Below are 118,810 nucleotides of genomic sequence, written 5' to 3'. Positions count from 1 at the left end.
ATTCAGCCCAAGATGTGTAACTCTTTAGATGTATGTTTCGCATTGCTATTCAATTACTGCCAACACATTGCCAAAAGATATCTTCGTACTAAGAAAGGCCAAATTAATGTTCAGTTCAAGGTAAACATATATATTACGTTTTGTCGTAATTGACCATTACTATTGAATTACTACCAAAACATTACTAGTTGATTGGCACTCAGTGTTTAGTGACGGGTCAGAGCACTGTTCAGTTCAAGATAAACAGATTCATTCATCACTCCGACGTCTTTGACAGCTGAGACGTCAGTTTCGCTTTTCTGATTGACATTCACCATTTATTGTATTAACTACTTTACTTATTTTGTTCAACTTAACGATTTCATTGTTAATATTCGAAGATACGGACAAAAGTCTGTAACTCTTGTAATTATTGTCATTTTGGTCGTAATATTAAAAAGACAACCTCAGTTGACGTACACTCGTATATCCTAAAGTCGCAACAGTGTTTAATTTACCGATTGGCTCAATTATATCAAAACAAAATACTACATGACACGAAAAATATCTTCGATCAATTTCTTGAATATTATGTTTAGCGAAATTACCTTTAATATCAACTGATACAAATATATTTTAACAATCGAGAGATTTACAAACCGTATATCTTTACGGTACACGGCACATCTTGAACATTTCAAGCTGACCAACGACTGTGCCAATATGGATTAAGTTATTGTTTATAAGGGATTTATGAAAAGACTTTGAAACTACACTTGTATTTCGTACATTTGTGAAAAAAGAGTTTACATTCGCTGTAAAAACACAATGACGAACGACCTACAGATAACCTCGGCGGCGTCTATCTCTTACACGGAACATCAATATAAGGTCATAACTCTATGTTTATGATCCTATCCTGTTAAAGTTTGCATTTGCAGTCTTGCCATCAGGAAGACTTTTATACCGTAGTTAGTATAGGCTAATGTCAATTTAAAGAAGCAAATTTTGTCCTCCCCCATTGCAAACGCAAAGCTTGAGTATAACTGCAATAAGCACTTTAAACTTATATACCAACCCAGTATGAAGGACAGTTACTAAGCTAGTAGACTATAAAACTTGCGTATTATAATGACTGGTCCCATAGTTAAAAAATTGCTCTTATTGTGAAAAGAAAGACCCTCTTATTAATATAAATTTTGTTGTTGAATAATCCATCTGTAAATTTTAAGTAAATTATTGTTTAACTTAAGTTTTGGTTGATGAGAAGGGGAAGGCTCTAAATCCAGGCACATAATTAAAAGCGTATCGAACATAAAATCCTTCTTTGAAATAGAACTTATTTGTTCCAGTTGTAGATTTCTTCAACGGAATAAATTTGGTCTATGGGATTGTCTCCGACTTCTGTACCGAGGAGTTCTGTCCCACAATGTCTGGGGGTCCGAGGATTGAGTATTTGTGGGCTGACGCCACTACCCGCTCCACAGTACATGGCCCTCCTCATGGACTGGGACGAAACTCAAATAAACAACGAGACACTCTTTCCTGTTTCTACAGGTAGGTCTAAAAGTAATTTTGACAACATCAATAATTGTTTTTAAGTATAAATGTTTTTAAAGTAGTCCTAATAATTAAATGTGAAACAAAATCGGGATTTAATTTGCTTTTGAATGACCAATGAATAAATGAATAAACCGTTTGGTCTCAGCTATTTAATAAATCTAAATCGAACACTGGACACAACCGACATACTATGTCCGAGGATTTGGTGTAAATTTTACCCCCCCCCCTCCCTCCTCAAAATCATCACCTTTCAATACAACTCACCACCACCTGGTTTCAAGAAATTTCGAACTAAGACATCAATAACTGCAATACCTTTCTTCAGGTCAAAATTGTAGATCGAATAAAAGAAATTGACGTTTCCAATAAGAAACAAGTTAGTTAAACGATATATTTTCCCAAAATTGCGGTTCAGAATTAGCATTTCTCATAAAACTCATTTTCGACGAGTGTTAAAGACCTAAATTGAAAAGGGTATTTTTAAACGACGCACAAATGGACTGAAGATCGAGGGGTTCAAGAGAGTGCTGTTTGGGCTCAGAAGACGAGCAAGTTTGTTTTTCTTGGCGTCAAAATGAGTTTGTCCAGCGCTTGAAGACTCAATAAACTAATTTGGACTTCTCTCGTTTATTCACTTTGGCAATCGAGTTACTCACGTGGTTTTCAGAGAAATCAAATATAACTGAGAGGGAAAACGGTATAGATTATCGATCGGATATAATAACAAGCTGTATACTTGTTGGTAACACAATGAAATAAATGTTGGGCTATAGTTATAATAATGTTGATTTAATGGTGAATCACATGCAGTAAGGATTGTAAGTATAAATTTAGTTTTAGCTTACACTTTCATTCATACTCAAAGTGAAGTAACCATTATTCTTGCAATTTGGATAGTGTACTTGATCTGGTGTCGGTTTGTTGTATTGGAATTGTTGGTCGTTTTATATTTGAGTGACTCGAGCACCGATTGGTGAATTATAATACAACGATATAAGGCTTGCCATGGTGACCAGGTAGTGTTAATTCTTTATTGGAGGAGACGAGATGTTATGTAAACACTTTAAGAGGGCAAAGATCCTCTCAGTAGTGTAGAGCTCCCGTAAACGGTGTATTTGTTTTAGTGAGCATCGATAGCAAATTACCCGTCATAGTAGAGGTGTGTTATTAGAACATTACGCTTGTATTTTTTTTACACTTATTCACTTAAATCAGTGGTAGTGTCAATGATCGTCCCGAGTGAACACAAGAACTGATAAATTATACACAAAAGGAAGATGATAAATATTTCAAACATATACATAATCAACATGTTACTGTTATTAAAATAATTTACAACTATGCCATACAGTGGATTTAATTAAATAACTTAATAAAGGAAAGTGGTAAAAAAGAGTTGCGTAGTAATCAGCATAAATGATAGTATGGATTCAAGATATTCATGTCCTTAAAAATACTTTATAACTCTTAACAAGGAGAACTTAATTAAGGAATGCAGTACACAACAATAGCACAGTAATCAATAAATTGTGAATCAAGATGTTTAACTCATTTAAGCTTAAATTGTAAATACAATATTACAAATTTAACATTTTATGGTACCTAAAGACTACGGAATTCACTGATTTCTACTCTCTTTGTTAAGGGGTAAGAACGAGTAAAACAACTTAAACTAACTCCTTAACGATACTTAAAAAAACAAATATTTTTTAATATAAAAATATAACCTTTTCCATCTACTTTGTGATATTTAGGAACCACTTTCATGTGCACGTTAAAATGTATAAAAACAAATACAGTTGTGCATTGCACAAAATATTTTTCGATAACATTTCAACCGAGAAAAAATGTTTTTCCCCTTTTCATCATGGTTTAGAATCACTTGGAAGATGAAAATTATTTATACAACCCACTCATTTTCATAGACAACTTTCATTATTTTTCCTTATGTTTAATCACCTTATTTAAGCAACTAGAATCGTTTATTTGATCTATACAATGTACTGTAATTCAATAATAAATATTTACATAAAAAATGGGAACATTAAAATTTAGTGGTTACATTTTGAATGTTGACGAGTGCTGCTATCTAATCGATTAGTGCTGAACTGCCAACGCTGCAGTTAGCGCTGTCGTTGGCAAACCTGTGAACTTCGTCTAACATTATGAATGAACAGAAAGTTGTTTTGCCATTTGTATAATGATGTGGTAGATTACACGAATAAAATACTGATGGAAAATTGATGTGTGCATCTACCATATTTCACTTAAAATGCCAGATAGTTTTTCAAAACTGAATTTTCCATATATTTGCCAAATTTTGACACCGAAGTGTCAATATTTGTGGTAATATTAAAAAAAAATAAATCATCGAAAAGGGTCTAGAAAGTAGTTACTGAAAAATAAAAATAAATGTTTAATATTAATTAACACTTTGAATTTACTTATTGAAAATTACATCCGATAATTTTAAGATTTAAATCCTCTTTTTACTACTAAAATATACAAATAAACATTACTATAATAATTATACAAATAAAAGAAAACTAAAAGAAATCAATAAAAAAGATTGGGGTTTATAAAAGTTTTCGTATTCTTGATTTGGTTTGCAGCTACCTAGAATAAATTTCACAAAGAATGTTCGTAGTTCTGTGTCATAAAGGTTCTTGTTGGTTTTCTAGGTCGACTTTATTAACTTAGTCCTCTCTTTAGTACATACTCCACTTCAAATTGTTTTAAAACTGTCTTTGTGAAATTAGGTTTTAGAGATTTCTTTTTTCATTCACCCGGAACTTAAGTTGTATTTTAGTAGCAAAGACACAAAGTACGCAGATTTTTTTTGAAATACTATGTTTATCCGTAGAAAGGTTATTTAAAGTAAGGAAATATTTATAGAATAAAATAAGTAAAAAATTGATTTCAATAGTTATAAAACAAGAAAAGTACGTATTGTTGGAATTATAAGTATAAACTTCTTTTAAATACAATTGTTGAAAAGTGTAAAGTGAAACTAAAGTAAGACTTAATTAGATTGCCAAGTATCTGTCGACACCTTTGTAAAGAGTCGTCGGGTGCTAAACAAAGTTATTTCGGAAATGGAAGCAGTTTTCGTTCTTTTAAGGGAGGAAATACCTTAATTTGTACAACAAAACGTTCGTGTAATAAAATGCAAGGATGTTATTTGAAAACGATATAAATTACTCTTGTACATAGGTTAAATATTTATTGCCTTTGGGAAGAAAATATTAGCACTATCCGAGATTTAAAATACATTTGCGATAAAGGAGGGAAACATTAAATGTTATAAAATTCCTGTACCTAAATTGAAATCTTTTCGAGATTAAAAAAGTGAATTGTGTACCTAACATTTTATTTTCTACAATTGCATGTGAACTGAGAATAATTTTCTAACCAAGTAGGCTAAATAAAATGTTGCGAATTAATTGTTGAATATATTTTACATCCCTTTTGAAAGTCCAAAAATAGTAATTTCCAACATGAATTATAAGGTACTCTTCTGGCACGCTTTCTAATGTTAAATAATACATAATAATAAGTTGTTTTATAACAAAAGTTAACTTTATCCACGAGTGTTTCACACTTTTTTTAGCTTGTGATTTGTAAAGACTGTAATTAGACTTTTTGAATAGTAAATATTCAAAATTATATAAGATTAGTAAAGTTATATTACTTATAGCAATTATACTTAACTTTACATTGACTGGAAATACTGAGACAAACTGTATTCATTTCAATTACCTAGAAACAAAGAAAAGAGTAAGTTCGATCATATTAAAACAATATACATACCTAAAAAATATATGAAAACCAATCTTATAATTACAACAATGTTTAAAACTATTATGTGGAAAAACTGCTGAAAACATTGTTATATACCAGTGAATACAGACAGAATTTAAAGCATATAACTGTAAACGAATTGGAAAAAACTTTGGACCACAACAAATAGATTAGGTTTTAACAGCAATAAATATTTTATTTTAAAACATGTAAACATGTTCAATCCAAGTCGTTAAAAATGCATAGCTTTAAGCAGAGGAATCATCAATTTGATAATATTCATTATATCAGGGTAACGTGCAAAAATAACTGAATGTATAAACTATTTCTACAATACATCAAAGAACACAATCATTATATTTTTAGTAACTTCAACAAAAAAGCAACTTGTCTACAAAAATAAATTTCATAAATCCAATCTCAACCAAACATAATGAGTATTCGTCCAGTGATGGTAAAATAGAAACAGTCAACTGGGTGAATAAACATTTACTTGGTTTATTAGGAAAACCAATACATTATAGGGGTTTAAAACTCAACCAGCTCTACACTGTATTTAGATATTCCGCAACGCACAAACACTCTAATTGATTTTGGTTTGAGGTCAGAGAAATTGTTAGATTGGTTAATTTTAACAAATACTTATTTTTTTAAATTAAAACCTATTTAAAATTTGTAAATGTTTTCGCAATATTCATCTAGATATTCTTGAAGAATAACTTTTACTCACTTTAAGCAACGTGTCGCCAGATCACTGACCCAGAAATGTATTGATTTTGTGTGCAAAGAAATCTGAAAGCTGATAGAGTCATAACGCAGCACACTCTATCGTCTATCGTGTTATTGGCTAATGTATTGGAAATCAAATAAAACGATGGAATCGGGAAAACGATACCATGTAAAATAAACGGTATCAGCATTCTGACACATACTTTCTCCCATAAGTTTGTCAACAACCTTTATCATGTGTAAGCGGTGAGAGTAAATATACGGAAATGGGATTTGTACAATTTTGTTCAGAACTTAAAGGAATATAACATGTTACATTTTTACCAAAATCGTTCGGGCCTTTTTTTGGGAAAATCCGATTTTTCTGTTATTTAATGGGGGTTTTATGGGAAAATGACATAATTTACAATAACTTTTGAACCGTAATTTTTACAGAAATGGGATTTGTACAATTTTGTTCATAATTTAAAGGAATATAACATGCTAAATTTTGATCAAAATTGTTCGGGCCATTTTTGGGAAAATCCGATTTTTCTGTTATTTAATGGGGGTTTTATGGGAAAATGACATAATTTACAATAACTTTTAAACCGTAATTTTTACAGAAATGGGATTTGTACCATTTTGTTCAGAATATAAAGGACTATGACATACTAAATTTTTATCAAAATCGTTCGGGCCATTTTTGGGAAAATCCTATTTTTCCGTTTTTTTATGGGGTTTTATGGGAAAATCCCTATTAAAAATTAAAATTTCTAAAAAATTAAAAAAAACTATCAAAATTGTAAGGACTATAACATACTATGTTAAATCAAAACCGTATTTTTTTCTAAAATCCTATTTTTTGTTATTTTATGGGGTTTTTAAAGGAAAATAACATATTTGACCATAACTTTTGAACCGTAATTTTTACAGATATGGGATTTGTACCATTTTATTCAGAATTAAAAGGGCTACAACATACTAAATTTTTATCAAAATCGTTCGGGCCATTTTTTAGAAAATCCGATTTTTCCGGTTTTTTATGGGTTTTTATGGGAAAATCCCCATTAAAAATCAAAATTTCAAGAAAATGAAAAAAACGCCTGGAGATACCATAGATTAAAACCTACATACCAAATTTCATCGAAATCGGACCACAGGTGTAGTCTCTAGCTCTGTACACATCCAGACACACAGACACACACACACACACACACACACACACACACACACACACACACACACACACAGACATCACTTCGAAAACCACTTTTTTGGGTCCAGGGGGACCCAAAACGAATATATCCACTCAAAACTCAAACTCGAAAATTTTGACGAAAACAATACTTTCTCCATATACTATGGTATAGGGGGAGAAAGTAAAAATATATGCAGATTATACGTTCCGTTATAAGTTGCGATTAATGTTAACTTGTATCAGCTGTTGTAAGAAATCAGCTGATTTGGTTATGTCACCTGAGTTTACGTTTTGAGATTGCTTAAGTGATCCAACAATACTCACGAATAGTAGAACAGTGAAGGAATGGATGAAAAACACAAACAAATTATCACTTGCCCGAAAGTAAACATTATTTAACAGTATATTAAATGAAACTTTGAAAAAAACTACCAAACCAGCTCTCCCAGGCTGGTATAGACACTCAGGTCAGTGATCTCACTTTTTATGTTTATGATCCACACAATGTCTGTTCTAATATTCATGTGAACAACTAACAATAATCCAAGTTACACTTTATCGATGTTTGAAAGAAAGATGTTCAGCCAGGGTAACAAGTGTTCAAATTTGTTTAAACAAATCGTTTTTTTTTAACATAATTAGTATGATTCTATTCCGAAAGTTATATGTGTACAGGGAAATTTTCCCTAAGTCTGAACTTAACTTAAGTATAGCTAGTTAAGAATAAAGATACACACAGATTTTGCTACGTACTATTTACATAAAAAAGAAACACTAATACGCATTCCTCATTCTCTAAATATTCCCTCGAACCGTGTATTAATTTTGAAAGATCAGGTTTACTCTTAAATTGACTAGAAAGAGAACTAAATATTCATATGGAAAGGTCATACTGGGAGCCATACTGGATAATGGAATTGATAGTTCAATTCCACCTACGATTGAAGTTGTGGTTATGTGACTGAGGAGTATGATACAGATGGGGATTTATTTAAAGGAAGGAAAAAATTGAAAAATTGATGAGGTAAGCATGTTGTTTAGAAAAAAAAACAGGTCTGAAAAAAAAACCATATATATTTGAGTCTTTGTTTAGTATTTAGTTCTTCGGTAAAGTATAAGAGCAAACGTTAAAAAAACTTTAAACAATAACAAGCATTATCTTCCGTAAAATCTTTATCATGCTTAGGCTACCGTAACAACTAAACAAAATATTTCAGTTAACGAATAAAGAACCTTGGTTTTTTGTCGGAGGAAGACATTCTAGTTTATTTCAAGTCAAATCAAATCATGGAAATTCCTCCACAACAAATATTTAATAAAGACCAAACAATCTTACGTTTTCAACGAGAAGAAGCAATCTTTCAGAGTAAGTATGTAATAAACTTAATATTAACTGAGGACGTCAAATCACATTTATTAACAAGCATTTCCCCGAACCTTTTTTTAAGTAGAGTTGATGAAATTTCCTTTACTTAATATTTAAATAAGATTGGGACGAAACTGAAGTGATTTTAACCTAAATAAGGAGGGAAGTAGGATTAGTGAGGTGAATAGTGTTTCTGGATAAGTTTAGTAGTTTTTTTTAGACAGGAACGTCTAAGTGAGCATCATGATCAAACTGTTAACCAGTTAGAAAAACACTCTTACAAAATATAAAAATAAATATAATAATCTTTCATTGATTACCTCTCAACAGAAAAGCTTTAGCTTATAACATTTTGATGATTATTATAGCCAAGAGTGGCGATTCACTGTATAAACTAAGAAGTGAAGGTGTCAAATACTCAAACTACAATAGTTATTATTAAGAAGAATATACAAAAATATCCATTAGACGTTGGATTTTATTTCAGTAAGAGTTATTTTCTCATCAGAATAGTTGGATTTGGTGATATGTACAAGCTTGCAGTATCATCCTGATAATTATGCCAATTCGTTAATTACAAGGCAAAAATGTGGTTCGGATTTTACTATAAACTGTGGGTCCCTTAGTTGCCATTGGCTATATGGACTACTAATTAACAGCTGTGTCTAAGGAGCATGTCGACCTTCGTCATTAACAAGGCTACAAGATCGCGCCACTCATCCTACACTCATCTCCAATCATACTTTGCCTAAAATTCCTACATTCGTAAGGTCACCATTTCAAAATAAAATATCAAAGTATATTATAACAGGGTTCATTTTAGGACCTAGGATGACATTTTTAAGTTTATTTTAGTTAATATATATCTTCTGTATTAGGTTTTTTTTGTTAGAAAAAGCTCTGAAAAAAATAAAATCACAAAATACGAAGAAAATAATGAAGTCTTCAGTTTTAATGTTAATTCAAATAATTAAATTTGGGTTATAAACAGAAAATGGTGTTACTTAATCTTCGTTTTTAATTTTGGATTTAAGTGTTTAACATTTTATTTCAACTTGGAGAAACACAAGAAGATTTCAAATTACGACATTAACGAACTAAAAACGGTTTATACAATGTGTGTCTGATCTATTTAATAAACAACTATGATGGTACATCAATGATTTGAGCTACTTCTTAGTAACATCACAAACTCCTCCCCGTTTTGAAACTAACGCTCAGATGTAAGCTTCTGTATTGTATCGCGTTTGCGGCCACAAGCAACATTAATCTCAATATCACAGAACAGATTGGGCATTACAAATTGTCCAGGTTGCTACCATTGTGCCACAATGGCCTCGTCACAATGGCTATTGTACATTGTGCGGTCGACTCACACGCGATATTGCACAATGTAAACCCACCTCAGTCGACTCTCGTAGGAAGGGTTGAATCTAGGTATTACTAATAACTCTATAGATTTTGCTAATTTATGTCAATATTGTTGTGTCTGTTGGGTGTGTTAAACGCGTAGTGGCCTTAGTGTATCATACTGTGGCGTTTAAATCCAAAACATTTAATGGGTTTAACTGTTCTCTCTTGTGACATGTTTGTGTACTTGAACCTACTTTCAACAATGTAACTGGGGTGGACACTAGTAAATTCATCACTTTAGAATCGTTTATACATTTTTAAAATGTAATTGGAAAAATATCAATTTTATCAATTATCAATTATTTAAGAAGGGGACGCCACTATGTGCGTATTTTAACCCAAATATGAGTGAAGGGTGAGTGTAGGATAAGTGGCGCGATCTTGCAGTCTTGTTAGTGACTATGCCGACTTGTTCCTTAGACACAGCTGTTAATTAATAGCCCATACAGCTAATGGCAACTAAGGGACCTACAGTTTATTGTGGAGTCCGAACCATATTTTTTCCTCGTAACGAATCGGTCTAATTATTAGGATAGTACTGCGGATAGTCGTAGTACTCACTAGTGCGGACGTTAATCCACACCAGGGAGCATCGCATCCACAGTGCATCCCTATAAATATCCACAATTCGTGACCTAGTGGCTGGATTACAGGACGACGCCACCTGTCTCAGTCAAGATACATAACTAAATAAGATACATTCTACTGTATTAACATCCGATAATTCTAGTGTGAAATACGAAAGTAGAATGACTGTATTACTGGCTATCAAACAATCAGCTAACTAGACCTGATCTTTCAGTTATTGTAATTACTTTTGGATACTATAGTAAACCTTCTATTGATAAAATCGATTAGAACTCGATAGAACGCGTAGTGACAATCTACAGCAATTGGAACTCCAGAAAGTGATATTAAAACTCATCGATAAAAACAAACCAAAGTCAATATTCCATTGAAATAAGTAACAGTTCAATAAGCCCCTCACAGACTGTATTGTCAAAATTATGTTTCCTCCTTTATTATTCTGTGATATGATTCAAATGGTTTACAATATGAAGTCATTTTAATTTGCTAGGCTACAAAGTTTAAATCCAGTAGAAATCTGTAATTCGCAACACCAAGCTCTGGCAGTGGTTCTATCCTCTTTCGGGTTAGGAAAGTCTGCTTGATAGACCCCAAGCAGTGAAGACACTCAACCGTATCTCAAAATCCCATCTTACCGTTAGAAATGTCCCAATCTTTTTTAAAAACAAAATACAATAATAATAACCATGTGAATAGCTATTCTAACAAAAATTAACAATAATTGTACAACAATGTAACTAACAGTTCATTTCAGATGACAATACTAACCCGAAGGAAGCAACCAAAGTGAAAAAGTTATATGTAAAATATTGATATTGTTTTAACCGAGCAAAGCCGGCCATTTTTGGCAAAATAGAGGGGAAAATTCCTGGCAGCGGATAAATATCCCCTTCATTTCCACTAACCTAGCAACGACTTCAACACTGAAAAGAACTTATTTAAAAGTGTAGCATCTTTATGATCCTATAAACTATCACAGTATTAAACACATTTGAGGGAAAAATAACTTTGGGGGAAGTGCCTTCAATGAGAGGTTTTTCAACCGAGCTTTCTTTGTGTAAAGGATTGGCTACAGCGGGTCCATTTGGACGGGATGACTTGTATTTTGTGTTCATATATTATTTCTCAATGATCATTTCGGTTACTTTTTTCTTGTTTTTGTCAACGGTACTTTATCACTACATGGTTCACGATAACAACTATTTAATGTTAGAACATTTTCACGTGCCTAAACTAAATTCCTAAACAATAAACATGTTTGCAAATACAAAATTTGGAATAAACCAACTAGGTCGACTGCATGTAGAACTCCAAGAATATATTCTGGAATTCCACTTGGTTAAATTGTTCTCATATCTCATTCTCAACACGGGGGGAGGGGGGAGGTAAGAGGAGGGGGGGGGGTGACAAGGGGGTGGTGTGATAACGCGCGAAAACACGTCATAATTTATAACTCTAAATAAAATATCTTTACCCTCGAGCTTAAACGTTACATGAGATCTCTAAGGAGTGAAAATGGTCGTTAAAAAGTATCTGATTAAAACTCCTTTAGTATAATCTCAAATATTAATCTGTGCTAATGCATTATGAATCACTTGTTTTGGAAAGGGCGTGAGTCAAATCTTTTCTACAAATGAGATTATAGCATATATGTATTATTTTGGGGTGGGTGTTTTAAAAGTATGTATCGATTGTTTGGTTGATTGAAGTTAATTGGGTGCTTTATTGTATATATTTCGACATATCGATAGTATAATAGTATAGTACAATTACACGTATTAGATAAAACAATTGAATCACTAACCAACCATCTGTTCATTCAGATATTAAATTGGAAACAAGTTAAAAGTAGTTTTGAGAGGTTATCTTTGAATTAGAACTATTTTAGTGTTGTAAGTTGTAAAATAGTTTGTTCAAAAAATTGTGCAATAAGACGAAAAATATAGTTCATCACACGGGCAAAAAGTGTCTCAGATAAGCTCATTTTCCGACCTCGGCTTCGCCTCGAACTTGAGCTCGGGGTCGACAAGAGTCACTTAAGGCCCTAGTGATTAAAAAATATACTATTAACTTTATAATAACTAAGAAATGTGAAAACAATGACACAAAAAACATCATGTAGAGGAAATCTTGCATGTAAAAACTGTGGAAAACATGTTTATCCAACGAAACTGATAATAAACCCTCCACCTGGGTCACACAGCTGCACGAAACTGTTGTGAAACGAGGGAATTTATCTGCCAAAGAGAGGTGGATATTTTAAAACAAAAATATATATATGACAGAATACTTAAGCTCTAAATATTATAACTGAAATAAGTTCAACTAAACTATCAAATCTCCACGTAATAGCACTTTTTGTTCAACATTAATTAAAAATAGTACTATTTTAGTAACAATAGATGGATCTCATTTGTTTAGTAAAGTTAGATTTAACGGGAGACTGGGTAGATGTTAGTTTATTCAGTGTAATGAACACTGACCCAAGCGGCCGGTGCATTAGCAAGAAAGACGAGCTGTTTACATTCCCTAGAGTCGAAAAAACATTTGGTAACCACTGTCCGTTACAGTAAAACATTAATAGATTCTCTTGAAGCCATAAATACGGACTTTTATCAATGTAAAACTGACACTTGTCGTATATACATACTTCTTGTAAATTGAAAAGTGTAGTGATTGTACAAATTTATCAGTGAGTTTCAATTTCAGAGTTACAGTTTCAAATCGAAGATACGAGGTTCTTTTTTACAGGGGATAGAATTCCATATGGTAATCATTCAGGGGATACAAAATTACAGGGGCGTACGATCACAGGCCTGACATATCTCTTTTTAATTTCCAATAGATCCATCCAGATCACTGGTGTCTTGTCTCCATGACATAAATTTGATAGCGAGTGGAGATTTGCCCCTTTCCTATGTGACGTCATGGTGACGTCGATCCTCGGCGGAGGTAAAACTAAGTTACATAAAAATTAAAGATTGAGAATTACAATCAGAAACTAATGTTTGAATTCATTGGTGTATTCTTCTTTAAAACCCCATGTATTATTTGACATCTATAACAATGAGACACATTCCAGTCTGTCATCTATCATAGCAGTCCCAGCAGCTCTTGTGTGATACCTTACAATAGCCGCTCTATTTCTCATTTTTTTCGGTTTCCACATCAGGAATCATGTGTGATTCTTGACATACCGCTATTCATGAGCCCCAGCCTAGTTAGTAACTCAGTGAGAAAACAAATGTTTTACTTTAAAATGTGTTGTTGCCAAATATATCAAGATATTTCAAATCACAAAATACATAAAACGTCATCCACCAAATCCAAAACGCCATGAACACAGCTGCTCCTAAAGATAACCATCAGAACCCATCACGCCAGCCTTCCACGAGGAAAAGAAGGAAGGCAAGAAATCGCCATGGACAACATAAACACGGCTGTTCCTAAAGTTGACAGCAGCCATCAGAACGTGAGAATCAAGATATTTCAAATCACAAAATACATAAAACGTCATCCACCAAATCCAAATCGCCATGAACAGAGCTGCTCCTAAAGATAACCATCGCCATGGACAACATAAACACAGCTGTTCCTAAAGATGACAGCAGCCATCAGAACGTGAGAATCAAGATATTTCAAATCACAAAATACATAAAACGTCATCCACCAAATCCAAATCGCCATGAACAGAGCTGCTCCTAAAGATAACCATCGCCATGGACAACATAAACACAGCTGTTCCTAATGATGACAGTAGCCATCAGAACGTGAGAATCAAGATATTTCAAATCACAAAATACATAAAACGTCATCCACCAAATCCAAATCGCCATGAACAGAGCTGCTCCTAAAGATAACCATCAGAACCCATCACGCCAGCCTTCCACGAGGAAGAGAAGGAAGGCAAGAAATCGCCATGGACAACATAAACACAGCTGTTCCTAAAGATGACAGCAGCCATCAGAACCCATCACACCAGCCTTTGAAGAGGAAGAGGAGGAAGGCAAGACGTGGGAGAAGAGACAAAAGACAAGTGGTTAAGACGGCAGAAGGTGTGGTGTCGGCACGTGAAGAGGTTATTGATCTAACAGATGTTAATACAGGTAAGTCTCAACTCACCTAGTGTTAATTTTACCTAACAATAGTAACATTAGTAACATTTTATAAATTTAAACTCGTTTTGATTTATATTATATATATGTAAAAGTAATTTACTTCTCTGTTATGCATTCCCACTTTTTGAACCCTCTATAAACAATCTTTTGAAAAGTTTTCATGAACAAATATACTTTTCTCCACTGTCGACGATAATGTTCACAATCAACAGTGTTAACACACAGCGCCGTGACATTCTCTCGACGCAACACCCGCAGTACACGCGTGGCTCTGTATTGCTAGACAACGCCGTTGTATCTCTAAAACCTTTGTAGCGTTTAAAAACTACTTGCATTACAATGAGCGTGGACATAACAGGTCTCTAGGAAATAGGAAATTTCTAATTCAAGCATGGTAAATACAGGCATTTAATGTTAACTATTTCTTACAATTAGGTACCGTTTAACATAAAATAATGGTAATAAAAACGCAATAGAAATGAAGTCTTAATGAAATATTCATCTATTTCAGTAATATTTTCAGCTGTATTCGTGTGAACACTTTAATTAAAACATTTACATTTATCTTACTACTAAAATATAATTGAATCCTATCAACAGTTCACTTGTAATTACAAGAGTAAAATATTACACGTTGTCGTCGTATTACAAATTTAATGTTCCGCTGTATAGTGCAACAGCTGATCGATTTATAACACCGGTAACTTGTTATATCGAGTAGAAACCTAGTTAGGCTGTAACTGTTTTACTATAACTTTTCATATTTTTATCGAAAGTGTTAAAAGGTAAAACGAGTGTTAAAATTGGAATTGTACAGAAACAGTTATTTTGGGGAGAACGGGTCCGAAAATAGGCGATTTGTGATGGTACTGCAGGAAAATGTATATTAGGTTAAAAGTATAGCTGTAAACAACAATTAATTATTAGTTAATAACATTTTTATTGTAACGTATTGGAATTTTTGACGTACTGAATTTCAGAATCCCGAAAGTAAATCTCAAACAATACTTAAGTGCCGATATCTAATTGTGAATAGCCACCTTAATATGGCAAAAGGCTTTCGTATATTTTTCTTTTCAACGCTTTGGGGACTCGAAGGACATTTTGAAACTTTAAACACATTTGCATGTGAAAGGTCCTTTAGTTTGTAATTTAAATGATGCCAGGACTTTGCCCAACGAAACCCCAAATCATTTTAAAAATACGTGTCTAGACAAAAAAAATCTTTATGTCATTTAGAATATATTAAACGATTTAAAGGTAAACTAATTTATACAATTTAAATTATAGTTATCGAAGCAGAGGTCAACAATCGAATAACGAATATCAGTCTTACTCACCAATGACTTTTCAGTTAAAATTTTTAGATTAAATATCACAAATATAACGTTAAATTTAACGTTTGAATACGAAGAGGTTAAAAAGTTATTTGACAGATAAGAGAATATTTGCAAAGTGATTTGTAAACGACTCTACCAAACTTACCACTTTGTATGACGTTACCTTAACGACTTGAGATAAAGTATTGTTGTGTGTGCGTATCTCTTTAAAGCAGAAATCATACAAATAAAATTTACTAGGTTTGTTAAGAATTTGACACTACACAATTAGAGATTTGTAAAATACCTAAATACATCAAGGAGATTTAATTGCCTATGATACAATATTAATATTAATTATCCATATTACTTGGAGTTTAAAAAATGTATAATATCACATGAAAACTATCAGTTCTTATACACGACATGTTGTTCTAATAATGTGTTTTTAGTTAAATTTGTTTACGTAACGATCTTATGTACAGTTAAAATTGTTAATATGTGATACCGAATTAAAAGTATAACAAACATAGATTACTAAATCGAACATCACATGTCTAGAAATTCAAAAACTTGTATTGAAACCAGTAAAATGACAGTAACCACAACACTATATTTAATTAGTAAATTAACCAACGTGTGTATTACTTTAAAACAATTAGTATCACGTATTTTATATAACTAGTGTACATGTTGCTCGAAATCGAGCAATTGCAAAGAAGTACAGGAGTTATTTATAAACAAATAAATTGTTTAAAAACCAATAACAGTCATAATTTCCGATGATTTTAAAAGAGCCAACTAAAAGATTATTAACTAATGGAAATACTCACAATTTACATAACAGTCTTATTCCAGTTTAAAGAGTTAATTTTAAACAATCAAACTGCCCATGGACGGGAAAAGGTAAGCTTACAATTTAAGTCAACGTAAAAAGGCTGTCGGCTTTTATTAAGTACCGTACCTAAGTTATTTAGCCAATTTGTAGACAATAAGGTGTAGGCTACTTTAAACTCTACAAGACAGAGTTAGGCGAAAGCTGGCAGAACTCTGAAATGGTGTTATTTATCATAGGCTTACTCATATGCCAAATCCTTAAAATAAAAATTCAATAACTATATACACATTTTTAATACAACATAGATAATTTACACATTGACTGTTTACAATTAACATATATTCTTCTTCTCACTATTAATTTTTGCTTCGCAACAGGAAAAATCTGTTTCATAATCATTGAAATAGATTTATTTATAATAAATAATCTATCATAAAGTTTAAGATTAAAACCTACCACATAGTTGTTTAATTTTTTTGGATCAGCTGTCTGAAATTTTGAAGTAGGCATTTGACAGTCCTGGTTGTTTACATTTAAATGGCCAAGCAAATGTAAACATTGTGAATTTTCTCATGCTTCCATGGAGACCAATTATTAAGATTTAATTTCTGACAACAGCTGGAGTTTAAAAACAACGTTTGTTTCCAATATTAATCTTATGGAGAAATATGAAACTTTAAAGGGCCCCAAGGCCTCACTCTCTAATCTATATAATTAATACGCTACATGAAACTTTGTCGGTTGAACTCCTCCGCCATTTCTTAACCGATTTTATCCATTGACGTCTCATTGGAAAGAGCGTGTCGCGTAGATTTGCAAACTGGCCTTACATTTTTGAAAAAGTCCCTTGGGCTCTGCCCCAGTGGCTTTGAAAGTTCCCATGTTATCCTTATGAAGAACATAATTGTTTACATTTTGATCAGCTGTATAATTTAATTGCTGTTATTTATTTTTAAACTAGCTGTACCCACGGGCTTTGCCCCGTTTTACTTCATAAGTGAGGCTCAATCACGTCCTTTTTGGTTGCAAATTAGCTGTACGGTAGTCATAAATTAAAATAAAATAGTGCTGCACTCTGTTGGTAATCCTTGTTATGAAGAAACAATAAATAAGTATATAGATATAGATAACAGGATAAAGTTCTGCACCCGGTACGAACATCAATAAACCTATAAACTGTGAAATGATGACCTGCGCAGCCATAACGGGAGGGACGGAAATTGTGTCATAAGATATAAAGAAAATCACTCAACGTAGGTGTTAATACTGTATGAAATAATGATTAAATTCCTTTTGACAAATTAAACAATAAACTGTCTTAATAACGAGGAAACTTATGTACAACAATTGTGTAGCATTTCTGTTTTCAATACATGTTTTGTGAGATAAAGGAAGTTGTTCTTTCCATAGTATAGCAATTAATTGCAATAGAGAAAGTCAAATATGTTTTCTTTAAATTCGTCTATTACTTTTGTTCAAAAAATATTCATCATTTATAATAATACGACAAAATTAATATTATTAATTTTGTCTAAAGACTAGAAACGAGTCACACTGGGTATTTCACTACGGTGCAACCCTTCAATGATAATAATAATATTGTGGTTTTCCTTTTGTTCTAAGGTTTTAAATGTTGCGTCTAAAACATTTATCGTATTTAATCGTATATAATAATACTTATTAGCAAATTGACATAGAAACAAGTTTACGGTTTAATTATGATGGTAAACAATGTACGTAGCTAGGAAATTGTGTTTGAAAAAATGGTGAACGAGGCGATTTCTCATCAATTGTCATTAGTTTTTTAAGTAAATACAAAGGATATGTATGCAATCTTTACTTAAGAAAATTTTTATAGGTGTTGATAGTTCTGAGACAAACTGATAAGTTAAAAGTTAAATTAATAAAATAGTTGTATTGTATCTATAACATTCTTTTCATTTATTGCTTATTAAAATTCATGAAACGTGATCACTCCGCTCAATCGGCTTTTACTGCTGTTAAAAAAAACTTAGTTAGTTTGTTAACTGTTTAAAAAATATAGTAATTATTACATCGATCATGCATTTCATTGAAATCTTTTATAATCTTTTCAAGGTTAGAAAAACTAAAATTACAAAATGTTAAGAGTTTTTGTTCACGTAGTTATTTAAACAATAACTTGAAAATTCTGAATCATCTAAAAGTCTAAGTTATTTTTAGCACAAGAAATATTATTAAATCAATATCCATAGTACAGAAACATGCTGAACTTAACGATAACTTTGACAACACACCCTACAAACAAGGTAGACAATATTGGGTCCAAATCTCATTAGAAGGTAACGCTCTACAGATGCCAGGTCAAACTTTGTATCCAAGTTGCCAGACAAGAAACCCACAACATTGTGTCGATTGCTTAAATGTTGACACCTTCATTTGTGAATATCATGGTTTAAGGACTCATAGCACAGTATTTCGTGATTTCAGCCTATTTCAAAGCATTGTTTCAATGAGTAACATGATATTTTTAACATTTCTATTCATGTTGATTGATTCGAGACAGTAATGTGGGTGTCTTGACGATGATTAACATAGAGACAAAGATGGATAAAAGTAGAGCGTTGTTCTGATTAAATTGGAACCAATAATGTCTAAATTATTGTTTGTAGGGTGTATTATTAAATTTCGAGTTAAGCAAATCGATACAATGATTTTATTCGGCCGATCAGCAATAGATTGTAAGTGGCTACGTCAAAAAGTCTACAAGATCATTCATCGTACATTCTAATATTTATATATATATAAATACCAAAGTTCCCAAAATTTTTGAGACAACTACAGGTTACACCCCCATAACCCATATACTGAATATGCTCGTCATGACGAGAAACCTTGCGCAAAACTATCCATTATTTCATAAATCGTCGTAATTCCTTTCTAAAGGGAACTTTCCACGATTACTTTTCTAGTAATCGTGGAACTTTCCATATATCTAATGTAAAAAAATACCAGCTGTACTGTACTTTCAAAGTATCACCTTATTAAAATCAGGTGTGATTATTTGTTTGTTTTACTGTATTTTGTTAATTTCAGGTTAACTTAACCAATCAATAGTTTTATTAATACTTATGAAGTTAAACGGGGTGAAGCCCGTGGGTAACATATAGTTTTAATTACATAAATTATAACCCATTTTGACTATTAGAATTCCAGATCTGTTTTAGTTAGGCCTATTTTATTTTATTCGTAATCTAGATCAATTACATTAATGGTTAAACAAACAGTTACACATTTATTACAGGTTAAAATATTTGCATTACTCGCCTTGAAGCAGAAACATTGAAGCTAATATGTTCCAAATTCAATTCCATACAAGAAAGTTATCATATAAATGTGTATTCACTACCTTACAAATATTTACCTGGTATTCACGTCGAAATTCATTTCACACGAAAATTATGTTCTTAACCACAGCGACAACACTAAACACTAAAAAACACTCACGACGCGACCTGCACAGACAACGCAGCAATACTGATCAGCTGTCAGCTGGTGGCTGAGACAGTAGACATTCATTGTTGTAATGACGTCACTGAACTTTGCTGCGTCACTAGCTTCAGTACACGACCACTATTACATACAGGTCAAGTACGTAACCAAAACAGCTGATACGTTGTTTGAAATGACAAATTGAAGATTGACTTAGTTAAATATGTTTACGTTTTAATAACTCTGAATGTCAATAAAGGTGTATTACTAGTAGTAAATTGTAGAAAATAACAAAGCGATGTAGATTATTTATTTGAATTCATTACTCAATTGTTTTTAAATGTATGAGTTGTAAATATTTAATGATAATTTTAAAACCCCAAAGCCGCATATAGCTTTCATAATGTCAAACAGTTCAATAATTTTCAAAGGCATCGTCAAGACAATGTAATAAAAGATTGTGTGAAAGTCAAGTTCAGATTTACTAAATTACTTGGTTTTCAAATTGAATTATCATCTAAAGCTAGTTAACTTATAGAAACAGTTTGTATTTGAAAAGAAATATTAAAAAATAATCTTGATCAAACACAAAAATAAATCGAGACAAAATTTTCGCTCTATATTATCAATTGCAGAAATTCTACGTTCAAAAAACTAATTATCTTTTCACACCATTTAGTTAAATACAAAAAGTTATGCGATGTTACAAAAGCAGAACAAATTAAGCAGCTAGTCTGTGGGATTTACCAACATGGCCTGACAGGTGTAAATCTGTTGTTAAGTCCTTTACACGACTGACAAACTTGCTTGATTATTTACCACGGTAAATGCAACTAAGCAAATAATTCGGTTAGTTGAATAGCGATAAATGGGGCTCATTAAATTGTAGAAATAAATGGTTACTTCATTTTTGGGTGTAGAAACGTCAGACACCACATTTTAGCAGAAAATAATATTATCAAAAAAATTAATTTTTAGCAGTTGTAAGTCTAAAATTTTCCTTTTTTAGGTGGTAATGTGGGTTCACCGATACTGCTGGTTCAAGCATTACTTGTAGGGATAAATCGATAAAATGAGCGAGAACTTAAAGAGCAACGCTGCAGGGGCTGAAAACTAATTGGCAATCATCCGTACAAAGGAAGATAGACTTTGGTGGGATCGAAAACGCCGGGAAATTTGATACGGGACGCTGTATACCTCTTATGTTCATGGGTTTAGTCTCCAGAGCAAAAACGATATTTCAAACATTTTCTTTTTACCTACTCAGTATACTGACTTCAATCAAAAATTGCGTTCAGGTTCTCAACACAACCTAGACACAATTACTGTTCAGGTTTTTATTGTGTTGTTTATGTTTTCAAACATTTCTGGGTATGAGCTCTTTGTACAGACTTGCAATGGATTAAATCATTTGTTTTACAACATAGATTTTGCAAGGCTATAACATTTATCTTTGAAAGGATTCTCGTTCGTTTTTTGTAACCCTATGTTTAGCGATCCAAACGATTACCTTGAGTAAGTGAGGTACATAAAAATATTATACTGGAATTGTAATTGATTTTATGATAAATTATTCATTGAATGCATCTGCGTCGGTTAACAGTAAGAATTACCAATCTAAGCAAAGACACTGTAAACGTTTAGAGATAACAAGGATATCGAATCACGTCAATACTTCGACGTGAACTGGGATCAAGGTCACTACAAGGTCATTCACCTCTATCACGCAACCCTGAAACTGGGGCGAATTGCTGATTGCATTCAATTTAAATGGTATTTTCTGATTGTAAAGTACAAATCCGTAATGACATCCTTAAAACACGCCGATTAGAAATAAGTAGAACAATCTTTCTTCCAAAAGTCGATAACCAAACAAACAGGTAACTTGATTCTAATAAGTCCTGGGAACTGGTTAACAATATAAACTTTCTTCGAACGGTGTACAAAATATAGGGATTTATAACTGTGATTTATCAGCAAAAAATTAAGTAAATAGTGGCGCTTACTTACATATGTACAATACAAAAATATAGTGTTGCATAAACAAGTTTATTTCTCCGGTGTATTATACACTAGCAGAATACCCGTCCTTCGTACGGGGTTGGCATATAAGTATAAAATGCTTATTGCAGTTATACTCACAACAAGGACAAAGTTTAATAAACTTTGCTTCTTTACATTAACATGCATATTCTACATTTATTCTATAGTATTACACATATACCGTAGCCATAATTTTAAACAATAGAGTAAAATTAATTATAAAAAATTCGCAAAATATCACAAATTATTCATGAATAAAAAAACATAAACATAACTGTAAACAATCCTACTTTGACAGTTAGTTCTCATTGCATATCACAGTTTTTTGTTGCTTACCTGTGTTCAATGCAAAAAATATAGTGCTGGACCCTGTTGGTATATCTTATAACTTGTTAATGCTTTTCAATATCATAGAACAAACTTTTTCAGTTGAAACAGCTGACTAAATTCTTTAATTCCTTTTAAATAATATGAACTAGTGTACATGTTGCTCGATTGCAAAGTATTACATGAGTTATTTTAAAACGAATAACAATCAATCATATTTTAAAAGAGTCAACTCAAAGATTACCTGTTTGTAACTCAGACCATGTTTATCGTCGTTATTGGTAACCTAAAGCATTCCGGCCGGTTTTCTCCTTCTCAAAATGCCTCGCTGTACAGGCAACACAGGTCATTGATAGAGGGCCAATTGAGAACGAAAACTCTTTTTGGGGTAGTTTTAGGGCGCATTTGTAACTTATAGTTGAGATTGTCCAGGGTCAGGTGCTGCCTGTCAAGCCATAGACAAAAAGAGTTCTTTTTGTCTATGGTTAAGCCTATTACATACGCGCCACTGTTCTGCGGTCGTTATCACGATTACACGATGTTTCGTTGTCGCGTCGGGGGCATTTAAAAGAAAAAACAACAAATAAACTAATTATAGTTACACATAACAACGATAAATGTACAAATTTAAGCTACACTCATGCTAACACGAACCGTCTAGGGGTTATGTTTACACAAACTCAAATAGTAAATAAATGTACTCAATGTGTTTCATTGAATTGAAAAATAAATAACAGCTGATCAAAATGTAAACAATTATGTTCTTCATAAGGATAACATGGGAACTTTCAAAGCCACTGGGGCAGAGCCCAAGGAACTTTTTCAAAAATGTAAGGTCAGTTTGCAAATCTACGCGACACGCTCTTTCCAATGAGACGTCAATGGAAAAAGTCGGTTAAGAAATGGCGGAGGAGTTCAACCGACAAACTTTCGTGTAGCGTATTAATTATATAGATACTCATAAGGTTACTATGGGGAACTACAGAGCCACTGGGGCGGAGCCCGAAAGGATTTTTGATGTAAGAATATGCCTATATGTTAATCGGGAATGTGAGCTATAATCATGCCAAATTTCAGCCCAATCCGTCCAGTGGTTTATGCGTGATTGAACTTCAAACAAACAAACAAACAAACACAAACTTTCACATTTATAATATTAGTAAGATTAGATCTTGTATTTACTTAGGGGATGAAAGAAAATTCATTCAAATAAATTATGATAAGATAATAAACATCAAAGCACTTTTCACAATAACAGTGACATCCTTCCTAATCAGGGAAGTTTGTAAAAAAAATTGTGGGTGAACATAACTAACACATAATCGTTTTATCCTTTAAAATATTTAAGTTCTGCTTCAGATTAGAAAAATAAATTCAATGCATTTGAGTAATAAGGAATCTTTCCTTTTAGATTGTTTTCTTTTTATTCGAAAATAATTAAGTTAGTTTTAAGATATCTACTTGAGGTTTAAAACTTCACATAGAACATCATAATCACTTGAACAATAAAATCATTAAACCTTTTATAATAATGACGGTAATATAATAAGGAGTAAATAAAGTTACAAGCCGATATTGAATTATATTAGCAATAACCGTCCACTTTACGTTCTTTAGCGGTTTACGGAGTAACGATTACAATTAGTCAAAGTCAAGTGTTCTTATAATTAGTGGCTGGAGTGTTAAGGCGCTCTTGCTCCAACATTGAAACTTGTGGACGCAAAACACTTTACAATTAGAAACTGTGTTCACGCCCCGACGAAAACAGCTGTTTAAATACTTGAAATAGGTTAAACATATTGAGACATATTGTGATGTTAAATTTGCAATGTGATATTACGAATCCGTCTTTTTAAACTTCATGTTTAGGGAGTATGTTTGTTCCTCTGTGATGTTTAGGGAGTATGTTTGTTCCCCTGTGATGTTTACCAACGTGAAGCCTGTTGGTATTGTAATAACCAGGTAATCCTTAGTTGTTTATTGTGAGCTTTTAGAAAACAATTATCCTGTTCGTAATTCAATATTTAGTTTAAAACTATTTTAATTGATACATAAAATGAACATATTGTCAGCATTACCTAACCACTGGACTCACGTGAGCGAGCCTACACGAGTACAAGACAACTGTACAGTCCTAAAAAACAATGGAAAAACTATCTGATCTTAGCTGAAGCAGGAGAATTAGGAGGTACAAGGTTAAGTTCACCTAAATTGAATATGTCCATGTTTTAAACAGTAATTGCCCGTGATGGGGTATGTTTAGAAAGATACTTGGATCCAATGAATCAACCATGGATCAGGTAATGGAAGCTTTAGATAAGTATTTTAAAGGAACGTTTGTATGAAAGATGCATGTTTATTTGACGATTAAATCTATTGCGTCTAAATACTCTTCCTTCTATTTATAGGCGTCCATGGTTCTGCTTTCTTACATAACTTTTGCCCTTTTTAATGTGATATTACAAACCCATCCGTTTTACCTTCATGTTTAGACAGAGTAATGTTTGTTCCTGTGATATGTTTGCCAACGTGTAGCTTTCAAAGTAATTGATCTGCTTGTTACTACACGATCCAAAACTCAAAATTGTTTAGTCTTTGTACATATTATTTACCTTGATCAAGAAATGTTCAGTTTTCACTATTCTTTATTGTAATAACTTTTCCAATTGTTATTTTGGAATAAATAATGAATTATGATCATATTGTAAAAAATTACTCGTTACTTTAACGGAAAGAAATGTTTAAATAAATGAGTGTGCAATAAGTACATCAACTACGATTTAATAGTTGCTTACTATTGATTGAACTGTTAGTTAAAAAAAAAACTTTTTTCATAACTTTGTAAACTAGGCCTATCATTCATAGAAATATATTACACCTGAATCTATTGATTTTACTAAGCCAACCTGCTCAATATCAATACGACGCAAGTTCATTTAGTTAATTGAACTTAAATGAAGACAAATGGAGAATTCCCAACAGTAAAAGCTAAGTGATAATTTCATTTAGACAATAACAAAAACCAATTACCTCACTAACCAACTTGAATTAATAAGCTGCCTTTCCTTATGATGACGTGCCAACGCACTTATGTAAAATATTTATAATTGTTGATAAAAATCAACTATTGTTTTAAAGTGTTATGTTTCTGTGTGTAATATTTACTTTTTTGTTCAATAAAGCACTTTTTTCATTTCATTTTATTAAAAAGATATTTATTAACTAACAAAACAATTTAAACTATTAGTTAAATCGATAAATGCATTGAAAAATGTTGTTTAATGTTCGTGAGGATTTGTGTGTAAACGAAAGGGGATGGACATAATAGAATTGTCAACCGAACTGACTACGTACCTCGACCAAAAGGAAAGTACATGTCTAAATAATATTTTTTTAGCAAAATTGATATCAATTTAACAGTTTGAACGCTGAAACCCGAATAAAGAATCTTGAAAATTATTGGTTTTTGGATCAGAACTATCCCCTGTCGACAAAACTAGGCCACCAACGCTCGTCTGTGTAGTATGCAAATCATCTCCTTAAACAACGAGACATTCATTAACCTCCTAGAAGTAATTATCTATATTGATCATAATTGGTGGCTGTATTTTGATAATATTTAATACAAATCCAGTTAAGTTAGGTTTGGTGTTAAACCACCAGACATGCAACTACTCGGCCTAATAGATTTTTCAGGTTTTTGTGTCTTCTGTTTAAGTTATTTTGTACAATAGGAGTCTATCACCGGCCGGCTTAAATTCATTTTGAAAGGGGTTTTATTAACAACGTTTGATCTGTCAGTAAGATGTCAAACATCTGAAAAATATTATACAAGTTATAATGATTTGAAATATTTACCCTACACAGCTTAAAGTTCCAACTACCAAGAGTAGATGTATGAAGTTATTCTTGAGATATCTAGTGAGAACCAAATTAAACCGATTAATTTTAGCGGTCTCTAACTAACATTGTACAGCAGTTGAATCATCTATTCAACACAACCTATAATCGGGTTAACTATACTAGGCCTATTGCAGGTCAAGTATAAAAGGAGCCCTAAGCTCGTAATAATAATCGTTTAATTACGTATAATTCAAATAGTTGAAGTCTTAACAATGAAATTCTCAATTAAACTAGGCAACCATTATTCGTTATAGCGTGGTTACAGTTTTATTTTAGTGGTATAAAACCAACATACCAATAATTCTACAAATTGCAACTATATATTCGACACAACCTCCTATTTTAATGGTTGAAATGCAACTGATAGAACACTTCCCAATAGAATTAGGTAACCAATAACACTAAACCTAATGCTAGTGTGCTGTTGTTTTGTTTTATTTTAGCTGTTTACATCCAATACTCTGCTTATTTACCATCTCTTGAACAATATATTTAATAAAACCTAATACCTAATAGTTATAATAAACCCCAATAACTTGAACTTGATAACCAACATTCAATCTAATAGTGTGGTTACGTTCGATTTTAGCCAATATACATACTGTTTATTTACACCAAAACCTCAAACATAGTTATAATAAACCCAATTACGTAGGACTTGATAACCAACCAAACTCAACCTAATTTAGAGAGGGGAATACCCAGGTTAACTTAGCATGAAAGCAACATAATGATTATTCTATACATAATTTATCTATTTAACACAACCCACTACTTCCACTGATTCAAATGCAACCAGTGTAGCAGTTCCCAATATAGGTAACCATCAGCGCCCGACCTAGGACAGCGCGTTAGTGTTTTCACCATTCAACACAACCCTTTTCTAATAAACATTATGCTTTACGCATTATTTATTTAACACAATCTACTCGTTATACATTCTGCATAGACGAGAGTGACCACTTTATCGACAACAATGATAACATTACCAAGTGAAGCACTGTGTTGACGACCTCCCTGTTGGACACCTGGCCGACTTCCACTAGGCCGATGAGGACGGCGAACTTCAGCCCGTCGTTCATGGCTAGTCGCACCACTTCGTCGGGCCTCTGGACCTTTACACTCGACAACTCCTCCATGGTCCGTCACTTCACAGCACTCGCGGGGTTGTGACACGGTCTGCCATCTTGGCTACATTCAGGAGTACCAACAGGACACGGGAAACGAAAGATTTACCCGGTTTACCCACCGGTGGGGAACACGCACCACTGGAATGGTATTTTCGCGGTTTACCGGCAAAAATAGTATTAGTGCGATTCCGTCGAAGGAAATGTGGTGAGTATTGATCTGTCACCACCCGCCGCCCGTACTCCGTGTCCTGCGCGCCGCAGAGCTTACTCTATGGAAAACATCGTAATTGGTTTGAATTACTCCGTGACTACAACTACACATTATAAAAAAAAAATAAAATTGATTAAATTGAAACGGAATAATTATTTAAAGAGCTATAATTACTTAATAAGCACGCATAAAAGCGAGATGTTCAATACAGGGTTCTAAATTATTGTTACACTTTTTTAACTCTAAAAATAAAAAAAACCTATCATTAGGGGATGAGAATCAATTGAAAAAGGAGATTCTAAAGTTTTGTTTGACGCCACTTTGGTAAACATTGTCGAAAAATTAGCCTCTACATATATTTTTAGATTTTAACTACAAATTTAAATTAATTACACAGTAAACTGATTTAAAAATCAACGAAGCTTTAAAGTCATGTTCCTCGCGGCTTACAATAATGGTGAACAACAACAATAACTGAGCGGTAAATTATAGAACTAATTGACCCTTAGTGATAGTACTTAAAACTTAAGACAATTCAATATAGAGTATGAAGTTTTGAGATTCAGAGTGGGAAAAGTGTGTAATTAATTAAAAATATTAGTTAAAATACAAAAAATGTTTGTAGAGGCAAATTTTGTAACTATATTTACCAAAGTGGTGTCAGATAAAACTTTATCTCCTCTTTCAATTAATTATCACACTGTGATAATAGGTTGTATAGTTTTTCATTTATAGACTTTCAAAAGTGTAACAATAATTTAGAATCACCCTGTACGTTTCGATATTGTGTGATTCAAATCTCAATCCCTGTCTTGATTTATGAAATATTTCCTGCGTAGAATATCGTTTGAAAGTATATCCAGGAACAGGAATTAAATTTTCTACAAAACCCTTGAAGGTGTTTTCCAAAAATCGCACTCTTTCGGGTTCAAAAAACTCCCTACTTTCAAAATTTGGTAAATTTCTTTCAACTTTTTACCGGTTTTCGCTATTGTTTCATACTTAAATCATTCCTTTTTGCAAATATTATTATTACTTTGTATTCTCCTTACTTTAGTTTAAATTTTACACGATACGTGTTTTTTCGTAACTTTACTCCTTAACCCCCAAAACTTAGGTTTAATGTCAACATTTGAAAGTTTTTACGAGCCCCATGTTATTCTTATGGAGAAAACATTTACCCCATAAAAACCACCATAAGTCCCCGTTCCCATGGTCCGTTCATGCTATAGATTTACTCTGGTTTACTTAAGGTTTTATCCCCCTATCGTATTTACAACCCCTCCCCCCCAAATATTAAATCCCCCCCAATGTTATTCTTACAGGTGCATAAGTCTAAATCACGTTTAGACATTTCTAGATTAACTGGATATCTGAAATTTTGAATGATTGTAGATTTTGCGCCCTTTCCGAAAAGTGACATTTTACAAATAGAACTCCCTCCCCCACGAAATATAGAATCCCCCCCCCCCAATATTATTCCTACAGGTCCATCGGTCTAAATCAATTTTACCCACTTCTAAAATAGCTAAAGATCTGAAATTTGGCTCAATTGCAGGTCTTGCGCCATGGCCCATTTCTATTTACCCCCTACCAAAAAAGGGGGCCTGGGGCCCAAAAGGCCCAAAGCCCCAAAGCCAAACGAGCCAAAGGCGAGTTATACTATCTACATGAGGTTGAAATTGGACTTTACGCATTTTAGGCTATAGATTTGCCAAACCGTAATTCACGCGGTAATTGAATTATTTGTACTAAACGCATTCTTATCTCAAAAGTCCTATCGGGCTCCGCCCCAGTGGCTCTGGAGTTTCCCATGTTAACCTTATGATTAATCATATTTAAAAGGAAGAAAAGAATTTTGTCAGCTGTTTCAACTACACAAGATGGTTCTATGATATTGGATAGCATTAAAAAGTTACAAGGTTTACCAGCAGGGTGCAGTACTATTATTTTTTTACATTTTATGACAAAATCTATCCTATAAAGGCCATAAAGGTTAAATTATGTTTTTTTAAGGCTTATGTGTAGGCCTAACTATTTTATCAACACATGTAAAGATCAAAATGTTTCTATTTCGTGTTCTCTTCCCGTTGCAAAGAACGGGTACAACAGCTAGTTACTTTAATACTTTCTTATTAAATGGCGACCATACAAAGTAGGTATTTTAAGCCAAGTATGAATGGAGATGAGTGGCGCGATCTTGTAGTCTTTTTAGTGACTAAGGCCGACATTCCTTAGTCACAGCTGTTAATGAATTGCCCATACAGCTAATGGCAACTAAGGGACCTACAGTTTATAGTGGAATCCGAAACACATTTTTGCCTTGGTATATACGAATTGGTCTAATTATCAGTCATATTACAAGTCATACTGTGACGTTACTCCCGTGTTCCTCAGTTGGCATACGAATATCCACCAGTTGTGATTTGTTTATCTTGCCTACACCAATACGTCTAGTATAAACCAAAGCGTTAAATGTTTATTACAATGAAAATGTTCGTGAGTGTAAATCCGATAAGCAACGTGCGGTGTGAGTTTTGTTAAATTGACAAATTGAAGCTTATGATAAACTTTCGTAAGTTTTAAACAAGCTCAGCTTGAATCAAATAATTTTGAAAGAACAACACCTTAATGGAAACTACGTAAGTACGTGGTACTAGTCACAAAAAATGTTTATTATTGTATTTTGATTGATGTTTTTAATTCAGTTTGCTTTGAGTTGTGATGATTATAAATTCATGATGTTAAGGGTAAATCAAATTTGTTTATAGAATTGTGTTGATTCGTATAAGTAAAGTTAAATATTAATAAAGAAGGTGTAGTCACGTTGTAGGAAAAATGTGTTTTCTTTATAAAAAATAGTGTTTTATTAATACATGATGCTATTTTAATTTTACAACGTTGTTGAATTTTATTGATGACTTCGTTACGTTTTCAGGAATTTCAATTTAAAAAATCATGAGTGACGTCAGAAAGCGTCCTAGCGATGCTGCTTACAGGAAAGCAACAAAAGAACAAGAAGTAACAAATAAGACCGGTAAAATATTAAATTTCTTTCAAAAACCTGAATCTGGAAATGGATTTACTAAAAGAAAAGATGTCGTGCAATCAGACCTAAACAAACAACGTTTCCCGAAGGTGAATTAGGCCCAAGCACCAGTTCTTTAAACTCAGAAGCAGAAGTATTAGTGAGAAGTCATGAAACTGCAACATCAACAACAGAAGAACGGAGCAATTGTTAAAAATATTATGAAATTGAGTCTACATCTGACAATGTTAAGCAGATCCAGTCCCCCACACAAGATCAAATATTAAAGGAATTAACAATAGTCAAGAGAAAGATTTTTTATTTGACCCTGCTAGCTACTGACCACACAAATAAATGAACACTGGTACCAACAAAGACGTTTCGAACATAGATTTAAGTCATCCCAAAAGACTCAGCGGCGGCCAACACTGCTTCTCAACTCAAACTCTATTTAAAACTACCCTGATAAATGGACAGGAAGTCAAAACAACATACCTAATGTACTCAGAAAGTTCTGGGAAACCTTTTTGTACACCATGTCAACTTTTTGGAGGAATTTCAAGAAAGCAAGAGAAGGATTCGATGACTGGAAACACGGAATCGACTACTTAAAAGGCCACGAAAATTTATCAGGCCACATCATATGTCTTAGTAAATGGAAAAAAGAATTACAGTGGCTGGAAGAGTTGAATCTCAGCTTATGGCTCAACTTGAGGACAAAAAGAGTTACTGGAGAAATGTTTTGAAACGAGTAGTTGAAAATGTGAGATTCTTAGCTTCTGCAGGTTTAACTTCGAGAGGACATTTTGAGGGATCGGGTCGACACATAATTGTGGAAATTTTATTATGTGTATCGAGCTAATATCAGAATTAGACCCGTTCCTAGCGACTTACATTTCGAAGCATGGAAATCTAGTTCAAGGGCACACTTCAACTTGTCCTCTACCATATATGAAGAATTCCTTGAAGTGATGGGTAAAAAAGCCACAGAAGAAGTAGTCTCTGAAATTAAAGTAGCAACGTATTTTTCTTGAGTGATCGATTCTAAACCTGAGATATCTCATGTTGACCAATTTTGCAAATAATAATTAGGCACGTTCCTGATCCAGTGGAAAGATTTCTCTGTTTTCTACCAAATGTTGGCCACAAATCAGAAGATCTCTTTAAGGCTGTTATGGATGTCTTTAAAAAGTATGATATTGATAAAGAAAACTGCAGGGGCTAGGCATATGACAAGGCCTGTAAGATGTCGGGAAGATTAATAAAGACCTTATTTATTTATTTTATTTATATGGTCTGCAAGCCAGACTTCGAGAAACAACACCTACAGCAATGTTCTCCTTGTACTCATTCGTTGAATTTAGTCGGGGAGCATTCAACTAGTAGTTGCAAAGAAAGTCGTGACTTTTTCATGCTTCTTAACAACTTGTACAATTTCTTTTCGCGCTCTATTAAAAGGTGGGAAGTACTAGTAGGTCGTCTGAATGAAAACACAATTTAAGTCTTAAAATTTTGTCAAAAACTCGTTGGTCGGCAAGGGATGATGCATGCGTTAAATGAAGACACGAATTAAATAATAGAAGCCCTTACAATTATATCAAATGACGAAACAGTAAAGACAACCACACGAAGTGAAGCATCCATCTACCTCCGTCAGTTACACAGATTGGAAACTGCTTTTTTATCAATTCTATGTGTTCTATGGAGATTTGCTGTGCAGGTTCAATTAAGCAAGTAAAAAACTACAAGAATGTGAAACCGATCTATCAGAGGTGGTACTGTAATATTATAAGGATCTTTATTAGAGTACATACGTAGTCTCAGGAGAGAGCTTGAATTTGATGTTTATGAAACTGGGGCATTGGTAAAATCAGAAGGGACCACATATGAAGACGAAGACGTAACAAAGAGGAAGAAGATTCGAAAACTCCAGTCCGATTAAAGTAAAGGAGAAGTAACGCAGATAGAAGGCAGGGAGTAGAGATATTAACTGTTTACTTCAATTAATAGGCTGGGAGTAGAGCTATTGACTGTATACTTTAAATAGGAGGCTGGGAGTTGATATATATTGACTGTATACTACTTCAGATAGAAGGACGGTGGATAAAACAAATAAGGAAAGCTAGGAGGCTAGGAGTACATGCACTATATATTTCTTTAGAATACTGGGGGTAGAGGTATGTAACTTAGGCAAGTAGTAGTTAAGATCTTGACAAGAATGCTGCAAGTAGAGATCTTAAATGTATTCTCAGTCAAGAGGCTGAGAATGAAGACTTGGATTTAAAACCTGGGTGTTAAGTATGGACTAGAATCCCAAGAGTCTGGACAAAATCTTTCGTCAGGAGAGTAGGAGTAGATTACATACTAGAAGGCTGGGAGTAGAGATCTTGAATGTACTGTATCAACGGTTCAGAAGGCTGGTAGGTATGAGGTATCATGACTATATCTTCAGTTAGGAGTGAAGTTGTAGAGTACGAATTAGATGACTGGGATTAGAAATCTTGAGTGTACTGTATCTTCATCTCAGATGGCTGTCAGTAGGCATCATGGATATACCCACATGGAAGGCTGGGAGTAGAGATCACAACTACATAGTAAGGAAGGTGAGAGTCATGTATAGACTAGATGCCTAAATATGGACTATAACATCATTAAGAAGATTAGGAGTAGAGTATGGTAAGAGTATAAATCTGGACTGTATCTTCAGTAAGGAGGGTGGGAGTACAGTATGGTAGGAGTATAAATCTGGACTATATCTTCAGTAAGGAGTGTAGGAGTATAAATCTGGACTATATCTTCAGTAAGGAGAGTGGGAGTAGAGTATGGTAGGAGCATAAATCTGGACTATATCATCAGTAAGGAGGGTAGGAGTAGAGTATGGTAGGAGTATAAATCTGGACTATATCTTCAGTAAGGAGGGTGGGAGTAGAGTATAGTAGGAGTATAAATCTGGACTATATCATCAGTAGGGAGAGTAGGAGTAGAGTATGGTAGGGGTATAAATCTGGACTATATCTTCAGTAAGGAGAGTGGGAGTAGAGTATGGTAGGAGTATAAATCTGGACTATATCATCAGTAAGGAGAGTAGGAGTAGAGTATGGTAGGAGTATAAATCTGGACTATATCTTCAGTAAGGAGGGTAGGAGTATAAATCTGGACTATATCTTCAGTAAGGAGGGTAGGAGTATAAATCTGGACTATATCTTCAGTAAGGAGGGTAGGAGTAGAGTGTGGTAGGAGTATAAATCTAGACTATATCTTCAGTAAGGAGGGTAGGAGTATAAATCTGGACTATATCTTCAGTAAGGAGGGTGGGAGTAGAGTATGGTAGGAGTATAAATCTGGACTATATCTTCAGTAAGGAGGGTGGAAGTAGAGTATGGTAGGAGTATAAATCTGGACTATATCTTTAGTAAGGAGGGTGGGAGTAGAGTATGGCAGGAGTATAAATCTGGACTATATCTTCAGCAAGGAGGGTGGGGGTAGAGTATGGTAGGAGTATAAATCTGGACTATATCTTCAGCAAGGAGAGTAGGAGTAGAGTATGGTAGGAGTATAAATCTGGACTATATCATCAGTAAGGAGGGTAGGAGTAGAGTATGGTAGGAGTATAAATCTGGACTATATCTTCAGTAAGGAGGGTGGGAGTAGAGTATAGTAGGAGTATAAATGTGAACTATATCTTCAGTAAGGAGGGTGGGAGTAGAGTATGGTAGGAGTATAAATCTGGACTATATCTTCAGCAAGGAGGGTGGGGGTAGAGTATGGTAGTAGTATAAATCTGGACTAAATCTTCAGCAAGGAGGATGGGGGTAGAGTATGGTAGGAGTATAAATCTGGACTATATCTTCAGCAAGGAGAGTAGGAGTAGAGTATGGTAGGAGTATAAATCTGGACTATATCATCAGTAAGGAGGGTAGGAGTAGAGTATGGTAGGAGTATAAATCTGGACTATATCTTCAGTAAGGAGGGTGGGAGTAGAGTATAGTAGGAGTATAAATGTGAACTATATATTCAGTAAGGAGGGTGGGAGTAGAGTATGGTAGGAGTATAAATCTGGACTATATCTTCAGTAAGGAGGGTGGGAGTAGAGAATGGCAGGAGTATAAATCTGGACTATATCATTAGTAAGGAGGGTGGGAGTAGATTATGGTAGGAGTATAAATCTGGACTATATCTTCAGTAAGGAGGGTGGGAGTAGAGAATGGACTAAAAGGTAGTAGTATAGATCTTGAGTATACTGTATCTTCAGTTTAGAAGACTGATACATAGTAGGCATCAGGAGTACATCTTCAGAATGAAGGCTAGGAGTATAGATTTGAACTATATCTTTTGTCCAGAGGGTGGGAGTAGAGTATGGACTAAAAACCTATGAGTATAGATCTGGAGTATACTGTATCTTCAGTTCAGAAGGCTGTCTGTAGGCATCATGAATATATCATCAGAGAGGATGGTGAGTGTAGACTTGAAGCCACGTATTAGCATGTCTTCTTATTAGTCTTCTTACTAGTATACTAGTCTGTATATACAGTATGGAGTATGGATCTGGATTATATCTTCAGTAAGGAGGTTGTAAGTATTTTTGAGTATTGACCAAAGAGTAGGAGTGGAGATCTTGACTATATCTTCAGTAAGGAGGGTGGGAGTAGAGTATTGACCAGAGAGTAGGAGTGGAGATCTTGACTATATCTTCAGTAAGGAGGATTGGAGTAGAGTATTGACTAAAGAGTAGGAGTGGAGATCTTGACTATATCTTCAGTAAGGAGGATGGGAGTAGAGTATTGACCAAAGAGTAGGAGTGGAGATCTTGACTATATCTTCACTAAGGAGGGTGGGAGTAGAGTATTGACTAGAGAGTAGGAGTGGAGATCTTGACTATATCTTCACTAAGGAGGGTGGGAGTAGAGTATTGACCAGAGAGTAGGAGTGGAGATCTTGACTATATCTTCAGTAAGGAGGGTGGGAGTAGAGTATTGACCAGAGAGTAGGAGTGGAGATCTTGACTATATCTTCAGTAAGGAGGATTGGAGTAGAGTATTGACTAAAGAGTAGGAGTGGAGATCTTGACTATATCTTCAGTAAGGAGGATGGGAGTAGAGTATTGACCAAAGAGTAGGAGTGGAGATCTGGACTATATCTTCAGTAAGGTGGGTGAGATCTTGAGTATATACTATATCTTCAGTGCAGAAGGCTGGTTGTAGGCATCATGACTATATCTTCAGATATAAGGCTAGGAATTGAGATCTTGACTGTATCTTAAGATAGAAGGCTGTGAACTCTAAATTGACTAGTAGGCTTGTAGTAGTGAGCTCAAATGGAATGTTGCTAGTAGAGATCTTGTACTGTATCCTCAGTTAGGAGGTTGGTAGTAGACATCTTGACGAGGACGCTGGGTAGAGGAGATCTTCAGCTAGGAGGCATGGGGTAGAGATCATATGTCTTCAGAAGACTATAATATATGGGTACTTATAGATCAGTTAGGAGAATGTGGACAACATCTTTTGGTAAGAGGGAGGGACTGGAAATCATAACTGAGAACTTGAGAGACAAAATAATCAACTGTTTACGAAAAACTATTTTACTTTTGTTCTTTCTGACACTATTAAAAAACAATTAAATCGAATTAATCAGCCTTGACACCTTTAATATGTTATATAGATAATAATCTACTTATATAGTCGACAATCATCTCTCGATGTGAAAATTGTACATAGAAAAATGCTGCTGAAGATGAGCCGTATTATTAGGCTTGAAACATGTACAGCATAATCAACTACAATAATTGACACCTACTAGCATACGTGATACGTAAGTAGATTATTATCTATAATAACAAAACAATTATATTTTTTTACATGTCAGATGCTTAGAAAGAATTATAAAGATATTGATTATGTGATATTCTTTGCAATATTTCTATAAATAAATAAATAAATAATAATGCCTTTAATTCCGAGCGTCTCTCAGTACAAATATCTACAATGATAAAATTTACGATTTAAGGAGTAATTGGTTGTGGTGGTGGTAATTATCAAGAGAGAAGTTTGATGAAAAATGTTTATTTCAAGAGTATGAAACTAGAATATTTAGAATACTGTACAATACAGACGATTTCAATATTATTAGAGAAAATACATTTCTTAAGAAATAATCAGGCTACAATTTACAGATCGCCTATTTTAACTTATGGGGCCCATAATAGTTTAACCAAAATGGAGGCAGCAAGAGTATTAAAAAAAATTCTACACCAAAACAAGCATGGAAATTTAATAGCATGGATTGCCTGCCAAGAGTACTATGTCAGTATTTTGACATACACAGTATTCTGTTGTATTTTATCAGTAAAAATCTATATTTATTTTTAAACAAAACTTATAACATATTTAACTGATTTCCTTAATAGAAAAGAAACAAAAAACAATATCCGTCTGAAAAAGAAAACACAAGTTACTGCGGGAAAATCTTCTCAAAATGTTCAATGATTAAAAAAACAGTTAAGTTCCTTAAACTAAACCTGTATGATTAAAACACACAATTAAGGAAATCCTAATAAATACTTAATGGAATGTTTATGTAAATGAAGAAGGGTACGTTTGAAGACTGTTGACACAAAAGTTTCACTTTTTTGTTTTTCTTTTTTTCTTTTTACGTTTCGAAGAATTCTTTTTAGATCTAGCCACAGTTTTTATATTTTTGAGTGATATTGTTAGTTTAATAGGTTCTTTTTTCACGTAGCACTGAGAGCTTAGAGAGGATTCGGGACCTGTGGGCATTCTTGCTTCATTTGTTATCTCAGGATGTAATTTGACAGGTATATTTTTCTTAACTTTGTTAGTTGTAGAACTTTGTTCTTGTAAACAATACATAATTGTCGTTTTTCTTGAGACGGGGTATTTAGGTACAAGTAAACTATGGGGTAAGGGGCTGACATATTCCAAAAAATCAACTAAATCTGTAGGTCTCACTCCAAAGTCGTGAAAAGCGAGTGATAGATCGGTTAAATTTGGAGACGAGCGTCCACAGTGCTCTGCATATCGATGGGCGGTTTGTCCAAGACGACATATAAACATTTTGAGAATGTCGACCAAAGTGTACAAAGGACAAGTCATAGTTTTTTTAAAGCCCACCATTTGGCAAATTTGTGCAACAGCTTTTACGAGCATATCTTGACCAAATTGTTCTGTCATTTTGTTGAATAATGAAATAAGATACTAGTCTTTCTCGAGGGAACTATACTTAGGTATACATATATTATGTCTTTGGTAACTGAGTATTCAGTTTAGATATGATTTACAACATATCATTGCAAACTTGTATGTACAAATCAATTTGAGGTAGAAAACGCTTTATTAAGCTCAATGTTTGATGAATTTCAAGTAAACCAATGAGGCAAGAATACCACATTCACTGACGATTATTAAAATTAACAAAAGTTTGTTGGTCAACACTCGTCGATTCATGGTGTTTAGGATAGACTGGGTACGGCTCAACCCCTGATCAATGTCCTCAAGACGGTTTCTCGCTCGTTCCAATGTTTCCCTCTGTGTACCGAGATTCGAGACAACTTCAACCCCGATCGCTTCCGTCTCTAATGCTGTCCTTTCTGATCGTGCAAGACTCTCGGATGTCCGTTCTAAAGCTCTTCGTCCATCTAGTAGCGTGCTTCTTTGCCTTTCCTCCCATGAGTTCATCTGAAAAAAGTACCGTACACATTAGCATCACAATAAAAGCAAGAATAAACATCACATGACTTTAACCTCTTTTGAGCTAAAACAAAACAATCCTAGCGACAAAATTCTATGTTATGATAGCTTGGAAGCATTCATTTAATCACTATTGGTAACTATTAACTAATGTTAATTTTGTTGAATTAACCGTCATTGATATTTATTTGTGTCTGTCATCTCATAACTTACAAGCTTTATAATCATCTTGTGAAATTTTTAAATCTATATATATAATTCCGTAAGTCAAATTTTTGTAAAGAAACTGTGAGTGACTGGATGGCCGTAGAAGGATGGGAGGGGTCTTACAGTATTTTAAAGGTCTTGACGTGAATTTTGAGGGAAAACTATTCATTTTTCTTATTTTTTTACCATAAATTCGCAACAGAATAAAACTTTTCCCATTAAAACAACATGGGGTTTAATTTGTTTACATCTTTTGAAATTAAAACAGCTGTGCCACAGATATGAAAACAGTGATCAATACACGCATTTACTTTTAGCCAGTCAACTATGAAATGTATACTATAATAAAACTGAAATATTGAAGATTAGTCGGAAAATTCTTTGTTTATATTTAAATCATATACTCAAGTTTCATTTTTTCATGCTTTTACGTTATTGTCGTGTTAAAGGAATAAACGACATAGAATAAATATTCTGTATAAATATTCAAAGAGTCGAAATTAAATCTAACTTCTGTTTTGTTTTTATTTTTAAATCATATGTTCAAGTTTATTTTAAATGATGTTGTTTTCTTTATATTTCTACACATTTTAAGGTTAAGGTTGTGTAAATATATACAACTAAAATAACCTATAAATGTTATTGGTTCTAAAATGGTGTATTTGCATTCCTTCGTAAGTAAATTTTTTTAGTGCAGTGAATATACAACGTAGAGTAATCATATTCGATCATACTTTTATAAAATCACCAGGGATTCAAGATGTTTTGGTATGTAGGCTGCTGGATATATATTCTTTTCATTATAAGTACTGTAATTAATATGAACGCCAGGGGAATACCACAAAGGCGGGGAACTGTTCATAGGAATGACAGTGCACGTAGGAGAGCAAGAGTAGATAATGACGAACTTAATCAAGATATGTTAGTACAACCCCTTTTTAGGAGACCCATGGTAGACGAGAGAAATGTAAAGATCCATGATGCAGGATTACTGGACCAAGAGTGCATTCAATGTAGTGCTCTTCATTTTAGAGAAGAACTAACGAATAATCATTTTATGACATGTTGCCATAACGGACTTATTAACCTTCCTCAGTCAAAAACTAATGTAGAACTTAAAAGTTTGTTTGAAGAGAGCCCACAACTGTATAAATTCATTCGACAATGCAACAGTGCGATGGCTTTTGCTTATTTTTCAGCCAGTAAGAAAGATATTCCAGGAAAAGGACCATACTGTTTCAAAATTCAAAGACAGATTTATCGTTCAATCTCAGATTTGCTGCCTCAACGTGATGAAGACCCCGTGTATGGCCAATTGTACATTATTGACACATCAACAGCAACAGAAATTCGTCAAAGGCGTCGAGAAAATAGTGACTTAAAACCTGAAATATTGTCAAAACTAGCTGAAATTCTATTAGAAAATCCATTTGCACAAATTTACAAAAGAGCTTCGGAAGAAATGGTTGTACAAGGTGACAGTGAATTAGAACTTAGGTTTGTAGACAGGATAAATATGGATCGTCGTAGGTATAATAAGCCTACTGCAGATGAAATTGCAGGCGTCTTCAATTCATCTGAAGGTGAACCTCCAATGAATTTTTAAAATTCCAAACAGGGAAGCTTTTATTTATCCTCATTAACCACAAGACCAAAGCTACCTTAGTAAACCAGTACTTATTCACAAACAATGATATGTTTGCTGCCTTTTCATGTTAAAGCACTGGAGTGATTCAAATTATTTATTGAAAATGACATCAACAAAAGCAAACAAAGAAGAACAACAAACTGGTTTTTACACAAAAGATATGGTGTAGGGATGCCTATTCTGACACATAGATAATGTTATTCTGAGTTTGTTTAAATACCGGTATTGCAAAAAGTTGTTTTACATTTGAGCTTTTAAGGGACTTATGTCCCTACAAGCCACTAGTTTTTGTATAATATTATAGTAAAAAGATGTCGTCCGTTGTAATTAATAAATAAATAAAGTGTGAAAGGGGAAAAAAAATTCAGAATTACCCGTACCTAAGTTTATTTAAAACAGAATATAGAAAAGGTTTGTGAAAATCGCGAGTAGCTTAAGTTTATTAGGTACCTTTGCCCCAACACAACAATGACAAGAAAAACATGACTAGCCTATTTAGAAATGGCATAGACCAATTGGTATGGCCTAGCCTACGAATGAACAATTATTGAGAACTAAGTTTAGAGCTCAAGCTGGATATAAACCAATAAATCTTGAAGGCTATCAGCCCGTTTTTACCCCATAAGACCCCCCATAAACCACTGTTCCCATAGTCCGATCATGCTGGTTCGCAAACTCGTTTGAACAAACGTAGATTTACATGTTTGTACCAAATTTCATCAAAATCGAATGATTTTTGCTCAAGTTATCACGCTAACGGACATATATATAAATATATATCTATAATTATAAAAGAGGATGTTTGTATATATATTTGGCAGTGATAAACTCAGACACCGCTGGACCGATGGACACGAAACTTGGTACATACATGTAGGATGTCATGGAATAGGTTCATACACCATCAATTTCGTGATACGTCCAATTGGCTCCGCCCCAGTGGCTCTGGAGTTTCCCATGTTAACCTTATGAGAAATGGAATTAATGAATCCTAACAGCTGTTTCAATTAAACAAGTTGGTTCTATTCTATGATGTTCAATAGCATTAAAGTTACAAGGGTTACAAACAAGGTGCAGCACTATTATTTCTTTTACATTTATGACAACAGCTAATTTGCAACCAAAAGGTGAGTGAGCATAGCGAACGAACTTCAACCTGGAGGCGAGATAGCGTAGTGAACGAGCTAACCTGAAGGCAAGTGAGCGCAGCGAACGAGCTCCAACCTAAAGGTGAGTGAGCGTAGGGAACGAGCTCCAACCTAAAGGTGAGTGAGCGTAGCGAACGAACTTCAACCAGGACGTGATTGAGCAATGCGAACGAGATCATCTCGAAAATTAAGAAGTTAAACGGGGCAAAGCCCGCGGGTTACAGCTAGTATTATATGAATTTGAACAAATGGTGTTTTTGGCCTCTAGGGGCCTCAAAACGAAAAAGTAAATCAGGCCCGGGTCCAGGTCTTACTATGAGTACCGTACATATATGGCTTATGTGCGGTCCAAAATCAAACGAGGCATCAATCTGAACGCCCAGGTCCTTAATGGTGCCACACCTTTCCACCCTGTTCCCGTCAAGGAAATAGTCGGCTTCCAAGTTGTTCTTTTTTCTACTGAACGTTATACGCCGGAACTCGCGACGAAGCTAGCAGAGACGTGAGACTGAAAGACAACAGCCAGACGTCGACCAGAAAGATAGCTCTCAAACCATCGAAGCATCGTGCCAACAACGCCATAGCCCTCCAGCTTAGCAAGAAGATGACGGTGACTGATCTTGTCAAAGGCTTTGCTAAAATCTATGTATATAGCATCAACTTGCCTTCGTCAGCTAAAGGCATCCATGACTTGGCACTGAAGCGAGAGGAGATTGGTCACAGTAGAGCGGCCAGAGGTGAATCTGTGTTGCTCGTCTATCAACACTTGTCTGAACAAGGGCTGAACTATATCTAAGATTAGGCCTTCGAACACTTTGCTTATAACGGACAAAAGGACAACTGGCCTATAGTTCATAACGTCGCGGTTGTCTCCCGACTTTAATATGGGGACAACATAACCATTCTTCAGGACCGATGGAAAAGTGCCAGAGGACAGACTGCGGTTACCCGATACAAATAACACTCGGAGGGTTAAACAATCGAATAATCAATATTACTCACTCGGAGGTTGTTTGTGCTCAACAGATAGGCCTATGGAAGTGTACCCCAGTAGGGCCTAGGCCTACCCCCATCCAAGACAATAGCTGCAAGCTGCCATCCCCAAAAATGAGAGAATGAGAATTTTATTTGGTCTTTTAAACATGCAGTTACATGCAATCAGGCAAGTCATTTAAAACAATCATCTGGAAACAATCAAGTAGGCAGGCTAGGCCTAAATTACTAAGAGACTGGGTAGGCCTAAGTCATAGCCTTCATCATAGGCCTCGAGCCAAGTAATAAATTATATGTACTCTTTAACTTAGATGTTAGTTTTAAATAATTTGTAAATAGTAGCCTATGTTAATATGTCTCTGACGCAGTCTAAGTTATCGGACATTGTCGGTCAAGGATTAAGATGTATTATGAGTAACTTAACTTAGGTGAATTGAGTGCTTACCATAGATAGGCCTAAGCCTCAGTGAATAAACAGTCGTTGCTGTGAGTTTAGAATTAGCTGCAACTCTAGGATTTATTCGACAGTGGCTAGGCTAATAAAAAAAACCGAATTGTATTTATTACAAAACTAAAGGTACTAGCCAAGTCCAAGAGACACAGACGACAATCCAAAATAAAAAATCAAACTAATTTAATTTTAATTTAACTCCTGTCGAGTCTCGAATTATGTCAGTCCTACTAGTGTCAAGCCTGTCTCCTGTCAAAGTGTCAAGCCAAGAGCGACTAGGAAAGGAAGGAACTAGGACTAGGACTAGACTGACTGTAGCGAGACCTCAAAACCAGCTGATAGTACCGAGTTTTTTTAATTGTCTTGTCACAAAAAAAATGTCATCTGAAGCTGAGATAAGACCACTGAGCTATAAGACGAGACTCCCACTCTGACTGGGACTAGGAGTGGAATAGTAATGGGAGTTGGGACTGGACTGAGACTGAGTGAGTCGTGGGGTCCCAGATTATCGACATCCCAGAAGGTCGACACTGAAATAGTCCCATCTTGTCAACAGCTCAAAATATCGACAGTGTCGGTCATATGAGATGTCACTAAGATGGGATGTCGACAAGATGTGACAGTTGTGTACATACAATACCACGAGCGAATGAGCTGATTGTGGCTGATTCCCCTAGTTGGTAGTAATATAAATATAACCTAACAAACAAAACTAGAGTCTGGATTTTTTTAGCAGGGTTGCCGTCTCTGTGCCCTAGAGAATAGAGATGAGTGTTTTAAATATATTCATCTCTATGGTCACTGTCAGTGGTACTGCTACATCGCCGTGGCTACATCCAAGGCCACACTAAAAAAACCTGTTTTAGCGAATTTCCCTATAGGGAAGTAGCTATTACCATAGGTGGCACGGTAAGACCTAGACCTGGGACCGATTTTCTTTTTCATTTTGATTTCCCCAGAGGCCAAAAACACCATTCGTTCAAATGTTTATATATGTATACTAGCTGACCCGGCGAACTTCGTATCGCCTAAGTTATAGGTTTCCCCTAAGACAGACCGATGGAAAGAAAGTACCGTTACGTTTAATTTTCAAGATGATCTCGTTCGCATCGCTCAATCACGTCCTGGTTGAAGTTCGTTCGCTACGCTCACTCACCTTTGGGTTGGAGCTCGTTCGCTACGCTCACTCACCTTTAGGTTGGAGCTCGTTCGCTGCGCTCACTTGCCTTCAGGTTAGCTCGTTCGCTACGCTAACTCGCCTCCAGGTTGAAGTTCGTTCGCTACGCTCACTCACCTTTTGGTTGCAAATTAGCTGTTGTCATAAATGTAAAAGAAATAATAGTGCCGCACCCTGTTGGTAATCCTTGTAACTTTAATGCTATTGAACATCATAGAACAGAACCAACTTGTTTAATTGAAACAGCTGTTAAGATTCATTAATTCCATTTCTCATAAGGTTAACATGGGAAACTCCAGAGCCACTGGGGCGGAGCCCTTTTAAGAATTTCGAAACGGGAAATAGTTTACGACCGATTCGTATACCTACAGAATTTACACACCAAATTTCATAACGATCGGTGAAGTCGTTCCGGAGGAGTTTGCAGACAAACACTGTGACACGAGAATTTTATATATTAGATATATATAGACTTATATATATTAGATATATATAGACTTATATATATATATATACGTCCGTGAACGCAATAACTTGAGTAATTTTTGTCCGATTTTGATGAAATTTGGTTTAAAGGTGTAAAGCCGCGTTTACACCGGAGTTTGAAACACGAGTTGCAAACAGAAATTGCAAACATCTCCAAAAACGCACATTTTTAGACGAAACATTTCGCTGTTGCAAACAGTTTTTCAGTGTTTGCAACAGAAATTTTTGTTTCCACTTGAAGTCGGTAAAGATCAAAGGGAGTTGCAAACTCTTTGTTTGCAACACTAGTTTCGGTCACTGTGAGCCGATGAAACACGAAACAGAAACATTTCTCCGCCATCCCCTACGCTACCACCTCCAATCTCACTCACGTGATCACTGCGACCCTGTGTCTCGACTCAGTGTTAAATTAATCGGGAAATTATGTTTGACTGTCAATGAATTAACACTAATCTCAAATGACAAGGTCGTCTAATTGAAAAATAACAATAACGTCTCATGTGAATTAAAAGGGTTATAATTAACTCCTTGCAATCTTTAAAAATTAATAATCATTTTTATTTTATGATTTATACAATCACCGATGTTCACCCAGCATCGTCTCGGCCTACGTTGCTTTGACAACACGACACACGCCGCCGCGGCTAAGACATCCTCGACACTTGAAATTCTCGGAAGGACTGATCCGAAGAACCAGAACGAGGCGAGTCATAATCAAGGTCAAAATTATTCCAAACAATTTCAAGAAACATGGAAACAAATCATGAAATAAAAATTGCAAACATTTATTTGAAACTACTGTTTGCAACTGCTGTTTGCAATAAAAGTTTGCAATTTTTTGTTTGAAACTCCGGTGTAAACGCGGCTTAAAGCGGGATAAACTTGAATGAGTTCGCGAACCAGCACGATCGGACCATGGGAACGGGGCTTTACGGGGTAAAAATTGGTTTTTCTCACTTTCGACCCTCAAAACACAAAATTTCCCGATTTCTCTTTAGACCTTTTGAAAGAGCTTAAAAAACAAATAGTTTAGTATGTAAAAGTATTTTTGTTCGATTATTAGTAACGGAGAAAATAAAAGAATTGTAAATTTAAAATTCCCATGTTATTCTTATGGAGCATATTGTCAAATGTTGTAGTTTGCTTGTTTATGGATATATTTTGATCAAACTTGGCAAATTTATTTATTTTGTACTAAGCTATCAATATTTTACTCAAAAACACACTTTATTGGTTTCCTTGTAGCAGCAAACCTAGGTACTCGTTAAACCTAATGTTATTTAAATAGATCAATTGAAAATCAATTCAGACAAATGGAAATTCGCTTAGTTGGCAGGTTTGCTGCGGGGGTATTTTTGTTTGTTTTTGCTTTTTATTGTTGTTTTTTTTATTACTATCTGTGAGTTGTGCTGTTTCTAGCTGCTATGCAGCCGTTCTGTCTCGTATTTGTGTTTTCTGAATGTTTCGTAAGTATGGTCAGAGATGAAAAAGTTAGTTTAAAAGCTATTTAAGTCTTTGTGTCTGTAATCGTTGTTGTTATATTGTATGATTATCTCACCTTTAACAATAGTGAGGGTGGAGTTAAAAAAATCCGAGGATAGAAGTGGGCGAATTAGTTTTTTTTTACATGCAGTACCGGTACGAAAATTTAAAGCAATGCTTTTGACTGTGAAATTTCTTAACCGATGGTAAGATGAGGAGCAGTGACTTCTGAACATTTTTTTATGTGCTTATGTTTATACCAGGCAACACTTGAGTATTATCATGAACAGCATGTTTGATCTGTGGTATTATTAAATAAAAATGTTCGTTAAATGTCTTTTCTTTTTTATGGTAAATGAGGAGCAAATAATATACATATATATTGCATCCAATACTTTAATACTTATACAAACCTAAGGCAGCCGTGGCTTTAGTAATAATTTTTTTCCAGTCATTGTGTTTCATCTCAATGGTATTGGCTATATCTTCTGAGATAAAAAGTTAGTTATTGTACTATAGTTCGGCCGCTTAGAAAGCGACCTCCTCCAGCATTGGTTTAGCATTAGCGCGCAGGTTGTTTTCTAAGCGGCTGAACTATAAATAATAGTCATTAAACCTACACTATGTATGTATGTATATTGAACATTAAGTTTGTAGTATGAGAAATGCCATCCACAGCATACCCATGTTCATAAATCATGTTAACATTACTACTATAGTTTCTTGGGTAGACATTTCTTTGCAATTAAATCTCTGGGCTGAACTATAGACTAAACTGAGTATGTTTTATTTATGACTAAACCGACACAAGTAGACTCATCCAATCGAAATATTTGCACCCACCACCCAAAGCGGTTTCTTTTATCAATGTATTGAAATTTATTAATTTCATGACAGCCAGCATTATTGCCGAACAAATAACTTATCAACAAAATCCTTTGTCATATTCATCTATTTAATTAGGACAGTCAATGACATACTGTAGTTATTGGTTGAACAAATAAATGGTACACACCTATTTTTTTTGGCGTTTGGTATTTCTATAAACAAAAATTTGTCTATGCAATAAAAAACACTAAAATGGATTGTGAAAAGGATGAAAAATGTACTTAATTTCAACCATGATAAATTTAATATGTACATCAATTAATAACGTTAGTAAAGTAATTCATTATCAAAGTATAAAAATAAGTAGGTACCTGAGTTGAATATAATACAAAACTTAATTAACAAAAATTTGTCTATGCAATAAAAAACACTATAATGGATTGTGAAAAGGATGAAAAATGTACTTAATTTCAACTATGATAAATTTAATATGTACATTAATTAGTAACGTTAGTAAAGTAATTCATTATCAAAAGTATAAAAATAAGTAGGTGAGTCAAAATTTAAAAACGTACGTTTTCAGGAAAAGCACTTTGCAAAATTGTTTCCCCTTTTTTCAAAACTTTTATTCGTTTTTTTATTTCATTAACATTTGAAGTTTCATAAAATGTCCATGGTAACGCAATATCTTTGGTAGTTTTTTTTAAAAGAGCATCTTTAGTGGAAAAACACAAAATCCTGTCACGACCATAACGGACGTTTAAATGAATATTAAAAATAGTTAATATTATTTTTATAACTATGTTTTGCTATAAACTAATTTACTTTTATGACCATTATACAATAAAAAGGTCCCTGAGCTGTTGGTATATTTGGTCTTTCTATAAAAAAATAAAAAATCTCAAAACATTGAAAAAAGCCAATAAAATCTTTTTAAGTTTGTATAACTCCGAAAAAACTTACCTGAGACCCGAAAAATCGTTATGTTAGTATAGAGGTGTGCTTCCTTTGTGTATAAAACATTGAAATATGACGATATTTTAATTTTCGAAATTTTTATGATAGAAATCATAAACGTGATGGTCAGGGACAAGCGGTACGGTCGTGAATTGTCTGAAATAATCTAAATCTTTCTAAACAATCCTTCAATTATACTGTTGGTTATAATAAAAATAGGTGTTTTAATTGAACTAAACTGTTCAACTTACAATTATATTAAAGTTATTGTCACAACCAAACACACTATAATCCATAAGGCTGGATTGGTCGTGAAAAAACCCGCAATGGTCGTGAAACTTTGGTCGTGAAATTACGTATTTTTTGGCTCTGTTCTGGTGGTAGCCCTGCACCTCATGTTCGAGGATACAAAGTGGACTTCTAGGTTAATCTAGCAATTGAAATATCTTATAAACAAAAATTAACACCATGTCTACTTCATCGAATGACTGCGTACGGTCATGGACACACCAAAATTACAAAAAACACAATCTTTCCTTTATTAATCTTGTTATTCCGCCTTTCAACTCGAAACGACCGGCACTACAATCCTGACGTACACCCCGAACTAGTCTCTAAAACTAACTGACTCCATCAACGCCAGGCTTGCCACTGTCGTGCTCCAAAGTTGAAAATTTTTCCCAAATGGTCGTGACACCAAATCGAGGGACAGACTTATTTTGTCACGGAAGTCAGTTTGCAATGACAATAAAATTGTAATATTCTCCTTTTTTGTAAGTTTAATAACCATTGATGACATAAAAATATGGCTTTATATATTTTGGCATGAATAATTAGTCTTAAAACAGCGTGAAAGTTGGAAAATGTACCCTAGGGACACGTCATGGTCGTGAATTTCGAGACTTAAAAAATTCGAAAAAAAATACCTAGAACCTATTTAAAACTAAATAAATGTGTGTAACATGTTGCCCCCGTTCCAAAAAATATAAAAACACATAATAATAAACTACAAATCCAGTATCTACGAAGTAAAAGGCCAGGGACATGAAAACGTACGTTTTTAAATTTTCACTCAGGTACCTGAGTCGAATATAACACAAAACACAAAACTTAACATATTACAGACGTGAGACTTATCACAAAGTCAGAATAAACAACACAGCATGAAGTTATCACAGAGATCAGTCGAGTTTAGGAATCGCAACACTAATCATAGCGAAGATGAACCAAACAGTTTCACACACAGATCATCGAAGTTGCTGACGTGTTCAGCCTTGATAAAGTTCTTGAACTCTGGAAAAAAATTTGAACTATAACATATTGTTGAGGGTGAATGCATAGTTTTTCATCGTGAAATGTGCTAATCTCAATATATGCTCTTTAAGAAGTTAGCAACAGAGCACAAGGGTCTATGATTTTAATAATTTAGTATGTTTATTGAGGATAGCAGACTAGGAAGGAGTCCAAACCGGTGCAAGAAAAACAAAACTTTACACTATATATACACAAAACAGTATAATATTCCACTGTCACTTAGTGGCGGTGTCAAGGGAGAGGGTGGCTACCGCGGTGGAGGGTCCTTCCCCAGAAAATTTGCATTACATTTTTAAAGCGGTTTAGTGACTTTTTTTTAAGGTTAAAAGAGGCCGCCAACCTCTTAAAAAAAAAAAAAAAAAAAAAAAAAAAAAAATGACTTTTTAAAGCAATTTCCAAGGTCTATAACTGTGTCCAAAAACCTCCATTGGGATTTGAAAACAAAATGTATGTTTAAATTTATACTTCGTGGGTACCTACAATGGTGGGGCATTAACCCCTATAGGCCCCCCCCCCCAAATCTTTGGAACCGCCACTGCTGTCAATGAGAGCATTTCAAAATTCAGTAAAGCTAGAAAATGAGTGAAATATTCTTAAAAAATATACTCTCTAGGTTAGCAACAACCAAATATAACATTCATTTGATCCAAACAGTATGTAACAAATCATAAGGGGAAACATCCTTTCAATCAGTCCTACATTCTAAATTTACCATGAACTTTTAAAATCACTAGTTTTACAACTTAAGTTTATGTTGCTTAATGAGTGGGCTACATAAACTGGAATTTCCGCCAAACCAAATTCATCCAAATAAAACTCGAGGATCAAATAAGAGGTTCTTTCCATAGGAATGTAGCGCAAGTTTTCAGATAATCAACCAAGTTGTTTAGGTAAGTTATTGTTGATCTGTCTCTGAGTAAAGTATATGTTCAATTATTTTATGAATTATGTAAATATTTCAAACAGAATAACTTGTTACAGATAAATTATTAAAACAAGGTTTTAGAAAAGAAAATATTAATCCACCACTTAAAGAATATAAATTGAATTCATCTTACCAATGAACAAGTCCTTTCTTGACGGATCCGAGAATACTTTACGAAGATTTAAAACCAAACTGTCGTAGTTTGCACTGTTAGAAGAACCATAGTTTTTCACTGCTTCTTTGAAAATTTTAAACTCTTCTTTCTCGAGTGTACTCTTAACCTGTAAAAAATGCAAAGACATATATAAAGTTCAAGCTAGATTTTTGGAGGAAAAATCACTGGGTCAAGAAACTCTTTAAAGGAAGAAAGTATGGATTTGAAAAAGCTTTAAATATCTTACCTCTCGGACATACTCAACCGTGCTCTTGGCCGGTCGCTGGGTGGAAGCTGTATCAGAATTTTCTGAGCTCGTTGAGTCAAACTCAAGCGGTTGATCCTTTAGTTTGCGCTTTTTTTGAGCAGGTTCAACATCAGAATCCGTCAGTTTATCAGGACAGCTGTCACACACAGCTGTTTTGATGTCCTCCCCGGTTCTCTACAAAGAAAAATAATATTATAGTGAATACAGCAAAAGCGATATGAAGAAGATAAGTTATGCTTAGTAAAAAAATTATAAACTATGAATTTAAAAAAATCCTTTTTGTTTGTTATTCTCAGTAAAAGTTGTATACCAGAATAGACATTGCTCTATTTGAGGGAGAACACGGCAGAACGGAGTTCCAGCACCTCTCTTTTGGAAAGAAAAAAAATATTGGCATAAATAGGTACAAATCACATATTAAATAGGTAACAGTTTCGGCACCTCATTTTACAAATCGAGCACTGAGAATTGCATAAATATTTTTTATACGAGGAGCAGGCTTACACTGGACTCTTCTCAATAGACAATAGGAAAAATATCATATACTTACACAAAATTGAAATATATCAAGGTCACTTCCCTCTCTGTGAATGACAAAGTGGTCAGTGACCATAAAATATTACAATTGTGAGTGAATGATGGATTTAAATGTGTTTCATATGCAGAAGATACATCCACTGTAGGCCTACAGGTAAGCCGGATCTTCCTACCAATAGCAAAATTTAAAACCTATTCTGGTCAAAGGCCATCCAAAAAATACCTACTCCTTGAATAATTTGTTTGTGTCAAAAATTATTTACCAACTAACAGAGTACCCGTCCTTCGTACGGGGTTGGCATATAAGTATAAAATGCTTATTGCAGTTATACTCGAGCTTTGCGTTTGCAATGGGGGGAGGACACAGTTTGATACAATTCCCTTCTTTAAATTTACGGTATACTATAGTATTACACATCTAACATAGCCATAACGTTCTACCCCTTCATCTAAACAATAGAGAAAAATAAATTATTAAATTCACAAAATATTACAAATTATTCATTAAATTAAAAACATGAACATAACTGTAAACAATCCTACTTTGACAATTCTCATTACATTTCTCAGTTTTTTGTTGCTGCTTAATTCAAATTAGTATTTTTTTAATACAAGCAAAAAGAATAATAGTGCTGCACCCTGTTGGTAAATCTTAACTTTTTATGCTTTTGCATATAATAGAACCAACTTTTTTAGTTGAAACGGATGACTAAATTATATAATTCCTTTTAAATACGAATACTCATAAAGTTAACATGGGGAACTGCAGAGCCACTGGGGCAGAGCTCGAATGGTTTTTTTGAGATAAGAATACGCCTACAAGTTGATCGGGAATGTAAGCTATCATCATACCAAATTAAAGCCCAATCCGTTTAGTAGTTAATGCGTGATTGAGCTTCAAACAAACACATAAACTTTAACATTTATAATATTAGTTTTTTTAGTAAAAAATTAAAAATGGCGAGTCTTATAATATAACCTAGATGGTCGTAATCATAAATTTTGTAGATCGCAAGCGATACCTAAATAAAATCATGAAACCCTACTTTATTGCTTGCTTATGGTAAAGAAAACTAACATTGCACAGTTGGAGGATTGCTCCCACAATTTATTTGTTTTACCACAAATCCATTACTCTGAACTTACGATGTATCAGTAGTTTGTAAAAGTATTTTTGCTTTAGAGAATTTTATTTCAGAACACTCAAGGCTGATGGTAGACGACAGCTTGTTGAGATTGGCCAACTCACTGTCTTATTACTGTAGTTACCACTAGTTTGCCCATGACTTTGGCTTATACGGTAGCAGTCTATAGATCGCAATACTGCATGTGATCGCAAAATATAAACATAAAATGCACCCACAGTTCTATATATACCCTCTAAATTATGACCAATAGGCTTACATTTACCTCCATGTCTTTAAAGAATTCGGACACCCGTTCGTAAACAGGTCCGAACTCTGCGCTCTTGTTGATAAGGGGCCGCATCCAGGCGGAGAGATCTTTGGCGACACTCTCTTTTTCGAAACGACAGTCGCACAATAAAAGTGCGCCAAAGTCTCTCCTATGCCGGATCAGTCGCCCCACAGCCTGGTTGACTGCTTTGGTACCCTCTGCCATGTACCATTGATGCTCCGACAGAGCCTGGATGGACAGAGTTGGTTGTTATGCAGGAAATACGTGTTAGCATCAAAGACTACCCGAAGGGAGTCGGATATTGCTAAGGGAGTTCAGTTAGCTTATCTGGTAAATAACAGTTCATAGACTCGTAGGGGAGAAAGAAAAAATTCACTAATTTGGAAGCTTCACAACCAACTTGTTAATTTTGTGGTTATAAAATATTTCTCAAAAGTTAGAGAATCTTGGCAAGAATTGGTGTAGGCTCTGTTGAGTCTCTCTAGCAAACAGTCTAGTCTTGCTGCCAAGAAACATTTTTGGTGGTAAATCCAAATATTTACAACAATAAAAATACACCAATGACATAAAAAAAGTTGACTTTCCAAAAAAAAAAAAAAAAAAAAAAACATCCTCAATTGAATGAATGTAAATTATTAAAATCAATTGAAAAAAACTTAAATATTATTCTTCTTTGACTGAAGAAATATTAATTGCTAACAAAAGTTACCATAGTGTATATAGCTATTAGCTATTAGTACCATAAGCGTTCATATAAACAGACTAATGAAGATGTGCTGTAAGGACAGAATTTGCTGAAATGTCCTTGTGAAATGTACTCATGAAATGTACTCATGAAATGTACTCATGAAATGTACTCGTGAAATGTCCTCGTGGCTGTAGTGTCCAGCTTTATCTCAGTAAACATTAGGCCAAATAGAGTAAAATAAAATCATTTCTACAGCTGTTAATATTCACCAAGACCGATGAAATGAGTACAATAGGTTAAAGTAGCAAGGGGTTTAGCCCCAAACCTCACCATGAAAGAAAACAAAACAGGTAACATTACTTACCATTTTCTTTTGCATGTTCTTCATGTACTCTCGTTTAAGCACAACACGCAGATCTCTGAACGGAGGGTACGGCAGTCCTGTGATGATAACTGCGCGACACTGTGAGTCCGCAAAGTCCATCCCCTCGGACACCTTCCCTCGCAGAACGGCCAGGAGCACTGCGCCACCCGACCCCTCCATCTCCAAGGATTCCGAGTAATTCTTCATTACTTCCGCTAAGCTCTCCCGTTTCTGCGGCTCAACAAATATTTTCTGCGGACAAGAAGAGCAAATGCTTGTTATTGTTTTTAGGGATGGGCGAGATTGGATTTTTAGTTAGAGACGAGACGAGACGAGATTTTTTATTTCTCATAAAATTTCGAGACGAGATCGAGACGGGATTTCCCTTCTCATACACAACGGGAAATGCAAGTTCAAAATTTTTACCTGATTTTGTAACATTGTTAGATGACTGTTTAAATAAAAAAATAATGATAATAGGCAAGAATATTTACAATCTTTTATTAAAAAAACATCAGCATAACATTTTTTTATTAATCACGCCTAACTTATAAAAAATGCCTACGATTAGGAAACATAGTGATATCAGTTAGGATAGAGTTCAACAAAATAAAAGCAATATTAATTTTTATAAAATAGTTACTTGTTTTGACTTTTTATAGTAAGAAAACATTCCTCACGCTGCTTACACTTAACAAAACTTCTCAAATGTTATTAAAATAATTAAAGTAATATTTACATTTAAAGAATTAATTAAATAAGAACGCCTTCGCAAAGGAAACGCAACTACAACACGCTCCTGTATTGCGGGTATTGCATTAACTTTCTGCAGGCATTTTTATTTTTTTTTCTCGTCTCGATAAAATTCTCGGCCAAAAATAAATCTCGTCTCGTGTAACAAGATTTAAAATTTCCTGAAAATTCGAGACTTGACCATCCCTATTGTTTATACAAAATCTCATATCCTGGACAGTGCACACTACATGAATGTTTACCGACCTTCTCAACGTTTATCTGAGACCAAAGTCCCGTCTCCCGCCAGTGATCGGTCGTCTTGTGCATTAAAGAGAACGAGTTGAAGAACATGAGAATGCCATCTGGCACAACTCCGCACATCTTGTGTAGAATTCTGCCGAGTTCCGCCATATAATTGGGGTTCTCTCTGAAACAATGGGGAAAAACATTAGTTTGAAAGCAAAATGGTAGTTCAAATTCCTTGCACAATTCAATTCAGGATAAGTAAATTGTTAATATGCTATCTAATGAGAAAAGTTAAAATAAGTTATAGGGAAAGTTAAAATCATAAAATGTATTTATTTTTTTTATCTTTTTGGTTCTGGATTGTTGTAGGAACTAAAAACAGAACCAATAGAATTTAAGAAATGAACTGGATGTGTTTCAAAACCACACATAGCTGCAGTACTTTACTACTACTAAACAATAACGGGAACAGTGCTAAAACAAACGAGTAGTTATGTGTTTATCTGTGGACAAGCTGATTCGTTTGTGAGTAAAAAAAACAGGCAAATATTATAACATACCTGTTGGCAAAATCCGAGATGAGTTGTACCCCAGTAGGCCCTTTTCTCAGGGCATTGATGCACACCTGAAAAACCCAAATGTACACATATAAATACACATGTAAATAGTTAGCTAGCTTGTCACAACACAAAAGTTAGCTACTGTACTCTATTAACTAACAACGGCCTGATGGAAAATCACGCCTTGAAATGACAGGATTAACAAATAAACTAAGAACTCAACAGAGTTTAAAACAAACAGGTGTTCAGTTGAGTGGAGAAAGAAAACACAAAGAAGTTTGTAAAAGAATTACTGACTGGCTGGTTTGAGAAATTGTCGAAAAGATACTGGTGAAAAAATTGTCTACAAATGCTGAATTCAGGTTTAAATTTTTGGGATTTCAGACACAAACACATTAATTAATGGTAATCATAAATAATTAAAGCTACATAGGCTCACCTCTTCTTACAATAACCATACTTGATATTCCAGTTTTTTAAGGTCATTAAATTATAAATTTGAAAATTAATTTAGGATTTTTAATAAAAGGTAACGGTGAGATCAATTCCAGAAGCTTCAACAAAGACGTGAACTAGACCTTGGCATTTTATTTATTTTGAATAATATTGAACAATCCCAAACACAAAGCAGAGTCTTCCAGCAGAAAAATGCATTTTTCAAATAAACTTCATCATCAAGGCTTTTACTTCTCACAAACCTTAAAATTTGTGTAAGCAAAATTGCAAATCAATCTAGGACATACCTGAGAAGGTTTGATGATGTGCGGATTTTCCAGATACACTGGAATTGGGATGCCGAGCTCGGCGATGGTGACGTTGGTTGGGGAGAGAGTCCCGCTGGTGAGGATTACGCTTTTAACTCCTTGTTTCAGGAGAGACCGCATGCTGGGACAAAAAAGTTACAGTGCAACCTCAACCTATAGCCTGCTCACATAAACTATAGCAACAAACTCTAACGTCACCTAACCTATAGCTTATGTTTTTAGGAAAAAGCATTTAGCTTGGATTAAATAAATAAATATAGGATGGAGAGGACACAGCTAACTCACCTGATGGAAGGTTGCAGACGAGTCAAAGAACACATTATGTGTGTGATTTTATGTGTTCTTTGACTCGTCTGCAACCTTTCATCAGGTGAGTTAGCTGTGTCCTCTCCATCCTATATTTATTTATCTAACCTATAGCTTGCATTATCTAACCTCACATAACCTATAGCTTGCATTATCTAATCTCACCTAACCTATAGCTTGCATTATCTGACCTCACATAACCTATAGCTAGCTTTATCTGACCTCACCTAACCTGTAGCTAGCATTATCTGACCTCACCTAACCTATAGCTAGCATTATCTGACCTCACATAACCTATAGCTTGCATTATCTGACCTCACCTAACCTATAGCTAGCATTATCTGACCTCACATAACCTATAGCTTGCATTATCTGACCTCACATAACCTATAGCTTGCATTATCTGACCTCACCTAACCTATAGCTTGCATTATCTGACCTCACATAATCTATAGCTAGCATTACCTGACCTCACCTAACCTTAGCTAGCATTATCTGACCTAACATAACCTATAGCTAGCATTACCTGACCTCACCTAACCTGTAGCTAGCATTATCTGACCTCACATAACCTATAGCTTGCATTATCTAACCTCACCTACCTATAGCTTGCATAATATAACCTCACCTAACCTACCACCACTGTAAGGTTAGCCTGCTATCTACCACAAAATACCTTATAAGCTATCGTTTATTTACCTTTTTGTTTATTGTTTTTTTTTTTTCGTTTATTTACCAATACACAAGTTTACTGTAATATCTTTACAGTAAACTTATAATATTACAATAAAGTTCTACTCACGTAAATCCTGGACTGAAACACCAAAAGTTGACGACCTTCGCTGTAGAGTTTGGTACTGTTTTTGTGTCTGACCATGCGTCACAATTGCCCTTCTTGGGTACTTCAGGTTCAATGTAAACCTGGAACATGTTAGTAAAAATATTAAACACTATAAATATACAAATGGCTTAGTTATAGCCTCTCCAGGCAGAGTGACAATGAAACAATTGCTGACTGAGGATGTCAATCCCAGAGAGGAGAAAAAGAATGAAAGCTAAATAAAAGCGAAACACCTTTGTTAGACACATATTATGATTGTAAAAAAAACCGTGCATTTTTGTACGTGTGAGTGAGTGTCCTAGTACATGTGGTTGGTATTGGAACAAAAACACCGAAACCATAACTCTCATACAAATTATTGTAGGTGTTGCAAAAAATATTAATTTCTACAGATTGAATACAACCGACAGATTGTGCTGATCTAAATTACCTATTTCTGTTGAATACACAATCTTTTTCACCAATTCAAACTAATGGAATGACTTATTGTGATCTATAGCAACTGTTATGATCCATCAACTTGGCCGGCATCAAAAAATAAGGTAGGAAACAGAGTTTTTGTCACTAGTGCATTCTTTCAGCATCCAATAGCCAATGCTAATACTCTGTGAGTTGCTCATTCTATGTTCTATTTTATTTAAATATTGCCTACATACACGGAATGTCTACATCAGTATTCAAAAGTCAAACCTAATCTCACCCTATAGTAACGATCCGAGCTTCTAACGGGGCCTCCTTCGTCAAAACTGCTGAACACCGTTGCGAGGAACTCGTTAAACTTGAGAAAGATCTCTCCTTTACGAGTCAGAGCGGGGTCGCAAGTGGTCGTCAGGAACAATGCGAGGTTGGACAAACTGGTATCCAGGAGGGAAAGCTTGTCTGCGGTAATCTGCGGAAAAAATACCTGTTTGTGATGCATTGTAAGATTTTTTTTTAAACAAAAATTAGAGGACTTACTTACTTACTCCCAGGGCCATTTATATCGGAGGTGATATTTGGCCGCACCAACAAATCTTCGCCAAGTTAACCGGTCTTTCGCATCATCCTCCGTTGCCCCAATTCTCTCCAAATCTTCTTGCACTTGCTTCCACCACCTCTGCTTAGGTCTTCCCCGGGGTCGTCTTCCTGTAGTGTTTCCCTTTAAAACTCTTCCCAGTCTACAATCTTCATCTCTTCTTAATATATGACCAGCCCATCTGATTCTTCGGCACTTGATTTCTCCAATTACATCTGTGCTATTATACAGTTGCCTTAATTCCCTATTGTGTCTTATTCTCCATTCTCCTAGCTCGAATATTGGTCCAAAAATCTTCCTTAAAATTTTATTTTCGAATACTATTAGTTTCTTTTCATCTCTTTTATTTAATTTCCAGGTTTCTGATCCATATAGGAGAACTGGGCAAATTATTGTTTTGTACAGCCTGATTTTTGTTTTCCGGGACAAAGATTTTGATGAAAGTAATTTATTGCAAGCATGAAAACATTTATTTGCTGAATTTATTCGGCTTTGGATTTCTAGTTCATCAGTATTTTGGTTGGATATAATTACTCCTAGGTATTTAAAACTGTTGACTTTTTCAAATTAGAGGACTAGATTTTCTATTATAACTAATTAGAAAAGTGTTTACAACGTTCAAATTCCAGATACATATAAACAAACATACCATTAAAAAAAAAACTTCATACAAATAATTCACCTTTATTTGCACCCCAAAAATGATAATAAGGAATTAAGTCTCAGACTTTTGCAGCATTTAAGATATGAACCAAACAGAGTTTGAAATAACCTATTATATACAATTTTAGAGTACGAAATTGCTCAACGCAGCGGAGAAAAGAACATCAAACTTTACAAATAATTAATTCTAAAATATTGATTGTAATTTAAGGGTGTGCTCTACCTCAGCTCGGGCTTCAGTAGCTATGTTGCGCCATAGCGCCGTAAGAAGCACTTGCAGATGTCTAAGTCCTATCAAATATTCAGTTAAATTTTAACCATTTTTTCATCTGAGGAAGGTTCCTTACTCTTTAGATTCAAATTTATGAATCTATTGTTTTAATTTTCTTCTAAAAATTCATTTTTATGTGTAAAATGTTTTAGAAAAAGCTTATTTTGAAATATTTACCAGTCACTTCCCACTTAAAATTCTACTTATCAAAAAATTCAAACGATACAAGCCTACAAAAATAAGAAATGAACAATATATTTTCAATCGGTTAAGAACTAAGCTGACAATGACGGAGATCATAAACCCTTGCATTAGCGCACAGCGGACCGGTAGAGCGCACCCTTATGAAAACATGTTTCAGTTGGACAGCTGTACAGAGTCTTGATTACTATTTAGACAGGTCATTTTTCCCCATTCCACACTAATCCTACATTCAATTTATAAAATAAAAAAGAAAATTATTAAAAATGATCAAAATTTTACAAAAGTTTACAAAATGCACATTAATTATTTTTAAAGGCTTCTTACCACTTTTTGTTAAACTTAAGCAATGATTTTTTAATACACCTGTGTATTTCTCATAGTAAAACAGTTTTAGCAATTTTACAAAGAAAACTTAAGTAATGTTTAAAAAGAGAAAACAAAACAACCTCCTATCTAATGTAATTCTGTCCATCAAGAAGATATATTGTTTGTCTCTGTAGCTAAATATCCTCTAGGATCAATTTTAGGGCCCCTTCTTTTCATATGCTATCTAAAAAAAATATATCAACTTCATTATCAAACCCTGAGAAAAGCAGTACCTATATGTTTATCCGCCGATGATACTAACCTAAAAATCTCCAAAATTTGATTTGAAATTTAATTCTAAACTTCTCCCAAATTGCAGAAAATATCGGGTTTAGCATCAAACAGTTTTTTTACTTACTATATATTCACAAAGATAGATCTACGTAAAAGTTTAGTTATGTTAATCATGCGTTCTGTATATCGGACGTTGGAGCCTAAAAGATTATTATTACACCTGATTTTTGAATAAAGATAACTAGGGGTGTGCGAATAGTGATTTTCAACCTCGAGCCGAGCCGAGCCGAGCTTTTTAAAAAATGTTCGAGCTCGAGCTTTTTCGAGCCGAGCTTTTCCTAGCGTAGGCCTAACCTTATCTTAATTATTAAACTTTTTTTTTCTTAAAAAAGTGCATAATAATAATAATGTTCAGTCAATTTTTAAATAAACACAATGTTATTTTAATATGTTTAAAAACATTGAGAATTGTCAAGACATCAAATAGTAGATAATCACGATAAGAACTGAACTGAACTAAATGAAGATGCAAGAAATAAAAGGATATCGATTGAAGGCCTGAAGAGATATGCAGTGAAGACTGAGACAATCAGATTGTCTTTCATGACAGAACAGCAACGCGACCTTGAATGACGACAAAACAACTAGCAAGTCGATTACATATGTATATTGTAACTACTATGAATATTTAATTCTACTTTGTATAAATAAATACAAAATAAATTTAAAAACACGTGATTATTCTTGTTGTTTTCCATGCACAAAATATTTTTGTTTAATGTAAAAATGGATTGTATGTTTAACAATAATTGCAGTCCATTATTGTTAAGCAGTATGGTCCCAAATTATTGTTTTTGATTTTAAAACATCACAGTTCATTTGACAAAATTATAGTTGAAGAAGCCCAATGGCTTGTGCAATAGTTTGTTTACAAGCTTTCTCCAGACCACGGGGGAGGGGTGGGTCTGATTTTACTCCATGCATCTTGGGTCTGATAAGCCTTCTATTGTTCACCCGCAAGAAGGTCCGACCCTCATTAGTGCCGCTCGGCTGCACTCAGTGGGGAACCCAATACAACAAATCAATCTTTTAAATGAATACAAATATTTGGTAATAATTGTTTTATTAATATTCACCTTGAAATTTCAATAAATTTGGTGTAAAATTTGACAAAAATCGGCCATTTTGACCGATTATTAATACAGTACCAAATACCAATAAAGTAGTACTTAATTGGTAGGTAAAAATTAACCGATTTTCGTCAAGTTTTACCCCATGCTGTGCGCTATGTCACAAAAGCTGATAACGACATGGGTGATTAGTAACCATGACAACATGTTGAATGCGTGATGAAGGGAAACCCAAGAAATAGAAGAACAAAGAGAAAGAATGACGTTGTTATCTTTACAGTACTGTAACAGTACTGTAAATAAACTATTACAGCGCCCCTAGTATCAGGAGCGAGACAAGCACGAGTTGACTTTCATTTGACCATGGTAGTTCTTTTTTGCTTTATGCCTGTTCATTCCAGACGAATCTAATCGTAAAGCAAAACAGCCGATAACGACTAAACTAGTTTATCAGTATTGCATCATACGGCTTCTTTGCCGTTTGCTGTTAGGTCGTTGGAAACGTATTGCTGTAATTTTGTCCTGGGAAACTAATGGTAGCTATGGAGATTTAGTTTTCTGTCCAAAACGTCAAAATATATTGTATATCCGAAAAAGTCGGATAAATAACGGATAGTGTCGGATATCGAATTTGGGCCCGGTTTGGATACGGATATCCGAACCAAATCCGACCCGATTTTTCGGATATCCGCACACCTCTAAATGAATCCTATTAATCAAAAAAGAACATGGTTGGTTTGGATCCAAAAAGGTGGAGAGACAAGTTTTACTTATATATTAAAAAATATATAATTGACATATAGAGGAAATAGACCAAAGCACTAGAATTAATTGAATAACACACAAAGTAAACAAGAAATGAAATGCAGAACACGATGATTTAACACTGTCACTCAATTTTGTCATCTAGAAGGGTCGGCGAACTAATCAATAAATAGCCAAAACCAGTTTCCTCCCCTTCACACAGTCTCACCGCCCCCTCCCCCCCCCATCCGGGTGGCCCAACACTTTGTCCTTGAAACACCCTTGCGTCTGAAACAATAAACCCTTACACCCTCGTTGCTGTTTTGACAACAGGTTTATGAATGCGATCACTATTTTTCATTTCCAGAATTAACTATCAATTATTATTATTTGCAAGATACAAATAGGAAACTACATCACATTATGGTATTTAATGACCCGTACTATCAAAAATTAATAACTCATTACTTATTTTGAAAATAAAAAGCACTCATTACAGCACGCGCCACTTATTGATATATATATAATCCTCAAAGTAACTGTTACTTTTATACAAAATAAAATAGGTACAAAATTGTGTGGCCAGTCAATCTTTATAAACAAACATTTTATTCTATAAAATACAGATGGTAAATAGGGGTTGGTTTAAAGGAAATAAAATACAAAACATATTAATTAATTATTTTGATAAACATTAGAAAGGTTATGGGATTGATTGAACTAAAATAACCGCAGGGAAACTTATAAGTAGAAAAGTCGTCAACCACAATCTTGTTTAATCAGTACATTGTTAGAGAGAGAGAGAGAAAGAGAGATAGCAGATAGGGGCGTTTGATAAGGAATCCTAAAAAGTAAACAAACAAGGAACAACGACACGACGATACTCGTTTACAGCCTTATTGTGTCGCCCACTACATTTGCACACGTGACCACCTTTGTTTCTTCCTTATCTTTCATCCGTCCCAAAATAGAATTCCTGAAATAGTTTGTTGGTATAATCTCCCCTCCCACACAAGGCGCAGTGCTCAGTGCGCAATGTAGGTTGCCGTGGCAACCGTGTGTCGTCATAGCGACTTAGCCAATCACGCACTCGCACTGCGTTGTATATTACGATACGAATAGTTGTGTTGGAAAGACAACGCGATAGGTGGTAGTTTCCTCAAAATTACGATCGATAATCATTGCGTCTTGACTGAGCTGAGGTTCCTGTTATCAAGACAGAATTATGAAACGGAGAGTAAATTTAAATGAAAGTTAGTTCCTTATTTATTAATTTAATTTTTATTTGCTAGTTCAATAAGTATTCGGCTCGAACATTTCAAACTTTTTGAAAATCACGAGCCGAGCCGAATAGGACGCTATTCGGCTCGAAAAAGCTCGATGTTCGAATACTCGCACACCCCTAAAGATAACAGCAAAGAAGTTAAGAGTAAAGTCTTAAGATTATTCTTTCCTATAGATTGACGACCAATCAATGGATGGATTAAAACAACAGATAGGCTACAAACTAAATGATTTACTTAACAAATAAATAACAGTAGTGATGAATAAAATATTCTCACCCCGGCTTTAGCGAGCAGTTCAAATATATAAGAGGCAGGGAACGTTTTCCCCATCTTCTGCCCTTTGTCTTTTCCATATTTCACTGTTTCGAATTCTACTGCGTCAACAGCATTTTCCAACGAGAGGAACATCGCCTTCAGACCACGCAAGTCTTCCAACGAGAATGCCTTGGGCGAATCGTCCGTCAAATCGGTGAGATCTTGCTTGATCTTCTCAATAATCTGCAATACGACAATAAGAGAACCTCTATCAGCAATATAACAATGTCTGTAAAAATCTTCCAATTAAAACCAATAAGAGAAAATAGTTTTATAAAATTTGTTGAAGAAAAATTACCTCGAGATTTTACATCAAGGCTTGAGGTTTGTTTGTAGTATTGGCTGTGTACAATGTTTTTTGATCAGAAATCCACAGATGTTTGGTGACTTAAAAATTTTATGTTTTCAAAATGCATTCTTTAACAAAAATTAGAGGGTACTTTTATAGTAAATAGGCCGCTCTACTCTCTTCAAGAGTTACAAGACGGAACAACTCTATTTAAGCAGTAAATAGCCTCAACACTCTTCTGACACAGTGCATCCAATTTTCAAACAACGACAAAGAGGACAAGTAGGTATTACATTACAAGTTGTAAATTTATACTTTAAGACAGTGAAATTTGTAAAAAAAAATACATAGAAGATGAACCAAGCTTTGATTAAACTTAGGAATAGTGATGTGCGATGCATCGAAAATACATAAATATTTCTATTCGATTCAGCATACATCGAAATATCTATAACAATTAATTGCTTCAGGCTTATTCTAATTGTTAGTGAGGTCTAGATTTTCTTAGGACAACCATAAAATTACCAGTGTCCATCAGCAGGAGGTTAGGTCAGCAACTATCCTGTTGTTCATAAATATTTTTTTTGGTAAATTTTTTACTTAGGTAAACCTTTTTTCAAGGTAAATTATCCATTACAGAAACACAAGTTGTAAATAATTTTGAAATAAAATCATGCCGTGCTGCATTGAATCATATCGCATCAACGCATCGAATCGAAAAAAAAATGTATCGCACACCCCTACTTAGGACTATCCAAAGATGTACAAAAAATACCTGTTCAACTTCCGCAATGCAAAGAGCAATGTCCGTACTGGTTATCTGAACAGAAGCTGACTCTTCACACATCCTCTCTACGTTGTGAGCTTCGTCTAGGATAACTACTGTGTTCTGCCAACATAAAAAATCATAATAATAGTTATAAAAGTTATTATAATAATTTTATTCCTATGACATTTTTATGATAAAGTGAAAAGATGACTTTGGGCCAGGGTTTTAAGGATTTTATGGTGGACAGTTAAACAGGCTCCCCTAACTAACAAAAATGGATGAAAATGCACAAACACAGAATCTTTGGAGCTAGTAAATATTGTGTGATGTAGCCTAGGCCATAGCATAAAATTAAAGTACGGAAAGTAAATAACAGAAACGTCTTATAACACTTAAAACATATATTTACGCTTATACTGTTACTCACAAGACGGTAAATATACAAAAAAGATGGTACTAAAAAATAGATTCATGATCTACGGATCGACAATGTGAAAAATGACGCAACACTGAAGCATCCACTGAAGACACGGTTTTAATGCGTGACGATCCCAGAAGCCTACAAATCACAATCAGTGACCGTGGAAGCCTGTCCAGGATACAATCTACAAATACAAATCTGATTACTACTCACGTCCAATATCAGTTGTTGTTGCCGTCTCGTCTGAGCATGAAGCAGATAGTTGTACGGCATAAACACAATGTCCGCAGACGACATCATTTCACGAGACATGTAGTAGGGGCAGCACTGCGTCTCGTTGCCGAACTTCACCAAGTCCTCAATATCGGTGACCTCGGTGGGGAAGTTGTTCTGGTCATGCTTCCGAGACTCCAAATTGTTGTAGTAGTGACAAGAACGAGCGCTAATTTTCTTTCGACACATGGCCACCTGCAGTGATAACAAAAATGATTGCTAAATTTTTTTAGTATAAATAAATATGCCAGTTTCATGACTATGCTGATGGTATTGATGTAAGTTTGGCATGGAGGCATTTTTTGTGACAAATAATCTTCTTTATTTAAGTAGTAAATATAAAGAACTACTAACTATTTGCAATGCATTTTGAAAGTTTTAATTGTTTTCCTACTGAATAACCAATGATTGGGTTTGATTTTGAACCACCAAGCTGCCTGGGTAGCTGAGTGGTTATAATGCTCATCTAACAATCAAAAGGCTACCGGTTCAATCCTGTGTAAAGTCAGTAGCTTTTTGATAGTTCAAACCTGGACCCAGCTGCCCTGATCATTGGGCTTTAAATGAACAAGCTATTACCCACGGGCTTTACCCCGTTTGACTTCATAAGTATTAATAAAATTATTGATTGGTTAAGTTAAGATGAAATAAACAAAAAATAGAATACCGGTACAGTAATACAAACTAATAAGTACATCTGAGCACAGAAAACGTACTACTATAACCCAGAATGCCAACCGCATGGTAAAAAGCATTAAGCGGTTTGAGAGAGCTTTGCCTGTCAATCCGTAGGCAGCGCCACCAGCGTTGCCATGCAATAGCATAGCAACGCTGGTGGCGCTGCCTACCGATTGACAGGCAAAGCTCTCTCAAAACACTTAATGCTTTTTACCATGCTGTTGGCATTCTGGGTTATAGTAGTACATGTTCTGTGATCTGAGGTATTTTTAACATTAGGTATATGGGAAGTTCCCTTTGGAAAGGAATTACGACCTTAAAGGGCAATTTACAAAATAATGGATAAATTGCAAATAATAGTTTTGTGCAAGGTTTCTCGTCATATATATACTTAATATGTTCGTCATGACGAGAAACCTTGCGCAAAACTATTATTTGCAATTTATCCATTATTTTGTAAATTGCCCTTTAAGGTCGTAATTCCTTTCAAAAGGGAACTTCCCATATACCTACCTACCATATATATTAAACCATATTATGGTTTATGGGGGTGTGACTTGTAGTTTTCTCAAAAGTTCATGGGTACTTTTGGCTTTATATGGATTATCCTGGCTATTGAAACAGCTGCTCATAGTAAAAAAGTTAGACACATTCACTCCATTCTACACTCATCCTTCACTCATGTTTGGGTTGAAATACGCACCTACGTGTGCGTCGCTGTCTTTGTAAAGATTAACAATAATGATTAACACATTGATGTTTGTTTCTACATTTTTTTACTGTTGGTATTACTGTGATTTATGGTTTTTAAAGAAATTGAAATTACTCTTAAAATTTTTACTTTTTTGAAATTTTCACACAATATGTTACTATAAAGGCGTCTATGACGACACGGCGCTGCTATGCAATGTGGGGGAAAATATTCTATATGTTTTTATTTTTCTCTTGGAAGATGTCAAACTTGGATTGTTAGTGTTACATAAGTGTGATTTTTTGTATCTGAAATCTCCTGGACATTTAGTATTTAACAGGATAAAAGTATATGGTTGAGAACATTGTGCGCTAACCTTCATCGATCCATTCTCTCCGGCGAGGTCAGGGTGCAGACACAACTGGTCTCGTGAGCCGAGCACGGCTGACTTCATGTGTCTGTAGCTGGTACGCTTCAGCTCCTTCATAGCCTGAGCGAGTTGTGAATGAGTCCGAGACGCATAGATTATCTTGGTCCTACTCCGGTTGTCACCTTCAAGATTGTAAGATCAAATTAAGTACAAAAAAATTTACTAAATCCTTCAAACTTGACAGTTTTGGATTACTCTGATGACTAGTAAATAATTTATACACAAAATACATAGAACAACTTCGCCATTATTATTTCAAATGTGGTGGTGGACTATAGAACTTGATAGCTTCAATAGTTAACCATTTAGACCGGACCTGACGGTAAATAAAGACATTGAGACCGAGATACACGAGTCACACATATTTTACAGCATAAGTTGGTCCAAGCAATGTTATTTAGGCTACTTATTGACTTTCAAAATGAATGACAAAAATATAAATTTACCTTGGATTAAAATACTAAGACATTACCAGTACTAGGGAAAACCTCACATTAACAGATAGGCCTAACTTACTGGGATCACACTAAGGGATTTTGTAGTGGATTAAATTTATAACCTACCCCGTGATGATTCACCAGACTCCTTAGTTGCATTGGATTTGTTAAGTTCCGACTGTAAGACTTGAGCCTTCTTTAATTGGAGCCAAGCGAGAGACGAGCACAGTAAGCTTAGAGTCTTTCCTGTTCCGGTTGGACTCTCCAACACCCCATTCACACCCTGGAAATTAAAGAAAAATTAATACAAAAATAATGAAATAATGAAAATAAAAAACTTTATAGAGTTGAATTGAATTGAAAATGTCTTTATTCATATAATATACAGTGGTATACATTGAATTATGCTAAATTACAGCTAACAACTTAATTTCATTACAATTCCTCCACAAGTCATAAGGAACCTATTTAAACCAAAAGTTAATCAAAAACAACAAAAAGTATGGTTGTCAGAGATCATCAAATTTATATAATGTTTTATTTGTCAGATGCAGTTTTAATTTTTTCTTAAAAATTTTTACATCTTTAACGTTTCTCAATTCCACAGTTAGCCGTAGTAAAAACTTAGCACCCACATTTATGTTTTTTTTATCATAAAACTCTAGCCTGTGGAAATCAATGGCAATTTGATTTCTATTTCTTGTATAATAGGAATGGCTGTCATCTAACCTGGGAACCAGATTGTTTATAGGCTACTTAGTTTTTGAGCATCAAGTGCTGTGTGAAAAACATATAAACTGTAAACAGTCATTATGCCCAAATCTGTAAAATGCTGACGAACCGAATCTAACTAAAACCTAAAAAAATATCAAGTCATATAACTTAAACATTATAGATGGTAAAACAAGTTTTTGTAGTTCTCAAGTCATGATTCAAAGTTGGTTTTATGACATGTCAGTGTCTCTGGCTGAAAATTACACACGCTAGGCTAAAGTTACATCAACGTTTTTATTGATTTAGCCCTATGTTACATATACACCCTAAAATTTAACCTTATAATGTTAAAATGTTGCACAACTTGGTCTGAACAGATGATCCATATGCCCCTCCATGATGCTACTGAATGATATGCTATGGGGGTGCACCAGTAAAGAGAATGTCAGTAGGTTTATGCCACGAATTCATGTTATCAAACTGAAACAATCGTTCTTACGACCAGTCCTGAAAAATGGCTTAAGCCTATGCAATAAAAACGTAGCCTATGTTCTTAAGCTGTGTATTTTTCATCAGGCCAATCTAAACTTATGGCTGTTCTTTAGTTTACGTCCTACATTTACTCACATACTGCAGTTTGGTTAAGGTTAGGTTTCTAAGTTAGTTTAGAACAGTTTCATTTTATAATCAGCTGGTAGTTAGGGGCCTAATGTATTATAGGTAGTAAGTGTAGGACGTAAACTCAAGTGCAACCAAACTTATAAAGGCCCAGACCTATTTAAATTAATGGATATGGTTGCCATCCCCGGTTTTCCCCCGGGGGAGATTACCGGATTTTGACGTTCAAAATTTAGCTCCAGGGGATTTCTGCATAAAGTGAGTGTTAGAAGTACCTACTCTATGTATACTATCAACTGCCTGCCATTTGAGGATAAAATCATATGTTATTAATTGTTATGATCTATTTACTTTTTTGTTTACTTTTTATCAGTTTTGTTCTCAACCATGTTAATAAACCATCAATTGTTTTTCATCTCTTTTATTTTGTAAAAACTAATCACTCATACTATCTATCATTAACATTATTGGTCCTAAATCGAGCCGGAACAGCAACATATCAAAACACTTGTATCTATATCACTGAAATTTTATTCATCAAAATTTATTTTATGTCTACCAAAATTTGAAAATTCATTATCATTATGGCATCACTGGAATCAAAAATAAAACTCCAAAAATCAAGATTACAACACCTGGAAAATGCTTCAGCCTTTTTCAAAAACAAAGATACATCTACTATAACTAAGGCTCAACTACAAACAAGACTTGAAGTTTTGGAAGCAGACTGGAAAAAGTTTGACAAAGATCACGAAAGGATCTGTGAGTCAAAGCCCGAATTGCTAGAAAATCTCGACTATCTAAATGAAGACCACTACAGCCGCGGAAAAGAAGCTTACCTCATCAACAAATCGGAAATGCTGGACCTCCTTGACTTAGTCTCAACGTCATCTCTCCAAAATGCAAGTATTACAGAAAGTAGTAAATCCAACTCTATTCTCAGACCAAAATTGCCTCAAATATCTTTGCCACAGTTTGCAGGAGATTATCAATCCTGGAAACCGTTTAGCGATCTTTTCGATTCTTTAGTAATTTCTAATCCTGATTTAACTGATGTAACAAGATTACATTACCTCAAAAATAGCTTGGTAGGCGAGGCTGCTCAGTTGATATCTAGTTTTCAAATCACTGAGGAAAACTTTATTCCAGCTTGGGAAAAACTAGTAGCTAGATTTGAAAACAAACGGGTCTTGATTAACAAACATCTAGATGACATTTTCAATATCCAACCTTTAAAACAAAAATCTGCCAAAGGTCTTAATCATCTGATCTCAACTGTAAATGAGAGTTTGGGCTCACTTAAATCTCTTGGCTCGCCGATCGATCAATGGGATCACATCTTAGTATATCTGACTGTTCATCGTCTAGATCCTGACACACACGAGGCATGGGAGCTTCACCAAGGCGTATCGACAGAACCATCATCGCTGCAAGACCTACAGACCTTCATCGAGGGACGTGTACGGGCTTTGGAAAACATCGAAGCCAGGGAAGTGTCTCACTCGAATGGAATGGTGAATCAATCAAAACATCAAGGTAAACCTCAGCACAATCCTAAGATAAATGCAGCTTTGGTAGCAGAATCTAAAGAAAAAGGTATGTGTAAACTTTGTAGTCATGCTCATTACATAGTATATTGCAAAGAGTTTCTCGCTAAAACACCTGTTCAACGTAAGGACTTCTTATCAAGTAAAAGGTTATGTTTCAACTGTCTTGGTCCTCACTTGCTCAAAGAATGCCGATCTCAAAAATCATGTGTGAAATGTGGTAATCGCCACCATACATTGATTCATGACGCTGTCAGTAAACCTTTTGATACATCTAGTCAAATCAAATCCACTTATCAAACACCAAATCCACTAAATACGGAAAGAAAATCATCAAACACACCACAAGTTTCCTCAAATCACTCTCTTCCCACTGTAAATCGACACACAGTTCTTTTAGCTACTGCTCAAGTTAGAGTAATCAGCCCGAAAGGTAACAACATTGTATGTAGAGCTCTAATAGACCAAGGCTCCGAAACTTCCTTTATCAGCGAGCATCTAGTGCAGACTCTTCATATTGAACGCTCCTCATCATCACTCTCTCTTATCGGTATCGGAGGAAATCAATCATCAACTACTCGTGGATTAGTGTCCATTAACATTGGGAGTACATCTAACGACAAAGTCATCTGTCCGTTAACAGCACATATTCTGCCAAAACTCACGGCTAACTTACCTACTATGACACCAGGTAAATCTAACTGGCATCATATCAAGAAGCTTCAACTAGCTGATCAAGATTTCATGACCCCTGGGTCTGTAGATTTGATACTTGGAGCTGATGTTTATGGAAGTATCATTCTTCCTGGACTTATCAAGGGTCCGCCTCTATCTCCTATCGCTCAATCAACCATCTTTGGTTGGGTGTTATATGGGCCATGTGGATTTTTCATCAATGGCAACAAATCATCAATGTATCATTGCCTACTGGAGAACAAAGTAGATGATTTACTTCAGAAGTTTTGGGAACAGGAGGATTTTGCCAAGGATCTAGTTAAAGTTTTATCTCCTGAAAATCAAACGTGTGCAGAACACTCGCAATCAACACACTCTAGGACTGATAGAGGAAGACATGATTTTAAACCCCCACTAAAGGAGTCTGCCACAAATCCGGAATATGACAAACTCATCTGCATGGAAACATTGAAGACCAATAGCAAAATTGTGCTCTCTTTCTGCCACAGAATAAAATTGCCCAGTTCCCTGTTGCAATTTGGGGGGGGAGTATGTTAGAAGTACCTACTCTATGTATACTATCAACTGCCTGCCATTTGAGGATAAAATCATATGTTATTAATTGTTATGATCTATTTACTTTTTTGTTTACTTTTTATCAGTTTTGTTCTCAACCATGTTAATAAACCATCAATTGTTTTTCATCTCTTTTATTTTGTAAAAACTAATCACTCATACTATCTATCATTAACAGTGAGGAATCTCCTTTTTTGACTCTCTACTAAAATACACTGTATAACGGCACTTTTGGAATAAATTAAATGTTTGTGTTTACAAATTGTTATGCCATGACTAAATGCAACTCTTGTACTCTCTTTATTAACGGTTTTGTTATTCCTTAGTTTCACTTTGGCTAGTAACGTCCTTAGTTCATCCTCTGTTTCATTACTCCCAGTTATTATATTTTTGCGTCTGCCGGCCAGTCCAAAGTATCCGTGTTCACTACCGGAGCCAAACCGAGTATAGCAAACAGAGAGCGTTTTGTTTACGTTATATTCGTTATTTTTAGTGAGATGTAATACGCAAGATGCAAATTTCATGCTTTCGCATAATATTGACAATGTAGCCCGAATATTAAACAGAAACGGTCTAGGCCTATGGATTGATAAACAAACAAATAACGTCCCTGGCCCGAATGTCAATAGACCTACTAATAGCCGTAAAAACTGGTTTGGACGTGTTTTCTTTCGGGCGGGTGACATAATTTTTTGGTAATTATTTATCATACTTACACTGGTTATAATTTTGATATGTCTACTTACATTTTTAACGCTGAATCCAAAAATGCAATCAGTTTTGGTCGGAGAGATTCCTAAGGGGCCGTAGGCCTACAGTTAAATAATTAATATTAAGCTTAAGTTTTGTTGATTTATCAACGTATTTGTGGTATCCGAGTCCAAGTTCTAGTAGCGACTAACACTATACTCTGTCTGAATTTAATGTGCGGTTGAAGGACAAATTAGTTTTCCCCTGTTTTCTCCCTGGCCCCTGCCACCACAACATATTAGCCTACAGCTGATTCATACTGTTTATAATTTTACAACAGTTGTCACTTTGTTTACATTTTAGTAGTAAACAACATTGTGATTATATGATTATATGATTATATGATTCTGATGGTATTTTTTTGCAGTTTAATATTATTCAGTATGTGTTTAATTGATTAGTGTTAATTAGAAATGGCCAAAAGGTGCCAAGACATTACTATTCAAACTAAAAAATACAATTTTTAGAGTGTACAATTATTTAAAAAAAGCATTTATTATAAATCTGCAGGATGACACTGACTCTGATGGCTTAAGCGAAGATGATGGTCCACATTACAACTAACATTTGTTAAATTTACACCATTGTGTTCATTTTGTGGTTTAATATATGTTTTAAAAATCAAATCAAATTTATATGTTTTTACGAGATTTGTTTTCTATTTGGTGTGTACTAAGGCTATTGGCCTTTTATTATTAAGGATTTGAAATATTTATACAATTAGTAAACGATGAAAAATGCAAACACTTTAATATAGCTGTTACATACATATGGTTCAATTTCTGTGTATCTCCAAACATAACTCGTTCATTCAAAATGGTATGATCAATTTGTTATGTTAGTTTATCCTCAGTAAAAGAAAATTGAATGCATTTACTTGTCATTTACCTAGTGAGTTTAATGTTGTACACTGATTACTCAGGCATAAACAGGATAACCCAATGGTTTTCATCCTGATCTGACCTTAGGGCTCCGCTAGAGACATTGACAAAGTTCCTATTACCGACGGTATTAAAATAACAACTAAATAAAGAAGTGAAGAATCACTTTAGAATTTTTAAACCAGTTTACCACGATATTAACTAATTTAATAATGTATAGTTACATTACCAGAACTGAAATTGTATTTAAAACAATCCATCAAAAGCAAAAATGTTAGTCCAGGATTATGTATATTACATTATAACAAAACTTTTAGTGAAATTAAAATTGATACGTAGATTATTTATTGTTAAAATAAATCTTATTGTTTTATTATGTGTGTAGTTCAATCATAATAAATAAATGCTTCCTAAAAAACCTGTCTGCAATATAAAACAGATGATTGTTACAGGGGATTTCAGTGTAGAAAAGGGTAAATGAGTGGGAGATTTACCATGATAGGGAAATCATATGTTGAATTCCAACCGCACAATTATTTTAGACATACTTTAATAGGGGTGGAAGGTTTGTGGAGTGGAACCAGCTGTCAGTTTTTTACATTCGATACTAAACAGAGAAAACCACACACGACGCCATGAGAGTAAAATCAGAGTTACAATATGCAATAACTATATTTTTAAAAGAAAATGGACTTTAGTGCTGCTTAGAAAATAACTTATGTACAATATATCAACTGTCCATAATCCCATAGTACATAACTCCATTGTGCTTTAAAGTGAAAACGTGCCACAGTACATAACAGTAGATAGTAATGTACCAATCCTAGACCAAAAAAGGAAGACTTTAATAATTTAATGAAATTTGTTGTTTTTCAATACTAATATGTTAAATTTTTGCCTCTTTTAGGCCAATTTCTAACATTTTCATATTTTTCTAGAAAAAGTATATAATTTTGATGAAATTTTCATGAATATGTCTATATTTTCCATAAAATTGAGTACAAAACAAAATGTTTTTAAAAACAAGTAAAATTTTAAAATTTAATGAGTAGTTTTTATACAAATTTAACTAAAACAGTTTCTTTATCTTTGAATGTTTTAATTTCAGTAATAATTAAGTTTAAATCTTTTTTATTTAATTCTTTAATTGTTTTTTCATCAAATATATTAATAAATCTATGAGGCAAATGAACTTTACATTTTTCTAATTCAACAATAACTGTTGGTCCATATTTATCTTTAACTTTTTCAAATTTTTCTATTTTATATTTTGTATTCAATTCTAAACTTTTTATTGGTTTATATTCTTTGAATTTACATTCTCCAATATTATTAATCTCTTCTAATAGATCCATTTATTACAAAAAATAATTATAGAAATTTTAAACAGTTAATAATTGAAATATATGAAAATAATTTTAAATATCACACAACAGTTTGTTAGAACTGTTGTGTGATATTTAAAATTCTATTTTTTTAAATAATATCTGATGTATCACTTATGTTATCAGAAAAACCATTATGTTAATTTATTATGCATGGATCATTTAAAGTTGATAGATGTTTTAAGAATTTTAAAAAAATATCATCAAATTCTGGTTTTATATAAAAATTCAATTCTAAAAGTTTAAAAATCATTGGTAATAGTTTTTTAAATGATATATTTCTTTTTGTAAAACTGAAATATGCATTAAAAATTACTGTAATATTTCTTTTATCTTCAAAATTTAATTCAAAATCAATATTGAATATTTTGTTTAAGAATTGATAGTAAAATATCCAGTTTGTATAATTTCTTTGTTTTAAGAATAATTTTATATTTTTAGGTGTTATTTCAAAACTATTGTCTAAAATACATAATGTATAGATTTCATTGATTAATTGTTGTGTACGATATGGTTGAAAATGATTAAATTCTCTTAAAATATTTATAAGATGTTTGTTCTTATTCTTTCGTCTATTAATCTTTTTTTCAGAAATAATTCTTTTACATATATTACATCCTATACAATTTTCAATAATTGTAAAGTTATTAAAATTATGACATCTATAACATACATACATTTATATATAAAATTTTTATATCTAAATGGAAGAACTTATTCAGTGTCATAAATGTAAGAAGAAAACTAAAAATATTAATCCAGAAATTGTTGAAATGAAGAATGGTTTGTTTAGAATTGCTACCAAGTGTTCAATATGTAAAACAAATAAAAGTAAAATAATTAAAAAAGAAATTAAACCAATAATAAAAAAGGAGTTAAATAAAAAAGATCAAATAATTGAAGCTAAAGAAATTCATGCTCCAATAAGAAAAAAATTTCCAAAAAGAAAGCTAGTTACATTAGGTATTGATGATTTATGGGCAGCTGATTTGATCATTATGAAAAGTTATGAAAAAGAAAATGATGGTTATAAATATATGTTGAATGTTATTGATACATTTTCTAAATATGTTTGGTCAAAACCTTTAAAGAAAAAAGATGCAAAATGCGTATCTATAGCATTTGAACAAATTATAAAAGATGCAATAAAAATTGGTCATAAATCACCAAACTTATTACATACAGATAAAGGACTAGAATTTATAAATAAAGAATTTAATGGAGTTTTAAAAAAGTATAATATTAAATTGTATCATACAGAAAATGAAGAAAAATCAAGTATTATTGAAAGATATAACAGGACTCAAAATGAAAAAATGAAAGTTCTATTTGAAATTAATAAAAATGTTAGATGGATTGATATTCTTCAAAAAATAGTTAAAGAATATAATAATTCATATCATTCAACAATTAAAATGAAACCAATTGATGTAAATAAAGAAAATGAAAATGATTTATTAGATACAGTTTTTAAATATATCCCACCAAAAATAATTACAAAATCTAAATTTAAAATAAATGATAGAGTTAGAATAGGAAACAAAAAATCAACTTTTTCAAATAAATATAAAAACAATTGGTCAAGAGAAATATTTGCTGTTTCTAGAATTAATAATACAAATCCTGTTACATATAGTATTAAAGACTTGAATGATGAAGATATAATTGGTAGTTTTTATGATTATGAATTGAAGAAAACTAATTTGTAAAATTTTATACTATATAAATGGAGAAAAAATGTATAAGGTGTAATTTATATAAAGATGTATCTGAATTTTCAAAAATGAAATCAGCAAAAGATGGTTTATATTATTATTGTAAAGAATGTTATACAAGTTATAAAAAGGAATTATTTGATAATATTAAAGTAATTGAAATAAATCAAAAAGAGTGTTTGAATTGTAAAGAAATTAAAGACATATCAAATTTTTATAAAAATTACTATAGTAAAGATAAAAAGTTGGCAATTTGTATTGAATGTATTAGACATATGTTTTTAAAACCACAAATGTGTGAATGTGGAAGAAGTATTAAATGGGTCAATAACTATTCAAAACATTTAGAAACTAAAATTCATAAAGAAAATATAACAAATAAGATGAATTAATAAACTAGTTTATAAAAGTTTTATTGAAAACAAATACTCTAGAAAATATAAATTGACTAGTTGATTACTAATTTTATAAAAAAAATACTCTAGAAAAAATAAATTAATCATTAATTTGGGTATATTACTTACATTTTATAAAAACATATTTTCTAAGTAAAAATTATTTTTATTAAATAAAGGAATTTTTTCTCATCTAAATGGAAAGACGAAATGAAAATATATTATGTCCTTATTGTATTAAAAATATATATTCTAAAAACTATGCAAGACATTACAACTCAAAGAAACATTTAGAAAATAAAATAAAATATGAAAATGAAGCTAATAATTTAAAAATATGGTGTAAACAAAATTATATTAATGATTATAAAAACAAAAATCTAGATAAATTAAAAGAAATAAAAAAGTCATATGATCCAACAAACTATTCTTTATTTAAAGAAGAAAAATTAAAGGAAATTGCTAACAAACTATCTGTTAGAAACTATACAAATTTAGTAAGAAATGAACTGATTAAAAGACTAAATAAAATTAAACAAAATCCTAATAATTTAAAATATAGATCATTGAAATTTATTCGAGATTTAGCTGTTAAAAATAATATTAAAATTGTAAATAAAACTAGAAAGGAATTGACTGAATTATTGACTGATCATCTTAAAAATAAACCAATTCTAAAAGAAAATATAATAAATATTCAAGAAGCTTCTTCATTAAAAGGTTATTTTCAAGAATATATTCTAACAAATTCAAATGATGGTTTGGATATATCTGATTATTTAGAATCACAAAGAAGTGAAATTCAAAAATTAATTGAAAAACAAAAATTTAAAAATATAAAAGGACAATTAGCTTTAACATGTGAATATCAAATAAAATTGGTTAGTGGTGAAAATCAAACCAGTACAATGTATTTTGCTCTTAGGAGTTCAGATATCTTAAATATTAATGAATTTATAAATGATCAGTTTAAAAAATTAATATTAAGAGAAAATTTGAATCAACCATCAAATGGTAGTGGTTGGTCATTAAGTAGATGTTTAGAATTAAATCTCAAATTGTATAAAGTTAATTCATTAAATGCTGGTTCATATATTGAACTACCAAATAAAATCAAAAACAAGAAGAGTTGTATAAATTTTAAAAATAAAGATGAATATTGCTTCATTTATGCAATTAGATGTGCGATTGATAAATATAAAAATAGGAAATTAGATCATCCAGATAGGGTTAAACAGTATCAGAGTTATATAAATGATGAAATTTTTAAAGGTTTTGATTATCCAATAACATTAAAAGACATAAAATTGTTTGAAAAAAGATCATTTGATCCTAAATATAACTATCCATCCATGTCAATTAATGTTTATAGAATTGATGAAGATGAAAAGATTGTTCCATTACAAATATCTGAAAATTATGATGCAAAATTAGACATTGATTTGTTGTATTATAAAGATGGTGACAACTCACATTACATATTAATAACTGATTTAAGTAAATTAGTTTCTAACCAAGTTTCAAAAGATCATAGGTCATAAACTATATATTTGTAGACGATGTTTGACACATTTTTATAAAAATAGTGATTTGAATAATCATTTAATAATTTGTAAATCTCTTGAACCTTGTCGACCAATTATGCCATTTTCTGGTGAAACTGTTAAATTTGAAAATTATTATAAAAAACTTGAACATCCTTTTGTAATTTATATGGATTTTGAAAGCATTCTGAAAAAGATTAATACTTGTGAAAATAATCCAAATAACTCATATACAAATAAAATTCAGAAACATATACCTTATGGATTCACAATTTATTTAGTTTCTAGAGTGACTAATAAAATATATAAACCAATTTGTTATAGAGCAAAAACAGATGAAGAGTTGAAAAATGTACCAAATAAATTATTTGAATACTTAGATGAGATTTCAAAGTATATAGCTAAAAAATATAATTCGAAAAACAAAAAGCCTATGAGTTTAACTAAAAATGAAGAAATTGAATATCATAAAGCAAGTGTTTGTCATATTTGTGAAACTATTGGTTTTGATAATGACACAAGACGAAAGGTAAGAGATCACTGTCATTTAACAGGAAAATTTAGAGGTGCAGCACATTCAAGTTGTAATTTAAATCTAAAATTTCCACAAAATATACCTGTGTTTTGTCATAATAGTTCAAACTATGATACACATTTGTTTATTAAAGAATTAGCTAAAAAATATGGTAAAATTGATTTAATAGCAAATACTGATGAAAAATATATAAATTATTCAGTTAATTCAGGATATGGTTATGAATTTGAAGATGATAAACCTAGAAAATTTGTAAAATTCTCATTTGTAGATACGTTTAGATTTATGGCCTCATCAATTGATAAGTTAGCTAAAAATCTGAAAGAATTTAAACACTTGACTAAATTTATAAAAAACATTGATATAATTGAAAAAGATGATGAAACATTTGAAATATTATCTTCTAAAGGTATATTTCCTTATGAGTTTATAGATGATATTGAAAAATTAAATTATGATAAAATATTAGATAAAGCACAGTTTTATAGTTCTTTAACTGATGAAAATATTAGTGATGATGATTATAAATACTATCTAAAAGTTTGGAATAAATTAAAAGTTAAAACATTAGGAAATTATTCTGATTTGTACAATATTCAAGATGTGATGTTATTAGCTGATATATTTGAAAATTTTAGATCAGTTTGTTTAAAGAACTATCAATTAGATCCTGCACATTATTTAACATCACCATCATTAGCATGGGACTCTATGTTAAAATTAACAAAAATAGAATTAGAATTGATAAGCGATTATGATATGTATTTGATGATTGAAAAAGGTATAAGAGGTGGAATTTCTCAATGTGTTACAAGGTATTGTAAAGCAAATAACAAATATACCAAAAATTATGATCCTAATAAACCTGAAAATTACATGTTATATGTAGATGCAAACAATTTATATGGATGGGCCTTAAGTCAAAAACTACCATATAAAGATATTAAATGGATGAATCCAAATGTATATACAACTAATGAATGGAAAGAAACTATATTAGAATTAGATGAAAATGCTGATTATGGCTATATATTAGATGTTGATTTAGAATATCCAAAGGAATTACATGATAATCACAAGGATTTACCATTAGCTCCTGAACATTATAATAATAAGCTTTGTACTACATTATTTGATAAAAAAGACTATGTGGTTCATTCAAGAAACTTAAAATATTACCTAAAACAAGGTCTAGAATTAAAAAGAGTAAATCGAGTAATAGCATTTGATCAAGATAACTATATGGAAAAATATATAAAACTGAACACAAAATTAAGAGCTCAATCAAAATCAGACTTTGAAAAAGACTTTTTTAAGTTAATGAATAATTCTGTATTTGGTAAAACAATGGAAAATGTAAGGAATAGATGTAATATAAAATTAGGTGATGAAGAATATTCATTAAAACAAGCTAAAAAACCAAACTTTAAAACGTTTAGTATATTTGATAAAAATTGTATTGCTTCACATTTGATTAAAGAAAAAGTTAAATTTGATAAACCAATATATGTGGGATTTTCAGTTTTAGAATTATCAAAGCTATTGATGTATGAATTTTGGAGTCATACCTAGGTCCACCGCGGTCAATCTCCCCCGCGCTAGTTTCCGCAAGGTCTGCGGCCGGCGGAGCATGAGACCAACAATCCCTCCCACTTGCCTCTGAGTCGCACAGTTTGGTTTGGCCGACCTAACCAAACGGTGCGGCGGACAACTGGAGACTACTTCACTCGTAACTACGCAGCCTGCAAAATGTAGGATACTTTACCAAAGCACTGCTGTATTGCGGGCTGACTAATGAGACCGTTTTCTGTAAAGTAGTAATTGTACAAATTACCGTACACTTGCTTGTCTACGAGAAAATAATTATTCAATTGTCATATCTATTCCACGATTATTAATGGTTTTGAAATCCATACACCACTTTACTCACTAATATTAATGGTACAGATTAAGCACATGACATTAGAATAATAATTCACTTTAAACACAAATGCAAATTGTTAACGACAACATTATTACATTTATTAATTAAAGACAAATCAATCAAATAACAATAAGCCGTTTAATTACTAACACAAAAGGTTTCGTATGATTAGATTATGCATACTGATAAACCACCTATGGTCATCTATAATAATACTAGTGAACCTGTGCGGCTCAATGCCCCGCAAAATAACATATGAATTTAGAAAACAAATTCATCGTGTTACATATTGACTCGACGTCAAAAATTAAATACAGTAATAATAAAGCCTTAGAAGAGAAGCAGTCCAGCCATTTTCTAGCAGTATGTGTATTATATTTAGTAAATGAATAAGTGTTCAAGTTCAAGTATGTTATAGGGTAGTTATTTTTTAAAGATTTTTAAAAAGACATTTAACAAAACATTTTATCATATCAAACCAATAGGCCTATGTAGCATATTTTGACTTTTGAGGGTCGTAAAAATGCTGCTTGAAGATAACACTTTTAAAAATAAAAACAAAAAAAGAAATATTTTAACCACAAAAGCACTTCCATGAATACTACGATTTTAGTCTTCAGGAAGATTACCCTCGTCAAAATTTTCCGTAATGAATATGTGTAACCTATTAAAAGATGTAGCCTTACTTAAAACAACATATAATGTAGTTGCTCATGACTGATATTGGTCTGGGTAAGAACAGTGCTGCTCTTTAATTAAAGTGCTTAAGTTAGTTGGCTTGGTGTTTTCATAACTGCAAACTCAAAATCACACCACAAGTAAAAAAGAATCAAGTTATCAAGTTAAAAAAAACCTATGTTTGTGTAACAACATTATTCACATGTAGTAGATGATTTGTTTGATTTGTTGATCAGATGTTTTGTTTCAAATGAATTAATAATGCCAAAGATTTGTAATTTTAAATACATAAATTATTATAGTAAAGTTTTCCAAATCATGGTAACTTATTCTCAACTAAATGTTACTATTCCCAGCATTAAAATAAAGTAGTAAGATCCATTATGAGTAAACTTTAAGGTGTACAATCCTTGATTGAAATGTAGTATACATTAACAGTCATAATACACAACAATTTATTATGTAGTAGACTTTGACTATGTTCAAGTAACAAACATATGTTTTTGTAAATAAAAATTATCTCCTGTGTTATCCTTATGGAAAAATATGAAACTTTAAAGGGCCCCAGGGCCTCACTCTCTAATTATTTCCCTAAAAAGAAAGTTTCCTGCACAACTTCACGTTACGCTCTTTCAAATGACACCAAAAACATGTCAATCGGTTCAGTAGTTTCGGAGGAGTAATTGTCACAAAAAACCTGCTTGCGTATTAAATAAGTACGAGAGGTCGTCCAGTGGTCGAAACTCGACCAAAAATATGTAATAATGTAAACTTACTCACTTCTCTATTTTCACCCCACACTGTAAATAAAACATGTGATTGGAATTTCTTCCATTTGTTTTGATTTTCTGTTTATATTTCGTTGTTATTTCGTCACCAGCATGGCAACGCATAAGATCCATGTTAATTTTTTCAAATTTTAAACTCATTTTTTGTGCTTATCTTTGAGCCTATTTAAATTTATAAAGGGATTCTGCACACCTACAGGAAAATAGCTTTCTAACGGTATGCGTAGATTTAACCCACGATGCACACGAGCTGAGAAAAAAGGTTTTAAAGAAACATGCTTGCCTATTAATATATAGATAGATATAGAAATATAGATTTATTTGGGTTTTCTTTTCCGAGTCGGGTTAGCTCTTCTACTCGGCCGATTTTCATAATTTTGGCCTCAAACTAAAGGTATGGACGCACTACAGATTTGCAATCAAGAATCGGCATTCATTTTTATTGACGTATATTTCGAGTTATGCAAAACTCATAAACTAACTCGTTCATAAACTAACCTCATAGTTCTTAGAATATTTGTATATTCAACCAGCTGTTAGTTATAACAAATTATATTGCACTAAAACAAACTAAAGATTTTATAGACTGTTGGAAATAGTATATTTCGTACCTAGGGCCGAAAATGAGGTTTTGCCGGCTCGAGATAGTTTTTAAGTTCGAGACGAAGTCGAGAACTTAAATCGATCGAGAGCCGCAAAACCATTTCGGTCCGTGGTACGAACGCTATTTTTCACCACACTATACCCTATTACCACTATTCACCACAATAATAATGCACACTGATAGTCAACACAACTACAACTTTAAGGTTATGTGAAGAAATAATTTGAGGAATCAGCAAAAATAAAAATATATAGTTGCTAGGCAACGGTGACAATAACACAATTCTATTGAAATGCTATGGATTTTGATTATGTATTTAAAATGCATTCATGTTTTAAGTAAGTAAGCGGACAGCTGATTTTGCGGCCCCGGCCTGTAAAAACCTGCTCGGTCCCCAAATTATGGACAGCTGGCATCGCCAGCAAAACCTAACTTTCGGCCACCAATTAACGTATGTAATACAGCCAAAAACATGATAGTGTGGTGAAAAATAAATTAGAACATCTATTATTTTAATTTTACTTTTTACTAGCTGTTCTACGTACGGGAATCTTGTAGTAAGTTGAAACCTTATATTCAGAACAGGAGTTGGTTTGCATATTTAGTGTGCATTTTTCCAGATATGCTAGCAAAACTATTACTGTATAGGAATACATATAATCCTTCGCAAATACAATATCTGACAGTTTCAAAGCCAGAACGAATGCTTCGCAATTAAATGTCACCCGATCGTGTTAGTCCATATTTTATATCTAATGATAAAAGGAATTGCTTTATAGATCTATAGCCCTAAGGTAGACCTGTAATTGAAAGTTACTTTTCTCACTGGTTAAAAAAAGTTAAAAAAACTACCTCAACCAAAAACTACTGCACACTTTATTCGGGTTGAAATTTTCAATAACAAAGGTGATCTTGTCTTTTTCAAGAAACACTGAGAAATAAGGACATTAATGCGCTACCAACAGACATACACACACAATAGCAGTTAGGGGATTTGCTACGCTTTAACCAAAGCAAATTACAAACAAAATAATTATTTGAAAGTTTTGATAGTGTCATCAAATATTATGATAATCGTTTTTAGGCCTAATCAAACTGTAAAATTTGTGTAAATCCGTTGGTAAATATATAAATAAGTAAATAAATACACAGTCCACAAACAATTTATTCGTTAACAACGCCAAGCTTTAAAAATTCATTATGGTTTGCTAAAAAATCTTTCAATAATGTTTTATCATTTCATAGCATAAACTAACATTTTGGAGTCCAGACAGAAAACGCAAAAATTATACAGTAGGACATCAATTAAATTTAATAAGAAATAAGGTGCAGCACTAACGATAACTATAGTTGTAAATAGTGATGTGTTTCTACATAAAAATGATTCTTACTGCTACCACCGGTTCTAAGGAAAAGTAGCAGTACCATAAACCAACGTTTACATTTAAGAAAAGAACTATAGTACTTGCAACCAATTCAAACTGTCCTTCTAATCAAACTGTTTTATATAGGTTTTAATCCGTTGGCAAATAAATAAATAAATAAATACACAGGCCACAAAACATGTAACATGTAACGTTAACAACGTAAAGCTTTAAAACTCACTATGGTTTGCTAAAAAAAAACTTTCACTTGATGTGGTGCAGTACCGAAGTTATTAATCTCCCTTGGTTTTAAATGTCTTTTAAGTTTTTGAGAATCAAAGTTATTTCCCAATAATAGCATTAATTGTAAGTTAAGCAACTTTCAATGTTAACATATTAATGACAGTTTGAAGAAACCACCTTTATCCAAACAAAGGTTTCTTATGTAAAATATTACGTAATCTCTCTCTAAACGATAATTGGTACATCTATCTAGCAAACATTCGGAGGAAATGTGACAAAAAACGCACAAATCTGGGGTTTTGGACGTTTGTAGTTTTACTTCCTAAGTAGGAAAAGTACCGATATCGTTGTCGAAATGTAAGTAGTAAAAACCAAAAGTGACACATTGGAAAATTGAGTTTAGCTACATCTGTAAGTTAAACCTCTGTTACGATCACAGCAAAATCAGAAAGATCTTCCACGATCGCAGCAACATCCACGATCACCCAGTCACCCACTGCAGTTGTGATTTTTTACTTTGCACTTACCACAACTGTCCTTGAAGCGCCGTCAATGAATGGAAACCTTTTTTGTAAGGCACAACGTTTTTAATCTCACTTGGTTTGGATGTGCTAACAAAACTTGATCGGAAATGGTTGCGGTATTTGTAAACAACTTTTACTGTAAACATATCAGTGACAGCTAGAAGTGAGAACTAATCCAAACAGCTGATCGTTATTTCATCAAATGTAATAGTAAACATTAGGAGAAAATTTGACAAAAATCGAACGAAATTGGGTTTTTGATAACACGTTATTTTGTGTTCAAAGAAGCGAGGCCAGGTTTTTATAGCCAAAGACACTCACCAATCCAGTAAATACAGACAAATGATTAGAACCTTGATCGGTACTCTAGTTTTCTAGGAGTAGGCCGCGTAAAATGACATTTTGGCGTTACAGACGCAACCACAGAATGGACAGACAAACAGATAAACAGACATACAGACAGAAATTGAGATAAGGCTCGTTTCGGCTTTCTTAGCCTATGAAACGTAAAAATAACCAAAAACTGCATGATTCTAAGCAATGTACAGACAAAACTGTAATTTTATTTATATAGATATTTAAATTATCTCTCGTCCTCTAACCGAATAATTAAACGTATCAATTATTAAAGCATTACACATAGTATAGAAAGTCAACCCTACGTATGTCATTTCATTTTCATCCAAATGCTGAATTTGTGTCGAAAACGCTGATTGTTTACAGCTGTTACGTTAAGCAAATTGTATTGTACCAAAACCTAGAGTAGAATAATAGCGTCGGCTGCTGGACTTTTTAAAATTTTAAACTTAATTAAAAAAAACTGAAACCCTAAACTAAAATTGTGGCTTCGACATTCCCTAGTTCCCAAAATTGGCTTCTTTCAAATCTTTCTTTCAACGCAAAAATGATGAAAATCAGTCAAGTGGTTGATTCAGAATCGTGAAATAAAAAAACCTGTTACGTTTTAATATATAAGATAACGTACACATTTTTGTAATATTCCTGGAATTAGTTTGGGTTTTTATTACTCGATACTTAAATTATATAAATAGCCAAAGGCAAGACAACGTCTGCCGGCTTCAGCTAGTTTTTTAATAATCCTATCTCCTCTCTGGCATTATTTAATTCGAAAATGATTACATTGCATTATAAAGTGATTTCATACGTTGTAGGCCCACTTATTATGTCTTACAGTATACCCCTTCAATCACGGTTAAAAGATTAAATACACCTATAAAGAGTTATTAAATTGTGAGTGAAAATAGAATGATAAGTATTTGTTATTTAATTAGAAGAAGATTTACCTAAAAATGGGGCCCATTGGCTTCCTTATGGGGCAAGAATAAGTGACCCAATGTCCCCAGTGTCAATAAGCAAACTTTTTTAATTAAAAGAAAACTGCTTTTCGTGGTGGGCCCTCCATAATAGTAGGCTATTTTTAGGACGCATTCATCCCTTAGCCACCACCACAGGTACATAAATAAATAATTATTACATATGAGATTATGAATTTCAAAATGGAAAAGAGTGTTTCTTCAGCGTGTAGATTCTTAATATAATAATAATACGACATATTATAATAACGAATAATATGACAGATTAAAGTGTTTTCCGTACGTAAATGTGAGTGAGTGTATGTATAATTGAAGTAACATAAATTATGGAAGCAGCCAGATTGGGTAAAATAAAATATGTAAAAACAACAATTCATTTAATTTAAATAACAACCCCTAATTATTCGGTCCACAATGGAATGACATGCCGGGCACGTTATCGGTACTCTTACTTGAGTACCATCTCCATTAATAGAGAATAACTGTTGAGAGACAAATGCCCTCAAACACCAAACACCTACTACAAAACACGGGGTGGCCACAGGGGGTGCAAAGCCTCGTGGGCTGCATAACACCGCAGAAGCGGAGCGGCGCGGCGGTTCGATGACCAGAGCGTCCAGTTTTGCGAGCAAGAGAACAAAGAGTTTGCGTTCCTTGAAACCCAAACAAAGACTGATGTGTTGGGGTGCGAGCTTTCTCTCGGCGGCAGGGCAGGTAGCTGGTAGCTACAGCCGCGACAAGGGTCACTGCAGTTGTAGCTAAATAATATAATCGACGCATTGACGGTGGTGGATATATATTGTTAAAATAAAAATGAATTATAATAATTATCATAGTTCAATGTCCTAATTAAGAGCTTAATTTTTACGCAAAAACCTTATATCAGACAAATGTGCTTTATGGACAGATTTCACGTTTAAGTCCCTACCACGTGCAACACTTGGTTTTTTTAGCAAATTTCCCTATAGGAAATCAATAGTTTCTTAGCAAACGTATTGACTGTTTACAATTAACATATGTTCTTCTTCTCACTTTTAGTTTCTGCCAACAGTGGTTGGAATTTCATAACAATGCTTGTTTCCCATGTTAATCTTATGGAGAAATACGAAACTTTAAAGGACCTCTGGGCCTCATTCTCTAATTATTTCCCTAAGCAGAAGGTTTCCTGCACAACTTCACGTTACGCTCTTTCCAATGATACCAAAAACATGCCAATCGGTTCAGTAGTTTCGGAGGAGTAATTGTCACAAAAAACCTGCTTGCGTATTAAATAAGTAATAGATAGATATACTGTTATAGTGTCCCTGTTGCTGTTTTCTTTTTAGTATATCAATTCATCCAGGCTCTCTCTCTTTTTTCTATTGTAATATTTGCGCCAACCCAAATTCAAATCTATATCTATATATTAATATTAATATACTTATTTAATACGCAAGCAGGATTTTTGTGACAATTACTCCTCCGAAACTACTGAACCGATTGACATATTTTTGGTGTCATTGGAAAGAGCGTAACGTGAAGTTGTGCAGGAAACTTTCTTTTTAGGCAAATAATTAGAGAGTGAGGCCCTGGGGCCCTTTAAAGTTTCGTATTTCTCCATAAGATTAACATGGGAAACAAACATTGTTTTGAAACCCCAGCTGTTGCTTTGACATTCAAATGTAAACAACCAGAACTGTCAAATGCCTATTTCACAATTTCAGACAGCTGATCCAAAAAAATAAAATAACTATGTGGTAGGTTTATTTAATCTTAGACTTTATGATAGATTATTTATTATAAATCTATTTCAATGATTATGAAACAGATTTTTCCCATTGCGAAGCAAAAATTCTAAGTAAAAAGAAGAAGAACATATGTTAATTGTAAACAGTCAATGTGTAAATTATCTATGTTGTATTAAAAATATGTATAGTTTTGGATGGTGGTTTGTGTTTAATGATGTTATATAATTATAGAATTTTTATTTTAAGGATTTGGCATATAAGTAAGCCTATGATAAATAACACCATTTCAGAGTTCTGCCAGTTTTTGCCTAACTCTGTCCTGTAGAGTTTAAAGTATTCTACACCTTATTGTCTACAAATTGGCTAAATAATTTAGGTACGGTACTTTATAAAAGCTGACAGCCTTTTTACGTTGACTTAAATTGTAAGCTTACCTTTTCCCATCCATGGACAGTTTGATTGTTATAAATTTACGCTTTAAACTGGAATATGACTCTTATGTAAATTGTGAGTATTTCTATTAGTTAATAATCTTTTAATTGACTCTTTTAAAATCATTGGAAATTATTACTGTTATTAGTTTTTAAACAAGTTATTTGTTTATAAATAACTCCTGTACTTCTTTGCAATTGCTCGATTTCGAGCAACATGTACACTAGTCTTTATAATTAATACGCTACATGAAACTTTGTCGGTTGAACTCCTCCGCCATTTCTTAACCGATTTTATCCATTGACGTCTCATTGGAAAGAGCGTGTCGAGTAGATCTGCAAACCGGCCTTACATTTATGAAAAAGTCCCTTAAGCTCTGCCCCAGTGGCTTTAAAGGTTCCCATGTTATCCTTATGAAGAACATAATTGTTTACATTTTGATCAGCTGTATAATTTAATTGCTGTTATTTATCTTTCAATTCAACGAAACGCATTGGGTTCATTTACTGATTTTGGCTGAATAGAAATGAAATAAATGTACTACTTTAATTTACAATTTAAATAATCGAAAAAGCCTTGGCAATTTGATATATTTTACCTCCTATATAATGAAGAACACCTACAGTATAAATATTCCCACAAAAAATGAACAAGGATGTTAGTCGAAGTGTTACTATTTTGTAGGAAACACGGACTTAACTTTATGATTATTGGCAAAGGAAAACACTCTAAGGCTGAATTAAACTGTTACGGCAAGGACATTAAATATATGTTTTATTAAAAGTCAAGAGATTTAAAATAATATGACTACATCCAAAAAACTTTAATAAAACTTTCATTGAAGGATTTGCATTATTCACATTTAAGGGAAACAAAAAACCATCTAAACAATATTAGGCCTTTCAATCCTGCATTTTTTCAGGTAAATTTATCCATTGAGTATACACGTATATAATTGAATATACGTGTACTCAATTATATAACATACGTTATAACAGTAACTAGCCAAATTATTGCCAATTGAAGCAAATACAATTGTGATAGAGAGGTTATGCAGAAAATCAGGCAGTTCTTAAGTAATGTAAACAAAATGTTATCGTTGTAAAAAAATTACAGAAATTTGTAAACGTACTGGCAACAATGGGTAGTACCATGCAGACTACATTATCATTGACGAAGATCAACATGGACAACCTAATGCGGCTATAAGTGGGAAATATTTGTAGAATACACTAAAAAACTAGATCAGCTTTTGAAAAATTATAAAATATTTACAAGAAATGTTGATTATATGGTACTGTTAGGTACGTGATCTATGAGTTGAGTCTTTTAAACTCATCGGAAATTATGACTTTTATTAGGTTTTAAATAAGTTATTTGTTTTTAAACAACTACCGTACTTTACTTCTTCGCAATTGCTCGATTTCGAGCAACATGTACACTTGTAGTAAAATGTTTCATTTCAACCAAGTGTTTGTAGCAAACTGTTAAACTGTCAAACTTCCATTACTATCCAAACTATCCATTATTTCGTAAATTGCCCTTTAAGGTCATAATTCATTTCTAAAGCGAACTTTCCATATACCTAATGTTAAAAATACCTTAGCTGATGTACTTATTTGTTTGTTATTCTTTCAATTTATTTCCTTATTAAAATAAGTGTGTTTTTTTTGTATTAGGTACTCTGTGTTAAAACATGTAGCACATGAAATGGTTGATATCACCCCATTTTTCAGGATTCTCTACGGAGAAAATTCGTTTGAGTGGTGTATGTCTCAAATCAAAGAAATAAAATGACTCGACTTAAATTACTTAACACAGGTTATCAGTAAGGCATATAAGGTTTTCTTAAGTTCTCGATTCTGGAAACACTTTGTTGCAGCATGTTACCTCGAATTGAAGCAGATCGTTTAGCATTCATTAGAAGTCATCAGTTAAAACTGAGAGCATAAATACCGGTAATGTAAGTGAGCCTTGACGACGCAAATAGAGATATTTAAAATTAGTTTCTAATAAGTACAATACAATAATTGAAAATATGATGTCATTTTGAGAAATTTTACAAAACTACAACATAGCAGCGCATAAATAAAATATTATTAAAAGCAACAAAGATTAACAATCCATTGATTAAATGAATGGAAAAGGCGTTCCTGTCATCCCACAATACAGCGGAGTTTGCAAAAGGTATACTAGTTTTTGCAGGCGTTGTTTCGTATGGTACTCAGCCATACATATACAATAAGTGCCGGCTATGTATAACAAGCTTTATTTTTACAATGATTTCCTTGTAAAATCAAATAACTCAATTGTTAATATAAGTGTAGTAAGAAGATTCGTTCACTCATCTATTATTACAATTAATACAATAATAGCATTCCCCAAAAATTTAAGTTGCCTTTTTTAAAATAAAACTTATTATGATATCTTCTGGCCAAAAGTTTAATTATCGTTCTGATTTTAAAATATTTATTTAACATTGCAAAGTTTAAAGTAAATTATTCACCTACTATAGGAGGGTTTCGAAAAGGGTAATTAACTTCAAAAAATACAAAAGGATTTTTTTATTCTAAGAAAATAAGCAGAAACCAGATTTATTTATCTTAGTAGCAAAAATGCTATACAAATATATAGCACGGGTCACTTTTGTATTAGTCTTACTCTTATCCCATTTAAATACTATAATAATGATAGTATCAATAAACAAATGCATATTAGTTATGTAAAGGAGACTTTGTCCTGACCGCACCAGCCTAACAGATGCGTTGGCCACTGGCAACAAGGTCTACCGGCAGCAAACACGACTACATCCCCTTCACCCGGTTCAGCTCGGACATTTCGCACCACCAATCGTAGGTCAGGTTGGTGGTCGTAGACCTTGTTGGCCGCGGACCTTGGCGCGTCCCCATGAATTTTATTATGAAAAATTGAAGAAATTTGATCCAAATATAAAACTATTATATATGGACACTGATAGTTACTTTGTGGAATTAAAGAAAGATCCTTATAAAATTATTAAAGAAAATATAAATGATTTTGATACAAGTGATTATAAGAAAGATCATGAATGTTTTAATGAAAAGAATAAAAAAGTAATTGGAAAATTTAAAGATGAATTAAATGGTGAAATTTTAGAAGAATATTGTGGATTAAGATCAAAGCTATACAGTTATGAGTTTGATAAGAAAAATCCAGTTAAATGTTAAGGAATCAAGAAAAGTGTTGTAAATAAGTCAATTAATATGAATGATTTTAAGAAATGTTTGTTTGATGATGTGGAACAATATAGAGAGATGACATGTATTAGAAGTTTTAAACATGAATTATACACAGTGAGAATTAACAAATTAGCTTTAAGTAATAAAGATAATAAAAGATTTGTATGTGAAAATAGAATTGATACATTACCTTGGGGACATAAAAATATAATTTAAACATAAATAAATGGAAATAATAATCATACCAAAAGAATTAATAGACAGTGAATATGATCAAAAATTGTTTTTGTTTAAAACTAAATTATCAAATAAATATTTAATTTATCTTTTTAAATATAAAGGATATTATGTTTATCACAATGCCTTTAATTTTAATATAAAACCATTCTTATATAAAGTAATACAATATGTTAAAGAAAGTTTTAAGGAAAATGATCAAAATGTAATTAATTTAAGATTTTAAAATTAGTGAATATAAACCTGATTCATGAATTAATATATTTTTATTTTTAAATATAAAATTATTATTAAATAAATCAATAGTTGTCATTATTTATATAGAAAAAAATTTAAGTTAGAAATTTTGTTTTAATCTTAAATACACAATATTCTTAACATTTTTATTATTTATCAAATTTCCTTCATTATCTTGAATAGATATTACAATATTTTGAATTTTATTAATATTTTTTAAAGGAACATAGTCTATTTGATTTGGTTTTTCACTTATTTTTGAACCATATTTAACATTTGGATAAAAAGTATATAGAATTTCTGATTCTTTATGTAAATGCGAGTGATCATTATGATTTTCAAAGCTAGGTTCAACCAAATTACAATGGATTTCTAAAACATCAAAAGATCTTAATTTCGGTAACTTAATTCCTTTAATTAAAGTGTCTGGTTCAATCATTTCATCCTTTAAACCTAATAAATCAGTTATAATAGCTGTTACTATAATTTTAACAGGTGATTTTATCACAATAAGAGAACCCTCATTTTCTAATAAAAACCCATTTTCATCAAAATTATCTGTTTTCTTTTTAAATTCTTTTAAGCTATTTTTAAAGTTTTCTTTTATAGTTTCTAATGTGGGATATCCTTTGTTTAAATTAAAATATTGATTTATTTCTTTTTCACCATTCTTAATAGTAAAACCATATACATTTTTATAATCATTTGGTACATTTAATACAAAATTATCTGAATAAAATCCACAAAGACCAATACTATAATTTCCATCCAAATGAATTGGATGTTCTAATCTTAGTTCAATCTTTGAAGAATTGCCTGTAATTTTAAATAATTTCATCTTATTTAAATGGAAAATTTTTTAAAGGAAAAAAATAAGATAAAATTTGATACATATGATGAAAAAATCAAGAATAATCAACCAATTAGATTGTTAATAATAGGATCAAGTGGTTCTGGTAAAACAACATTACTATTAAATTTCATCTATAAAAGATTGATACCATACACAAATTTATATGTTTTTAGTAAATCACTAGAGCAGCCTGCATATATAAAATTACAACATAGATTTAAAAATATTGAAATGAACATTAACAAAAAAGTTGCAAATTTCTTTGGTTCATGTGAAGATATAATTTCATTAAATGATTGTAAACCAAATTCATTAATTGTTTTTGATGATTGTATTTTAGAAAATCAAGATAAAATAAAAGAGTATTTTGTAATGGGTAGACATAAAAACATATCATGTATTTATCTTTCACAATGTTATTCAAAAGTTGACATTATATTAATAAGGAATAATTTAAATATGTTATGTATTTTTAAGCAAAATAATCATTATGTAAAACAAATTTTTGATCATTTTGTAGGTTCTGATATGTCATTTAATGAATTTAAGGATATTTGTAATGATTGTTGGAAAGAAAATTATGGATTTTTAACTATGAATTTGATATTAAAAACAAATGAAGGAAAATATATGAATAAGTTTTCTAATATAAAATTTTCTTCTAAATAAATGTGGTGTATGCTTGATTTAATTGTTGATAAAATATTTGTTATAATAATATTTGCCTTATCTTTAGTGTTTATTTTTTTTATTAAATTTACAGAAAATAAAAAATGATGTGTTTGTGTTTATTTTTAGATTTACTTATTATTTTTGTTTTATTTATATTAATCATTAGTGTAGTGTTGATTGTGCTTAATCGACATAGTTTATGTTTATGTTAACATGGTTTATGTTTGTGTTAACATCATTTATGTTTATGTTAACATATTTTTTCTTTTAATAAATGGATAACATAACTGTCGACAAGGCTAAGAAGTTAGATGAAATTGAAAAAAAATTAATAAAAGAATTTAAAAATCAAATTAAAATTGATGAAAATTATGAACAAATTAAACAAAAAGCATATGAACCAATAACATCTGCAATTGGTAAAGTAGAAAATAAAATTGGTGAAGTTTTAAATGAAAATAAAAATTTAATGGATTTAGTACCTATTGTTAATCAATTTGCAAACATATCAATACCACAATCTGAAGAAGAATTTATGTTACCTTCAAGTACTCCATTTAGACCAATAAGAGAACAAATTATTGAAGAAGAATCAACATTTATAGATCCAAATATTGTTTCACCTCAAATATTAAATAAAATCATTGGTCCAATTGCACAAAAATATTTACCTAGAGCAAAAGATGATAAATTTGGTTTGTATTGGAATAAACATAAAAAATCATTTATGATTGGTGATAAAATAACAGTAATTGATAATCAGGGTGTCTAGTTTATTTCCATTATAAAATTCAAGACTAATTCCAGACTTTTCAAGACTAATTCCAGACTTTTCAAGACTAATTCCAGATTTTTCAAGACTAGTTTTATCCAAAATTAGTGGGTGTTGATACCAAAATGTATCGATTCTCGATTCTTGATATCGATACCAATTTTTATAGCTTACCCAATTTTCTAAATAATACTACACCAACTCTTTGTCGTTGTCATAAAGTAGTATGATAATGTGGTGTTTCAAGTAAAGAAATAATGCGGCAATACAAAATTCTAACTAGCAAATTTGGTTTTTTATCATGAAATCTTCCGCGTACCGTACGTTTAGACATCATCATTGACTGTGATTACAGAAACGTGATCGTCGTCGTCCGCGATCACGGCAAAATCATGAACATTTCCCGCGGCCGTGTATACATCGTCGTCGTCTCCCGCGGTCACGGAAGCGTCATCGTCATCTCCCGCGGTCACGGAAACTTCATCGTCATCTCCCGCGGTCACGGAAACTTCATCGTCATCTCCCGCGGTCACGGAAACTTCATCGTCATCTCCCGCGGTCACGGAAATGTAATCGTCGTCGTCCGCGATCGGGACAAACTCATGAATATTTCCCGCGGCCGAGCAGATATCATCGTCGACTCCCGCGGTCACGGAAACGTCATCGTCATCTCCCGCGGTCACGGAAACGTCATCGTCATCTCCCGCGGTCACGGAAACGTTATCGCCATCTCCCGCGGTCACGGAAACGTTATTGTCGACGTCCACAATCATGGCAGAATCATGAACATTACCCGCGGTCGTGTAGACATCATCGTCATCTCCCGCGGTCACGGAAACGTTATCGTCGACGCCGCGATCACGGCAAAATCATGAACATTTCCCGCGGCCGTGTAGACATCATCGTCGCCTCCCGTGGTCACGGAAACTTCATCGTCGTCTCCCGCGGTCACGGTAACGTTATCTTCACCTCACGGGGTCACGGAAACGTCATCGTCGACGTCCACAATCATGGCAAAATCATGAACATTACCCGCGGTCGTGTAGACATCATCGTCATCTCCCGCGGTCACGGAAACGTTATCGTCGACGTCCGCGATCACGGCAAAATCATGAACATTTCCCGCGGCCGTGTAGACATCATCGTCGCCTCCCGCGGTCACGGAAACTTCATCGTCGTCTCCCGCGGTCACGGTAACGTTATCTTCATCTCCCGCGGTCACGGAAACGTCATCGTCATCTCCCGCGGTCACGGAAAGGTCATCGTCGTCTCCCGTGGTCACGGAAAGGTCATCGTCGTCTCCCGTGGTTTCGGAAACGTCATCGTCGTCGTCCACTATTGCGGCAAAGTCATGAACATTTCCCGCGGCCGTGTAGACATCATCGTCGTCTCCCGCGGTCACGGAAACGTCATCGTCATCGACCGGGTTCGTGGCAAAATCATAAACATTTCCCGCGGCTGTTTAGACATCACCGTCATATCCCACGGTCACGGAAACGTAATCGTCGACGTCTGCGATCGCGACAAAATCATGAACATTTCCCGCGGCCGTGTAGACATCATCGTCGTCTCCCGCGGTCACGGAAACTTCATCGTCATCTCCCGCGGTCACCGAAACGTCATCGTCGTCTCCCATGGTTTCGGAAACGTTATCGTCGTCGTCCACTATCGCGGCAAAATCGTGAACATTTCCCGAGGCCGTGAGGACAATCATCATTGGCTTCGCGGTTACGTAAACGGAGGACGACGATCGCGGCAAAATCATAAAAATTCCCGACTTTGAAATCAAATTTAAGACTAAATCCCGACTTTCAAGACCATTTTAAAATTCAATACTAATTCCCGACTTTCCCGATTTTCCCGACTACTAGACACCCTGGATAATGATGATTTACTTGTTAATGGTAAAACATATACTGGCACTCAAGGTTTATGGAGATTATTGACATATAAAGACAAACCAGATGATAATTTATATAGTCAAGATGATTTAAATAATTACTCAAAAATTTTATGGGAAACAGATTCAATTTATAAAAATAATGATCCAAGTACTAGAAAACCAAAATCAAGTAAAGGTAATAAATATATGAATTTGATTAAATTTATTTGGGATTCTAAAGGAAATATTGAAGGATCTGGTATTAGAAAATATTCAGAAAATAAAATTGAATACAGATATATTGATGATTTAAACAAATTAGAAAGTATAATCAATTATATATATGCTCAAGAAAAAGCTGGAAATAATAACTTTATCAATGAAAAAAAGGCTATTAAAGATTTTATTTCAAACAAATTAGATGAATTAATTGAAAAACCTGATGGTATAAAATATTTAAAAAGAATATTACCAACTATAACATCACCAATTATAGGTTCAGGATTATTAAATGATTTTATAAATAATTTACCATTTGAATTGCATGTACCTGGTTTTCAATATCTAGGACCTGGAACTAAGCTACAAAAAAGATTAAAAAGAGGTGATCCTGGAATAAATGATTTAGATAAAGCTGCTAAAGAACATGATATATTTTATAGAGATCATAAAGATACAGAATCTAGAAATGATATTGCTGATAAAATATTACAAGATAAAGCATGGGATATAGCAACATCTAGTGATCATGATATAGGTGAAAGATTAGTTGCTTTACCAACATCAGGTGCTATGTGGTTAAAAAGAAAATTTGGAATGGGATTAGAAATAGGATTAAAATTTTAACCTATATAAATGGAAAAAGTTAAGATAAATTTAACTGATTATCAAAAATCTAAAATTAAATCTGCTTTTAAGAAAAATAAAAATTTGACTATACAATTTGAAATAGATCAATTTAAAAATGGTAATGATATATTATTATTAACTAAAAGACAATTGAATAAATTAGAAAAACATAAAAAATTAAATACTGGATTAAGACTTGAATTTTCTTACAATCAACTTAAACAAATAAAAGATGGTGGTTTATTAAATGAAATATTAAATGTTGCTGATTATATTCCTGGCATAAATAGTTTAACACCAAAAGTTAGAAGAGGAGCTAAAGTAGTAAAAGACAATGTTATTCCTAAATTTAGAGACTTTATTAATTGGTTAGATCAAGAATTAGCTAATGTAAAAGGATCTGGATTAGATGAAAAAACATTAAAATATGTTAAGAAAAAAATTTCAACCCATTGACTTTAGCTGATTTAGAAAAATTATGTCAAAATATTAAGAATTTTAGAGGTGTTTTTATGAGAGATATGCTTCCAAAAACTGTTAATAAATTTGAATGTGGTATAGTCAATTTAGATTCTTTTTCTGGTAATGGAACTCATTGGATATGTTATTATAAAAAAGATAAAATTAAATATTACTTTGATTCTTATGGAACTACTGGATTAGCACAAATAGCAAGTTTTACATTAGAAGATAAACTTAATACAGAAAACCAAGAAGATGAATAATTTTTACTATATAAATGGAGTTAATTTACTGTCTTAAATGTAAACAAAAAACCAATTCTAAAGACATTCAAGCAATAAAATTAAAAAATAAAAATATGATTAAAGCAAAATGTTGTATATGTAATTCAAAGAAAAGTTGTTTTGCAAAAATTTCTTCCTAATAAATGGCAAACTATAACTCATTTGATCTTTTTATTATCAGAAACCAATTTATGTTGACCAATGAAGATTGGAATATTATTTCAGAAAAATATGAATTGAATGAAGATATGATCAGATTGTTTCAAAATAAACTAAATTGGGAAAAGATTGCACAATATCAAACATTAAGTATACAATTTATTGATGAGTTTATTAATTATCAACTTAATGCTTATATTAATTTGGTTTGTAAGTATCAAAATTTAGATGAAGATTTTATTGATAAATATAAAAATGATTTGGATTGGGAAATAGTGTTACAATATCAAAATATATCAGCAAAATTCATCATAGATCATGCACTGAATATTGAACAGTTTAAAGAAAAAATGGATTATGACGAGATTGATTAAATTATTCCAAAAAGATTTATAAAACTATTCTTTATTACAAAAATTTTACTGGTTTTAAAAAACCTTTTTCTTTCCATATTTTTTTCATAAATTTCTCCTTAATAAATGGCTAATACTTATGAAATTGAAAGAGCTGAATATAAAAATTTTTATCCTTTATCTAAACTACATTTGAATGAACCAAACAAAAAAACTGAATTTAATATTGATTTTGGAGATGGTTTTTGTACATCTAAATTTCAATTTTATATTTCAGGAACACTAAAAAAATCTTATGATAGAGACTATGGTGCTACAGATAATGTAAAGTTGATTAATAATTTTGTACCATTCTTATTTTCAAAAATTGAAATTAGAAAACATAATAAATTAATTGAGGAAATTGAATATCCTGGACAATTAAGTACAATAAAAGGTACTGTTACTTATTCAAAAACAGAAGCAGTATCCAACATTTGTAATGGATTTCAATCAGATTTCAAAAATACATTTGAAGCTGTGGGTAATCTATCACATTTTGGATTAGGTTTCTTTGAAAATGTTAATGTTCCAATATACAAAGGAGGATTCAATATATGTTTTGTTAGATCTGAAGATAATGATGCCATTTTTAGATGGAAAACTAAAAAAGTTGATGGAACTTTTGATGATACTACATTACCAAGTGCTGGAAAAATAATTATTGATGACTTTTTTATTAGAGTTCCAATAATTGAGTATAAAACTACAAGTAAAATTCAATATATTAATGAAATAACTAAAAAAGAAAAAATACTATTTCACTTTAATCATTGGCAATGTATTGAACAAAAGACAATAACTGGAAAAACAGTTAGTTTTGATATAACAAATATTTATCGAAACATCTATAATCCAAAATTTATAATAATTGGTTTTCAAAAAGGTAGAACTAATGATCAATTATATGACACTTCAAAATTTGATAGTATGTATATTAAAAATATTAGAGTAAAATTAAATGGTCACTATTATCCTGATGAATTAATGAATCTAGATATAAATAATGGAAAATTTAGAATTTTATATCAAATGTATCAAGATTATAAAAAGGTTTATTATAACAATAGTAAAATGTATTATGATCCAACAGAATTCATTGAAAATAGACCATTGTATGTGATTGATACTACAAAAACTACTGTAAATATTTCAGGATCAAAAAATGATATAATAATAAATATGGATTTTGATTATGATATAACTGTTGCTAGTAAAACTAATTGCTATGTAGTTGTTGTGTCTGAAAGATTATTAGAGTATAATGTAATTAAAAATGATATAACTGAAATCAAATAAAATTATTATAAAACCACCATTTATTTACTACTTTTTGACATATTTTTCAAAATATTATTATATTTTATGAATAATGAGACTACTATTGTTAATTTAAAATTTGTTTCATTAAAAAATATTAATAAATAAAAATTTTTGATTTTCAAGGTCACAGGATGTGAATATTTTTTGTTTCATTATTTAATAAATTTGTACTTATCATATAGATATACCATACCAAATTTCATGTAAATATCTTAAAAAACAAAAAAGTTATTAAAGTTTTTAGTTTAAGGGTAGTTCACCCTAAATTTTAAAATTTTACTAAAAACATTGATAATTTTTCATAATTTTTTAGTTTCAGAGTTATTCAATCATTTTTAGAATTTTTATAAATAAAATAAAAAATAGGGGATGAAACTACCCTTAACATAAGTCAAAAAATTATTTAATATTCAATATATCTGTATACCAAAATTGATCAAAATTGGTTGAAAAACACATGAAATATAACACTTATAAGTTTTAATACCATATTTTTACCATAGCAACATTTTAATTCAAAGAAATAATAGAGAAATCTCATTTTATGGTGTTGGCTAACTTGCTTGCGTTTGACACTAGCGAACCTAGCGGGATAACCTTGCGTAATGCGACGATCATAGTACCATTTATCTGATCTTTTATATTGCCATCTAACTTAGTAGACTTGACACTTTGTAGCTCAATCCATTTGTTTGTTTCATTCTATTTCTATTTAGACTTAGCATTGATTATATATTTTAAGCATATATTATAAAACATTTTTCAATTAGTTAAAATAAATCAAAACAATCATATAAATCCACACTGAATTTTACTAACATTCTATTAGTTATTATTAATTATTCAATCACTTATTTTCATCAAAAGATCAACCAAACAAATTAGGCCATAGACTAATATTCCTTCAATAACATTATATTTACAACGCAATTTGTTTTTGTTGATTTTTACATTATCTTTAATCGTACAGAAATGTAAAATATATGAAATAGCATTAATTTTTAACAAGCTTTTCATTGGTGATATTTATTTTCAATTTAAATCAATACTTATCTTTTTATCTTAAGATTATCATTTTGTTAACATTTTTATGATTTCACAATTGAAATATATAAAAAGATATTTTTGATAATTAAACCTTAAATAAACCTTTACAAACTTGTTTTTTCAATCAATTAATCTACTTCAAGATTTTTATGATATAAAAATCTTTAATAATTCTAATAAATTTCATATTTTTTAATAGTTTATTTAATAATTAAACCTTTATAAACTCATTTTTAATCATTTATTAACGCGTCGCGATTTTTGCGACGCGTCAAATATTTAATAAATTCCATAAATTTAATAATTTATTTGATAAATAAACCTTTACAAACTTGTTTTTTTAATCAATTAATCTACTTCAAGATTTTTATGATATAAAAAACTTTAATAATTTTAATAAATTTCATATTTTTTAATAGTTTATTTAATAATTAAACCTTTATAAACTCATTTTTAATCATTTATTAACGCGTCGTGATTTTTGCGACGCGTCAAATATTTAATAAATTCCATAAATTTAATAATTTATTTGATAAATAAACCTTAAATAAACCTTTACAAACTTGTTTTTTTAATCAATTAATCTACTTCAAGATTTTTATGATATAAAAAACTTTAATAATTTTAATAAATTTCATATTTTTTAATAGTTTATTTAATAATTAAACCTTTATAAACTCATTTTTAATCATTTATTAACGCGTCGCGATTTTTGCGACGCGTCAAATATTTAATAAATTCCATAAATTTAATAATTTATTTGATAAATAAACCTTAAATAAACCTTTACAAACTTGTTTTTTTAATCAATTAATCTACTTCAAGATTTTTATGATATAAAAAACTTTAATAATTTTAATAAATTTCATATTTTTTAATAGTTTATTTAATAATTAAACCTTTATAATCTCATTTTTAATCATTTATTAACGCGTCGCGATTTTTGCGACGCGTCAAATATTTAATAAATTCCATAAATTTAATAATTTATTTGATAAATAAACCTTAAATAAACCTTTACAAACTTGTTTTTTTAATCAATTAAATAAATTGATCAGTCAAAGCCGTGACAACGTCGTATTGACCCCTGGATTTTTCTCGGCTCCTTCTGAGCACTCCGGGGAAGAAATTCGAGTGTGGCCGGTTCTAGGGGTAGGCCTAGCCTGACTTGGTGAATACTAGTTTATTCCCCCCCTAGAATTTTGCGTCACATCTCTGGCGCCCAAACAGGGACTGGGCTTCCTCGGTCTCACGTCCTAGTACTGTACCGTCGTTTTGTAGAAGTTTTCGTCACATCTCTGGCGCCCGAACAGGGACTCGAAAACACGGTTTTGGACTTTGAAATTTAGACGAAATGACTGGAGAAACAAAATCAACGTCTTCGAGTACCCCGACGACCATTGCCCGACCCGATACGCTACCGATCGGCCACGTGACGATATCCACAGTGGGAATTCAAACGTCAACGACGACCACGACCACGACGACGACGACGATCTCCCAAATGACTTCGACTATGGAGAGCTTACCGAGATCGCCGATAGACGACCCGCGCGTCGGTTGGATCCACACTTTGAGCAGACAAAAATAGCTGAGACGACGAAGTATCAGCTGGGAGTAGCGTCGCCGAGCTTCGCAACCGCTTTTACGAGTCTTGGAGAAACCCGTTGGGAAGCATCGGTCAGCCGATGAACCCGACGGTGACTTCGATATTGTGGACTACCGCCTCTGCGGCCCATGATATCCGAAATACCGCAGCTGCTGAAACCTCCAACGCACCAGGAGACGGCCAGCCTGCGAGATATACTCGGGACTCCCACCGAACATTCTTCACCCGTTCGACGAACCCTCAAAGTGTTGGTAAAGCTGCCAGCCAACATCCCATCGCCCAGGCAAGATATTCCGTCGCGCATCACGATCTTCGGTCCAACGACGGAACACGATCACCACGTACCGTTCGATAGACGCAACGATTTACCCAATGCCGTACGACCTTCGCTAAGCTTTGTAACGCGATTCACGGGAACCGTCAGCCGCGACCGCGCCCCAGAGATGACCGACCCTTTGTCGACGCGGTCATCTCAGGTGAGACGTTCAGCGCCCTCGTCGATACCGGCTCGTCAGTCAGTCTGATTGGAGATCGTACGTCACCTTCGGACGTGCGGCATCGTACCCGACCAGACTGACGTCAACCTACGTATGGACGACGCAGCGTGTGTTTCGGATCGGTACCGAGTAGACGACGCAATCTCTGGCCAACCTTATTCGCGGGTTATCCACGTCCCGGGCCTAAGTGTGGAGGTGTTACTCGGCATTCGGTGTACTGCTGACCTCGCTCTCGTCAGAGTACACACCGCAGTACGAAACCTCCACAACGACGATGTTCCCCCGCCCTTTCCGGTCAACAACAAATCAAAATTTTCAAAATTACACGAAAAACAAACACGAAATTTGCAGAATTTCTGGAACGCCAGATGCCGCTTTTTGACGACGATTAGGGGTAGTCGGCGTTGACTGAGCAGACGCAGTGGCTCAGGGCAATTGCAACTCCTGTCAAACAGAAGTATCCCAGAAATCCTGTTACGCAATCTATCGAAGTGGATGCTTTCCCGAGGCAACCCGTGGCAAACGAGGGCCACACGGGCCTGGCCACGGTGAGTCACCTCACATCGGAGGTGGCCGACGTGCCTCGTGAACGTCCCAACGTACTAATTCGCCGAGACCGGAAAGACGACGCATCGAGGCTACCGCGACGAACGACGGCCAATCGGGCCTTGTCGTGGTGAGTCACCTCACATCGGAGGTGGCCGACGTGCCTCGTGGACGACGCCCGACACGACGTAGATTCTTCAAAACCGAAGAGCCGACCGAACAACGCAACGAACTCCGACGCACGCCCCGACGGAGCTGGTGTGGTGATATCCCTCCCGTTGGTTGATACGATACGATACGAACGGTTACGACTAAACAACGACTTCTACACGCAACCCTTCTTCGAGACCATTCCGACCCCGTCCGAACCCCTACGTTTTTGATCTTTTTTTCTTTTTTTTTGCTGAAGTTGGTAAGGGGTGTAAGGTACCAAATTTTAAGGGGGGTAAAAACGTACTACGAATAAATGAACACCAGAACTTACCCGATTTTTAACCACAATAGCCTACTCCTAGGCCTATGTGTTGGCCATAGCTTGGGCTATGGGCCAAATAACGTAGGCCTATTTTTATTCACAGTGAAGTACACAAACACATCCACAACTACATATTTATTCATAATAGCACTTCGTTTCACATAATAAAGTTAAACCGGCCGATTTTACAGGTATTTAACGCCGACGACGACATAACCCCAAACTGGTGTTTATTTGTTGACAGACGACAGACGAAACTAGACCAGCTCAACAACGTCAACAAGTGAATTCGATCAGCTGTTGTCTAGTAGTACTTGAGTTCGCCGCTTGAGCGCGTAAGCCTCGAGCGGGCAGGAACGAAGGATTTTACTCCAAGACAGGATTATTCGTTCGTACGCCGTCTTCGAAGTAACTTCGTCGTTACATCTACGCTCGCACGATAATCGACACGACTATACGATTTTGTTACGAAGGTTAGCTAGCATACTTAGTTAGGACCTTTTCACGTTTTACGTTATTTTCTTTTCACGCAATTCTTAATCTATTATTCGTATTCGCTGTATTAAAGTCCAGATTCGAATGGTCTAAATTTAATAACTTTAACTTGAGTCTTGACCCGCCAGTTCCTGCTTGCCAGTGACTAGCGGTGGCCGTAAGTGTTGCATTCGTTTAATTTAATTCGTTATTAAATCTATCGTTTATTTGTTTCGCCGTTCAGATTTTATTCCCGTTTTACGTCGTTTTAATACCCTGAGACTTGTCGTCTAAGTTCTAAACCCCGTCTTTGGCGGGTGAAAGAATCAAGTCTTGGGAGCAGCTGATTTAAACAATCAGCTACGTAAACTAATACTAAATTTATTTTCAATCATCCCACGATAAATTCTCCATTCGATTATATTAATTAATTAGGTCCGACGACTCTGTAGGAATTGTTTTGCCTTTTATTCGATATTAGATCAATTACCAACGTCTTCAACTAATTAGTTTAAAGTTCATTACGAGTATTTAAATCACATTGGCTTAAGATTGGATACTTGTCAGCCGTACAGAGTCATACTAAAAGTCAGGCAAAATTTACTAAAACGACGCGTCAATAAATGATTAAAAATGAGTTTATAAAGGTTTAATTATTAAATAAACTATTAAAAAATATGAAATTTATTAGAATTATTAAAGTTTTTTACATCATAAAAATCTTAAAGTAGATTAATTGATTAAAAAAACAAGTTTGTAAAGGTTTATTTAAGGTTTATTTATCAAATAAATTATTAAATTTATGGAATTTATTAAATATTTGACGCGTCGCAAAAATCGCGACGCGTTAATAAATGATTAAAAATGAGATTATAAAGGTTTAATTATTAAATAAACTATTAAAAAATATGAAATTTATTAAAATTATTAAAGTTTTTTATATCATAAAAATCTTGAAGTAGATTAATTGATTAAAAAAACAAGTTTGTAAAGGTTTATTTAAGGTTTATTTATCAAATAAATTATTAAATTTATGGAATTTATTAAATATTTGACGCGTCGCAAAAATCGCGACGCGTTAATAAATGATTAAAAATGAGTTTATAAAGGTTTAATTATTAAATAAACTATTAAAAAATATGAAATTTATTAAAATTATTAAAGTTTTTTATATCATAAAAATCTTGAAGTAGATTAATTGATTAAAAAAACAAGTTTGTAAAGGTTTATTTAAGGTTTATTTATCAAATAAATTATTAAATTTATGGAATTTATTAAATATTTGACGCGTCGCAAAAATCACGACGCGTTAATAAATGATTAAAAATGAGTTTATAAAGGTTTAATTATTAAATAAACTATTAAAAAATATGAAATTTATTAAAATTATTAAAGTTTTTTATATCATAAAAATCTTGAAGTAGATTAATTGATTAAAAAAACAAGTTTGTAAAGGTTTATTTAAGGTTTATTTATCAAATAAATTATTAAATTTATGGAATTTATTAAATATTTGACGCGTCGCAAAAATCGCGACGCGTTAATAAATGATTAAAAATGAGTTTATAAAGGTTTAATTATTAAATAAACTATTAAAAACATGAAATTTATTAGAATTATTAAAGTTTTTTATATCATAAAAATCTTGAAGTAGATTAATTGATTGAAAAAACAAGTTTGTAAAGGCTTATTTAAGGTTTAATTATTAAATAAATTATTAAATTTATGGAATTTATTATTTAAAATTCTTTTCATATATTTCAATTATTAACTGTTTAAAATTTCTATAATTATTTTTTGTAATAAATGGATCTATTAGAAGAGATTAATAATATTGGAGAATGTAAATTCAAAGAATATAAACCAATAAAAAGTTTAGAATTGAATACAAACTATAAAATAGAAAAATTTGATAAAGTTAAAGATAAATATGGACCAACAGTTATTGTTGAATTAGAAAAATGTAAAGTTCATTTGCCTCATAGATTTATTAATATATTTGATGAAAAAACAATTAAAGAATTAAATAAAAAAGATTTAAACTTAATTATTACTGAAATTAAAACATTCAAAGATAAAGAAACTGTTTTAGTTAAATTTGTATAAAAACTACTCATTAAATTTTAAAATTTTACTTGTTTTTAAAAACATTTTGTTTTGTACTCAATTTTATGGAAAATATAGACATATTCATGAAAATTTCATCAAAATTATATACTTTTTCTAGAAAAATATGAAAATGTTAGAAATTGGCCTAAAAGAGGCAAAAATTTAACATTAGTATTGAAAAACAACAAATTTCATTAAATTATTAAAGTCTTCCTTTTTTGGTCTAGGATTGGTACATTACTATCTACTCATAACTTCATGTATCAGCAGCTAATAAATGATGTTACATAATCTTATCTAATCTAACCTAACCCAACCCAACCTTAATAGGCTACCAATGAGGAAGATACGGACTTTATGCGGATTCGTGACGGTATTAAGCCCTTTGAAGTGAGGTTAGATTAGGTAAGTTTAAGGTTAGGTTATAATGAGCCTGCACATTTTTAATATCGTTATTTCATTGTGTTTCACCCACTATTTAACTATGCAAAAACAGTCTGGAAGTAGCATAAATTAATGAGTCAGTTCATAAACCTAACCTTTACCTTTCTAATCTAACCTCACTTCAAAACACTTAATACAGGCACGAATCTGCATAAAACCCGACCTACCTTCCTCACATGCCTTAATAAGAACTCATTATTTGGTTTCAAAACGAATTGATTTGATTTCATTCCGCGTTAGATCAAGTATATGTATGCTCTTCTCACTCAGTACTGACCCGTCCAGACCACGCCATATTACCACTACCATCAGTACCGCTCAATTATCCTTAGATTCGTAATCCTAACCTTCGTTTTACGGCCACTTAGGAATCACTCCAACAAAAACTGATTGCATTTTAGGATTCAGCGTTAACAATACTGTAAGTAGACACATAAAAAAAAACATCATATCTTAGTGTAAGTAGGCCTACTGGTACGGTAAATATTTGCCAATTTTTTTTTGTGTAGTTCTTTTGGCTTATACCGTTTCTGTTATTATATTTATTTGTGCTAGCCTATGTAGGTATGGGCCTACAATTTAGCTAGCCTGTAAATTTGTATTTACTGTAGTGGAGGCCGCCAGCTAAAATCTCCTCTTTTTACAAATTACCATAAGGCAACTAGTGATGTGACGAGTCGGGTACTTTCCTGACTCGACTCGCCAACTGCCGTGAACTCGAGTTACGAGTCGAGTCAGACTCAAATCGAAACTCGACCCGTAACCAATGCATCATGGGAGTCCGCAACGACTTGGAGTCGACCAATAGGGTTAGAGTTTTGCGAGTCGGCCAACTCGGTTGCGGCCAATAGCGTATCAGCTTTACGAGTCGAGTCGACTCAACTCAAAACGTTCTGAGTTCGTGTAAGTTCAGCATTCTCCGTACGAGTTCTATTAAACAATTTGAACTGATACAGATCCCACCAGACTTGCACTCGGCCAATAAGGTTTCAGTTATACGAGTCAACTCCCGCCAATAGCGTTGAATCTATGCGAGTCGCCTTGTAAAGCTGTGAAGCTATTGGCCAAAAGTGAGTCAACTCTTTACGTCCCGAGTTCGTATAGGTTTGGCTTTCTACGTATGAGTTCAGTTTCTTGACTCGCTTTGAGGCTGTGAACCAATAGCGTTTAAGTTTTGCAAGTCGGACTCGTTACGTTACGAGTTCGTGTAGCTTCGGCAATCTCCGTAGGAGTTCGTACCAACTCGAGTTGAGAATGAGATGACTCGACTCGGGTCTTGACTCGAGTCAACTAGACTCGCCAACTCAACTCGTCACGTCACTAAAGGCAACCCTATTAATGGATAGGCCTAAGTGAAACTATATAAGTTGGCTAGCGAAAGTGTTTTTCTACAGCCCAGCCCCTCCCTGGCTACCGGTTAGGCCTATTGCACAGTCTTAAATAACTTACCAACTACAATCCAATGGTCACCATTTCTAAGCACAGTAAAGTATTAACACGTTCACTGCAGGCGTATCCGATCGGATACGGGCCGAGCGCTGTTCAGATGCTGCCGTAACGGATCGGATACACTCGGCAATGCCTTTCGTATATCATCGTTTTTGCTCTAGCGTCGGTCCATCTATTCCACGTTAGCGTGTAGTGGGTGACTTGCTTTTTGTTGTGTTGTAGGTTAGTAGTAAAATTTCCCCATAAAATCCCCGTCTGGCAAACTTAAAAATCAACTTGTTGTCCCGTCTTTCTCCCTCCAATTGGCAATACGATGGGACCGGCTACATTCCAAGCAGTGCTGCTATAGGCGCTATGTGAGTTTTTAGCGAACTACATCGACTCTTGTTATAAAACAGGACATCACCGCACGTTATTTGCTATTCGTCATACCGAAATATAAAAGCCAATCACCCAGCAATCGGGTTTGTTCGACGCTGCGGGCTGCGCCGCACTGGGGCTAGGCCTACGCATGCCATTTGATGGCCGCAGCAAACGTGTTAAAGTACATTTCTAAAAGTTAAACAGTGTAGGCTACAACTCCAGTTGTTGCACAATCTCAATCAAATGTGTACATCTAAGTTATTAGGTTATTTGAAGTTGTCCAACCCCTAATAGGCCTAGACTAGTCCAGACAAACTCACCTTTTGAAGACATTCTATAACTTTTGACATGAAATCTTCCTGAAGTTCGTATGGTTTAAATGGGAAGCTTACCGGCACATCTCTTATTTTTATATCTCTTATATTTACCGGCATTTCATTCATTGCCTCTGTCTGTCACTCAATAGGCCTATTCTATTACGATTTAGTAGGATTTAGGAAGGCTACTGGGTGTGGGTCTGCCACGCTACGCTGATCGCTGATGCTGATGATCTTTCCTTTGAACAGTCTCTGGTCTCTGTGTTTCTGAACCACTGAACCGGAAAACCGGACGGAAGTCCAATACTGATTCACTGATTCTAATTCAATTGCAATTCTAATCTAATCTTAATCTAACAAAAAATCTAAATCAAACCTACAATTTTAGTACAATTGCATTGCATGTTCCCTCCTTACAAAAAGATGCGCAGATAAGCAGATAACTGAATAAGAAAAACAAGGTGATGGTGGAACGAACAGGCCGAGGCCCGTTTCCTTGTGTTTTCTTTTTTTACCATGAGACTCTGAAGTTCTCCCATAATTTTATTACCATATGGTGTATTGGATGCATGTTTAATCTATGATAATATTTCTTAGGATTAATAGTAGTTAGGGCCGGTACGTTGGGTCTAACATGGGCTCTTATGGAGAGTAGTCAGGCCAGCGATTGGGCCAAAATTTGACCTTGAGATGATCTAGGTGTACTCTCAGCTGATTAGCTGACCACGTGCAGTAGGTGTTTTGTGGATAAAAAGTGTTGGCCTGACCGGGTTTCGAACCCCGGTCTTTTTGTTGGTAGTTGGAGTCGTTACCATATGAGCCACAACAGTAGTTATGGGTATGGTGGTAAATGACACCTTATACCTATACCTTTGTACCTATATACAGGGTGTGTATTGGAGATTTGATTTTAACATGGAGGTTCATGGGTTCGAATCTAACCTATGTTAGAGGTTCACGGGTTCGAATCTAACCAACCACTAATGGTATTATAGTGGGAGGTTTATGGGTTCAATCCTAACCTATGCTAGAGGTCTATGGGTTTAATGCTAACCTATCATTGGAGGTTCACGGGTTCGAATCTAACCTATGTTAGAGGTTCACGGGTTCGAATCTAACCAACCACTAATGGTAACTGAGGTTTACTGGTTCAATCCTAACCTATGCTAGAGGTCTATGGGTTTAATGCTAACCTATCATTGGAGGTTCACGGGTTCGAATCTAACCTATGTTAGAGGTTCACGGGTTCGAATCTAACCAACCACTAATGGTAACTGAGGTTTACTGGTTCAATCCTAACCTATGCTAGAGGTCTATGGGTTTAATGCTAACCTATCATTGAAGGTTCACGGGTTCGAATCTAACCTATCATTTCTGGTTATTTAATCCTAACCCTATGCTAGAGGTTCACAGGTTCGAATCTAACCAACCACTAATGGTAACTGAGGTCTATGGGTTCAATCCTATCCTAGTAGGTCTGTAAAAAAACACATTATATAGTGTATAATGCTTAAACCTTACTGTTGATCATAATGGTAAATGTTGGAGGTTATTTTATAGTGTATAATAAATATAAATCAGCTGAAAGAGGGCTTAAGTGGAATTTTACCGTTGATCATAAAAGAATGTTAAATGTGTAGTAGTATTGGAGGTTATATTGATACTATAATTTGTATATGTGTATCTCTGTAACTTACATATACAGGGTGTGTAAATATTGGTTGGAGGTCTGTGGGTTCGATTCTAGCCTATACTAGAGGTTTAATGCTAACTAATATATCATTGGAGGTTATTCTATATATGCTATAGTGTGATGAAACAAATGATAATTTATGTATCTGATGTTAAAAACAGCTGAAAGAAGGCTAAACTTTACCACTGAGTATAAAAATGGCCTTTGTAAAGGTCACCAAATATATTATGTTAAACTTACATCTAATTTATGCTAAATGAGTTACTTAGGTTGTTTTTTGTATAGTGTTGTATTGTAGTGGGTGTTTTAGAGGTTTAATCCTTACCAATCACCAATCATTTCCGGTAGGGGTGTTTTTTGTATAGTTAACTGTTTGTATATGAGTGTTGGAGGTTTGATCTCTTGTATATGTAACATAACCTCACTTTTTACCTAAACCAGTCTGTTAATTCACCACTAGAGCGCTAGTGTTGATGGTATAATTATAATTATGATTGATGACTTGATATAAGATTCATCATAACAGATTACGGTAGTTAGAGATGGAAATTACGGCTACTTTTCGATAACGCGTTCCACCGTTCCGTGACTGACTGGTATTAGGTGACAGTAACCTGTTACTTCTGTCACCTAATACCGTGTCACTTCATGGCTTCAGTTACCGCGTTCGTTACCGTTACATACATTCCCTCCAGATCCATTTGGTAATGTCAACAGTCAGTCACGGAACGGTGGAACGCGTTATCGAAAATTAGCCGTAATTTCCATCTCTACGGTGATAGAGTAATGTGAGTTATTCTAAATTATTCAAAGTGAAAGTTCAATGTTCAATGCACTGCAACATAGTAACAGTAACAGATGCAAGTTAATAATTAATTGTATACTTTAAAATTAGTCTTGTTTCTCGACTGATTATACAACAAAATACAATAAAAACACCATTTTATTTTTAGTTATTAGGACAACTATTATGGGAATACTGAAAATCTCAGTAATTTAAGTATTATTAGTTTATAGGAGTGAACATTTTTAAGGAATAAAAAAAAACATGTAATTAACAATGTCTTATTATTTGAAAACTGATAAGTAGGCCTATAACATATTATAAAGTGTAAAAAACCAAACATACTTTTTGAATACTATACAAAAATGAATTGAATACTATACAAAAATGAATAGTACAATGTTACTTTTACCAAGTTTACCATAGTTAAGTAGTGCCTTGTTTATTTTTAATTAAGTAAGAATTCGAATTTAAGAACAAGAGCTGTTCTGCTCTTTTTGAGTCTAGTCTGGTACGTCTTTCAGAACTGATGTAGCCAGCTTTGGAAAAAAGTCTCTCGCAGGGAACCGATGTTCCTACAACACAGAACTTAGTTTTTGCAACTTCGCTGAGTAGTGGATATAGCTTTTCATTATGTTTCCACCAAAGAAGAGGATTCTCTTTCCGTCCGATACACTCTTCTTCTAAATATCGGTTTAGCTCCACAATTGCTGCAGATGTTTTGGATCCTGAAATAAAGCACAATATCGAATTTAAAATTATACAGAAGGCCTACTATAAAAACTGTATGTAGGTTATTAAGATGAATTGAAGTTTAAATCGTGCCGGTGGCGGTGGTTATGTAAAATTAAATTACAGAAGACAGTGTATGTATGTATGTAGGATTAATAAATTACCTGAAGGTTTTTTTGAAGATATCATACTGTCAAGGTCCTTCCAGACTGAAAATTTTGATGTTTGTTCAGGTTGATCATCTTCATTTGTTTCTTGGCCTTTAGCCTCATTCGCAGTTGATGCACAGTCAGTTCTTGCTGTATACTTTCTCTGCCAAATACCAGCCATCAGGTGTGAACAGTGGGCTTTGATGCCATCAGCTGCATGTTTGTCTGTAAACACTGCCAATTTGAATCTAGGATCAAGCAAAGTTGACAGTGCTATTGTTTTGCTTGATTCAATGTTAGCCAGTCTTGTTGTCAATCCTTTTAATAATTCCTTGATGACAGCCAGAGTCTCAGGTCGAAACTGTTCTTTAAGCATTTGATTGCAAACACGTATTAAACTGTTGGTCAGGGGAATTACCTGACTGCCTGTCATATAGCCCTCTCCTCCAAGATTCCTTGTTACCTCCTCGAAAGGTTGGAGTACAATAATCAGTTCTGAGCAAATCGTCCACCCAATTTCTGTTAACACGGGGAGACCTTTGTTTATTAATGCTACAGTTGTCTTGACTACATCCTGTAGTTCCACAATTCTTGATAACATGTAAAAGGTGGAATTCCACCTGGTTGCTACCTCATTGATGAGTTTTTTTGGGTTTAAGCCCATGGTTTTCTGCACTTCAATAAATTTATTAGTAGAGTTTGAACTTCTCTTGAAATGTCAGACAACAGTTTTTACACGATCAACCAACCCTACAACGAGTTTCAAACCATTTTGTAAAACTAAATTTACCGTGTGTGCGAAACACCCAAAATGTTTTACTTTAAGGATCGCTGCTGCTGCCACAACACTACTTGCATTGTCACTTACTAAAATTGCAACCTTATCACTTACATGAAACTTTGCCATTATTTGGTTAATGGCTGATGCCAAATTTTCACTTGTATGTGCCCAGATAGCAAGGACCCTTGATTCAAGGTAAACTTTTCCCTACAATTTGCATTCACAATTCAAGGTTGCAAATATTAGGAACATTGTGGCTGGATTCAAGGACAACAAAATACTGCCCTTTTTGAGTTCATAGATTCCGCCCTGAAACAGAGTCAACAAAACAACAGCGCGAATTCCCATGATGCAGTTCGACCAAGCGACGCCAGCCAGACGCCAGGATCCACCCCTAAACAATCCTAACCTCTTTGTCTTTGTCTTTGTGTGTCTTGTCAGTTTGTCTTTTTGCGACGTTTGTTTCTCGGGTTATTACTATATCAGAGTTTTTAGACATAAAGTATTCATATTGAAGTTAGTTTTTGTCAATTTTCAATTTCTTTGTTCATAGTTAATTCCATAGTGTTCGATTTTAGAAGACTAACTGCAACAAAAGTGCTTGTGAGCCAACGAAACATAAAGGTGAGTCAGCTAATCTTTTCATTGTATTCATAATATTTTTTCCATTCTTATGATAAGATATGTGTGTTAGAATGCTAATCATACTGGCATTAGAACCTCAAGTTACAAATGCTCTGAAGATTATCTTACAACAATAAACTGCCAAATTTGGACTAGGATCCAGAATAATTCTAGGCCTGTGCTTGCCCTAGGCCTCATGACTGGTGAATTGTTTTATAGTTGGCCTAGAAAGTATTGTGATCCGTTGGAATATTGTATCTGGAATTGTTCAAGACCTAGTTACTTATTTTTGCCAAATCCGGTGGGCTACAATATTATGAACACACAAGCCAATATGTAACTTAATGATGCAGTTTTTTATCAGCGCAGATTGTCTTAAGTTATCATAGGCCGAAGTTATGAAGTTTCATTTAAGAATGAAGAAATGATTTTCGATGGATTGGATAAATAGACCTAGGCCTATAGAAAAATATTTTAATTTAGCTTAGGCCTATGTCTTAAGTTATAGACTTGGTAATGTAGCCTAGGTCTAAGGGCTTATCCTAGTCCTATGTCCTGATGCTAGGGTTTTTCGGCAAACGTTTAGATGGGTTAAGATTAGCATCTCTCAAAGATTTTAAGTTTTGTACGCCATACCCATTGATTAAACTAAGTAAAGGTAGGCTACCGTAATGAACTAATTTAAAACAACCTTCTACAAAATGTCACTTGACTGGAGACCTGCCATTTTGGTTTTATGTAGCTGTTAACTTTAAATCATATCCTGGTAACTTGTGCCTATTTAAGTTACTAAAGATGTATATTGCCCATGCTGTAAGTTGTAAAGTTATTGTAACAAGGTTACCTAGGCTGCTGTGTTATTTTTCAAATTAACTAATTAGCTTCAGCGAACACAGATTTAAAACAAGTGGCTTGCCGTTTGAACAAACGTTACCTACAAGATGAGTTGCCATCTTGCTTTGCATCGAAATTTGCAGAATTTAGAACTGTAATTTAGACATTATTATGAATAACTTGGTCTGTGTGCTGCAATTTAACTTACGGTACCGGTACGGTATTAACAATTTTGGAAAAATTCTGAAATTTTCTGCTTTAAATAAACCTTACCTTTTGTAGGCCTATAGTTTTTAAATTTTATTGATGATTTGTAATTTAAAACAAAAAATATTAATAGCCTAAATCATAACTTAATATTATTAAAACCTTAGAGTAAGAAAGTTAGTAGGTTAAACTTACTAAAACTTTCGTTTGTTGGTCAAACAAAAATTCACTTGGAAGAAAGTTGTTTAAAAAAAAATTAATGCCAGACTTATGGTTTACTTCTTTTTCCATCTTGCTTAATTTAGCCAGAATTTCAGGTTGAACAGAGAGGCAAGACCATTGAACGAGTCTAAACTAAATTTTTTGTACTTGATTCATTTGGTAAATCCCACTGTACACCCCTGAAAACACACACTGACCAATTATGTCTATTCTGTACTTTACTACAGAAGTGAGATTGTCAAAGCTAGTTTGTTAAATACAAATACATGGCATATTCTCTCTAAAAGCTGATTGTTTTGTATTTTTCTTCCAATACTAGCTGTAACCCGCGGGCTTTGCCCCGTTTAACTTCTTAATTTTCAAGATGATCTCGTTCGCATGGCTCAATCACGTCCTGGTTGAAGTTTGTTCGCTACGCTCACTCACCTTTAGATTGGAGCTCGTTCGCTACGCTCACTCACATTTAGGTTAGAGCTCGTTCGCTGCGCTCACTTGCCTTCAGGTTAGCTCGTTCGCTACGCTAACTCGCCTCCAGGTTGAAGTTTGTTCGCTACGCTCACTCACCTTTTGGTTGCAAATTAGCTGTTGTCATAAATGTAAAAGAAATAATAGTGCTGCACCCTGTTGGTAATCCTTGTAACTTTAATGCTATTAAACATCATAGAACAGAACCAACTTGTTTAATTGAAACAGCTGTTAAGATTCATTAATTCCATTTCTCATAAGGTTAACATGGGAAACTCCAGAGCCACTGGGGCGGAGCCCAGAGGTCGGAGGGTAAAATCCTTTCTTAGTGATCGTCTACTACCCAAAAGGATGATGCCTGCCAAGATTCAGGTTCCTAGGTCTTATGGTTTCTGAGATTTCGTGATGAGTGAGTGAATGAATGAGTCAGTGGTATTTGAGCTTTATATAGATTTGCATAACAAATTCTTTTGTTATTGTTATCTATTATGAGGCGTTTCACTTAAACTGTTTCAGTTGTAGCCAAGAGACTGTTGGCTGAAGCCACTGAATTGAAAGTAAAAAAAACTGCATCCGTGCATGGCTGTGACAAGCCAAATTTAGGGCCAGTACCTAAAAGGTTTGTAGAGCATATTAGTTATAGAACTGTTTATTTCATAAGGTTTACTTTTGTTGTTACAGTAGAACCTCGATAGTTCGACACTCCCTGTAGTTCGACACAGGCCGTGATGACAAGACATGGCATCAGTGGCCGATGACGGGTTCACCAAGGTTAAAAACTAGAGCATTCTTAGTGTTTTCGTGCATGGAAAAACTCAATAGGTAGCCTACTTAAAATATCCCATTAACTTACATTTTTTCTAAGATCCAAAGTGTAAAAAGCATGTGACGTAAATTATGAGGGGCGAATAAGATTGTATTTACTGAGCAGCCTACCCCTAGTACCAGCCACGCTCAAATTTCTTCCCCGGGGTGCTGAGAAGGATTCACGGTTTTGACTGATTAATTATTTTAATTTAATCTAAGGTTCAGAGCTCTAGAAGCGCTCAAAAGATCCTGCAGACGCCCAGGAGGAGAGCAATATCATCCTCGCCTTTGTTAAAATGTTATTGCAAATTTTGCCTAACTTTTAGAATAGCTGTAGGACAGACGAGTACTCTACCCTGGCCAATTCGATAAAACTACCTACTCGTTTAAACTGTTGCAACAACGGGTTTTAGAATTCTAATAACAAGTCTCGGGTTTGTTAATTTGGTTTATTAGTATAAGGAACATACAAGGGTGGTTTTTCAAGTAAGAGCCAGTTTCTGCGTATAAATCATAATTCGCTTAAGTACGCTGCAGCAAGGCTCCTCGCCACTTGCTGGTATCATTTGTGAACAGAATGACACAATTTGCAGCTCTGTAGCTGACATGTACCTACATTTCGCTGTGTGTTTCAACAATTTTTTAGACTTTTTGTCCCCGTACGCTAGGCTGGAGCCCGGGATTGTTTTTCACATTACTTCAGGCTAGACCTAGGGGTTACGGCATTATCACTTAGTTAAAATCCATTGGTGATTTGGCGGGATTTGAACCCTGGACCCCAGGAACCGGAATGACCGCGCTCTAACCACTAGACCTGCTCGCTCCCCAATTTTTTAGACTATTGATAATGTCAATGATAATCAGGGCCGGAGAGAGCCATCATGGGCCCCTGGGCTCAGCGATCCCGGGCCCCCTATTTACTTGATTTAGTGTCCAGCCGTCTCCGTGCCGTTTTGTCACACAAATAACTATATTAATAAATGTTTGCTCACAGTTTCAGCTTTAATCACAGTCAAAACAATTCAAGTAAAAAATTACTTAGTGAACTGGAAAACCATGCTGAAATTTTTAACTCAAGCAGATTACATGTACAGAAAAAATTAAAAAAAAAAATTAGATAAAACATACTCCCTTAGTCGATACTTTATGATTTTTTTTTTGTTGCAGGAAAAGAGGAGTTATTGGTGCACAGAATAGGAACATCAGGCTGAGGTTATGCGACAGTAAATAATGTATAAGTAAAATGTCACTTAATTTAACTCATGTTCTAATTTTCAAGTTTGTTTTATACTTTATATTTTCATAAAATAAATTTACTATAACCAATGTCACTTGCTACATTTTATTTATACCCCCACAAATAGTGATATTTTGGCTATGTTTGAAGAACTGTTTTGAACTTTTAAACTTTTTGTTGATCACTGAGATGTCTTTTCTAAAGCAGGGTCTGGTGTAATATGATGAGGCCTTATTAAAAATTAAATGCTCTCACCCTTCACTCACAAGCTTGGCAGAATAGGCTTATTATTTTTAACCTAACTCAGTTATCCTATACAACATTTAAATAAAGTGTTATAGCATCATTTATAGGTTTCTAGCTGCCCCTCCCCTTGGGCTTCACAACAGAATTGAAAAATTTTCTTTGCTACAAACAGTTGTTTTGCATTGGTTTTGCTTAGAATTTTCCTAACAGCGGTTTGGTAGCTAATACAATTAAACGAAAGTTCTGTCAAAAGAAAAATATGTTAACATTGTAATTTTAAAGCCAGTGAGCCAGAGCCCTGATGGAATCTCTCAAAGCTACTTCTTGTACATATTAAGTGAAACCTATTATGGAGGTTAAGTGAAACCTCCATGCCACCAAGTTCTGAGTACATATGCATGGTAGTTTTTGAGGAATAGTGATCAATGAGTGAGTGAGTGGTAACTGTATTATAATATAGATTATAAGGTCAAATTATGTATCCACCCAAAGTTTTCTGCGTAGATTAAAGCTTAAGGTAATGTACCTTGCGTTTAATATTTTAAGGCTTAACTTACTGCCATAAAGCAACCAATATTTTGATGTCCTAATAGATAGCTGTCCCCGCGCTTAGTAGGCATCATTAAAGTTCTTGAGTTCACAAAGACAAAACAGCTAGGCTATCCACTAGGACATTAAAATATTGGACTACTTTAAGACCATAAGAATGCCGTAAGTCAAGTAAAATTCCTTGTCAGTCAATCACTTGTTACTGTATGTACTGAGTTGATCATGATTATGCTTTTATTTAACCCGAATTCAACAATATATTTTGATTTCAGCCAAAAATCTTTACCTTGAATTAACCTTAAATTTTCAGGTTATGAGTCCTGAATTGACCATGATTTTACCTTAATTTAAACATACTTATACCTTAATTCAACCTCAATTCAGCCTTGATTATGCATTACTGCCAGAAACGTTTACCTTGAATCAACCTAAAATT

The 118,810-nt window shown here is 33.4% G+C and overlaps 2 protein-coding genes and 1 long non-coding RNA gene across 4 annotated transcripts; 1 reads left to right on the top strand and 2 right to left on the bottom strand.

Annotated features, from left to right (window-relative positions):
* Positions 1-37,050: 37,050 nt before the first annotated feature.
* Positions 37,051-43,401, bottom strand: LOC128987953 (vesicle transport through interaction with t-SNAREs homolog 1B). The gene is made up of 2 exons (XM_054409084.1): positions 43,152-43,401; positions 37,051-38,698 (listed from the first exon to the last, which is right to left on the bottom strand). The coding sequence occupies exons 1-2, from the start codon at positions 43,152-43,154 to the stop codon at positions 38,363-38,365; spliced, it is 339 nt and encodes a 112-aa protein (XP_054265059.1). The 5' UTR covers positions 43,155-43,401; the 3' UTR covers positions 37,051-38,362.
* A 3,291-nt stretch (positions 43,402-46,692) lies between these two features.
* Positions 46,693-109,448, bottom strand: LOC128985818 (regulator of telomere elongation helicase 1 homolog). 2 transcript variants are annotated; one of them, XM_054405727.1, is made up of 16 exons: positions 109,048-109,448; positions 67,548-67,704; positions 66,931-67,106; positions 65,126-65,380; positions 64,498-64,611; positions 63,395-63,616; positions 57,906-58,094; positions 57,167-57,285; positions 56,038-56,179; positions 55,295-55,359; positions 54,753-54,915; positions 53,754-54,005; positions 52,690-52,929; positions 50,728-50,922; positions 50,460-50,607; positions 46,693-49,380 (listed from the first exon to the last, which is right to left on the bottom strand). In XM_054405727.1, exons 1-16 carry the CDS (start codon positions 109,168-109,170, stop codon positions 49,298-49,300), a joined length of 2,643 nt encoding a protein of 880 aa, XP_054261702.1. In that variant the 5' UTR covers positions 109,171-109,448; the 3' UTR covers positions 46,693-49,297. The 2 variants fall into 2 exon arrangements, with proteins under 2 accessions (XP_054261702.1, XP_054261703.1); XM_054405728.1 differs by having other exon boundaries at positions 52,696-52,929.
* A 4,217-nt stretch (positions 109,449-113,665) lies between these two features.
* Positions 113,666-117,701, top strand: LOC128986451 (uncharacterized). The gene is made up of 3 exons (XR_008490126.1): positions 113,666-113,807; positions 116,217-116,357; positions 117,510-117,701. It is a non-coding gene; the product is annotated as an uncharacterized LOC128986451 (long non-coding RNA).
* The last annotated feature ends 1,109 nt before the right edge of the window (positions 117,702-118,810 follow it).

This window comes from Macrosteles quadrilineatus, unplaced genomic scaffold (genome assembly GCF_028750875.1).
Source record: "Macrosteles quadrilineatus isolate MER2022 unplaced genomic scaffold, UCM_ALF_1.0 Scaffold_2__2_contigs__length_208266976, whole genome shotgun sequence".
NCBI classification, from domain to species: Eukaryota; Metazoa; Arthropoda; class Insecta; order Hemiptera; family Cicadellidae; genus Macrosteles; species Macrosteles quadrilineatus.
This window is presented reverse-complemented; position numbering and strand designations above follow the sequence as displayed.

What these genes read in the sequence shown, in the direction of transcription:
- LOC128985818 (XM_054405727.1), bottom strand. Translation starts at nt 109,170, where the DNA reads ATGAATGAAATGCCGGTAAATATAAGAGATATAAAAATAAGAGATGTG. An exon ending in GTCTGGTGAATCATCACGGG is followed by an intron (nt 67,107 to 67,547) that starts GTAGGTTATAAA and finishes ACAATCTTGAAG; the next exon opens with GTGACAACCGGAGTAGGACC. An exon ending in ATCTCGGATTTTGCCAACAG is followed by an intron (nt 54,916 to 55,294) that starts GTATGTTATAAT and finishes CCATTGTTTCAG; the next exon opens with AGAGAACCCCAATTATATGG.